General features: G+C 44.7%; 3 protein-coding genes across 5 annotated transcripts; 1 reads left to right on the plus strand and 2 right to left on the minus strand.

Annotated features, from left to right (window-relative positions):
- Positions 1–14,306: 14,306 nt before the first annotated feature.
- On the plus strand, positions 14,307–43,204 carry ZNF697 (zinc finger protein 697). Its single transcript, XM_069478895.1, has 3 exons — positions 14,307–14,859; positions 36,454–36,716; positions 38,438–43,204. Exons 2-3 carry the CDS (start codon positions 36,491–36,493, stop codon positions 39,853–39,855), a joined length of 1,644 nt encoding a protein of 547 aa, XP_069334996.1. The 5' UTR covers positions 14,307–14,859; positions 36,454–36,490; the 3' UTR covers positions 39,856–43,204.
- Positions 43,205–54,187: 10,983 nt separating this feature from the next.
- Positions 54,188–62,170, minus strand: LOC138390075 (3 beta-hydroxysteroid dehydrogenase/Delta 5-->4-isomerase-like). Its single transcript, XM_069478896.1, has 4 exons — positions 62,074–62,170; positions 61,717–61,947; positions 57,550–57,714; positions 54,188–55,344 (listed from the first exon to the last, which is right to left on the minus strand). The coding sequence occupies exons 2-4, from the start codon at positions 61,859–61,861 to the stop codon at positions 54,533–54,535; spliced, it is 1,122 nt and encodes a 373-aa protein (XP_069334997.1). The 5' UTR covers positions 61,862–61,947; positions 62,074–62,170; the 3' UTR covers positions 54,188–54,532.
- A 13,733-nt stretch (positions 62,171–75,903) lies between these two features.
- On the minus strand, positions 75,904–99,559 carry HAO2 (hydroxyacid oxidase 2). 3 transcript variants are annotated; one of them, XM_069480789.1, is made up of 8 exons: positions 99,474–99,559; positions 88,054–88,192; positions 85,938–86,089; positions 83,978–84,261; positions 82,530–82,739; positions 77,710–77,868; positions 77,294–77,363; positions 75,904–76,227 (listed from the first exon to the last, which is right to left on the minus strand). In XM_069480789.1, the coding sequence occupies exons 2-8, from the start codon at positions 88,182–88,184 to the stop codon at positions 76,172–76,174; spliced, it is 1,062 nt and encodes a 353-aa protein (XP_069336890.1). In that variant the 5' UTR covers positions 88,185–88,192; positions 99,474–99,559; the 3' UTR covers positions 75,904–76,171. The 3 variants fall into 3 exon arrangements, with proteins under 3 accessions (XP_069336890.1, XP_069336891.1, XP_069336889.1); XM_069480790.1 differs by lacking the exon at positions 99,474–99,559 and adding an exon at positions 97,138–97,260; XM_069480788.1 differs by lacking the exon at positions 99,474–99,559 and having other exon boundaries at positions 87,799–88,122.
- Positions 99,560–143,550: the final 43,991 nt, after the last annotated feature.

The following is a 143,550-nucleotide window of genomic DNA, read 5'->3' on the forward strand; positions in this document are numbered from 1 at the left end:
AGTCTTGCTTTTTTGCCCAGGCTAGAGTGCTGTGGCGTCAGCCTAGCTCACAGCAACCTCAAACTCCTGGGCTCAAGTGATCCTCCTGCCTCAGCCTCCCGAGGAGCTGGGCTGTAAGAGTGAGCCACAGCGCCCGGCCCCTAAACACACTTTTTAACTTCCTCGCTCTGTGACTCCATTTCACAATCCCACTGACCCCAAATAAATACCCTCCCTCAGTCTTCAGAACCTGCCTTGTCCTCCAAGAATCCTACCTTGACCACTCACTCAGAAGTGATCTCTCCTTTCTCCAACATGGAGAGCTGTTGCTCTTCCTGGTGATTTAACAGTTATCATATGCTGCCTTGGATTATCTTTTTATATGCATGTCTTATCTTCTAAAGGAAGTTGTAAATTTCCTGAGAGTGAGGACTGTGCACACCCAACCCCACACCTTGGCACAGCGTATCACCCATGTTGGTGCTATATAATGGCAGGTCAATTTGACTGATGGACATTCTTGGCTAGAAATAAACCCTGTTTGCCCTTTCACGCATCTCAACGTGTAATGGGAAGCACAGTATTGGCATCTGGGTATGGGGTATAAAACATGATAAAATGAAGAAAACTGGGAGGAAAAGTGCAAGGGAAATAAGCACCTTATCTCTATTCTTAACACTTTAACCTTCAGGGTTAAAAAATGCAGCATTAGCTTTCCCTTCAGCCATGTGAGCTAACGGTGCCTTTCTTAGGGCAGCATGAGCAGATCTGTGTTGGAGACCTCTTTCTGCTACTCACCTCTGCTGTGTGACCTTGGGCAAGTTACTGAATCTCTCCTCGTATGTATAACACAGAAGATACTAACTGCCTAATTGGATTGTTGGAAGGAATAAGTGAGGGGATACATTAAAGACTTTTAGCTCAGTTTCTGGAACATACTAAGCTCGTGATAATCAGCCATTATTTTCCAAAGCACTGTCCCAAATGGGCACCAGATATAGATTATCTAAGGGCCAGTGAACCCTGTGCAACTTCTGTACATTAACCATCCTTCCCGACCGTGTCATTAAACAACACTGCTGCAAAGCTGCCCACTGCAGACTGAGGGGTTACCAGGAAAGACAAAGATGAATATCTTGCCCATGGCGCCTATATTTTAATGAGACATGGGAAGCAGGAAAAGAGGTATTTCATCTCCTCCCCTTCTCTGCAAACACTATTTACAGCAGACATGTGGTTCCAAACTGGAAACAGAGTTAAGAAACAGTCATATGTCTAGTCTGCTAACGTAATGCCTCAGGGTCTCTTGGGTAAACTCTCTGGTAACAATAGGTTCCTTCATCTGCCACCTTCAAGAGAATCCAGTACTTCTGCTTTGCTCTACTGATACCTTGGGGCTGCAATTTAGTCCTGCCCACACATTCCTGTCTTCCTTACACTTTCTCAGCTGGTCGTCAGTCCAGGACACGCTTGGGTTTTCAGATTTAAAAACTGCCATTACTGTGGGATGAGGAATTGGGGTTGATATAAACAGCATGCAGAGAGAAGCTACTGGTATTGACCGGGATATTGAATCTAGCCTGATTAGCAGAACTCTGGCTTGACAGCTCCTATGCTTTTCCCTTTCTACTTGATTGGCCAATTTTTCAATATCGTCCTTGGAAACTGCAGTCTTTGTAGTCATCTAAACTCCTAGAATAGATATTCCCTGAGATTCTGTGCCTATAAAACCTGTCCCATAGTCTTTATCTCTAGAGATCCCAGGCTAGGATAAACTCTTTTTCTGAATTTCTAGACTCTTTGCATGGAGGAAACCCAAATATTACAACAGATGCAGCTAAGGACATAATCCCAATTCACCACCCACCTCCCACCTGGCCTTGCGTTCCATTCCCCTCCAAAAGGAAGTCTTGTCATAAGATGTAGTAAGTCACCATAACTCTTCCATTTATTTTTAATGAGTACACAGGGTGACTGGTTCCTTTTTCAGTTGACCTTTTGAAGCTGTTAAACTGGTTTCTTTATTTGCTGAAGCAAATGACCAGGAATAAAATCTCACAGGAAAAAAAAAATGCATGGAGATCATGCTGGTACAATATAAGCACACAAGACACAGCCATACTGGGACAGAAGTTCCCGCTGAGGGACCTGGATGGAGGTAAACATACCATGGGCTGCTCTGGGCAATCTCTATAAATAACTACAAGTGTTAATAATTAAATTGACTATTAAAGAATCCACTGATAATAGAAAAAGTGCTTCTGGAAGCAGCTAAAAGGAACCTAAGCTCAAATGATGAATCCTAGAGTAGGAGAAGGAAACAAAGTTTGAGAAATGAGAGAGTTAATGTAGTTGAAGTTGTGGGCCAGAAGGATTTCTGGTTGAGAAGCGTCAGGAAGTTAAGCCAGGAACTGAGTGTACCTGGAGTGCTAACTATAGGACCAGGTAAAGTCTACTTTGAGGATCAGGGGCAGGAAGAGGCTTAGCCAGGTTGTGGGGAGGGAGCCACACAGAGCCCAGGTACCAAGGACCGGCCAAGACTTACCTGTACACCAGAAAACGCGAACTCTGTGTCTACTCCAGGCTGCTGCCCACCTCTGAAAAGTTTCTGCTGGAGGAGAGTTGTGGCCACTGAGGAGTTCCTCTGAGTTCTGTAGAAGAGAAAGGGGAGGGCTACATTCCTCCAGGGACTTGTGAGCTGCTCTGTGCGCAGTATAGCTTGGAGCGCTCGGTGGGACAGGCAGGTGGAGAAGAAGTATGAGGGTCATCCCTGCACTGAAGAGTTTCGAGTCCAGCTGGGGAGACAGAACCAACAAATTGCATGAAACAGCTCATGAACCAATAAAAACAGTATAAAATAAGACACGAATGTTTTGTGGCCCAGTCTATCAGAACAATAAGTATTCACAGGGATGGGAAAGGTGATAGTGGAAGGAAAAAGGAATTTAGAGTTAAAAAAAAAAAAATCAAACTGTAGAGTAAAAAAAACTGAGCCTCAGCCACTGAATGGAAGCCTTGAGAGCCAGATCTGGCCCCTGGATCATTTGATGTCCCTTCACATTAATATCCTTTAACAGAGAGGGATGGGAAAATCAATGATAATTCCATCGATAAAAGTCAAATCTCTGTGCTCAAATGAGGGATTTATTATGTGTACCAACTATAGCAGAATAGTTTACTTATTTGGAATTGTCTTTAGTTTCACAGCGTTTCCAACACGCATAGCTGGAAAACATTAGTCACTCACACTCACCAAGGGTAGAGGTAACTTACTTGGGTATAGTTACACAGGCTTGTTCAAAATATGTTTTCTAAAAAAATATTTTTCTGAAATCTCTAGAAAAGTAGCAAGACCGCTAATGGTATATGAAAAGTGACTTTTGCTTTTTAATCTAAATACTTTATTGTAATTCCTTAATAGCAAAAATGTATTTACATATCACTTGTATAATCTATATATAGGAATATATTTTTTAAAAATTTCCTCTCTATTAGTTGTTTGTTTATTAGCTTTCATACCAATAAAAACATTTACATTTCTATAGTTTTTGCTCTCTCTTCAGTTGTCATTTCAATTTTCCAAACAGATGACCTCATGGGCACTATATTAAAGGGATTAAAGTTTATGTTTAAAAAAAAAAAAATCTCTTGTTCTCTGTGCTATGCATTGTTCAGTTTCAGAATTTCAGCTCCCAGCTTCTGATCTTGGGATTGAGACAGGACTCTAATTATACCAAGAAATGTGCATGCATATATCACAGAAAATCTCAACAGAGATACATCTGCAGCCTTTGGAGTGTTTCTACATTTCTATCCAAAGACACTTCCTTCTTAAGTGGGAGTAGAACCAATTTACATTCACCACTTGTGTTGGGAGTGTTGGGAGAAACCTGAGTTAAATGGCATAGAATCTCTGATTAATTCCAGTTATGTTTTAGTGCCTCTATGAATTGAGGCTTGGGGCAGCTTAGCCAGTCTCTCGTCCGGTCCTTACTTTGTAACCATGAGCTCATATCACGGAAACTCTCTACAACTCAGTTTCCTCATCTGTGAAACGGGGATATTGATATCTACAGAGTCTACCTCAGAGGGCCACCTGAAGCTCCAATGGGAAAATGGATGTGAAAACATTTTTGCAAACTCGACAATGTCGGCCATGTGTAGGCTGTTATTTCATAACAGAGGGAGAATATTAGATTATTAAAGAAGTATTCCAATGAGAATCCTGTGTTACAACACTCCTTGACTTCTTGTCAAACACTTCTTTTGAACCCATGGTTAATAGTTTATGAGGAATTAGGATGTTCCTGGAAAGATCAATGGCCTTACAAGTGTGTGACACCGGAAGTCCCCCGCACTGTACTAAATTCAGATGCATGAACTCGGGTGAATCACTTAACGTCTTTAGTTTTTTTATGGGTAAAATTAGATGTTTGGACAAAAACCCTTATATACTCCACAAGTATGAATGCCATGCTTTTCAGACTAAGAAACCCAGGACTTGCAGAAATACGCACACTGCGAACTCCAGAACCTGTCTTCCTCACTGATGTGTCCTCTGGTGTCACATGCCAGGCCTGACATACAATAGTGCTCCGTGAAAATATATGTTGAACATATATGTTCAATCGTAGCATTAAGTCATTTATGGGGTAATTTCATATTTCTTTTAATGTAATTTTACTTCTTTCAACAAAGATGAATGACTCAATATCTAACCCCATGTAATTAATAAGAAATATTTTTCTAAGACTTGTGATCTAAATAAATCCACAAGTTCAAAATATGATTCTGATTTTGGTTTGGAAAAATGTCATCATGCTTTGAAATGATATAATATCTAAATTCAGGATTTTTCTGGAATTTAGTTCTATTGCCTTGTCCTTGCAATTTCTTTTTCTTTTTCTTTTTTCTTTCTTTTTTTAACACAGCTATCATTGCACATATGATTTCTTCTAGCACTAAAATGTTAGGCTCTAAAATAGCCAACTTTAGTTTTACCCCTTCCTACCCTCACGCCCTCATCCTGGCCTCATTTTGGCCTTGCAAGATGCTCTGCAGTTCTTCTGAGTGATGAGCTGTTTCTAGGCTCCAGGTCTTTGCACATAAGATTCCTTAGACCCAGAACCATCTCCTTCCCTTCCTCTGCCCCTGGCTAACTCATCTTCCTTCTTCCAGGCTCAGCTTGAAACTTTCTCAGAAAATGTTTCCTGACCCCTAATACTAGTGTTAGGGTGGAAAGGCTTAGTAGGTGCTCACCAGAGATTAAGTTATAAAAGTAAAAAAAGTTTATTTCATCCTTTAGAAGGACAGAGACAATGAGAGAGAGAGAGAGAGAGAGAGAGAGAGAGAAGGGGGGGAAGAGAGCAGGGAGATGGCGTGGCATCCCAAAGAAAGAGAAGCGAGTACCAGCACTAGGCCAAGTGGCTCACGGATTTTAAGGGAGACAAAGAGAAGAACAAACAGTGACAGCTGTCAGTTGGTAACAAAAGCAGTAGCAAGTGGATAACAAAAACTGCAAGGATGTCAAAGTCCAAGGCTTGGTTTCCTGCCTTTCCTTGGAGAAGGGATTCTCACAGGAGATGTGGCTCTGTCCTCGAGGTATGGTTGAGGCTGTAGCTCGTTCTTCTGCTGTTTACTCAGGAACTCTGTAAAAGCAGATTCTCAAAAAACAATTTTGAAAGAGAGAGGTTTACATCTCTTTTCCGTCCACTCAGCTCTTCAGAAGTTGTGCACGACAGAACTCCTGCAGGGTACCTGTTAGTGAGAGAACTCATAGGATTGATCTTTAACCGTTACTGGGGAAATTGTAGGATTAGTTATTTTCTTGTGATTTTTACAGGGCCGCCCCTTTCACTAGGGTAGGTGCCAGGAGCCCCCTGGACATTTTTCTAATGCAATGTGTTGGTGTCAGGTCATTTATTACATTAGATTGTCATTAGGCCGTTTGGGTGAAAGTGGTCTGAGCCCAGACACTGGAGCTACACTGCCGGGGTTCCGAGCCGACTAGCAGGTGACTTGGGTGAGGATGTTAACAGTAGTACCTGCCTTAGTAGGGTAGTCGAGGGTATTAAATGACTGAAGGATTCATACGCAGAGCATATAGAACAAGGCTTGGCACACAGAATCACACAATATTTACTGATTCTGGTATTAAACATTATTTTTGTCACCTCTTTTGTCAACTCAAGCCTACAAGCTCTTCAAGAGTAGGAGCCATGTTTTATTCACTGTTGTATTCCTAGCACTGTAAATGCTCCATAAATATTTATTAAATACATGGATTTATCTTTTCTCCTTCACTGAAGCCGCATCGTCTTACTTGATCAGAGAAAATAACCCTGGTGATGAAGCCACAATGCTCCCAGTGAAAAGATGGTGGGGATAGGGTGGTACTAGTCAAGTCAGCTAGATGCTAAAGCAATTTTATTCAGAATAGGATAAAGTTTTTTGTTTTTTTTGTTTTTTTTTGAGACAGAGTCTCGCTTTGTTGCCCGGACTAGAGTGCCATGGCGTCAGCCTAGCTCACAGCAACCTCAAACTCCTGGGCTTAAGCAATCCTACTGCCTCAGCCTCCCGAGTAGCTGGGACTACAGGCATGCGCCACCATGCCCGGCTAATTTTTTCTATATATATTTTTAGTTGGCCAGATAATTTCTTTCTATTTTTAGTAGAGACGGGGGGGGGGGGGGGGGGGGGGAAGGGGGGCGGGGAGGGGAGGGGTATCGCTCTTGCTCAGGCTGGTCTTGAACTCCTGACCTTGAGCTATCCAAGCCACCTCAGCCTCCCAGAGGGCCAGGATAAAGTTTTGGTAACACCATTTAAAAAGCTGTGAGTAGTGGTAAATGACAGGGAAATTGGCATGCCAATGGAAGTGATAATTGACACCACTGAGTGTAGGGACAGCAAAAGAAAACAAAGCAGTTTACTACTCATTCAGCCTGCAGGGACCAAGCATTTACTTTTCAGGCTGTCTACTGGACAGATGTCTGTGTCTCATAGCCCCTGTGCTGGGTCTACTGTCCACACTCCTTAGCACGGCTCATGATGTCATTCTGGGTCCATACCTTCTTCTCCAGTCTCAAGCATTGTCATCCTGTACAACCATCCTGTCCCAGCCTCTCCCCTAAAGCATTGCAGATCTTTGCCTTTATCTGATGCACCAGGCACCCAGCTCCTCCTTCAGAAAACCCAGCTAGCTTAGGTGTCCCCACTGGAGGAGCTATCTCTGAGACTTCCAATTTTTTCCATGTTCCCATGGCCTGCTATGCAAGCTCAGTGATGGCACTATCTCTTCATGTGGTTGTCAGTCTTCTGCCAGATTGCTCTCAGGGCCTGCGTCTTCATGTTGGTGTCCCTAGCACGGAGTACTGTGCAGGGAAGAGAGCAGGCTACACTAACACAGAGAGTGTTCAGCTATTGAATGAATGGATGGATGGATAAAGGGATGGATGGATGCGGCTTCCTGGCTTTCCCCTTCGAACCCTCACTCCGAATGTTCCTGATTTTTCTTCTTTTCTCACAGACTTAAATTCACCCTCTGGGGCCTACAAGTGAACAATCTTGGGTAAATGTAGCCTCTCAGAGCCTTATTTTCTCTATTTGTGAAATAAATATTTGTGGATATTAAATTAATGAGATGGTTACTGTTTTACAATAAGTTTCACGGAGATGTTCATATTACCTATAAATAGCAGTTTTGTTTCTTCATTTCTAAACTGTATACCTTTGATTGTCTTCTCTTGTTGCGTTGGCATAGATTTCCAGTACCAAGTTGAAGAATAGCAGTGACATTGGGCATCCTTTTCCTGCATCTAACCTTAGCGAGAGGGCATCTAACATTTCTCCGTTAAATCACATACAGATTTGTTTTAAAAACTTAGTGAACTAAACATCGTTCTAGTCTTTGGAGGGTGGGGGTGAGTGAAATCCTAACCTGTATTACCTATTTTTCCTGTGACTCACAACTTATTTTCCTCCTCTCCCCATCCTTGAGGGTTTAGAGGTTTCAGGCATATGAAGCCCAGCAAGGAAACAAAGTCTTGGGCTTCTGGTAGGGGAAACATCTGTAGGAGGCAGCCTGTTTTAGAGCCAGCCAGCCCTCGACCCAGTTAATCCCAGTGACAACATCCCCTCCTCCTCCCTCCACTTCCTTTGATCAGATGGGAAATACTTTCACTTTCCTCTTCCCCAAATTCTTCTCTGGGGAATAGGATACACGTCAAAATCTGAACATATTAATGAAATAGTCATTTTTAAACATTACACTTTAATAAAAAGTTTACTTTGAAAAAGCATACCTAAGAGAAGTTGCCCACAAAGGAACATGGCTGTTCCTCATAGCCGCTTCAAAAATATTCATTAAGTGTCTTCAACAAATATTCTTACGACTTCCTACTATAAAAGCTGAGCATAGTGTGAGACTCTTGGGACAAAGCTATGAATAAGGCAGACATCGTCCCTACTCTCATGGAGTTTCCATGCTAGCTGCAGGAGAAAAACAAAAAGCTGGTAAACAAAAGTTTTAAGCATTTATAATACGAAGAAAACAAAGGACTAGCAGAAAATAAGGGGAAGTCTACTTTAGGCAGAGTGCTCAGAGAAGATTCTACAAGGAGGGGACTTTAGGCTCAGGATGTGAAGGAGCTACCCACAGAAAGGGACGTGAAGCAGTGACTCCATGCAGAGGAGGTCCAAAGGCCCTGATGGGAGTGGGAATACAAGTCTTAGGACGTAAGGAGCAGCAGCTAAATGCCATCAGTAAACAAAGCAAAACATAAGGCCAAAAAACCAAAGTATATGTTACCTCTTAATAAACCAACCAGACTGAACAATAAGGGTTGAAAATCTTTTTTTAAAGCAAAACAACTAATGCAAGGATGAAAACATGGCTGAGTTCTCCCAACAGTCAGGCACAGACTGATCAACGCATCCCTCATCATTTACATCCTAGAAGGTGGTTAGTTTAGCACACGCGGTGGTAACCCTCCTGCCTAAGTTATGGAGTTAGAGAGCTGACCCTGGAGACAATAGTGCGTCTATTGAGAAAAGGAACATTTCATTGATAGCTAGTGTTCATGTAAGGTCTCCTCTATGCCCCGTTCTCCCCTTCTTTCCTGAGTAATTTACCATGAAAAATACTGAAAAACATTCAAATTCTCACAGTGTACTCACAACTATTTCTGTTGAAATAGGCAAAACTCCAATTCAAATTAGATGAATAAACACAATGGTGGGGGAGGGGAATTGAACTAAAAAGTACAAGGATAGATTAGGAATGGCTGAATGGGAGAGCTCCAATAAATTCCTTTCTCTTCCTCTATCTCTTCCTCGCTCTGCTCTTCCTTTCTCTCTATTGACTCCACATTCAGGCTACACCTTCCAGCATGTTCAGATTGATGTTATCTCTTCGATTAGCAGTTCCCACAGAAAGAGGGCTCTTTGACCTTAGCTTCTGGGTCATCTGCCCCTCCTGACACAATTACTGATCTGTGGGGTATGGGAATGCTGATTGGCCAGGACTAGGTGACAGACCCAGCCCCAGAACCGGCAATGAAGAGGTAGAGGTGGGGAAGATAGCACACTCTTCCAGATAACACTGAAGTTGAAGGAGGGGCGGTTCCTCAGAAGGAAAATTAGGGTGTTGTTACAAGAAAGAGTAGGAAGTGGATGCTGAGCCATTAAAAAACAGTAGCTGCACGCTGTATGTAGTCCATCTCTTGCCTTCCCTTCTTCCATACATAGGGTTTTAAAAATGTTCCCACTTAATAGCATGCAATTATTGTGTACATGCATGAAAATGCATTTACCCACACTCTGATGCATTTTCTTATGTCCAATTCATCTCACTGGGTCTTGTTTTTTTCTTCTCATCCAGCTTCTAGTCCATGACCTTTAAGCGATTCTTATTCTCTCTTTCTGGCAGCCTATGGCTAAACTATAAATCTCATCACTCCCCACACAGTCAGTGTAAAATGGTGGGGGAAAAATAGGGGAAGTCTTATAGGAAAGCAAAGGAAAGGGTAAATAATAAGTAGGGAGACTGTCCCATACGATGTATTAAATTCTGCTAATTAGAAAGAGCAAGAATTACCTGCCCCACAGGGAATTGAATTTTTTTGGTGGAGGAGATTGAATTTTTTTTTGCCAATTTAGCTACCTTTGGTTTTATTCTCAGGAAGGATTCTTATTGATTAGTTTCTTCCATGACCACAACTGCGATGGGAATTGGGGAGGGTTCCCTTTCTTTGGACTGAATTGCTTCACCTGCCTGCTTGATCTAACATTTCAGAGTACGAAGTCCTTCTACACTCAAGACCCTGGTCTGAAGGTTTCTGTCTTTTAAGTAAAGGGCTTAGGGCTGATTCATTTTAACAGTCTTCAGTTTAACAGCTACCATCTTGGCCTCTGCCCAGAGGCGATTTGAAATAACTATCTGAAGGTGAGGAGGGCTAATGGATTGGCCTTTTGAGGCAAGGTTGTGTCCTAGTGAATAGCTCTTTTAATTAGGGTGACCTGCTTTAGAGCTGTCATCTAGGTATAATTAGTAATAGCACCCATACTCACACTCGGAATTGTCCCATTTTGGATAAGAAATTATATGGTCACCCTACTTAAAATGGGGTTAATTCTTCTCTTCCTCAGGCAGAGACAGCACAGCAGGAGGAGTCTGATGCAGATCCAGGAGACAGTCTTTCCATTATCAGTTTTTTACCTTGATGCTTTTGCTGTCACTGTGCAGAGGGCAAAAAAATGTCAGTTTTCCAACCTGCCATCGCTCAGTCTATCTGACTTGACCATTTGGGTTTTCTGGCTACAGGCAGAAAAGCATCTTTTAGTCAGGCTGTAACTTTTTTCTCTCTGCTACTACATAGGTCAGTTTCAACATTAGCATGCCTTTTTCTTTAGAATACTCATAAAAACTGTAAATGGCCCAAATCCTCTAAAACTCTGACTTTTGTCAATCAAGACCTCTCAAATTCCACCCTTGAAATGCTGGGGTCTAAGACTTTTCATTCAGTTTTGTGGCTAGCATATCACAAGGATTTCCAATTCCTTAAGCTCAGGGGGATCTTTCCTACTCTCACCGCTCCTCAACTCAGCCAATTGCACATTTAAGGCTTGGTGCTGCAACATCCCACTTCCAGCTGCAGAGAACTCTTTTGGCTGCAAGAGATAGAACTTAACTTAAAATAGCCTAAGCCCAAAAGGGAATGTTTTGGCTCATGTAACTAAAAAGTCTAGGGGTATCTTGGCTTCAGGCATGATCAAAGAATACCATAAAAATTTGCTTATGTATACTCTTTCTCTCTCTCTCTCTCTCTCTCTCTCACACACACACACACACACACACACACATCTTTTCTCAGCTCTGCTTCCTTGAATAGCTTATCCCTCCTACAGCCCTGAATTGGCTCATTGGTAGGTCTTGTTCATGTACCCTCCATGTGGAGGTGAAGATAAGCTGTGCCCCTCTCTAAACCACAAGGATTGAGGGTAGAAACGGGTTATTTCCCAAAGGTTCTGTTCCAAAAAAAAAAAAAAAAAAACCACCAACCAAAAAAACAAAACAAAACAAAAAGAGAGAGAGAGAGAGATGAATGCTTGCTAGGTTAAGGAAAACAACAGATGTCCATCTTATACTTGAATGCTTACAAAATGCAAGCAAATCTGTCCAGGCTCAACTCTCCTTTTGAAAGGTGAGAATGAGAATAGTTATTTATCTCAAAGTGGTGAAGAAGAAAAAAAGAAGGCAAGGGTAAAATGTTTTGTTTAATTTAAAAATCAAATCAAACCAAATAAAAATCCACAGGCTTGAAAATTCAGACTTTTCTGAACTTGCTGTATGCCTTTGGAACCTATTGTCGAGTTAGAAAAACACTCTGTCCTCCAACAGAGGAGGAAGCCTGGATTCCCTCCTTTCACTCACTGTCCATTACCTTCCCCCAGGACATGAAGGGCGGGGGAGAGAGCATGACGAGGGAGAAAGGAATGTCATTTCTGTCTGGTCTCAGACTCTGCATATCTCAGCTGGGAATGTGCAGTTTATTCATTTCAATCTCAACTTCTTCAACAATGATATATTGCAGGAATTAGTTAATTCAGCAAGTATTTGTTGAATGTTAACCCCTTATCCTTTCTCTCTCCTCTGTCTTTCCCCTCTGCCTCTTTCTCAGACCTTTCTCATCAGCACTGAAACATCCCCAAGGAACTCCCATCTTTAAAACCAAACAAATAAAAAGCCCCACAAACAGAAAACCTTCCTTTGATCCCACTTCCTTCTCAGCTACCACCCCTTCCCAACCAAATTTCACACACCAAGTGTCCCTCTTTATTGCCTGCACTTCTTCCCTTCCAATCCCTCCTCCAGCTCCTGTGCACTCCTGCTCCTTATGGGAACAGACGGTTTATAAGAGCACCATTTTCTGAGAACACACCCCTGGTATAAGGCTGTTACAGCGCTTGAATACTGTGCAGCAATGGTCTGTGCTGTGTCTGTCTTTTCAACTGGGGTGTGGGCTCCTTGAAGGTAAGACATAGCTTGTAGTTACTCAGTAAATATCTTTCTGTTGAATGTTACTCCCCACATGGGTGCTGGCATGAATGAGTGTTAAATAAATCTCTGTTAAAGTAATGAATTAACTGGGATTGCAATCAAAAGAGAAGGGACGGGTTTGGAATGGGGTGGGGATAATGAGTGAAATTTTAAGTGTCCTGAGCTGAAGTTAGAAATGTAGGGGGAGAGTGTATTGTATTAGAAGGCAGAAAATATAATAGCTCCAATGGGGACATAGTAGACAATGTTAAATGCTACAGCAACCGAATCATCTTTTTAAATTGAACACTATTAGAGGCTACTTGATTTGCCAAACAATAGTCATCAATTCTTTTGAGGGGAGGAGGACGCAGTTTCACTGGAATATTACAAGGCTGAAAATATGAAGCCTTACACCAGTAATTTGTAGGGTCCAGAAAAATGCAAGGATCAAGCACAATTAATTTAGGGGGACAGTCAACAGAGTGACATGCAACAGGAACTTTTGTGAGGTGGACAATCCTATCTGCACGCTTATCATCAATTCTACTCTTTAAATTTACCCAGCCCATCTTATCCCTGTGGTTAAGGATCTCTAGAGAAAGAGAACTACAGCACTTCTATGAGTGGATAAACCTTTCTGAAATGTAAGCTAACCCCCTCACCCAAATGTTCTAATTCATATGGATTCAAAATACAAGATGACAAGTGGAGAAGACAGGTAATTATGATTTTCTATCTGATTGCTTTTCAAACACATTCGCATCCTAGAACTTGTCCTTTCCTAGCTGGTTTATTACAGTCTGTTCAGCTCCTTAAGATAACAGTTTTCATTCATTTAGTCTCTATGTGGCCCTTCCTTGATTTTCCCACAAGAGTCTAGAGAATGTATTCTCAGAAACAGACAAAAACTTGTGGAGGACCTTATAGTCTCTCGCTAGGCTGGAAGTGGAGTTCTCTTGCAGCCAACCTTCTCTTCCCTGCATATCCCCACTTCCCAAAACACACTAGATATACAGTGGCCACCACGTCTGTATTACAGGACCAAGGAAGTTGAATCCTAAAAGTGACTGAGGGAAAGATATGCAGAAAGTCCAGCACGTTCCTAATTCAGCACACGGGTTTTTACATGTCTAATATTTAATTTATGTAATTTATTTTCAATCTCTTAATTGCGATTCTTGAAAAGATGCCTGGGACGAGGCCAACATTGGAGAAAGGAATGTCACCGGGTCAGGATCTGGAAACAATCAGCTCTGTATGGTTTTAAGGATGAAACGCCAAGATCTTAAGGAACCTGAATTCCTGGTGAGCAGTCAAGTTCTTTAATCCGCCCCCAGCAGGATTCCGACGGCTTAAAAATCTATTAAAAAAAAGAGACAACTCCAAGCGAACCCACCACAAACTTCCTTATTTCTAAAGAAAAGGCCGCTCCCGCGGCAGAGCCCTCCCGCACACTGCGACCGCTCAGCCGCAGTGTCCTATCCCGCGCCCGCAACCTGAGCCCGCAGCGCTGAGTGCGGCGCGGGGACCACCGGTCCTCCCGGGCGGCGGGCGAGGCGAGCGCCGCGGGGCGGGGCCCGGGGCACAACCCACCGGTCTCTCTCTTCCCCCAGGCGCTTAGAGAAGGAGCGGGCGCCTCTCCCGGGGTCCCAGCCTGGCCAGAGCTACCTCCCGGGTGCCCGCTGCTGCGGTGGCAGGAAGTCCCCGGGAACTACAAATCGAGGCATGCTGGGAACATTCCCCTGCTCCTCCCAGGAAATGTCCTTTGTCCAGCCCTACAGGAAGCCCCAGTGAGGAGTCAGCCGGGCAGCCAGCCAGTCGGCCAGCCAGCCAGCCAGCCAGCGAGCCAAGCCAGTCAGCGAGCCAGCCAGCCAGCCAGCCAGCGGCCGCTGCAGCCGCCGCCGCAGCACAAGGGCAGACGCGCCGCGGTGCGGGGCTCGGGCCGGGGCGCTCGGTGCCCTCGCTCCTAGCCGCGCCCGCCGCCGCGCAGGTAGGAGCGTGGCTGGGGCTGGGCTCACCCGCAGCCTGGGGACGGGGCTGATCGGGACCCTACCGGACCGCTGCGGGGATGAGGAACGAGTGCGGTGGCGGAACGGCTGGGCGAAGTTGTGCCTCGTATACTGGACCGTTGTCCGCTCCTCCGGGACTCAGGGGCCCCGGGCGCATGGTGTGTTCTCGCGCCCCCAAAGCCGGGGCTGAGCTCTCTCCGGGGTCTGTGGCGAGGGGCGGGGAGGAAGAGGCGCCGCAGGAGGGAGTCGGACCGTGCCGCCGACCACCGAAGGGGGCATCAGAGACCCTCAGAGAAACGAAGCCCAGGGAGGAGCTTGGAAGGCGAGGAGAAGGTGAAGGGCTTTGTGTGTAGCTGTGGACTGGGAAGGACTGCGCTCCCTTTGCCTCGTCTGTCCGCGTCCCCAGACCCGCTGGGGGCTAACAGGGTGAGGGTGGGGGGCTGCGAGGAAGGGGAGGAGAGAGGCAGCAGGTCATCTTGGGTCCTAGCTAAATTTGTTCTTCCCTTTTCCTCTCCTCTCCATTCTAGCCGACTCAGATTAGCGGCTTGGGCTGCCATCAGACGGGGCGAATGGCACAATAAGGACGGTGGGTGGAGGGATGGGCAGCAGTTCGCCACCCAGGAGGGGTCACCGTCTAGCCCGGATAGGCTTCCCAACCCCAGATGTCCTTGTCAGCCGGTGGGCGGTGGGGGGCAAAGCTGGAACCTGCACCCGGAGAGCATGCCGAGGCTCGGGATTGTGAGTGGAGGCTCAGGTTAGGCGCGTGTTGGGAGGAGAGGGAGAGTAAGCAGCGACACAGGGGTGCCGAATGTACCTTATGGCCAGCGTACGTTATGGCCAAGCCAATCGATTACCGCTTCCTCTGGGACTTTCCACGATTTTCCTTTTTCGTAACCGCCCCGCTACCCCCAGAAGTGAATCACCCACCCCTCCCTACATGAGCGCTAGGCTGAATTCAATTTGATGTTGTATCCCTGCCCTGGTAGCAGGCCCGTTTGTCCTTAACCTATAGGGTGACACGAATATTCCGCATCCCCCACGGAGTATCCACCTCCTGCAAGACCGAGTGGTGGTAAACGCGATTGGATGATAATGGCTAGCAAGTTGGGTCTTTGAGGAGCTGTGTAGATGAGTGGGTAGCTTTGAACACAGCCCTAGTGTGACTGTTGTGACTGAACTCACCTCGCCCAAGGAGCCTGTCTCTCCTCTTCCATGTTTTTTGTTGTTGTTGTTGTTATTGTTGCTGTCTCCAACTGTCTACCTCCTTCTCTTAACAAGCCAACATACAGATATTATTTAATGTGGAATACTTTTTTTTTTTGAGACAGGGTCTCACTCTGTCACCCAGACTCCGGTGCTGTGGCCCAATCATAGCTCACTGCAGCCTTGAACTCTTGGGCTCAAGCCATCCTTCTTCCTCAGCCTCCTGAGCAGCTGGTACTACAGGCACCACCACAGCCGGCTAATTTTTAAATTTTTTCTAGAGACGGTTGTCTGTCCATGTTGCCCAGGCTGGTCTTGAACTCCCGGGCTTAAGCAATCCTCCTGCCTTGGCTCTTCAAAGTGCTGGGATTACAGACCTTAATGTGGCATACGTTTTAAGAGCCAAATGAGCCTTTAGAAATGCCACTTGGGTGGCAAGGCTCATGGTAAGAAGAATGCCACAGGGCACAGAGAGAGCCCCGTGCCCTATAGAAATGGCATGTAGAGGGAAACAAAACATTTTTCACTGACGTCTTTGGGAGAGATGAGGCCTTTGAACTGAGATAAGAATGGAATGGAGAAAAAAACCCAGTTGTCCAGGATGTGGGCATGTCACAGTGAAGGGAGAAGGCTCTGTGAATTCAGGTCTCCACTTAGAATGTATTGGCTGAGTGTGGGAGGGGCGGGGGAGGGCGGCTGTTGGGGAAAAGTTAATGTCAGAATTCAAGAGAGAATAAGATGGCACCAGATTGAACCAAGATAATAAATGGGGAGTCAGGCTGCCCATTACATCACACAAAGGAAAACATAGACGGTCTTCAAAAATGACTGGGATTGAGGGGTAAACAGATGCAAATGAGACAGAAAAACCAGCTGATGCAGTGGGATTGAAGTGGTAACGGGTGATCTCACCGAAGGCGGCATGACTAAGTCTGATGGGGTTGCATCACATTTCCTCTTCCTCCCCCCAAAAGCTCTTTGGATTTCCTCAGAATCTTCATGTTTGCCTAATTATTAGTGTCCAGTGAAGGGAAGGAGAAAGGGTAAAGGTTGGTTACAAAGATGATAAACTAAGGCAAGAGCGAGCTTAACTGCTCATGTAGAAAGAAAAAAAAAATGGCTGCAGCATCACTAAGAGGTCTGGAGCCTGAACCTGCTTGTAGATCAGTGCCACTTGGGCTTTTCTTTATGTCTAAGATCCTGATTCTCTTGCCCCCTTCCCAACCTTTAGCAGATTTCTTAGCATCATACATTATTCAGTGTTAATTTGCAATCAACAAAGGTAACTCTTTACATTGGCATTTAAAATTCTTCCCGTACCTACCTACTTTTGTCCTCCATTGGACTTGGGCCACCCTAATTTACCTACCCAACCTTGTGGCAAACAGCTCCCCATTTGCAGAAGATGCAGCACACATTATTTTACCTCCATGACTCTATCAGGTTAAACCCTGTGCCTGTTGGACATCCCTGCACGGCCCCTAATTATTTTTGTCCAAATTCTAGCCCAACTGATTTGCTTCCTTATAAATGTCTTCCCAGACTTCCTAGTCAGAATTAATTTTACCCCATGGCGCTTTGTATTATTTGGATGACAACTATTTCGGTCTGTTTTGTGACATTCATTTCTTTTTCTCCTTCATACTGTAAACCCCTTGAAGGCAGTGACTCTACCCAGCACTTTATACCTAATAGGTGCACAAAGGATGTTTGATTTGAAAAACATGAATAAATGAAGGAATGAGTGACAGAATGCATGCATCTTAATTCTCCTATGTAAAAAAGGGAATAGAGCCTGTGAGGATTCATCGCAACTGTGAAAGTGAAGTGTCTAGGACATGGTGGACCGAAGCTTTCACTTTTGCTCCTGGATTAAGAGAGCTAAAAGGACTAAGAACAGTGTCTAATACAAAGATATTCATGAGAAGTATGTTGAATAGGTTCTTAGCCAGCCTAAATTTCAAACTCCATAGGCAGTGTATGGAGTGCATTAATCCCAAGTGAATAATCAACAATTTTTGTCATTCTCCTAAAGAAGGTAACTGTTTCCTTTCAATAGTGAAGGTGTGATGTGCTCATTAGAAAGCAGCACCACAAAGACTGTCCTACTATTTGCAACTAAGCCAGACATTTACCATGTCGCTTTTACTTTTATAGCCCAGGCAATCTACCAGGATTAAAATGTAGCATTTTAAAGACACATCAGACTTTCATCTTTCCCCCAAGACATTGCAATTTAATAGTCCCTCACTGATCTCTAACTGGGTAATTTTTCATGCTTCCTTTATATATGATTATAGCAACAATCACCATTTATTGAACATCTGTATATCAGCTCTTAAACTAGATAATTTACGTGTATTCCTTTTAATCTGATGAGTTACATATTATTATCTTCATCCTAAAAATGAGGAAGCCAGAGCTCAGAGCAAATTTAAGAAACTTGTCTAGAGTCCCAGATTCTGAACTAGAGATAGACTGGAATTTAGGTCTGTTGATTGCCAAGCCTGCTCAGAATTTGCTTTCCATGGGAAAAAACTGCCAGATCTCTATTCCTTCTTCCTCTGAAGTCCTCTACTTTCCAGATTTCCTACCAGGATCACTGTTGGACTTCTAAAATCATCCTAATGGATCTAATTCTGAGAAGCACTGGTTTTTTTTTTTTTTTTTTTTTGTAAATTTGTTATTTTTATGTCTTTAAACTCCTATGGCCATCAGTTAGAAAGACCAGGTTCAGAATCCCTAATAAGAGCTTTGAGTACAGAAAGGTCTTATTTGTGTGTTTGGAATTCTTTTCTTTTTTCTCCCAGCTTATCTGAATTCTTCCTGTTCCTCTTCCTAGGCCAAGTCTCACCTCTCTGGGTAGCTTTCTCTGACTATACCAGGCCACTCTCAGCCTCTCCTCTAATTTCTTGCATTGTTTGAAATACCTGGGGTTCAATGTCTCCTTAATGAAAGTAGACTTGAGTGTGCCCCTACGCATGACAGGGACTATATATCTAGAACACAGGCTGGCATATGGTGGACTTTCAGAAATCGTGAGTTAATGATGAATTGGTAGTGACTAAAATGCAGAAATGTAGGCATGAAACATTATTTGTATGTTGACAGTTTGGTCCTGTTGTAGAAGAGGGATCAGCAGAGAAGATAATGATCTTCTTAGTTAATTTTCACCCTTTGCACGTGACTGCCAGAAGAGGTAAGCACGCTTTGGGAATATAGCAGAGCAGATCTGTGTAATACTGAGTTTTGAGCTTGATTAACACCATCCCTGAATAACTGTAGAGTTTTAATAATTTTAGGAAGCGTGGGTGGGTCCGTTTAGGACCTCCCCTCTTGCTGTCATGCCCACCTTCTGCCAAATCTTCTAGGAAAGGCCTTTTTGCTGCACATCTGAGAAAATCGGAGAGGGTTTTCCTGACTTTGGAAGTTATGGGGGAAAAAAAGTCTTTAAGTGAAGGAGAAAGATAATTCATTTTTTTTTTTTTTTTTTACCAGAGTAGCAAGGTTTGTGTGGGATAGAGGTTTGGGCTTTATTGCATCATGTATTGATGGGGGATGGTAAAAAATAGCCTCTCCTCTTTGGGTTGAAGAAGGCTTGGCCTATCACAAAATTGAATCCGTCTCCTGAGGCTGATTAAACCTTCTTTTTCTTTGACTCAAGGCTGCACAGAATTTGAAAGCCTTGGTATAAACACAGTGTGCTACGGGTTGTTACAAGCACATGAATCATTTTAAAGGAGAGTAGGACAGTTCTTGGGATCCCTATAGCTATTCAGCAAGTCATGTTCTGTGCATCCATAGGCTAGCAATAGTGTTCCAACTAGGTGTGCAGGAGGGCCACATTGCAATACTTCAAGTTTCTCCTTCCTGTAGAGGCTGAAGTCTGAGTCTTGTGCATGCAGCTCTAATTTGCTATGTGTAGTTAAGGGGAAACGGCCTACTTTTATTCAGAGAGGAATTATATATATGTTCCTTCTGAGAACTTTATCAGGATCTTACCATAAATTACAAAGTAGGAATTATTCCTTCTGTATTTTATTTGCTAAGAAATGTATTGCTTTGGTCTCACTGTCTTAGCACCATGCATATTCATGTGGTTAGCACATCTTTGAGTCGATGAAGTTTAGGCAGGGCACTATAGGACACTTGTCCATTTGCTGATCTTTTTTCCCCTATACCTGGGAACAACCTTTGTGAATTTCAAAGAATCAGTTTTTCCTGCAAGTTTTTATAATCCTCAGGCAGGTATTGACAATGCTTGCTGGTAATAGTAGATGGTTTTGAAAGCTGGACTTAAAAAAAATTTATTAGAATGTAATTTTCACATAACAGAACCTAGAATAATGGATAACACATGGTATGGGTTTCATAGATATTTGTTGAATGAATGAATGTCTTATAGTATTAACAATTTCATTTAAATTCTTTCCTAAAATGATGGCACTGCCCATTTTTTACAATGAGGTGTGAGAAAGGGTATATGCTTAAATTATATAAGCTGGGAAAATGATTATACATATACACACATACACATATATATATTTTTAAATAGACTTTATTTTTTAGAGCAGTTTTAAGTTCACAGCAAAATTGAGTAGAAAATAGAGTTCCCCTCTGCCCTGTACCCTGACACATGTACAGCCTCCCCCACTATCAATATCCTGCACCAGAGTGGTACATTTGTTACAACTGATGAGCCTGTATCAGTAAGTCATTATCACCCAAAATCCATAGTTTACATTTAGGGTTCACTTTTGGTGTCGTATGTTCTGTGAGTTTTGACAAATGTATAATGACACATATCTACCAGTAGAGGATGGAGTGGAATAGTTTCACTGACCTAAAAGTCCTCTATGCTTCACTTATTTGTGCCTTCCTCCCCTAACTCCTGGCAACCACTGATCTTTTTATTGTCTTCATAGTTTTCCCTTTTACAAAGTGTTACTTAGTCGGAATCATATAGTATGTAGCCTTATTATATGGGCTTCTTTCACTTACTTATATATGTCTTAAAGTCCCTCTATTTTTTTTTTTTATGGCTTGATAGGTCATTTGGTGTTGTCAGTGTTTTGGATTTGGGCTATTCTAATAGATGGTATCTCATTGTTTTAATTTGCATCTCCCTGATGACATATGATGTTGGATATCTTTTCATGTGCTAATTTGCCATCTGTATATCTTTTTTGGTGAGGTGTCTGTTCAGATCTTTTGCCCATTTTTAAATCAGGTTTTTTTCTTATTGTTGAAGTTTCAAGAGTTCTTTGTATATTTTGGATAACAATCCTTTATCAGATAAGTCTTTTGCAAATATTTTTTCCCAGTCCATGGCTAGTCTCATGCTCTTGATATTTTTATATATATATAAACTTTCCCCATCTTTTCATTTTTGAGGTGGTGTGTGTTTGTGCCAGATCTGTTTTAATGTAAAACCAGTTTACCCCAGAAATGAGAAACCAAAGTGTGAAATAAACTTGAAGAAACACCTGCCTTACCCTTTGTTTTTTTTTTTTTTTTTAAAAAATAACACAAATGTCAATTGAATTTAACTAGACAGCAGCCACAACCTGACCTAACCCGGGGTAACCATGGGAATTTCTTTATTTCTGTTTCCCCACTCCCTAATAGGTCTTGTGTTTGTTGATTGAATTGGTGGTTTGGTAAATATGTCTGGTCACCATTTCCCATATGGCATGTAATCTTTACAGCCTTCTTGGAGAGCATATGTTTGTTTCACAGCTTAATTCTGGACCCTTAGGAAAAGGGTTTTCTAGGCTGATGATTGTATATAGGTGAGAAGAGAAATCAAGAAATCCATGCTTTTCTTGTTGTAGTAAGAAAAGCAAAACAAAACCTTTGAAAGCTGTCAGGGAATAAACTTCAGTCTGAATAGATACTCTTAATGTTAAATGCAGATTTCTCCTGTGTTTGACCGTGCTCCCTGTCCTGTACCCACCCCAGCAACTTCTTATTTAGACTCATATAATTTCTTTACAAAGGTGGAGTATTGGTCTTTTCTGATTCATCATTTAATTTCTCTTATTGCTAGTCCCATCTTTCCTTGGGTGGGGGAGAAGCATTTGTCCTGCCAGAGTAGGAGGGTCTAGTAGCGTTTACCACCATGAACACAAACAGCTGTGCCCCACCTCTGTTCTCTGCACAGCTGAACTGAGGGTTAAAAGCTTGGAGTGGAGGGAGAACCGCTACACAGGGCCATTTGTTACAAAAAGGGGTGCTGACATTTGGCCAAGGGACGTGGAATTCCTTTTTGAGAACGGCCTAACTTTTGAAGCTAATTGCCACTTTCTGTCATGACTACTGTTTAGCAGGATAATTAAGCACGTTTGGCTACTGAAGCTGGCAGGTTATTGGATCCAGTGAGGAGAGCTGGGTTGTTTCCACAGCTCTGCCCTACCTGATGTGATCTTACCAGATCCCTGGATTTCCTAGTCTTTTCAGTTCTTCCTTTTGAGATACAGGGAGAGAAATAATCCCACCTAATTTTATCCATTTCAAGAAATTTTTGAGGGGCCGTTGTGTGGGGGAATCACCAAAGTGAATAAAACAAAACTTGTTTCCATAAGGAGTTTACAGTTAGGAGGAGGTGGGGGAGAGGGAGAGCAAACAAACAATAAGATATGGATTATTATAAGGATGATTATATTTGAAAAACTAATATTAGGCAGAATATAGTAAGGAAAAGTATACTAAAGAGTATACAAAGTGACATAATAATAATTCTATCCGAGCACTTAACAGTGAGTGCTATAAGGTAGGTTCAGTTGTTTCCCCCATTTTATAGATGGAAAAACTGAGGTTCAAAGAGGTTGAGCAAGTTGCCCCAGGCTAACAGGTAGAGATGGGATGGACACAGGTGGTCTGGCTCTGGAATTTGGTCTTTTAGCCACTGCAGGTGCTGCTGCCCTCCGGGAAAGGACTGGATCACTTTTCTTGAGGAGGAACAGCATGTCAAAGGAGCGAACATCGGTGGCTTCCGGGGACATAGGGCAATGCTTTCTGGCTAGGGTAGCGACAGAGGTTAAGGCAAGGTAAGAGAGCTTGGGCTGCATTGTCGAGGACTTGGGAGTTTGTGCTTTTAGAGTAGAATCACTTAGCGGTTTCTGAGCAAGAGGATAAATGAAGTGGCAACTGTTTTCAGATTGATTCAGCAGTGACACGTAGGTGCAGGTAACTAGTAAGAGTGTCTCCTGCAGTGATAGTGGCAATGGGAGAAAGGGGAGAAAAGGAAAGGGAAGGCTGTGACACCTGATTTGATTGAAAGGGGTGAGGGATAGGTCAAAGTTGACTCTAGGGTTTTGAGCCTGTGAGGAAGAACAAAGGAGGCTTTAACAGAAATGGATGCTGTTGGGAGAAGCTGATTTGTCGCATTCAGAAAGAGAACTAATACTTGTTTTTTCATTTAACTCTGGCCAGATATTTTACAAATGGAAATTTATTTACTCTCTACAACAACTTTTCAAGGAATTTTGTTTTCCCGCATTGTGTGGACAAGGAAACTAAGATTCAAAGAGTTGAAGACACAGTCCAGAATCATACTATATATAAGTGCAAACTTCTTTTTGAACCCAGGTCTGTTGACTCCTTGGCCTGTGCTTTCCTCCCTGTTGTGCCTGCATCCTGCCCCTTGTCCCATGGGACATGTGGGTAGCACTTTAAGGACTGGAAGGGGCATTCAGGCTCTTCAGTTGTGAAGCTCGGGGCATCATGAGAAAAGTGAATCTGGAGTGCAGGTTAGAGGTTGAGTGGGGTTCAAAATGGTGAGGCCTCTGGACAGACGAGATGTTTATTTAAATTAGGGAAACATGCAAAACGATTCAGGGAAAGGGAGAAAACAATGTCAAAAAGACTTTTGAAGGTGGACCTATTTTAGGAGTTAAGAAGAGGAGACTAGGCTGGGCGCAGTGGTTTATGCCTGTAATCCCAACACTTTGGGAGGCCAAGGCGGGAGGATCACTTGAGGCCAGGAGTTCGAGATCAGCCTGGTCAACATAGTGGGACCCCATCTCTAATAAAAAGAAAGAAAAAAAGAAGAGACAGGGTGGTGAGTGAAGTGTGAAAAGGACTAGGGCAGTACAATATCATGGATGTCAAGCAAGGAGAGAATTTCCTAGGAGAGCATCTCAATAGGAATTCCAAGGTCGTTTATTGAATTCCTATTTTATGCCAAGCACTTTACAGTGTTGGTGGTGAGATCAAAAGAGAAGAAGAGACCACTGGATTTGGAAGATAGAAAAATATGGCTGATATTGATATGGGCCTGGCTTCTTAACTAAATGTGAGCGATTAATCCTGTCTGCCGAGGGGGCTCACATCTAGAAGCTTCACCGGGAAACTGGCACACGCCTGTGGTGGTGATGTTAGCTTTTACCTGGACTCGCTGCACCTAGTCCTCTTTTTTCCAATAGCTTTGTAAGATTTGTTTGGCTATAAAGGAGGGTACTGCAGGAAGAAATATAATGTAGTTTGATAACTGGTTTTAGGCATTTAAAAAATGGTACTACAGGATGACAAATCTCTTCCTTTAATGAGAGGGTTTGATAGTTTGAATGGAAAAATTCCTCTAAAGATTCTTTGAAAATGGCATAACCAGTACTATTGAGGCTTCATGGACTTTCTTTTCTCTCTCTCTCTCCCCATGACTTTTCTTTCAAATACTATACAAAGGACTTAAGTTTACCATAACACTCCATTAAGTCAGTGTTAATTCAAACAACTGTCTTCTCCTAGCCAATAAGATGTTCTGTTTTTCTCTAGTAAAAACAGTGTAGATTATCCAAAATCTGTTAAGTCAGAGATCATTTTTGAGGATCACATGAAGTTAAGTTTGAAGAACAATTTTCTATGTTTTTTTTTTAGAGGAAACATAATTAAAATCACAATAGGAAAAAAATTAACAGGAGTCTGGAGGAGAAGAAGAAAAATAGGAAGAAAGAAGACAGCGTTAGTGTAATGCTGTCACTGGAGCCAGAGCGGTAAATGCAACTATGACAGAGTGGGCTGGGAGGGAATCTGGTGCAGGGGACATTATACTTCATCGGAATCCAGTAACCGGAATGGTAGTCCCAGTTCTGCACTAACTTGCTTCTTTTGTGAATTGAAACAAGGCACTTCTGTTCTTTGGGCCTCATTTTCCTTATCTGTAAAATGAAAGATCCTTTAAAGGTATTTTCAGAAAAGTTGTGAGATTTTTCTCATCATCTGTGGATATATTTATTCTCCTCAGCCAAATTTACTTGTGGTTGTGCCTGCCCACTTCTACACCGCCTCCCACACCGGGACTGCAAAGCTATTACAGCAGGATCAAAAACATGGAATAGAAAAGAGGATGAAGCTGAGAAACTGTTTGTAGTAAAAGGTCATGTTGGGGGAGCCAGGTCCTCGATGCCGTGGTGCGCTTTTTTAGCTCGCCGGTGAGTGTGATCTGGGCCTCCCTACATTGCAGTTTTGTGTAACTCCCAGAACCCCCTTCTTTACCTGGGTATTTCCATGTTATTATTTGCAGGCAAGATGACTTTGTTAATACTTTGAAGATTTGTTAGGAATGAGTTGATGACTTTGGTCAGATTTAAATTCTTTTTCCTTTGAGAACAGAAGGATTAACTAACAAAGCATTTTGTGTACTGGGTAGGTTAGGGCTTGATTAATGTGATTTGACTCACTGCCCAAGTAAGCAGCTGATAGGAGCCATAAACCTGGGGTCAAACTTATAAACGAGATACATCCCAGAGAGACTGCGTTAGAGCTTGAACAACTTACCTCCCTCTGGGTCCACCTGCTGTAAAACACACAAGTGACTAGGAAGTGAAAAGCAGGTGAATTAATGATCTTGGAAGGCCCAAATTGCTGGTATGAATTAACCAAGCACCGTAGGCTATTTTTGGTTGAATAGTAAGGGGGGATTGGAACAGAAATTGAAATGCCACTGACTGAGGCTCATTTCTTCCCTTAACTGGTGTGTTCATGGGTAATTCATTTAAGTTTTCTGGGTCTCTGTTGCCTGACTCATCTGGAAAATATGGCCAGGTGAGATCACCAGACTGGATCAGGCAGGTTGCATTTGCTAGGTCCCTCATTCTCCATCCCTGCTTGAAATCTACTGATACTTTGTCTGTGCTACTGCCTGCTTTTGGATTTACTGCCATTATCATCTCTACCAGCCTTCCAGAAGATCCTCTGGCACAGAATGGTGAATTTGATCTTGTCCCCATTCCTCAAAACCACTCTGGATGATTTCTGAAATGTTATGATAAGGAATGTATCATTAGTCCTTTGTAGTAGTCATTTATAACAGTGTTTTTGTTTGTTTTGATTGTATTCCATGGATTCCTTTCAGAGTCCAAGGAAAAGCTATGGGCCTTCTCATCAAAAGAGAGTGTCTACAGACTCATTTACATAAGGTTTCAGGGGGTTCACGGACTCTGAAGGCCCTCAGGCTAAGAACTCATGCTCAGGAAAAATACCATTATTCCATTTACAAGCTTGTGTAATGCTGTTGCTCTCTTCCAGAAATACTAGGATCTAGAGGTAAGGAACCCAAACAGACTGAGCCTGATGAGTGACTTAGTAAGAAGATGCCCTGGTCACATACACCCTCCTCTTGAGACAGATGCATCACTTCCTGGAGCAAAGCTGTCCTGTGACTGGCTCTGTGCACCATAGGCTTACTGTGTCCCATGGGCTGGAATGGAAAATAGCCATGAGCTTTTGGTTTCTAACATAAAGTGGGAACATGATATCTTCTAGCTGTGCTCTTCCTAGTGTGCTGTGAATAAATTTGGATGGCATCCTCAGAGTTTCTCACTATCTGAGAACACTATCTAAATTTAAAAGTTCTCAGTTTGGGCTAGTAAAGTAATTCTGTTCCTGCCAGAGTTCATCTCATGGAGATCACCTTAAGTCACTATTATATTATCTTCCTTTTCATCTATACACTCTTACATTTTTTATCCCCTTAGAAGATAATTCTGGGGAGGACTAATTATTGATGTACTTAATCTGTTGGACACTCATATCATTTCATCAGTTCGATTGTCCTCGGGTTAAAACGTTCCCCTTGCTGGGTAGTCACAACTACCAGTTTATTTCTTCTTGGTTTTGAGTGTAGAGTTGGTGAATTAATGGTAGAAATAAACAAGCTCTAGTGAGCAGCATCCTTTTTTTAGTCCTTTGGAAATACAAAAGTAGATGGAAGTGGAAACAGGATTCTGATTCTATTTTGGACATAACAGTTATTCCTCTGTCTCATAAAAAGAAAAAAAAAAAGACTAAAACCATCAAACTTAAGTTTCTTTCCTTTAGTCTTTTTACTAAACTGTCCCTTACCCCAATTCCCATGCACTCTGTTCAGTATTAAGTATAGTAACCACTCTGGATTTGGCATGATTTGTAAAAAACATTTCCTTTTATGGAAATCATTGATATTTTATTATGTTCTGCTCAGAATTTAAATGAATATATCAACCCCAAATTTCAGGAAAAAAATTAGTTTTCCATTTTAAAACTTTTTATCAGTAAGTTTCCTAGTAAATATAAAAGTAAATAGAGTAGTATGATAAACCTAGATATACCACCACCCAAGTTCAACAGTAATTAATATGTGAACAGTTCTGTTTCTTTTGCACCCCTGCCCATTTTCCTTTGCCCTGGAATTATGTTGAAGCAAATTCCAGACATCATTTCACCTGTAAATATTTCATTGTGTATCCCTTAAAGATATAAGAATTTTTTGTACACTTAATACAAACCCTTAAAAATGAATAGTTCCTTAATATCAAATATCTAAACAGCATTCACAGTTCTCCAATTGCCTTATAATTTGTTTCTGTAGTTTGTCAATTTGAGTGGGGATTCAAATAAGGTCTACACATCGAGGTTGGCTGAAACATTGCTGAAGTGTTTTGACCTGTAGGTTTTCCTCTTTTCTGTTTTTTTCTTGCCATTTTTTGTCATCGTTGAAACTGGATCATGTATCTTATATAGTTTCTGATGATCTGGGTTTTGCTGATAACCCGTTATTTTTAAGAGTAACACAAGTATGTAATTTTTTAAAAAGCGTTTTTAAGTGTATGCAAATGTTTTACTTTATGCTGAAAACAATCTAGCTGTGGAGTTTAAAGCTTAATTAGGCAGGAAAATTCAGGCCTCCGGTGACTTCTTCACATTTTTATTCCTGCTTTCTCTTTGTTGAAAGATATCTTGGCAGATTACATGCAGAGGTGTCACTTACCCACTGATGAAATGTACTGGGCTGGAACACGCCAGTCATTCTTCATCAACAACACCAAACAGTTATTTTGGGCAGAGAATTGGAAGAGCAGTTTTTCCTGTTGAATCTGCGCTGGGAAGCTGAGACGACTGAATGTATGCCTCAGATCTTTTGGCCCCAACACCCTTCTCTCCTTATTTGCTATGAGGAACACTCTCTTGAGGACTGTTCATTCCAGTGGAAATATGATCACAGAATTATCTGGGTTGGAAACGACTTCCTGAGGTCACCTGGCCCCATCTGGCAACCTTAGCACAAGATTCCAGCATCAATTCTCCCAGAACAAGCCTGTTAACAGCTCCCATCTCTCACATAAACCCCTTGTGCAGTCTAAGTCTGTTTTCTCTTTTGTCCTTCAGTGAAATAGATTATTAAATGGCATCTCTTTCTGCTGTAAGGGTGTGTGCCCATGCACACATGTGTGTATGTATTATAGATCTTTCATTGAAATTAATCTTGATTCTTCCCTGCTGTCCTCTGTAGCACATATACCCTAAGACTTCATTCAACTATCTGTGTATAGTAATAGTTTTCATGAAAAATAAGAAGTTTTTATGGGTAAATTTTGAAGCATGATGGAATTATTGCAGACCGTGCTTTTCAGCTACAGTATTTATGGTGATTAATTTTATGTGTCAACTTGGCTGGGCCACATAAGGCCAAGATGTGCAGTCAAACACTGGTCTGGGTGTTTCTGTGAGGGTGCTTTGAGATGAGGTTAACATTTAAATCAGTGTACTTTGAGTGGATTACCCTTCATAACATGGGTGGGCCTCATCCAATCAGTTGAAGGCCTCAATAGAACAAAAATAGATTTCCGGAGCAAGGAGGAATTTTCTAGCAGATAGCTTTTAGCCAAGAACTGCATCTGCTCTCCTGTTAGCCTTTGTACCAGAACCTCAGCATTGGCTCTCCTGGGTCCCCGGCTTGTCAGCCCACCCTATAGATTTTGGACTGGCCAGCCTGCATAATTGCATGAGCCAATTCTTTATGATAAACCTCTTTCTATATATAGACACATCCTGTTGGTTCTGTTTCTCTGGAGAACCCTCACTAATACAGTGTGCATAAAAGACAAGTAAGTATATGTCCTAGATTTATCTGGCTGTCTGTTTTTGAAGTGGTGCTTTGTATTAAAGAGAAAGGTCATTGGAGAGGCCATTAGACAATTGAGATTCTGGCCACAACTCTTTTAGCCACTACCTTCCTAACCTGGTCACTTTTCTTCTCTCAGCCTCAGTTTCTTCTCCGTAAAAGGAGTTTGAACTAAGGAATCTCCAAGGTCTATGATTCCATGACATATAAATGTTGAACATTTGAGCCAGCTGCTGAGAAGGTATCTAAAGATAATTCTTCTGAGGACTGCCCAGGGTTAACTGAGGGTGTATAAAAGGTGGTGATGGTACAATGCCAAGCACAGGGGACAAAAAAATCATGAACAGAAGGATTTCCTGTGTATCAGGTAGAATATTCTAATCTGTTAAATATAAAACATGGATGAGTAGGATGAATAAATGCCTGCATGAAAACCTTTAGCTTTTGTGACTTCTCATCTGAGGGCAGACGGTCTGACTTTGAGGGCCCTTCTCACCTGTCTCTGCCCTGCAGTAGTTCTTGGCATTGTGATGAGCTGAGGCCCTCAGGCCTCACTGGGGGGCCCTAGCCCAACCGATGGACAGGGAATGCCTGACCCCAGGGGCATTTGTGCTGTTCTTGACCACAGAGACTAGAGGGAATCTTGGATCAGCACTGACCCATGGGGTTGTAGATTGATTTCTCTATTGCCTTGGTTTTGAGTCTTCCTTTTTTTTCAACTTAGGCTTCCCTCTCCAGGTAAAAAAAAAAAAGCAGTAACCACAAGGCAGAAACCATATTATTTTAGCTTCTCCAGTCTGGGGAATGGTCAACACTTAGCCGCAGAAATCTTTTGGCTTTCCCTGTCTGGAATTAACGTTCCCCTCATGCAGCAGTCTGCCACTTACTTGAGCAGCTGGCATTTGGGGTTGGACAGTCTGGGTTTGTGACTGGAAAAGCCAGCTGAGGGGAAGGAGTCATTCTGTGTAAGGTGCTTATTCTGGCTCACTAGAGGCATGCCCTGAAGATATGGGGCAGTGGCTTTCTTCCCCCTTTGGGTTCTTTCTGGCCATAGACTCACCAGTGAGGAGGCAGGATCCTGGTGGGCCACATCCCCCCAGAGGCTAGTTGACTGTTTACCCAGGTTGGTGCTGAAGTCAGACAAATGATTAACCCCTGGAATCCCTGGTTAGACCTCAGTTGCGGTCATGAGTTCAGCCTTTTGAACCGCAGGCTGAAATTGTTTTTCCAGCATTCTACCCAATCGGGTGTCCCTGCCTGGACTCTGCTATGGAAACTCTCCCTTGGGAGAGAGTGGTGGGCAGTGGGGCGTGGGAAGAGGAGGGAGGAAGAAGCCTCCATCTGTTGCTGGCTGGCCCGGCGTCCCCTCTGAGGAGGTAAGGAAGGGACCCGCGAGATGAGTGGGAGACAGGAAAGGCGCTGCAGTCTGGAGGAGGCTGAGTGGGAGCCCCTCCTGGCCCGCCGCCCGCCCGGCTGCTTCCTTCCCCTGACATGACAGCCCTGCCGGCCTGGCTGCCCGCCACCTGGCAGTGGCCGCGGCACATGACTGCCCCCGCCCGCCTGGCCCGGGGCAGCGCGGGGCGGGGCGGGGGGCAGAGGTGTGCCCTCAGGCCGGCCCTCTCCCTCCGCCCGGGGCTGCCAGGTGCGCCCGCGTCCCCTCCCTTCAGGTCGGCAGCCAAACGCTCTTCCCAGTCCGAACGGTCTCACCAGCCACCGCCCCCCCCCCCCACCCCCCCAGGGCCAGGCCCAGGGGGAAAAGCGATGGCGTGGACTCCGTCCTGACTCTACGCCCCCTGGGGCTCAGCTTTGCTGAGTCTCAGTGTTCTTCCCACGTAAAATGGGTCACCCCAGTTTACCTCGCAGAGTGACCGGAGTCAAAGGAGAGAGACCTGCTAAAGTGCAGCGTAAGCAGCGCGGGTTGCAGCCCGCCGGGAGGCTGGCAGCGGGGGTCCTGCGCAGGGCGCGGCGCTCAGCCACTGCTTTGTCTTTTGGAGGCTGGGAGACTTGGTACTACTTCTGGCTTCGGGTTCCCTGTGAAATCCAGGAAGGTAGGGGAACGGTGTGCGCTCCTCTGCTGCAACCCCTTCACAGGGCGTTAGGTTACATCCATACAGTGGTCGACCTCTTGTTCAAAAGGGACAGGTTTTGCAGGTAGCCCCGGAAGGGTCACTGGGAGAGTGTGCCCTTAAACCCAGGGTAAATTCTAACTCTGGCTCTGCTACTAGCTTCACTTACCCTTCCCCCACCTCATTCCCTCCCTACCTCTATTCTTTCTTTCCATTTTTTTTTTTAAGGATACTTTATCACATTTATTTATGCCTCCACTGTGTAGCAGAGTCTTCAAAGTGATCTGATTAGTCTTTGAAACGGAGTTGAGTCTGTCTAGAAGGCACATGAACATTTTCCTAGTGACTTTATAGGGTAATAAACATTATTAGTATTATTTGAGTTGGGGCTATGGGGTAGGAGGAAGGAACTTGAAAATATTGCGAATTCGGGAAACGGATTTGAGCAGCCTTGGTGAAGTTGCTCAATCTCATCCTGAAGTGATCTGCATCCAAGAGGAAGGTTTTTCGCTGGGGTGGTGCGGTGCTTTGGCATTAAGAGTTTGTGTGTGAGTTAAAACAAACTGGAGCTGAAAATGTCTAATGACACTGACAGTGGAGCCCCCCTGGATTAACTCACCGGCATAGGTGTCATATGAGTTCTAGAAGAGGACTCAGGCACATTCAAACGCAAACTTCTTATTGAACAGAAGGTCAGAGGGGGCAAATACTAAAAGTCACACAGCACGGTGGTTGTGCTGGCCAAAACCCAGGGCTGCCTCTCATTACTACTTACTGCTCTTTTGTTTTCCTCCGTGATGTGGAATTAATTTTGTCTGCCTGACTGCTCCCACTACTCTGTTGTTTTTTCCCCTTTAACATCTATCCTTTCTTACTGGGGGAAGAGAGCTCCCTTACAGATGGTCTAAGTCAGGGTGTATTGAAGAACGCACCCACACCTCATTTAGCTTTAGACCTCTACTCTATGCATGATGGGCTGTCAGCAGCTGCAAACTAATATGGAATTGAACCTTTCTCCCTCTAACAAGCTGCCCTAAGCAACTAGCCCCTCCCTGGTTCTTGTCTTCACATGGTGGGTTGTTCATTAATAGAGCCTTTAACAGCAAGGCCGGGGGAAGCTCTGCTTTGCTCGTACTTGCTAAAGGCCACTTTCCATGAATATGGCTGTGAACAGGTGACCCCCAATTTGTGTATGTGTGTAATTTTTTTTTTTTTTTTTAAGAGATGGGGTCTTGCTCTGTCACCCAGGAGGGAGTGCAGTGGCACGATCATAGCTCGCTGAAACCTTGAACTTCTGGCCTTAAGTGATCCTCCTGCCTTGGCCTCCCAAGTGTTGGGATTAGAGGTTCAAGCCAACGAATCTGGCCTGTGTGTAATTTCTTAAATCAAAAAGTTGGCTGAAGTTTCATAATAGTTATAACTACCATTTATTGCATCTCTAACATGCCAGCAGCTTTCACAAACATTAATCTTACGTGGTTCTCAGAACAACTCTGCAAGGTAGGTGGTAGCATGCTTGTTTTTATGGATGTGGAATCAAGGCTAAGTACTTTGCACGAGGTAAAGTAGCTGATAATGAGCTGAGAATTCGAATCCAGGTCAGTCTGGCCACAGAGCGATCACACTGCCCTGCTGCTCACTCATTGTCCAACCCTGGCCTTGCCTAAGAAAACACTGTTGCTAGGTTTTATTTTGCGAATGAGTGGGAAAGGAGTTGGAACAAAACATGCCTGAATATCTACTGACACTTTAGTTATAGCACCGTGTCTCAGTAACATTTCTGAAAATTATGTATCTAGATTGAGGTTATCACAACTCCTGCTCTTGTCCTCCTTTTTGTTGCATCTAGAATAATTACAGATTTTCCTTGAACATATTTTATCATGTTAAAACCAAAGTTGTTTGCCTGATAAACATACATGTTTATTGTAGAAAATGTAGATGTACACAAAAAGGACACGTTTTCCCAAACTGCACACCAGCTTTGGTTAAGAATGTGGGCACAGGAGCTGGACTGCAGGGGTATGAATCCCTGTTATGCAACTTACAATTTGTAGGACCTTGGGCCAGTCACTTCTGTGCCTGTTTCCTGTCTATGAAGTTGGAAATAATATCCTTCTTCATTGCGTTTTTGTTAAGATTAAATGAGTTAATTAGCTGCAAAGCCCCCAAAGTGAACAAGAGATGTTTAACATTTTAATAACTTCCTCTCTGAACCTGTGTGTATACATGTGTAAATATATATGCTAGTGTGCATATATTAATAAACCACAATGACATAGTTTTCAAACTAGCCACTTTTCATCTGATAATATCTTATGAACCACCTTTCCTTACCTCTAAATAGCCTTCCCCAGTATTTGACAGCTGCCTACAACTCCACCACGTGCTGGTGTGAGTTGTAGGAACTGAATCCATATTGTTGGGAATGCAGATTTCTAGTTTGGTACTAACATAACACATTTTTAAACAAATTTGAGTAGTTGTGGCTTGAATGGTGTCTATCTGGGTGAGAGGAGCTTCCAGTCTTTTCAGAGCATGCCTAATCCTTCCTGCCCTGGCGTGAAGGAGGATGAGGAAGTACTCCCTTTGGAGCTCCGAAGCTGCCTTAATTCTGACGCAGCTCTGTGAACTTTCCATATGCCAGCCCTAAGTGGGGAACTCAGACTCCACCCCTCCCCCTTTAAATCTAGGAAAACCATGTTTTCATATTTAATATTTCTGATATGAATTATCTCTTGGTCCCCAAGAAATCAGAAGTCCTCTTGTTCCATTCTTGCTATGTCTGAGGTGCTCTCTAAGCAGCCTGTCCTTAAAAGAGCTTGGAGGTGAAACCCTGCTCCCTGCATCCTGGGTTGGATCCTCAAATCCTGCCCTTCAGGATGGACAGCTGCAGTCACTTCTGTACCATGCTGGGCACCATGCCATGCCACTTTAGTTTTCAGTTTCTGGTGACATGCTTACTTGATTTTTTATTTTTCAATAAAAATTTTTAATTAAGAAAAGCCACAAAATGTCATTTCAGATGTTAGGTATAGCATAAACCAAGCAGTGAAACTTAGATCAGGTCCAAGGTCAAGTTTCAGAAGACTTAGTTCCGTAAATTTTTTTTTGTGTGTGTTTATTGTCATTTCCACTTTTTAATTTCAGAGTATTACGGGGGTACAAATGCTTTAGTTACAGGGATTGCTTTTGTACTGCTTGAGTCAACGTTATTAGTGTGCCCATCACCCAGATAGTGTACACTGTACCCGTTAGGTATGATTTATTTTATTCATGTAGAATCCTTCCTGCTGGTCTCAGATTGGCAGAAACCATCGTTTAGCTCCCCCCTCCCCCTTCCCCCGTCTCTCCACTGCCTTTCATCACTAGCAAACCAAAAGGTCATGTTTGAAGATCCTACTCCTGCCTGTCCACCCCCGACCTTCAGGTGTGTTATATCTGCAGGGATGTACTTGTCATTGGGTCTGAGCTCCAGGTGGCAACACAGTGATGGGCAGAAGTGATTTGGGGTCAGTAGTCTCTTGTGGGATACACCTCTTAAAAGGTTTATGGCTTTAATGAGATTTTTGTCCTCCAGTCTGAGAAGAAATCTCCAAGTGTTGGAAACCTGGCATTTCAAATAGTATACATTCCAAAGGAACTCAGCTGCGTTTCAGGACACGCTGACTGGCCCACCTCAGACACAGCCATTTTCCTGAGACATTTAAGAGGAGGGCTCAATTTTTCACTCGAATCTAGGGAGTATGTCATCCCTCAGAAAGAATCTAATATGCTATTTACGGTGATGTGTCTGCCAGAATTACAGAGGGGTGGGTGTGTCTTTGAGGTGTGCTAGAATGACATCAGGACTTAAAAAGAGGAATAATGTGTATATTCCACATTTGTTTGTAAAACTCAAAGCATCAATTACTCTCTGCAGTGTTTTCCAAAATGCTTTTTAATTAGTTTCCTTCTGACACCCTCCCTGTGAGAAAGGTTAAGTAGCATTACCCTCCTTCCAGGGATGGGGATGTGGAAACCATGAGGTTAATTGACTTGCCTTGGGCTCTACAGTGAGGCCAACCCAGCCGGAAATTCCGCTGCTTGTCACTCCTGCTTTCCACTCCCCAGTTTGGCAGAGCCAGGGCTGCCTCGGGGTAGGCCTCAACAGGGCAGGAAAAGCTCCCAGCCAAGGAAAGGGCATTTTGCTCAGCCATATTCTTGCAGTCCTCTCTGGGGACTGCTGAGGCAGAGAGAGAACTGGTCTCTTCAAAGTCATAGTCCAAGATCCTCCACCTAGAAACTGTTTTGCTGCCTTGAGCTAAGCTGTAGGAGTGATGGATGGCAGAAATAAATTATTTTTGGCTCAACTGCTCAGTCTTGGCAGGGGGCCCTTTAAATTTGAAATGTAAACCTGACATCTACAAAAGGTTTCGGAATCTGATGTCATTTTCTCCCCACAGTTCACATGTTGGCCTTTTCTGTAGAGGGGTTTATCAATTATCCCTGGTGCACATATCCGTGTTCTCTACAATTCAGATACTGTAAAACATGTAATTAGGACTACAGAGATGGCTTCTACTATAGAAGGTCCCTGCATCTCATCTTCCTGCCTTCAGCAGACCTACTAAAGCTTGAATCTTGGCTCACTGTTCCCAGCAAGGCAGCCAGGTTGGTGGTGCCATTGGTGACCTGGTCTTAGATAAGAAGTTACCATACTTAATGCTTCTGTTATTCCTGTGTCTTGAATGTACTTTGTACTTTTTCCTCTGGCTCTGTAAAGGCCTGCACAAAATTAGCCAAAATACTTGCAAGACTGCTGTGGGTTCAAGGAAAGCAAGCATAAGAGTAAGGAAAACATGGACCTTTGAGGCAGCACAACTGGTTTAAGCCCCACTCTATACAGCTTCCGAGCTATGTAGCCTTAGGCTAGTGGGGTCTTCTTTTTGAGCTTCAAGTTTTTCAGCTGTAAAAATGGGAATAGCTACCTCAATGTTAAACTATAAAACCACACTACTATAGACCATTGCTTCCTAGACAGAAGCAGATCAAGTTTTGGTCCAATGAGAGCTGGCATCAGAATGGGGTTGCCACTGCTCCTCTGCCACCAAGACTACTCTCCTTTGCATTCTGCTGTTTACCTTAAAACGGGGGTAAGGGGATTGGGAGGGTGGAGTGGAGGTTTGCCATCTGGGGCTTGGAATTCTACACATTTTCCTGGGAAATCAAGGCTAGACATGGTAAGGGGATAAGGCTTGACTGCCATGACCTTTCTCTTGTGTTTTGTCTGAGCAGGGATCCCTGGTCACCTCCCTTGCCCTTTTCTTCCCGGATGGAACAAGATTATCATCGGGGTGTGTGTGTACACCAGGACTCACAAGACAAAGGGATGGGCTCTGATTTTGAGAACTCTGAGGACAGGGAAGGGGACCCAGAAGAAAGAGAAATGGGCTTTAATCAACAGGACACAGACAAGAAAGAAGGCCACCCAGAGCTGGAGATGGGCTCCAACCCACAGGACTCCAGGGAGAGAGAAGTAGTGCCCGATGTCTGCACAGGTGAGGGGAAAGCTGGAATTTCTACAGAAGTCGCCCCACTCACGTTAACCTCTAGCGCCTCTAGAATCATAACCAGGGGCAGCACTGTCTGGGGGGAGCTCTCTAGAGAAGACCATAAAGCAGATTCTGTACTAACTCAGCTTTTCAAGTGTTAGTCCTGAGGAGCATCCTCTTCTCCAATACAGTTTGAGGGGGGCTGTGTTAGTAAACATGGGTGAAGAGCCTCACTCGCTGGAGCCGCACTTTACAGCATAGAGAATACTGCTGTAAATTAATACCTGTAACAACACTATAGTAGAATTACCCAGGTAGTATTAGAACCTACCTCATAGCGTTGTTGGGAGAGTTAACTGAGTCGCTGCATAGAAAGAGTTACTTAGGTTGGGTGCAGTGGCTCACACCTGTGTGGCTCCCGCCTGTAATCCCAAAGCTTTGGGAGGCTGAGGTGGAAGGATCACGGAGGACAGGAGTTGAGACCAGCCTGGGCAACATGGTGAGACCCCTGTCTCTACAAAAAGTTTTTAAAAATTAGTTGGGTGTAGTGTGTAGTGACGCACACCTGTAATCTCAGCTACTCTGAAGTCTGAGGCAGGAGGATCGCTTGAGCCCAGGAGTTGGAGGCTGCATGAACTATGATTGCACCACTGCATGCGAACCTGGGCGACAGAGCAAGACCCTCCTGTCTCAGATTTAAAAAAGAAATTACTTAGTACACTGCTGAGCAAATAGAAAATACCCAGATGTTTACAGTTCCAGCCCTCAATCTCCCTTTGCAGATAAGTAAACTCGATAAGTGACCTGCCTAGGTTCATGTGTGTGGCTAACTCCCAAAGTGCCCAAGGCCTCTGCTAAATCCCACGCTATTCCTGACCTGAAAGAGCGAATGCAGGGCCTCCACTCACCTCCTTGTTTCTTTGGGCATTCATTGCTTTACCCTGCTCAGTGCATGCTCTGGGGACAGAAATGAGCTGAAATACTTTATGGCCAGGACTGTGAGGTTACATTCTTCCCTCCCCACCCCCATATCATCCCAGCCTCCCTGCTGCCCTCCCCCACAGTGCTTGACCTTTCACATCTGAGCCACTTCCTGGAGTGGGGTAAACAACCAGAGGCCAACAGGTGTGCTCCTGGGCCGGTCTCTAACCTGGGCTCACCAGCTCTAGGCTCTGTGCTCCCTTTCCCCATCCACAGGACAATCCATAAAGTGAGTTCAGTTTGTTGTTCCACCTTAAGCAGTTCCAGACTGACCAAACGCATTTTAAAAACCAGTCCAGGGCCTGGTTAGGCCACACTGGCCTTGTCTTTTGAGGCAAGAGCCTTAAAAGGCATTGGAAGCTGAGCAAACCTTTTCTCCTGAGATCCATCCCACGGAGTCCCATCCAGCACAGACGTGACCATCTCAAGCACACACTGTCAGGCCTTCAGATGGCTCGGCTAGGCAGTGGCTCGGGTACAACGAGTGGGGCCAGGGCCCCAGGCAGCTGCCTGAAGGACTGGTGGACAAAGGCGGCCAGTGAGTGCACACCCTCCTTTAGGCCTTTCCCTGGAGGATCCAGGTGGGAGGGAGGCTGGAATCTAGGGGATTTGGAGGGGTGGAAGTTGAGTGTGCCTGGGGGATGAGGATGACTCCTTGGCCCACACTCTTATTGAGGCTGGCTTCCTCTGGGCTTACGTACCTTTTGAGTGCCTAGTAACCTTCACTTCCGCCTTTTCTGTTGCAGAGGGGCTGCTAAGTGAGGAAGAAGGGGTTGCTCTCCGGGAGGAAGATGACCAAGCTGGTGTAGCTGACATGGGGATGTTCCCAGGACTGTCCGAGTCAGACAGCATATCCCGGAGCCCCCGGGAAGAGGAGGAGGAGGAGGAGAGTGCTGGGGAGAACCGGCTAGAGGAGGAAGAGGAGCAGCCGCCCCCTCCGGTACTGCCCTGGAGGCGACACCTCTCCCTGGGCAATCGGCACCACCGGGGTGACAAGACTGCTCACCGCCGCTTCCACCGGCTCCACCACCCCATGGCTGTGGACCTCGGGGAGCTTGACAGCCTCGTGGCCAGCATCATGGACGCGCCCACCATCTGCCCCGACTGCGGGGAGAGCTTCAGCCCGGGCGCCGCCTTCCTGCAGCACCAGCGCATCCACCGCCTGGCGGAGGCCGCCGCCGCGGCCAGCCTGGAACCCTTCGGCTTCGCCGGCGAGTGCGGCGCGATGGTGGGGATGATGGGTGTAGGCGTGGCGGGTGGCTTCGGCTCGGGGCCCGCGCTGGCCCGGCCGCCGCGGGAGAAGCCCTTCCGCTGCGGGGAGTGCGGCAAGGGCTTCAGCCGCAACACGTACCTGACCAACCACCTGCGCCTGCACACGGGCGAGCGGCCCAACCTGTGCGCCGACTGCGGCAAGAGCTTCAGCTGGCGCGCCGACCTGCTCAAGCACCGGCGCCTGCACACGGGCGAGAAGCCCTACCCGTGCCCCGAGTGCGGCGAGGCCTTCAGCCTCAGCTCGCACTTGCTCAGCCACCGGCGCGCGCACGCGGCGGCCAGCGGCGCAGGGGCGGCGGCGCTGCGGCCCTTCGCCTGCGGGGAGTGCGGCAAGGGCTTCGTGCGCCGCTCGCACCTGGCCAACCACCAGCGCATCCACACGGGCGAGAAGCCGCACGGCTGCGGCGAGTGCGGCAAGCGCTTCAGCTGGCGCTCGGACCTGGTGAAGCACCAGCGGGTGCACACGGGCGAGAAGCCCTACATGTGCTCCGAGTGCGGCGAGACCTTCAGCGTCAGCTCGCACCTCTTCACGCACAAGCGCACGCACTCGGGCGAGCGGCCCTACGTGTGCCGCGAGTGCGGCAAGGGCTTCGGGCGCAACTCGCACCTGGTCAACCACCTGCGCGTGCACACGGGCGAGAAGCCCTTCCGCTGCGGCCAGTGCGAGAAGCGCTTCAGCGACTTCTCTACGCTCACGCAGCACCAGCGCACGCACACCGGCGAGAAGCCCTACACGTGCCTCGAGTGCGGCAAGAGCTTCATTCAGAGCTCGCACCTAATCCGCCACCGCCGCATCCACACCGGCAACAAGCCGCACAAGTGCGCCGGCTGCGGCAAAGGCTTCCGCTACAAAACGCACCTTGCGCAGCACCAGAAGCTGCACCTGTGCTAGGGCTGGGTCCGCGGGAGCTCGCCCTCCGCGGAGCATGTGGGGAGATGTCCTGGGACAGACCCTGGGGAAGGGGCGGGAGGACCGTTCTGAGAGTGGCTGGAGAGCCTGTTGGTGTTAGGGGGTCCTGAAGGGGAGGGTTAAGAGTTTTTTCTGGGTGCTATGTTTTGCCCACCTCCTCTCCATCGAGGGGGAAAAAAAACGTTTGGGAGGTGTGCTTGAGGTGATGACTTCCTGAAGTACATGCTGTAGGGGGTGAAGAACGTGGAGGAGCAGGAGCTTTAGGACCTTGAGGAAGGGAGTTGGGGGGGGTGGGAACAGGTGGCAGGGAATAGAGTAGGGTGGGCTGTGATGGTCTGTGGGAATCAGGGGAGAGGGTATGGTTGGAGTGAGGGTTATGGGGTAGAATAAAACGCGGGTATAAGCAATTCTATCCTGGTCCCACCAGGTGGTAAGCCAGTGTTTGCCCTGTGTCCCCGCATCAGCTATAGTCCCACGAGAAGTAGGGGAACCTTGTCGATCCTATAGGAGAGGATATGTAGAATTCTCTTCCCTTCCTTTCTCTGAGCCACAGTTAGCTGCTATTTTGAGGCATCCAGGGGAAACTGAGCAGAAAGCTACGCACCCTCATTTCAAGGGGCAACCTCTAGCACTTAGAAACTCATTTATAATTGGTTCTCATTCATATCTCCTGGGAAATCTCCGTCCTGCTCCTGGTGCTTTGCTACTTCCTTGAAAATACTCTAGCTTCGTGCTGGGTCAAGGTTGTCTACCTGGATGGTCAGCCTCCTGCCCCCTCCCCTCATCCCAGGTATGTGCCACACCCAGCATTTCTTTCAGGTCTCACCTGTGATCTTTTAAGTGCAGGGAAAAGGAACAATCCCAGCTATGTGTGACTTTCCCAGGTCAGCTTGGTGCATGTGTTTCAAATGAACTTCAGGCCATCGACAGTTGCCCTAGTGACCTGCTACGAAAGGCAGCAAGCTCAGAGTTTTGCTGGCCTTTATGTGAGAAATGCAGGAAAGCCAAGCATTCACGTTGGGGTGCAAGGCTCCTCTGTGTCATTTGCCTTCACTTTGCATCTGTGTACCCCGTCCCCCACTAACCCCCACCTCCATCCATACCGATGAGGGATTTAGTCAAAGTAGGAAAGTCTTCTTCCTACGTGTGGAGGCACAGTAGAAATCTCAAGGCTTTACATAAAGAGGGCACAGTCAGGGAGAGGTGTAAATGCAAAATTGCCAAATAGCACAAGCAATGAATGTTCTCTGGTGATTATATAGATGCCAAAATTGCACTTTGGTATTTGCAAAGTGCTTTATGCTTTTTAGATTGTTAGTTGTTTCTCACAGCATTGTGAGGTAGATCAGTATTATGATCCGTGTCTTAGGGAAGGCCTGGGGACAGGAGTGTGGCAAGCTGTCCTGAAGGGAGCAGGCTGATGACAGTGTGAATAGTTGTGGTCTGACCTTTTGCGTTCTCCAGCTCAGCTGCTAGGAACACTTACCTGTCAGTCATGATTTATAAAATAAAATAAGGACACTGAAAATTGTTATGCTTGATGGAAAACTTAAGGCTAGCCTTGAAGGGCCAAAGATGTCCTTAATTGACAAAGCTGGCCTTTGTCACCTAATTAAGGTATCCTAGCTATGTTCTCTTTCTAGTAGGGGGCTATAGTTAGATGACTCTTGTATAGACTTCAGTTACCTATGCTGAAAGTTCCTCCCTTAGGTTAGCCTTTAGAAGTTAGAGTTGTGGAAAGCAGTATTGTTTTCTTCACTAGCAATTGTTACCCTATATCTTTCATGGAAGCATCTTCACAAACTGTTGAACACAGTTGAAAGGGAAAAAAAACCCCTAAAAATTGTTTTTACAGTTGTAGCAAAATTTCTGTGGATGCTAGTAATTTATATGTGATCAGTTATATTCTAGTAAAGAACCTCTTTGGGGACTGTAGGAAAGCATGTTTTTGTCATAATAAAAACACTTTTTAAAAAATCCTGATAATTCTGGGCTTGTATAATGCCTGTTAATCTTGCCCTCTTAATCAGTTTATTGTTATTCACAAATGCAAATAGATTTTCAAGCTATGGACAGTTTTGAAAGACATTACTTCTTTTTCATTTTCTTTTAGTCAAGAGTAATACAAGCAAAGCAAGGGTCCATTGTTAATTCTGACTCTTGCAGTCCGAATACTAAGTGTATAAGACCCACTGGAAAATAATATAGCCAATTTGTAGGTGATCTTACCCCTTTGTGGGTTCTTTTCCATGCACATCTACCTCTTCCAGCTGTTTTAAGTTCTCTCAAGTCTGTGCCTATGAACTCTCATACAACTTTTGATTATTCATGGGTTGATTATCCACTTTATAGGTTATTAGGTCTTTCGCTGCCATCTTCATGCACAGTCTCATCTGCATCAAATATGCTACATATCAAGGGTTCAACAGGGAGTGGAAATTGAAGCTAATGTAACATAATTTAGTGGTCATGGAAATCTTTGGACTTCATTTACCTCTTGTTTTTCCTGTTACCACAGATAAGAGAGTCAGCCACTATGTTTTTATTCCTGCTATGAGCAAATCCCTTAGCAGAAGAAAACAGTTCAACCACCAACACCCCACTCTATTGGTGCATTTAAAATGTGATTCCATTTTTCTTACACCTCTTCAGGGAACATATCTGCATTAAGTGAGGTTAAATGTATTCAGGAAGTTTTTTCTTGTATCTAGTTTTAGAATAATAGTACATCTTCGGCAAACCCTGTTACCTGTGGTTCACCCTTGAAAATGTTAATCTGAAGACTGCTTCCACCAACTCATTGATGATGGTGGAAGCAAGTGTATTATTTGTTTCCTGGAGAGTTTGGTCAAGAGCAGTCTTCCTCTGCTGCCCTTTACTAAGCAAAACCTGGAGCAGTTTGAATAGGCTAAATGGTTTTGATTAAATCTTGAGCTCTGAGTTGGAAGGAGATGAGACATTAACCCCTTGAGCCATGTCGTCTCTTTACAAGTAAGAGGCTGTACATATGTGAAAAAGTACAAATTAAGAACCTGTGTTCATAGACAATCTGAACTGTTTCTGAAGTTTGTGCACATTTTCCTTCATTGTAATGTTATTTTACAGCTGTTTGTTAAAATAGTGAATAATTTAATGCTCCTAAAAGTAATAGGTTTTGTGTGAGTGTGTGCTTGTGGACGTGAGAATTGCCTTATTTTCAGGTTGTTTTATTTAATTATGGCTCCTTGGACAGAATTCTGGTGTTCAGCAACCAATATGGAATATTTGTCATTAAATCCATATCAGTCTTTTACCATGTCATTCTTCCTTATTTGTCACCCATTAAATGTCAGCTTGATCTGTGGAAGCTATGTTCCGGTACAACAAAGGTTGGCAAATTACCAAATTTGGTCTACTTTCTTTTTGTTCATAAAATTTTATTGAGTTGGGCATAGTAGCACATGCCTGTAGTCCCAGCTACTTGGGAGGCTGGGGCTGGAGGATGGCTTAAGCCCAGGAGTTCGAGATCAGCCTGGCAACAGAGCCAGACCCTGTCTCAAAAAATAATTATTTTTTAAAAAGTTAAAGAAAAAAACCCACTTTTATTGGAATGCAGTCATACCCATACAACCATGTTTACGTATTGTTTATGGCTACTTTCACACTCTGGTGGCAAAGCTGAGTAGTTATGACAGAGGCCATGTGGCCCACATCCTAAGATATTCACTGTCTGGACCTTTACAGAAAAAGTTTGCTGACTCCTGCACAAGAATGTTCAGGTGGGTCCTAGATGATCCTGAAATTGGCTGATGGCTGCTGTCTAAATGGTCTCCCACTCTAACCAGTAATTGGGTGCAACACTTGCATGCTATCGTGGCTTCGGGATATTGGGAATGTGTGAATGTTATCCCTGGTCTGCACTGGTATCAGTTTCCAAAGATCTGTGGCTTTATTCCTTACCAATCTGTGGGGGACTTTGGAAGGTGGTCAGGGACAGGTAGTTATGGAGAAGGGAGACAGTCTTATCTCTAATCTATAAAAAATGTATTCCTGAATCACATAACGAAGCATTTTCTTCCCCCATTCTCAGAAATGTAACTTAATGGTTACTGATAATACTGAGTGGGACTTACCAGCTAGACTGGCGTTTTGCTCAAAATATTTTTGTCTCGCCCAACCTTATAGAAATAGTTAGCAGTTTCTGAGGAAGGGATTCTCAAGACATAGAAAAGAGGAAGCACTTTATTTTCCTTTAGTGATCCCAACTACCTTTTTATTTGAACGCTTACAAGCCCTTTTCCTGCCTAGCAGAGCCATACAAATGCTTGGTCCTAGTCTTGCAGGGAGGCAGTAATGATGTGGTCATGACATTCCTCCCCTAGCCTGACTATTCTAGCTCGAAGCATCTACTAGACTAGCTCCTGGTCCCATGGAAACTCTTGAGAAAGCTGTATCAAACCATGTGCTTTAATACACATAAACGTTTATTAAGTAAGTACAGCAGTAAATCTGGTCCTCTGGGCTATACCTTGATGGGTTGCCCAGCCTGAATTTGCTATTAGAGTGGGCCTCTGCCCACATTCCACTTAGAGAATCTGGGTTCAACTTGGAATTCTTGGGGTTTGATTAGCGTAGCCTAGAGATTTTCTTAACCCTACAGGTTAAGGTTTGTTTTTTAAAAATTTGGAGATTGATTAATTGGAATGAGGCCCAAGTACTTGTAATTTTATAAAAGCCCCCCAGGCAATTTTGATGGGCAGACAGGGTTGAGAACTCTGTAGGACCAATAAGGCACCTCCTTTCTTTCTTGGGGATTCCAGTAAGTATAACGCATAAAAGCCTCAAATCCTCTCCTCTCCCAAGGGGTACAGAGGCAGAGAGCATTGTGACGTGCCACAGGCTTTGCTGCTTGTCTGCTCTTGCCAGCCCTACCTTTTACACATAGCTTCTGCAAATATTAAATAGTCACGATAACATAACAAGCAAGGGCCAGAACAGTGCCTGTCTTAGCTGCTCATCGAATAATGCCTCATAGTATGTCTTCCCTTCTCTCTGACCATCTTCCTGCACTCAGCTCACTTAAAGCAAAGTTCCACGTGCTGCTCGTTTTCTCAGCTGCCCTTGGCAGCTGTGTAGTTTCCTTAGGCTTTGCCCTGCTAGGAGAGGGCCGGAGACACCTGGCCAGCCTCCAGCATGAACTGCCTGGTGCTTGGCTCTTCTGTGTTCCCTGTCGAGCCCTGAGTCCCCTGCAGATTGCAGTTCCCTGCTGCCAGCCTGTGTTTTCAAGGTCATCTCTGCTAACCCAAAGTACATTCCAATGGTTTTCAATTTCCAGCTGCTCCTGTGGGATCCAGGCCACTGTCCCTAGCACTCTGCATCCATCGGTGCCCTGCTTCACCACAGCAGCAGCAAATGCTCAGCTTTGGAAAGCAAGGAGGTGGGTGGCAAGGTGTTTCATATACCATGTTGCCTTGTGTTTAAGAAGTTTGGAAAAGGTATCAGTGTATGTGCAGGATTCAAGCTGGCTTCCTCACACACATTAATATATTTAGAGGATTTTCAACCTAAGTGAAAGGACTGACAGGCTGCAGTTGCTGAAGACCAGGGATGCACGGGAAGTGCAGTCATTTTATTCACAGAAGGCACACCACCGAGATGCCTTTCCTGACCTAGTGCTGGAGTGGTTCTGCATAGGTGTTCTAATAATGCCCTGTACGCGTTATCTGTGTATGGTTGGACTCCCCATCCCCCAAGGCTGTGTCTCACTGGGAACAGAGCCCCTGAGAAGTTCACTCCATGATATATGAGTATCTAGTATCTGAGTATACTAGGCGTGGTGCTCAACGCTGGGGAGACAGGTGGAGAGAGAGGTGGAGAAGCTTGCACATTCCAGCACTGTGTAAGAGTGAAGATGAAGCGTGATATTTTTCCCTGCCTAGCATCAAACCCAGCCTGCTTTGGTGAATGATTTTGCAAACTGTAAGTATGACTTTTGGGATTTGGCCCTGGGGCTACTGAAGGGGAGGGGTGGGGGAAGCGGACAGGAGGAACTTCCTAATACTAAGGCTTCACATACTGTGCATGGTCAAGATGGTACCTTCAGCAAAGGCTCAGGGTTAAGCAGATAACCCTGCTGAGGACTTTGCAACTGTAAGTCAGGGTCACCGCCATTGCTGCAAATCAGGCAATGTCCACTTTATCTGGCTTTGTGCAGGGGAAAGGGGCAGTGTGTGACCTTGGAGAGGCTAGTGAAGCGAGGGGCTTAAAAAGGATCTGGCTAGACGTTTCTCTTGTCAGGTATAGCGTTAGCAAATGTCTGAGTAAAACTGAAACAAGGAACGTCTCAAGGTTTCGGCAGAAGTAGCTCTACTGCTTTGCAGCTGGGTTGAAGTGAGTAGATATAGCAGGAGCCAGGACATGCTTCACAGCCAGAGGGGCACTGGACTGAGAGAGCCACTGTTTGATGTTGCAGCTGAGGCTGAGCGCTGCAGGCAGACTTGATCTTGGCATCATCTGTGCAGTGGAAAGATGCAGGTGTGAGGTGTGCGGAGAAGATCAAACAAAATAATAAGCATGAAGGTTCTTGGAAGTTTCACGGGCCTTGCCAATGTTGGGAGGCAAGGTGGTCTTGGGGTGGCTGTGCCCAGTGCAGCAGGGAAGGGCTGCCTAGGGGCATCCTGAAGTCTTGCAGCAGCTCCTGGGAGCCTAGGAGGAGAGAGAGGCAGTTACTGTGCATGTGGACTGTCTCCTCTGGGATGTCCAGCTCCTGGGGGTGAGGGAATGGGAGGGCATGGCCTTCCCTTTCCTGAGGACAGAGGGAGAAAGGAGGAAGCAGTTTTGCTGTCCCTTTGAGGGTGCTGGGGAGTGTGCAGTTCAGAGCTTTGGCATTGACTGGCAGTGGTCTTGAGCAAGGCACTGACTTTTCTGGGTTTCCGTTTTCTCTTTGGTAGGCACTACCTCTGTTGGCTCTGCCCACTCTAATGTCTAGTGATTGTCAAAGAGCTTAAAACCTACTTGGCAAACAAGCCATAGGTCAACTGCAAGAATGACAAGAGGCTGAGTTTAAGTCAGCAGTAAGTTCTGCAGTTCAGCGGTCATCAAATACCAGGGAGGGAGGAAATTGATACTTGGTAAGCTCCTTCTTGGCCCCAGGGGTAGGATGCCCCTTTACAGATGACGTGCCAGGTGCTACTAGAGCCAGGGAAGGGATAGGAAACCCCTTTTTCCAATAGCTTTGGCTTCACACAAATAATCAAATGGAGGATTGTGTTATCATGACACTTAGCTGCAGAAGTATGGAGGTGCCAGAGGATGCAAAACCATTTTACAGTTGTACACACCTTCGAAATGGGCCACACCTTCATTTTGCAGGTAAGGAAACAGACCCAGGAAGGTGAAGAGATTTGCTTAACTTGGATGGCAAAATTGAAATAACTCAGGATTTTCACTCTTACGTGCAGAAATAGTCTGCTTCTAAAACGAGAGTACCCTTCCTTTTTTTGCCATCCTCTCCTCCTCTCCGCGGTCCCCCTCTCCCCTAGCTACTTTTGTTCCTGTACCATGAAGTGCCTGCCTGGCTCCATTCATGCAGGGCCCTCATCCCACCAGCTGAAGTTCAGGTGGAAGGTTGGGCTGTAGGGCCCGACAGACAGCTCGGGCAGCTGGCCTGCTAGTTAAACCTGCCCTCTTTCCAGCTATTCTCTCATTCCATTTTTTTTTCCTTAACAAATATGTTGGTAGGGCAGCCTCCTGGCTCTGTGCCTTCATGGCCCCAGGAGGCTATGCCTCCCCCTTCCCTTTCCAGCTTAGGGTTAGCAAATACTGGGTCACCTTACAGGTGGGTATGGAGTCCAGCTCTGTCTTGCTTAGGAAACACTCGTACTCAGACGACCTCCAATCCGCTTCCTAAATCCTGTTCCTTCTGGTCCAGGGTCATTTTCTTTGAGAGTCAATCCTTCCATCCTTCTTCCCTTCCTCCCTTCCCTCCCTTCCTTCCTTCTTTCCCATTCTGGGCCACACATGGGGTACAGCTGTGTACAGGTTATCAGTCTAGGGTCCCATGGTGGCCTCCCAGAGCCCACAGTCCCGGGGAGGAGACGGCCAGTTAGCGAGTGCCGCACTGCGCTGTGGGAGGTGCCTGGCGGAAGGACACTGCACCCCTCTTTGGAGGCTGGAGACCTCCTGGGGAGCTGCGGCCTGAGGCATGAGAACTTGGCTGAGGAAGGGTGACAAGGGAAGGGGATGTGTCACCCCCGTGGGAGTGGCCACAGCGGAGCTGACAGGCTGGAGTGAGACGGCTGTGGTGGATGCTGTGAGGCCGCCCCCCCACCCCCAGGCTGCTCTGTGTTCTCCTCAGAAATACGTGTGTCTCTGGCCCCGGGGCCCTGCTACAAACTCTCCTCTCTCCCCTCCTGTCTCTCTCTCTCTCTCTCTCTCTCTGAGATAGGGTCTCGCTCTGTTGCCCAGGCTGGTGTAGAGTGGCACAATCATGGCTCACTGTGACCTCAAACTCCTGGACTCAAGTGATCGTCCCGCCTCGGCCTCCCAAGAGTGCTGGGACTACAGGCGTGAGCCACCGCACCTGGCCTCCTTTCTTTACCACAGGGATTCCAGCAAGTTCCTGAGCACCAGAGTGGAGAAACCTGGGCCAGCTGATGGTGTGGGTGACCTTGGGACAGCCACCTCACTCCCCAGGCTTTAGTTTCCTCACTGGCAAAAATAGGAGAAGGAAAGGAGCCCACAGCTGAGAGTTGGAGTAAAGGTCTCTGGAGCCTTCTTTAGCTCCAAAATCTGAGCGCCACACCAAACTGATTTCCCTGGAGGAGCCAGGGAGCACTCCCACTTACCCAGGATTGATTAGGTGAGGGTTGTGCCTGCTGCTGAAAGAAATTCTCCTACTCAGCACCGGCTGCAGATTTAGTGAGGCTTAGTGCACAATGAAATGCGGGCCCCGACCCTAAACCAAGCACAGGCTCTGCGTGGCTACACTGGCTGCGCTGCTCATACATCCATGTGCAGGAGGAATTTGGAGCTGGGCTCATGAGAAGGGCATTCCCACCTGAATGGCCAGGGTCCATGCTGGGATGACAACAGCCCTGCAGCCCCCCTCAGCCCACCCCTCTGCCGCCAGCACCTATTTTAGAGGAAGGGCTGACTCTGCCAGTGCTTGTTCTTCTGTGTCTTGAGGAAATATCTCGCTCTGCAATAGGGAGCGTCAGGTTTCCAGAACAGATTAATGACTGTTTCAGAGTTTGCAACTGACCCCAGGGCCCCTGCCCTTGGGGACAGAGTGGCCAAGCCACTTTCTGTTCATCCTCCCCCCACTCTCTCATAATGGACCTCTTTCATGCCTCACAACACCGACTCCCTTCTCTGCTCAGTAAGTATCCTTGTGTGGGTGGGATCTGGGCCGTGGTAAAGGAAGAGAACTCCCCCACATTTCCCCGGAGGCCCCTGATGTCTTAAGAAGCACTTGCAGACAGAGAGGTTGTGTTGCATTATGCTCACCTTGAGTCACCTAAGGGAGTGGGAGATTTTCTTCTGGATTCAGTTTTGAAAAACAGAATTTCCTTATTTTTGTAGCATAAAAACTCTCGGGCATTGCGCTGTTTCAGGTTTCATATCTAATTTCCAACCCCCTTGCAATCTTGGCAGCTAGGCTTCACCTTCATCAAAGTCATTTCCCTTTTCCTCTCCCTGCCCCACTGCCTCATTCGCTCTTCGTACAGCACAAATTCATTCTCTGCCCCACATGCTGGTGCTGCTGCTCTTTTTGCTGTTCCTCATCATGATGAAGCAATTTCTTCAGGTTTGTTGACACCTTGAAGTCATCTGTGAATTCCATTGAAAGCATTCTGAATGCCATTCAAAGCATTCTGCCTCTCTGCCCCCCTCCCTATCCTTCCCCATCCTAGCAGTTCAGTTTGTTTGTGTTTAATTCATCCATCCATCTATCCATCCATCATCTCATGCACCCACTTTGTGCTAGGCACTGGGGACAGAGAGATGACATAGTGAGTTCCTACCCTCAGGACATGGCAGTGTAGGGGGTGGGGACAGAATACGTAAATAAATGATTATTACAGTGCAGTTAGATATGCACAAAGCATGGATGCAGTAAAATGAGAAGTTTTGGATGGTGAATACGGAGTTGGGAAGGATGTGCTGGCAGGAGAGGTTGGCACACTCTAAGCAGAAGGAACCCCGTGCATGGGCATGGGTGTATGTGCATCACATACGGGCCAGCTGTAGTGGCTCACACCCCTGTAATACCAGCAATCTGGGAGACTGAGGCAGGAGGACTGCTTAAGCCCAGGGGTTTGAGGTTGCAGTGAGCTATGATGATGCCACTGTACTCTAGCCCGGGTGACAGTGGGAGACCCTGTCTCAAAAAAAAAAAAAAAAAAAAAAAAAATCACATATGGTGGAAGTTCTGAGTCTTGGTAAATTGTTGGAGCACAAAGTTAGAGAATCTGGGGACAGGGCAGAGATTGGTGAGAATTTAGTCTGGAGTGGCAGGCAGAGGCTAGGTTAGCCTAAGGCACTCAGGCTTCTCCTAACGGTCCTGGGGCTCCACCGAGTGGTTGGTTTTAAGGAAGGGTGTGATATGGTCAGATTTTATTTTGGAAAGACAACTCTGGCAACACTGCTGAGAGTGGATTTCATGAGTGATGATCCAAGGCAGGGAGGTCTTTGTGGGGGATAAGGAAAGGAATGATGAGGGCCTGAACCGAGGCTGTAGCACCAGGAAGGAAGAGGACATTTAACGTATTTTGGAGGTAAAATTGGTAGGGTGGAATGACAGGTTGGAGGAGTAGGGGATGACATCCAGGTTTCTGGCTTGAGACAGTGGGTGCATGGAAGTCCTTTCCACACTCAGTCCTTTCCTACACCAGTGTCCATTCTGCCTCAGGCCTGTCTCAGTTGCCCCCTGCATTCCATTTCGTTAACAATACATATACCAGGCTTTCATTTCTTGCCTAGATTCTTGAAGTATCCCTTAATCTCTTTCAATCCCTCCTACATACTGCTGCCAAAGTGATCTTCCAGAAACAGCTGAACAAGAATCTCCAATGGTTTCCTATTGTATATTGAATGAGGTCCAGGTTTTTAGCATCACTGTCAATATTCGTTGCTAGAGGAGAAACACTCTTTTCCCTTAGGGTCCAATTTTTAAGAGAAGATGAGGCATATTAAATGTGCAGTAAATGAATGTTAAATGGTCTCTAGAAGGGGCATAGAATTTCTACTGTGAGGTGAAAGAAGGAAGGAGGGCAGGTATCTCCCAGGGGTGACGCAGGGTGATCTCGGTCTGTTCCCATCCTGTCTTTCCAGGTGTATCTTCCACTTCTTGCCTGCATCTGTGCTCTCTGGTCTGTCCAGACTGGTCTCATTGTTGCCTGAAAACGATCCCCTTCCTACCTGGGTCTTCGCAGACTCTATTGCCTCTGCCTGGAATACTGTCCCTCATATTTCTGCCTGTTGAAATCCTACCCATCTTTTGATATCCAGCCCAAATGCAAGGACCCCACAAATCCCCTATCTAGAAGAGACCCCCCCACCCTGCCAAAGCACTTTGTCTTTCTTAGGGCACTTTGCACATCTTACTATGTACAGCACCCAACATGTCTCATATTTTACCTCCCTCACTAGACCATTGGACTGGGGGCAGAAATGGAAAACCAGTGGCTTTAGGCCTGGGGCCAGCCTGCTGATTTGTTTTGTGAGTTTGCACATTTTTTTCCACACGAAAATTAATTTATTAAAAAAAATTATAGCCTACGTTAAACATACAGAAAAGTTTAGAATATGATATAATAATATATCTTTGGGACCTATCACCAAGAATGAACAGATGTGCCGCTGACACCTCACCACCCACTTTTTAAGAAACAAAATATTACACATACAGTCTGAGCACTAGCCCACGCAGCCCTCTCCCGGAGCTGGTCTTCACCGTTTTTTAAAATTTAGAATTAGTTGCCGATATTTAGAAATCGAGAGATTTCACATAAAAATTGGCCCTCAGCCACTTCTGCCAAGGTCTTCAGAGGGCCATGACCCGCTTGGCGGCTCCACCTGTCGCCCCCCTCGTCGAGCCTATATAGCTCAGTCTGGCACCTGAGCTTCCGAACCTCCCCTGGAAACCCTCCTCACCAGGCGGGCCAGCCTGCTCACTGCCCCTTGCCCGCCTCCCCTCTCGCACCTCCACACTCACCCTCTCCTGCTCACACTCATCCTCATCCTCACCTCTGCCCAAGCTGCTTCCCTGCCTGGACTGACCGCCCTGGCTCTCAGACCCAAGACCCACGAATCGTTCAAGGGCAAGTTCAAGTCCCCCTCCCTGCTCCGTGAAGCTTTTCCCGATAACTTCAGCTCCCCTCCATTCTCTGTGCTCACATGCACACAGCACACAGCACAATCCTTCGTTCCTTTGCCCCACGCCCCGCAGTCACCCGGGCGGAGGGAGGGGACGCGAAGGCGCCGGAACAGTAGGCTGGGCCGGGCTTCCCTCTTCCCTCCGCGCCGTGCCTGCCCCCGTGCGGCGCATCGCGTGAGGTGCACCCGCCGCGGCTGCAGCGCGCGAGCTCGGACTGTCAGCTCCGCGTCCTTGTTGGCAGGGCTGGGACTTGGTTGCCCAAAACATTGCGGGGCCTTTATGCTTATTCAGTTGAGACCCCAATGCGATCCCCTCTTCTCTTTCTTCTCCGTGCACCCCTCGCTGCCCGCAGGAGACAAAGCCCCTGACCTTCCCTGTGAGAACTGCCCTGGCGGGATTTCACTAGGGTCACGACAAGGGTGAAGCGCCCTTGTCCCAGCCTCCACCGCCCTCCTCTCCTTCCTGCGCTTTGGCGTAAACATACGGAAGGGGGCACACCTTCCCAGCGCCGAGCAGACGCTCGCCATTGCACTTTGTGCGGCAGAGGGGCAGGAAGGGAGCGTTCATTTCTCACCTTACCCCACGGCCTGGGGCCACGCTGCCTGAAGCCCTGCGCTGAACACCTGTCCCTGGGCTTCGAAGGTGCTGGAAACCTGCTCACCTGGGCCAGTGTTTCTGCCCTTTCTCCTTCAGAGTGAATGCTTAAACTGTCTTCTTTGTAGTAATCGAATTCAACTGATTAAGGATCTGCAAATTCCCTGGGTGAGCAAAGCCATCTTGATGCTGTTGTGACTCTCGTGGTGTCTGTGACACACACAGACAGCACGGCAACACCCAGGACCAGGGGAGGCGGCTTCCCCTCCCCACTCCGGCCCCCACAGCAACCTCCTCTGCTGCTCTAGCTCGCCACTGTCCCTGTTGCCCACAACGGTGTTTCCACTGTTGGTTCTCTGGCTGGCGAGTGCCCGTGTCATCATTTAAGTCTCCAAACTTGTCTTTGTTGGCCTTCTCTCCTTCGGGAAATTGAGAAGAATGAGAGGGCCAGTGATTAAAATGGAGAGGCAGGAAAGAGGCTAAGGAGATAGAAGAATAAAGGAGGAGCAGGTGCAACTTAAGGGAGAGGGGACAGGGATGGAGGAGGGAGAGGGAGTTAAATCTGGAGGGGTGGGAGAGTATACTTCTACTTTTTGAGCTGAGTAGAAGGTAAATTTTTGGGAGCATTAACACCTGTTCCCTTTACTGCTTAGAAACCCATGGTGTTGGCTCCATAGTGTGATTTGAAAGGTTGAAATACGGGGTAGGAATTACCAGAATGGTCAACATACGTATATACAGGTTTGTTCCAGAGACCTTCAAGGAAACTGGTGCTGAAGGTGGAGGCTGGCTGCATCTCTGCTTCTCTCTGCTCTGCCCAGGGCCACTCGCCAAGGCAGGCAAACCCTCCAGACACCCGTCAGGATTCTCTAGGTTCTAGAGAGTACCCCGCACAGGACTGGGCAAGAAGGAGGTACCCCAAGGGAGCTGGGGCTCTCCAGGGATCACCAGCCCACGCTCCAGTCCTCTGCCGTACCACTGACACACCCAGTCCAGGCCACATGCTTCAGTGGAAAGACAAGGGCTTTCAAGTCAGTCTCCCTGGTTAACTGGCCTAGTCACTAACCAGTTAGTGTGACTGTGAACAAGTTTCCTCATCGACAAAATGGGAATAGTGATCCCCACCTGATAGGTTTCTGGTGAGGGTTAAATGAGGTACCATTTGAAACGGTAGTGGTGCTTCGTCTTCATCCCCCATCCCTGACCCTTCCTCCCCGCTCCCACCACTCCATGCTGCTTTTCTAAATTGGGGATGGTGATGCCTGGTGATGGAAAGGAAACCACACCTCCCTCCAGGTTAAACATTAAAACATTTATTGTTAGTTTCATTGAACTACGTGAAGGAATGGGTTTTTTTTTAAAAAAGAACAGAAATGCTTTAGCCTTTAAGAGGGGAGATGGAACTAAAAGGCAAAACTCTCAGTGAAAAGAGGCCCTGAATTCTTCAGAACCAGCAAACTGAGATTCAGTAACAGCAAATCACCTTGTCTGTCCTCTAGTATATGATCGGGACAGAAAGCTTCTGATCGGGCCAGTGTTTGGGAAGGTTTCTGATGGTGCAAGAAAGATGGTAATTTGGCCATTGTGTACAAGGAAGGCAGCGGGACCTGGGCTTGTGCTCTTGTCACCTTCTGTATGAAGCCAGGAGGGGAGAGCTTGACTGACAATCCTAACAGTCCCCGGATCCACTTCCCTGTCATCCTCAAATCACTGAGTCTTTGACTTCAGGGTCTCCCTGTGCTGGTCCAGCAGGGAACCAATCCACTCCACGGTTTTCTGCTTGGCTTCCTCCCAGCTGAAGAGTGGCTCATACCCCAGATCTCGCTGAGCTTTCTTGTAGGAGAAGGTGAACACACTATTTGATAATGTCACTAAGTGGCGGTTGCAGGGCGGTTGATATCTGTAAATTGGACTCAGCAGGAAGCTCACGGTTTCCAGCAGGAAGGCAATCCAGTACTGCAGACATACAGGAAGGCTCAGGCTGGAATCCAGGCGGAAGCCCCATTCTTTGCTCAGGACATAATTGAGGTCATCATAGCTCTGGTGAGGTGTGTCGTCTGAGATGTAGTAGAACTGTCCTTGGATGCTTGGGGCCTTCTTGGGGTCTCGCAGGGCCCTTGAGGCCAGAATATGGGCCCAGGCCACATTGCCAACATAGACTGGGTTGGCTACGGAGAACTTGTTGTAATTTGTCAGGGTCCGGTTGTTCTTCAGGGCCTTAGTCATAGTGTCAAAAAGGAATGGGCTCCCGTCCCCGTAGATATACATAGGCCTTAAGGCACAAGTGTACAAAGTGCCACCATTTTTCAGAGTCCACCCATTAGCTGCAAGCACAGCCTTCTCTGCAAGCTTTTTGCTGTATGGGTATGGAGCAGACCATGTATTTTCGAGGTGCTCTTGTTCATGGGCATTCTGGATGATCTCCTTGTAGGAGTTGGGCCCAGCTACCTCTATCGTGCTGGTATAAATGAAGATTGGTACACTAGCTTGGACACAGGCCTCCAACAGGAGCTGGGTACCTGCCCAAGGAGAGCATGCTGTCAGTGTCAGGAAGGAACCTGAAGGGCCAACCATGTCTACAGATTCATGTCCACTCCCCACTCCCCACTCCCCACTCCCCATATGATGGTTATTACAGATTTGAAGTACATTCTTCTGTGTCTCTGACTGAGATCTGGCCATGCTACAGGCATAGGAAAAACACAGAAGTGAAAAGATAGTGACATTTAGGTTTTAGAGAGCAAGAATTTCTAGAAATTTGGGTTCATGGATGTGTGTGTGTGTGTGTGTGTGTGTACTTTAATTTTGGAAAAGGACATAGGGTTGCCACTTTATATTTTGATAAGTAAGGACATTAAAAATTGCCATTATCATCTCTACCATTTCATTAAAGACAGGTCATTTTAAATGCAAAAAATTAGGAGGCCATACTTTCAGAATATGGACAGTCCTGGTCCTTAGCCAAACCAGAACAGTTGAAGAAGGCATGTCACACAGATGTATCTAGGCACTATGCACTCAAATATGCATTGAATTGCTCATAGTTTTCTCATTTTGTTGATGACCAATAAAAAGTTTGTCCCAAGGACCATTCTTTGTGTCATTGAGCAACAGTGAATTGTGGGGAGACGCTGGAGACCTGGACTCTGTTCCTGATTGTGCATTCCCTGTGAAGGCCACTCCCAATTCTGGCTGTGACTTTGTTTACCCAGTTATGAAAAGTAGGGGTGATAAACTTTCTACTCAGCATTCCAGACCCTGCACTGGCCTTTCAGGTTGAGCCTGGTGGAGACCTGGGAAGAAGAGTGCGCCCTCTGCTGGTGATAGCTATAATGGGAGGATCTTGTAGAACCCCTTCAGTTAAGTAGAATTGCAGCATACGGAAGCAATCCACAGAACCTTCCTTTGAAGAAGGAAACACTTTCCTGGGCAAAGGACAATTTTTATTTATTTATTTTTGTATTTTTTGCCCCTTTTTAAAGTATTTGTGCAATTTGTTTTTCTGGAAAGACGGCCTCACTTTTTTTTTTTTATCTAGTGGCAGAGAAAATTTGGGGTGAGTTTACCTGTGGGCGGAGGTGGGGGGGGAATGGCCATCATTGTGAAGTATTTTTTTAAACCTGGGGGTGATAATGGTTTTAGTAAACTGATGCCTCTAACACTTCCCCTTTCATTTCACATCCCCTGTTGTTGGGAGCTGTGGAGAGCAGGAATTATGAGAGAGGGACTAAAAACTAGTTACTCTGGGCACCCTCCTTACAGTGTAGGGGTAGTTAGGGGTGTGGCTACGTAGAAACTAGAAAGGGTCTTTGTCGAGGTGGTGCTGGAGACCCAAAAGCAGTTAGTTGCTTTAGAAAAGGAGTCTGTAAGGAGATTAAATTTGGAAGGCCAGGCATGGAGGACAGACGGGCTGGGGGCTGGGGTGCTGTGGTGCTAGAGAGACTGGCCTCCAGGGATCAGAGGGATTATATTACAGGGCACCATTCCTTAAGCCCATGTGTCTGGATTTAAGGTAGATTGGAAAGCCACAATTCAGAAAGGGCTACCAAGCATGTAAAGGATTCGGACCTAATGAGGGTGTCCTTTGGGCATCTGGCTAGAGACTATTCTTTAATAGTAGACCTAGTGGTGAGCTGAAGAGATGGTATTTTGGGTAATGGGAAGCTATGATTGTTAAAATATTATGGGAAGGCAAGTGCTGGATTAGTTTGTCCTAGCAGACTTCTGTGAACCAGACTGGCTAGTTCGTTTGAGAGGAATTCTTCTTTGAGTGGGCAGGAAGGTTCTGGATGTTCTCATTCGCCTACACACAAGGTTTAAAATGATAACTAAGGAAGCACCTGTAAGGTCTGGTTTGGGCCCAGGAGAGGCAGGGGGTGGCTAGCTCTCCAGAGCTTGAAGTCAGAGTTAGTTGACTTTGGAGTGGAGCAGCAGTAGCAAGTGCTTCCGTGGCGTTTGGAGTCACACAGATGTGAGTGGAAATTCTAGCTCTCCTGCTTACCACCTGTGGGGCCTTGGACAAATTGCTCGCCCTGTCTCAGCCCTAGTTTCCTCATCTAAAACATTGAGGCTAACAGTCTGAACCCGTCGGTTGGTAGTGGGACGTGCGGCACTGGGTGCAGAGCACAGCTGGTGTTCAGTGGGGGGCCTTCTCTTCCCTTCCTGCCCTTTTCTCCCATCCTTGTTTCCCCACCTTGCTTCCTCTCCTCCCTGGGCTGCTGTACCTTTAAAGTTGACGTTCATGATGGACTCTCTAGGATTGACACCCATGACATCGATGATAGAGGCAGTGTGGATGACCACTGAGATGTCCTGGCAGGCTTTCTTCAGGCACAGCTCATCCAGGATGTCTCCCTCCAGCACTGTCAGCTTGGTCTTGCTCTGCAGCTCTGTGTGAACACAAGTCATGCCATGGGGAGGCTTTCTGGATCAGGCTGGGAAGTTTCCTGATCAAGATGGCATTTACTTAGGTCTTCAAGGACAGTGAGAGCAAGGGTATAGTGGGGAGGCGGTACATTCCATGGGTGGAACAAGTAAGCAAAGGCACAGTAATCAGAATATGTGGCATTTATTGGGAAAGAGCAAATGTCTGTTTCTACCTGATCTCATACTAGAAAAGGAATTTGAGCAATGAGCTATCAGGTGAGCCTGGAACATAAAAATTGTCAAAGAGAGTCAGGGGAAGTTCATCAAATTCATTAAGCAGAGTAGGGTGACTATGGAGAGTTGCATATAAGAGGAAAGACTTTGAATTTATCTCTGTAGGGAATGAAAATCATGTATGGATTTGGAATAAGAAAAGAAACAGAAGCAGAATTGTGGTGTAGGAAGCTAACCTTGGCTTTAAGATATAGATGGACTGGTATGAGGGATGTAAGAGAAAGCAAAGTGACCAAGAGATTAAGCAGAATGTCCGTGTCAAAGTTCAGATGAGGAGGACTGGAAACAGCGTCCAGCAGTAGGCAGAGGAGGGAGAGATACACAGGGTTTGAATTTCAGATGTTACCTCGGCAGATCCTGGTACTTATTAGATCTAGACTGAGAGTGAAAGAAGAAGTCAAAGTTGGCCCCAGTGTTTCCTGGTTGTGCAATGAGGGGGAGAGTGGAGCCATCAACAGGCAATTTAGGATAGGCTCAAATGATGAATTTAATTGAAAAACTCTTTTCAGATGTCAAATATTACCAAAAGTAGATATCAATGCTGAAAATGAGTCAGGCACCAAGGGACTAACATTCCAGCCGTCTAGCCAAGGGCAGTGATATAATGTCAATATTTTCAGGCTCCTCTGAAATCCACAGGAAGTGACAGTTACAGTAGCATTATTACCTCAAATTCGTCCCCAAAATGAACACCTTGCTACATAAATTTGGATAAATACCCTACATTTGTTTGTGCTTTACCATTGGCACACAACTTTCACAGCTAGCTCATGAAATAGCTATTCTGATTCCCACTTTATAGATGAGGAAACTGAGGCTCAGGAGGTTAAGGGACAGATCTAAGGCCATATTTCTAGTGAAGGCTCATACCTGCCCCCCTGCCTCCAAGCCTTGTTCTCTTTCCCCTGTACCCCAAGTATAGGACTGGCTATTTGGAATCAACTTTTCTGAGACAGAGTAAGGATTAGTCAAAGTCCAAGGAACAGTGAGAGAAAAATTCAAGAGTGAAAAATTCAGGGCTAGAGAAATTGCTTCCTGGGGTACAAACGGAACCATTTGCTCTCCTTAAGCCTCTGCCAAATTCGTGTACTCCCAGCCCCTTGCCATTGTCCAGGAACTCCAAGAAGGCCCTGGAGCAGGGGGACAGTGGGAGAGGCTGCAGGGCAGGGGTGTGTAACAGCCTGAGAGTGGAATTTTCTCTGATTGTGTTCCCACTGCTGCCTCCCCTCCTCCCCTCCCCTGCTCTCCTTCGCTGCTGACTTCAGATAAGACTGACTCAAAGGAATTGCTCTGTCGAAGTGGGAGAAGTCCAAAACCAGGGGAGAAAAGGACTCTTACCTCATTAGTTCACAGGGATCTAGAGAGACCGGGAGAGGGCACTTTGGATGTTTTCGTGATAGAACCATAGCTCCCTCCTTCTCCAAGGCACTGTGGACTTGGCAAATGTTTTATGTAGAACGAATATGCAGTTGCTTTTATGGTCTGAGCTGGGTTAGAAGAAAGCCCAGAGAAATTAGAAGACAAACTACCAGTTAAGAGCACAGATGCTGCAGCTAGACTGCCTGAGTTCAAATCCAGCTGTGCCATATTCCAGCTGTGGGACCTTGGAGAAGTTAATAAACCTCTCTGTGCCTGTTTCCTCATCTGTGTAAAAGGAAGATAATAATATTACTTATCCCAAAAGACTGTTACAAGGAGCAAATGAGTTGACTCACATAAGACATTTAGCACGATACCTGGCACAGCAAAAACATGGTGAAGATTCTGTTATTATCTTTACATAGGCCCTGGCCCATTCATGACCCCCTGAATTTTCACCATAGGGGAACTATTTCTCTAGGTTGAACATTGCCCTTTTCTGATATCAGATGTTAGATTGCAAATATTGCTGAGACATGAGGATTACAGTTAACATCGATCGTGTGTTAATATTTGTTTAAAACAGAGGGTGGAGGATATCAGACATAAGGAGAGGTCAGAGAACAGCGAAAGAAGAGTAGAGTGTTGGGTGCAGTCCCGGAGTGCTGTCAGGCGGGTCCTCTGTGTGTGCAGGGCAGGATCCTCTGGGCAGCCAGGGCCTGCCTGTGGATACCCCGTCCCCTCCTGGTTAGGAGGGCAAGCAGGGAACTGGCTTGGGACACGCAGGGAGGAGGCAGTGGTACAGACTGAAGACTCTCTTTGCCAAGTTTCAACCCTAGGGCCAAGTGATGGGCTTTGGGGATGGAGCTCTGGTCTGAGCTTAGCCACCCATTAATTGGATGGCTTAGGGCAAGTTGCTTGACTTTTCTGACCCCTGAGGTGCTCATTTTCAGATGGGTGTGATGCCTTTCCTACTTTCCTCACGGGGTTATTTTGAGGATCTGGGGATGAAGCAGGTTGGAAAATACACTGTTAATCCAGCTTTTGCTTTTGTACCAGGGGCAGCAATTTGGGAAAAGAATAATGGGCTGCTACAGCAAATTCTACTGTTGCTTTCTTTGTGTTGATGAAGAACAGAGACAAATGGTAAAAAAGAGATGTACTGGTAGCTTAGCTGGGACCTGTCCAGGCTCATGTCGCCTCTCAGTCTCTGGATCTGTGCTGTGCACTTGCATGCCCTCTCTCACTCTCTCATGTTCTCTCTCTCTCTCTCTCTCACACACACACACACACATTCATCTTTACCTTCACTTCCTTTTATTTCACCCTCACCGAAGATGTTAAGTAGATAGTGAGGGATTCCGGGTCTCCTAGGGACGAAAGTGGGTGCTGTTGCCCCCATCTTGGTCATGCCCCTCCCTAATTCTCCATACCTGGGGGAGGAGGGAATACCCTATGAATATGCTAATCAGAACTTGACGCGCCAGCTGCAAAAGAATGCAGAGGACTCTCTAGCCCATGGGCCAAGCCACATGGGTACCATAAAGTCCGGAAAGTGACCTAGAACCCACATGCATAGTTAAGGCTCAGGTCATGTGACTCCCAACTGTCCAATCAAAGTGGTTCCATGGTGACCTCTAACCACAAAGAAGGTCCCTATCCAGACACTATAAAATAGGACGCAGACCATAGCCAAGGGTTCTCTCTCTCTTTGCTCTTCCTTTTGCTTGCCCAGCTGCGACAGTGGGTCCGGTTGTCATCCATGGTGTATGTACCATGCTTTATCAAACTATATCTTGCTCTTGCCCTATAATCTTATCTTTCTCTCCTCAATAAACCTAATTTTCATGCTTGCCAAACTTTGGCATGTCTGGTCATTCTTCGGCCATGAGCGCACCAAGAACTGACAGTTTCAGACTAAAACCTAACAAAGATGTAAGTGAGCCACAAAACAAAACACAACAAAACCCAGGGCAATCAAGGGAAGCAGGGACCCACTGGTGAGGTCTCTGGGTTAATGGTCCTTTACAGATGTTTTACAGCAATTGCCAAGACAAAAATCAGCAGAACATTAAAGAGTTGTAGATAAGAAGAGAACTGATATGTGATTTTCTAGATGAGACAAAAGGAGTCACGGAGGCCAACGTATCTGGCCTGCCACCACCCTCTCTAGTTCTGGGTCAGGGCCAGAATCTAGTCTCCCGACCCCCAGTCCAATATCTTTTGTACTGTGCCATCCGTAATTCCTTTCTGATGACTCTCCATACGGGATTAGTCTCGATTTGGCTACAGCTTTCTGTAATTTGCTAGACAAGGACTCCCTCCACAGGGTTGAAGATGGAGCCACACACCCATGACTCCAGTTCACTTACTAGAAAATTCCTCCTTCAATTCCGGTCTGAAGAACTTGTCCAGGGCCCTGATCTCCTGCAGATCCTTCTCCTCCACCAACAAGCGAACGATCCTCTGACCCAGAAACCCTCCAGCTCCTGTCACAAGGCAGCTCCACCCCGCCATTGCCGATCCAAGGTACCAAGAAACACTCGCCAGGAACCAGAAGATACCGGAGAGAAGCTCTGATTATAGGGTGACCCTGCAGAGGGCTAAAAAAGAGGTCAAATGTGAATAGGCTCACAAAAACACCTGTGGTTCCCTCCACTCTACTTTTGCAAAAACTGCGTGCCCTCCCACCCCCAGGGGTAGTTGAAAGAAAAAGAGAAATCTCTAACCTGTTAGATTGTTGAGAGCCAGACAAAAGAGAGTGGGAGCTTGTTGCCTTATATCCCCAAAGGCAGAACTGGGACTTTATGTGCTGTTGTCATTGGCTCAGGTTTATAACCTTGAACTCCTATTGCTTAGTTATCAGTTGCTCCTCCTCCAGGATCTCTTCCCCCAAGAGAATTGTGACCTTTAAGTTATATTATAATCGCTCATTCCTCCCAGGCACAGGAAGAGAAAGGCAGCTTCAAGGCTACAGTGTGATTAAACTTGTGGTTTTAGCCTCAACAGGACACCTGTCAGCTCATAGCTGTCTGGGATCCACAATCTGTGAAATTTACAGTAGACTATCAACAATCCCCAGGTATAATGTGAATTTTGGCCTGTGCAATCAACACTTGTGCAATAAACACTTGTGCAATAAAACTTATCTGCAGGGAAAATCCGCTTTAACCCATTGTCTCCTCTGAGTGTCATTTGAAATGTTGATGCCATCTTGCAACAATTTTACATGAAATGATTTTCTTTCCCACCCAAGATATCCAAAACCTCAATTTTGATTTCTTTTTGGGGAGCTCTGGGTTCCTGGAGGAACAGCATCATTGAAGGGATGCTATCTAGTTATATGTCCGAGATCACAGGAGTGGGGATTTGTAGTTGTGTGCTGCAGTGGCCCTTCTCGTGGACATTTGCACCCACCCCATATTTTGGCTGTAAAACTACTCTCAGCACATTTCTGAACTGAAGATGCCCTGGATGCTTCTGAAGCCTGTGCCCCAGAGGTGCCCAAGTGTCCTACCATAAGTGCAAGACACTTCTTCTACTTTTAAAATTTGAGGTGTAATTTGCATGCATCAAATTGCCCAAATCTAAAAGTGTTTAGTTCAATCGTCAAGTTAATACTTTACTTAACAGTTACGTACATCCGTGTAGGTACCACCTAAAAGAAGATGTAGATCATTTTTGTCACCCCAGAAACTTCTTTCTTGCTGTCAATGGAAAAGAAGCCAAACTCTGTATGATAATTTTAAATAGATTTACTCTGAGCCAAATTTGAGGATCATGACCGGGAGCCACACCCAAGAAGCCTTGAGCAAGTGGACTCGCTGTGGCTGGGTTACAGTTTGGTTTTATGCATTTCAGGGAGACAGGGGTTTATAGGTAAAGTCATAAATCAATACATGGAAGGCATACATTGGTTTGGCCCGAAAAGGTGGGCCATCTCAAAGCAACGGAGGGGGGTGCTTACAGGTTATAAGTGGGTTTAAAGATTCTTTGACTTGTAATTGGTTAAAGACATAATGCTTTGTCTAAAGGCTTGGAATGTTTTAAGATAAGGAGGTCTGGTTAATCAGAGACAAGCCACTGGACATAAATTTGCTGTGTAAAATGAAGACCTGCTGGTTTGTCTTGCATAACCTTAGGTCTGTTAATGAGTTGCAAAGAATATCTCCATGAAGGGAGGTGGGCATCATGAGGCATGTTTTTCTTGTGCCTGACAAGCAATTTAATTTTAGGATATCCCCTTGGCCAGGAGGGGGTCCGTTCAGGCAGCAGGTGGTGGGGAGCCTTAAGATTTTATTTTAGTTCACGCTGCCTATTTCCAGTCAATTCCCTGTACCCCTCCCAATCCACCCCAGAGGCACCTACTTAATGATTTTTTATTTCCACAGAATTCTCATTTTATTCCTATAGTCTCTTACTTTTTTCTTCTAAGATCTTTATGATTCTAGACATTAGTGTGGAAAGCCAGTAGGTGTTCATGGCGTGGGTGGAGAAAGATTTCTCACACAAAAATTAAGATATATAAGTAAAATTTATTTTATCCTTTAGAAGGACAGAGAGAATGGAGGTGGGGGGGAGCAGAGAGACAGTGTGGCATCCCAAAGAAAGAGAAGGGAGATGCCAGCAGCAAGGCCAGGTGGCTTGCTGCTTTTATGGGGACAAAGAGAAAAATAATTGTTGTGAAGTAATTAGCAGGCAGTCACAAGAGGTCAAGTTGTCCACCTTTCCTGTTTCTTCTGTTCCTGGAGATGTGGTTATCTCTGAGATGTAGTCAGGCCTATCATAGGGACTGAGGTTCTTGCCCCTGAGATGTGGTTTTGGGCAGGAAACAAAAGCTTGGAGTTTACGCCTCTGCTGTCTGTCTGGGAGCTTCTCTGCAACACCTTGAGGCTGTAAAACAAATTCTAAAGGCTGTGAGCTGGTGAATGTGAAGAGAAAGATTTCCATTTCCTTTCTTTTGGCTCTTTTTGGATGCTTGTAAAAACAGAGTCCCAGCAGGTTGAGAAGCAGCCAGAGAGTAGGGAGAGCTCAAGTTTGATCTTTAGCTGTTATTAGAAAATTGGGAGATTCAAGGCCGTCCTAACACTAGATATATAGATACATGTGTAAATATACAATCAAACTGAAATTAAGTTTTGTTCATGGAGTACAGAAAAATTGTTGATTTTCTCTATTGTTTGTCTCTTTGTCTATTTCATGAGTTTCTTTTGTTTTTATTATTGGCTTCCATTTATTTATTAATACTTTGGGTTTAATTTACTCTTCTTTTTCAAGGTTCTGGTGGTAAAAGCTTAGATAATTGATTTTACCCCTTTCCTCACTTTGGCTACAAGCATTTAAAGCTGTAAATTTCTCTCTAAGCACTATGTTAGCTGCATCCCAAAGTTTGATGTATTGGGTTATCATAATTCAAGTAAAGATGTTTGTAAGTTTTCCTTTTGATTTTTTCTGTGACCCAATTGTTATTCAGAAGAATGTTTATTTCCTAAAATTGGGGATTTTCTGGATATCTTATTGTTATTGATTTCTAATTGAATACTGTGGTGGCCAGAACATATACTCTGTATGTTTTTGATTCTTGGATGTTTATTGAGACTGATTCTATGGTCCAGCATATGGTCAATATTGGTGAAATGCCATATGCATTTGAAAAAATGTTTTCTGCAGTTGTTGGGAATAATGCTCTATCAATGATTGGGTTTGACACCCTTTTCTGGGTCCATCCCTCGCCGCAGTTGTAGACATTCTCCTGTTCCCACTTGGAACCTGTCTACCAGTGAGTCTAACGCACTTGCTTAGGAAAGGCTGACCCTATGAACCAAGTGTAGCAGCTTGTTTTCTGATGCTATCTGTGCTAGCTACAGGCTCTTGGCCTTGCTCAGACTCAGGGAGCACTATCTGAGGCCACCCAGATGCATCATACCCCTTTGGCTGCTACTGTGAATGCTGGAGTGTACCTTACAGATCCCCCATTGCCTATAGGACTGCAGTTCTCATTCCCTCTGCTACTGGGAGTGCTGGCAGCTGGTATATTTCAGCAAGTGTTCCTCCGGGAATTGCCTTCACCAAAGAGCCAAGGAGTTTGGAGTCTCTGAGTGGAACCAATAAATATGAACCCTAAACAAAGTAAGAAATAAAACAAGAGGTAAGGTCAATAAGGGCCACAATATCACCTTTCTTTCATTTTTAAACAGCTTTACTAAGATATAATTTATGTGTCATAACATTCACCTGTTTAAATGTTTAATTATTTTTAGTAAAATCTTGGACTTTTGTAACCATCGTCACAATCCTGTTTTGGAATATTTCTATCGCTCCCAAAAGATCCTTCATGCCCATTACCTGCCACTCCTTATTCCCACTCCTCAGCTCCAGGCAACCCCTGATTGACTTTCTGACCCTACAGATTTGTGTTTTCTGGACATCATATAAATGTAATCATACAGTATGTGGTATTTGGTATCTGGCTTCTTTCACTTAGCATAATGCACTTTCGAGGTTCACCTATGTTGTAGAACGTATCAGTATTTCACCCATCAGTGTAGGTGCCAAATACTATTAAATTATATGGACATACCACATTTGTTTATTCATCCACCTGTTGGTGGATATTTGGAGTGTTTCCACTTTTTGGACTATTATGGATAAAGCTGTCATGAATATTCATATACAAGTGTTTGTGTGCATATGTGTGTTTTTTTTTCCTCTTGGGTAGGTAGCTGGGAATGAAACTATTCGATCATATGGTAAATTTATCTTTAACTTTTTAAGAAACTGCCAAACTATTTTCCTTGATGGCGGCATGTCCCATCAGCAAAGCATTTCAGCTTTTTTACATCACTGTTTCTTCACATCCTGCAATTGTTATTGTCTGTCTCTTTTATTATAGCTGTTCTAGTGGATAAGAAGTGGTATCTCATTGTGGTTTTGATTTGCATTTCCCTGCTGACTGATGATGTTGAACAAATTTTAATGTGCTTCTTGGCCATTCCTACACCTTTTTGGTGAAATGTCTGTTCAAATATTTTTCCCATTTTTAAATTGAGCTATTTATCTTACTGTTGAGCTATGAGATTATTTTATATTGTAGAAACAAGTCCTTTATCAGATATATGATTTGAAAATATTTTTTCTTAGTCTGTGATTTACCTTTTCATTCTCTTAATTATGTCTGTTGAAGTACAAATATTTTAAATTTTGATGAAGTTCGATTTTGTTCCCTTTTACCAGAAAAATTTGTTCTTTTCCCTCACTCAAGGTCATGAAGATTTTTATCTATGTTTTATTCTAAGTGGTATGTTGTTTTAGTCTTTATATTTAGGTCTGTGATCCATTTTGAGGGAATTTTTGCCTATGTGTGAGTTAATGATCTAAATTAATATGGTCAATTTATTTTGATAAATGTAAATTCAGTGGGGGAAAGGACAGTCTTTTAAACATGAGATGCTGGGACAACTGGAGTGTCCATATGCTCGGGGAAGGTTAGGGCATGCTGTGTAAGGTGAGGCCCACCTGGGGTACCACCAATTGGCATCAGAATTTATGAAGAATTCCTCAGTATAGCATAGCGTGGGCCAAATAGCATGTTGTATGAGGAAAGCTCACAAAGGCCACTGGTCAACAAAAGAATAGATAATGTGATTTCAACATACTCCTATCTCACACTGCGTGTAAGTTGTCAGGAAATGGATGAGTCCACAGTGTGGGACTGCACTCCAGTGTAGGAACACTAGCTTCTTTTATTATAAATATATTTTTGTAAGCACAAGAAAGCAGTTTTATCAATGGAAGAGCACACACATGCTGTTGGTGTGAGACAGTCTGGATTTGATGTGCCTGCTATTCACAAGAGTTGTATGAGAAACCTGGACTCCAGCACCTGGAGTCCTTGGGGCTCAAGGAAAGTGCTTCCCTCTCCTTAGGGGAGAAATCCACCCATTCCACAGGGAGATATATGGGGCACAGTCCTTCATGCTGGGAAAAGGGGCAGCCCTCTTCTTCGCCAGCTTCTTAAACTCCTGGGCCACTTTAGGATAATTATGCTCTCTCTGCTACAGTCCTAGAGATGTCAATTTGGGAATGAGAAGCATATTATAATTTTTAAAGCCACAGGACTAGAAGAAGTAAACTAGGGTGAAAGTGTTTATGGATAAAAGGAAAAGTCTCAGAATTGTATCTTGGGACAGAAACATCATTTAGAGATTGAACAGAGGAACAGGGGTCAGCTAAGGAAACTGAGCAGGAGTGGTGGCAGGAAGGAGGAAAATTAGAAAGGGATGACATTGTGAAAGAGAAGTGAAGAAAGTGTTTAAGAAGGAGAGTGTGGTCAACTATGTTGGGTGCTGCTCATGCATCAAATGACAAAGAGAACTGACTGTTGGTTGTGGCAACATCAAGTTCATGAGTAACCTGGTAAGAGAAACTAGCATGAAGAGTTGGCTTGAAAGTTCAACTAGAAAGTCCAACACACAATGAATTCATCTATGTGTTGAGGAACAGTTGAAAAAAGTGAAGAGAATGAATACAAAAAAACTGTTTAAGAAGTTGTGCCATGAAGATCTCAGTAAAAAGGTATTATAGCCAGTGGGATCAAGAGTTTGTTGTACTGTTTTAAAAATGGGCTACTCCCTTTATTAATCCTTAGCACCTTGGACAGTAGATGTTCAAACACTGTTGAATGTTTGACTAAATAAAGTGTCTGTGTCTCATGCATCTTCATATCACCATAAGAATTAGCACAATATCTGCCTGCACATAATAGGAGCTTAATAAATAAGGAATAGAACGATGGGTGAACCATCAAGGATTCTAGAATATCTTAATTCTTTTGAAAACCTTATGGACTCTCACATAAGAGGAAATAGAAGAGAGCAGTGACCACAAAAATGAAGATACTAGAAGGTTTCCCATACTAATGAGAGGCTGGGACTGTTGTCCAGGCCAAAGCAGTTTGACATGGAAAAGTAATTTTCTTCTTACCTAAGGGATGGATATGAGTAGGTTCCCAGGTGTTTGCAGTGTGCTTGGAGAGCTAGTTGTCATAAGTAAAGAAGAATGAATCACACCCTCCACCATATAGGGAGGGCTAGGGCCACAGGTTTTTGCTTCTATGTGCACAACTTGGCTGTTTTCCCCAGCAAGGCCTTGTGATTAAGGAAGGAGAAGGCTATGATGCTAGAGATTTCTTTCCCATCTCCCACCAATTATTCTGCCTGTCAATTATCTCAGGAGAGAGGTCACATGGATGCCATTCATGTGTGTGCTCCAGGGGCTGGCAATGATGGTGTGGCAGTCAGCCTCGATGGTAGCTCCAGTGATGTCTACCTCTTGGTATTCACACCTTTGTGTAATCCCCTCCCCTTGAGTGTGGGCTAAACCTAGTAACTTGATTTTTAACCAATATAATATGGCAAAGGCGATAGAATGTCACTTTCACGATTAGGTCAGAAAAGATTGTGATTTCCATCTTGCTAGAGTACTTCCTGTTTCTTGTTGGGTTTGATGAAGCAAGCTGCTATGCTGGAGAAGACAATAAAGCAAGAAACTAAGGGTAGCCTCTAGCGAACAGTCATGGAGGAACTAAGGCTCTTAGTCCATAAGTCCATAAATATTTGAGGAACTGAATCTTTTAACAACTAATGTAAGTGAGCTTGGAAGCAGGTATTTCCCCAGTTGAGCTTTCAGGTGAGATCTCAGCCCTGGGTATCACCTTGATTGCAGCTTTGTGAGAGACCCTAAAACAGAGGACCCAGATAAGCCATGTCTGGGTTCCTGGCACCCAGAGACTGTGAGATAATAAATGTGTGTTGTTTTAAGCTGCTACATTTGGGACAATTTGTTACACAGCAGTAGAAAACTGATATAGGTGGGATCTCAGGCAGTGGTGTAATGTTGATCTGGTGACCGAGCACAAGCACAGCCTAGCATTATGAAAATGTCACTGTAAAGCCACAGTTGTGTATCCTCTCTCTGTCGTAAATGGAGTGAAATCCTATGGGGTGCCAAGTCAGGAGAGATCTGAGCTCAAGTCTTGATTCTATTACTAACTGGTGATATGGTCTTGGGTATATCACTCAACCCCTTTAGGTTTCAGATCCGTCACCTAGAACATGAAGGAATTGGTTTAGAGCTCTGGCAATTCGAGAGAAGTCAGTAGAAAAATGAACTCAGAGTAGATTGTAAGTGGTCTTCATGGGGATTGTCTTTTGGAATAACATTGATAGTTAAACACTGATTTCAGATACCAATCTGTTTCATAACTTATGATGTCAGTCAGAAGCCATGGCTTTACTTGGTAAACATATTGACCATAAGCTTTCCTCAGAGCAGGATTTATATCTCACTTATCTTTTTATCTCCCTAAATTCTTGGCACAAAGGGGTTTAATAGATATTTGTTGTATGAATTAATAAATGAAGGATGATTAGATGAATGCCAAATGACCACATTCATACCTCTACCATGTCATTTTGTGTTATTACAACAGAGTACCACAGGCTGGGTAATTTATAATGCACAGAAATGCATTGGTTCATGGTTCTGAAGGTTGGGAAGTTCAAGATCAAGGGGGTGCATTTGGCAAGGGCCTTCTTCCTGCATCATCCCATGGTGAAAAGGCAAAGATAGGGTGAAAGAAAGAGAGAGCAATAGGGGGCCTGACCTTGCTCTTCAAAGTTTTAAGTCAAAACTGATGAGGCCTTAGAATTTTTCAGTTTAACTCTTATGAAAACTGTTCTTTGATAATCAAATTTGCTCAAGACTTTGGGTTTATGTAACTGTAGTTGTCAATCATCTGAAAGTCGTCAAATTTTATCTTATCTTATTTCTAGGCTACATTTTTATCAGAATAATGATTGCTTCAGCCCTCAGAATCATCTTATTTCTTTCCCTCCTATGAGTGACATTTTTTTTCATTCCTGTTTATTCTATTTTGCCATCAAAAATGTATCTATTGGGCTGTGGTGAGAGAGGAGGTGAGAGGAAATAGAGTGGGCCACAACTCGGACTCCATGATATCTTACCCAATTTAACCCCACTCTGCTGCTTCTTTCCTTGTGTCTGTACTATGAGTGGACCCTGGGATTCCAACCAAGCCTCAAGTCAGCCCTAATTAGAAGGAATCAATGATTATAAGGCCTATTTTTAAAAAAATGACTAGTGGACTTTTGAGTAGAAGAAGAATCTCTGGATCCACACTATCAAATCCCCTCTATCCAGGAACACCCTGGTCTCTGGAGATGAAGGGAGTTCTGGGTTGGGGATGACTCAGGGATTCATAATGAGACACAAAGGGAAAATACCACGTGATGATGGAGGCAGAGATTGGACTGCAGGGTCTATAAGCCATGCAATGCAAATCATTACTGGCAATCCTCAGAAGCTATAAAGAGGTCGGGAAGGATTCTTCGCTAGAGCTTTGAGAGAAAGCATGGCCCTGCTGACATTTTGATTTTGGACTTTTAGTCTCCAGAACTGTGAGAATAAATTTCTGTTATTTTAAGCCAAAAACAAAAAAACCTAAAACCAAAACTAAGCAACCAAACAAAAAACCATTCATGGTGAATTGGCTTTGTAGAAGGACCTGTGCTAAGGCCTGGGGGCATTAAGGCAAATGAGACACAGCCTTTGCCCTTGAAGAGCTGACATTCTAGAATGAAAAACAGATATGAAGAGATAACTTCAATACTGGCTGCTGTGGGTTGAGATGGACAGCCACGCCATCTACCCCTGAGTCTTGCTCAAGGTTGGGTTGTATTCAGGGATTTGGAGCAGTGTTGGTTGGTAAGTCAAATTTATCCTCTAGTTCTCGTCTTCTTTCTCAACTTTCTTTTGCTCCTTCTCCCTTTAAAAAGTTTTAAAACTACGTTTTACATAAAGCATATATTATTTTTTTTCTTTAAACAGCTTTATTACATAAATTTATATACCATATAACTCACCCATTTAAAGTACACAACTCAAGGGTTTTTAACATATCCACAGAGTTGTGAAACTATCATCACAATATAATTTTAGAATATTTCATCACTCCACAGTCATTACCCACTGCCTACCTTTACTCCCCTAGCTCTCTGTCTCTATAGATTTGCCTGTTCTGGACATTTCATATAAATGGATTCATGCAATATTTGATCTTTTTTGACTGGCTTCTTTCACTTAGCATAATGTTTTTAAGGTTTATCCAGTTTATAGCATGTTTCAGTACTCTATCCTGTTTATTGTAAATAGTTTAGAAACTAGAGAAAAGTACAAAGAAGAAAAGTAAAGAATCATACCCAAAGATAACCATTGTTAAAACGTTGGTGTGTTTCCTTCTCGTCTTTTTGTTGGTGTGATTTAATATGCTTGCATGGGTGTATGTAGGTGTTTGTGTGGATATTGTGTTAAGATAATGACAGATAAAGTTTTATGTCCTGCTTTTGGCACTTAGCCATATTTAAGAGTGTTTTCTCATGTCATTAATATTCTTTGAAAACATTATGCCCATGCACCATTCCATCATACAAATGTACTATGTATCACTTACCTATTTCCTTATTATTGGGTGTGTAGGTGATTTGCCATTTTGGCTCTTGGAACTCCAATGTTTTTAAAAAAAGAAAAGAGGATAGATTGTCTTATCCCCCAACAAGCTGCCTTCCCTCCTTGGGGATTTCTCTTGCATTACAGAGAACATTAACCCTTCACTGCATCCAGTTTGAAAATCACGACTAGTTTAGCAAATATTAGAATAACTGCAGTTACCCAGTATTGGTGTAGATGTGGGGAGGTAGGCATGCAATTTGTGGAAGTGTAAATTGATGCAAATTTCTGGTGACTATCTGACAAAATATTTTAAACATTCACACACTTGACTCTTTCTGGAGTAAGTCCACTCCAGAAATTTATTTTAAGGAATGATCAGTTAAGATCAAACCAAGGAGTCACATCTTCCTGCACATAGGATGCTCTACATTTGAGCTCTAACACATTTACTATTAAGTTCTTTACTGTGTACAATGTATTTTACATGTATTATGTCATTTAATTTTTCAAATAGAGTCTATTTTTTAGACCAGTTTTAGGTTCACAGCAGAATTAAGCAGAAAGCACAGAGTTCCCATACAGGCCCCGCTGCCCCCACCCACATGCACAGTCCCTCGCCCCCCAGCCCCCTCCCCCATCAATTCCTGCACATTTGCCCGAATGGTACATCTGTTACAATTGATGAACTGCATTGATACATCGTTACTCAAAGTCCAGAGTTCACATCAGGGTTCACTCTTGGGCTTGGACAATCTCTGGGTTTTGACAAATGTGTAAGGACACATACCCACCATTACAGTATCATATGGAATAATTTCACTGCCCTAAAAATTCTCTGTGCCCTGCCTAGTCATTCCTCTGTGCCCCTTAACCCTGGCAACCACTTACCTTTTTATTGTCTTCTTGGTTTTGTCTTTCCCAGAGTGTCATATAGTTGGAATCATACACTATACAGTCCTTTCTTATTGGCTTCTTCTACTTAGTAACATGCATTTAAGTTTCCTCCATGTCTTTTCAAGGCTTTATAGCTCTCTTTTTTAAAAGCACTGAATACTATTGCATTGTCTGGATTTATCACACTTTATCCATTCACCTACTGAGGACACTTTGGCTACTTCTGAGTTTTGGTAATTATGAATAAAGCTGCTATAAAGATTAATATACAGGTTTTTGTGTGGACATAAGTTTCCAACTTATTTGGGTAATTACCATGGACCATGATTGCTGGATCATATAGTAAGAATATGTTTAGTTCTATAAGAAACTGCCAACCCGTCTCACACAGTGGCTGTACCATTTTGTGTTCCCACTAGCAATGAATGAGGGGTCCTGATAATCACATTCTTGCTAGCATTTGGTGTTGTCAGTGTTTTGGATTTGTGCCATTCTAATAGATATGCAGTGGTATCTCTGTTTTGATTTGTAATTCTCTAATGACACGTTATGTTGAGCATCTTTTCATATGCTTTTTTGTAACCTGTATATCTCTTTGGTGAGGTGTCTGCTCAGGTATTTTGTCTGTCTTTATGTCAGGTTGCATTCCAATGTAGGACATTTTTAGAAGTTAAGAGATTTCTTCTGAGATTTACTATGCATCTCTTCAGGTCACTGTGGGCATCCTTTTCCACATTTATGAGCAATGGAGAACAGCCTTTTGGCATTATCTTGATAATATCCTTGATCATTTCCCTTAGGATTTTGGATCTAGCCCTCTGAGCTCAGAAGGAAAAGCAACATAAAAATAGCACATATATGTGTCCAGGACCTAAAAGGAGCACAATTTTCACCAAGATAAATGTACACAAGGACAACTTATACTATTAATATATTTTGTTGTAAAGTAAGGTAACTCCATTGTCTGTACACCAACTTGCTTTAATACCATATCCTAAAGTGATTCATTTTACTTTTGCCTCCAACCAATCTGGAATGACTCAACCAAGTCCTCAGTGGGGATTTCAGGGTTGAAGAGATGACCTTAAGCAGGCCATTATGCCTGCCTTGATGTCCCTGTAATAAGGAAACTTGGGGGAATTTTGTAACATGGTCACTAGCCAGCTTGAAAGCATGAAGAAATATTTGATTTATGAGATTGTGGTGGGGTGGTTGGCGGGGGGAATGTTATCCTACTAATGTTTTCCCTGGTTTCGGGACTTATCTTCAAGGCTGTTGATTTATTCCTTTTTTTTTTTTTTTTTTTTTTTTTTACCACAAGGAGCAATTTGGTACTGAGATGTTCTCATTTTATTTGTGATATGAGGAGACTAATGAGACCAAAGTTATTGACTTAACACAAATGAAACGTGTCTGAGACATAGTTCTATGATCTAGAAGTGAAATTCCAGAGAGTGAAGTTCTAGAAAGTGCACCAAGCCCCACCATCTGTGATGCTGATTCCTGATGGGGGTAGGGCTGTGAGGGCTGGGGAATGGGCCAGAGGACAACCTGTCTAGGTACGGTCCCATGCCCTGAGAAGTGGCTAGTGGTAGAGTTCACTCATGAGTCTGTCCGCTGTCTGAGGCCATGTTCTTAGGGACCCCTGGGTAACAGAATATTTCTCAGACTTTAATCCCTACAATTAGTTTAGCTCTTTAGTACTTTACTGAGAAAGCCTACATCTACCTAGTAAAAACTATCCAATATGACCAAAATAAAGATATCTCCTTTCTTATTTACTGGTGAAGAACTGGGATAGTTAATTTTAATTTGTTCCCAGAGTCCCTGAATCTATATTATCTTGAAACTTTCTTTTTGCTACTTTTCTTAAAGGTCATTGCAGCACATGGAAAAGACATTAGTCAGTGTGCCATAAGTTCCTGTGACATCCTAGGTCATGACCATGAATATTTTAGACTTTCATTTGTTCTTCTGTTCTTTCATGTCTGTGGCCTTGGCTCTGTGAATCAAAGTAAAAAAATTGCCCAAGTCCCTTGAGGCAGCGCATGCATTAGGCTACACCGAGGTCAACCTTGTACTATATTCCTCTTGAACTTATGAAGTTGTATGGTCTGAATGTGTCCCCCCAAATTCATATGTTGAAATTTAATCACCAATTAAGAGGTGGGGCCTCATACATGGGGTTAGTAACCATAAAAAAAGGCTTAAGGGAACTAGTGAGCCCCTTCCATCCCTTCTGCCACATGAGGACACAGTGTTCACCCCCTCTGGAGGGCGCAGCAACCAGGTGCCATCTTGGAAGCAGACACTAGGCTCCCACCAGACACGGATCCTGCTGGTGCCTGGGTCATGGACTCTTCAGCCTCCTGAATTGTGAGAAATAAATTTCTGTTGTTTGTGAATTCCCCAATCTTAGATTTTTTTTTATCTTTTAAAACACCTTTATTGATATGTTGGTGGCATTTAGGAGGGAGCACAGCTAAAAGTATGTGTTCATTTCAATCTCAGATATTTTGTCATAGCAGCACAAACAGACCAAGACATGAAGCTTCCATCTTTTCCAAGACATATATTTTGCTAGCCAATCAGTGTGCTGAAGGTCATCTTCGAGGTCCGTGGTCATTTAGGCCTCCTGTCCCACAATGAAGCTGTGACTGCTGTGTCAGCCGAACACTTGCTCCTAGACATGGCACTTTCTTAGTGTGTCCCTAAACTTTCAGCACAAGCACTCCATCCTTGCTGCTAAATTGAACACCTTACCTTGGCCTCAAACTATCAGCCCACTAATGCGGGGGCCAATTGGAGACCTGAATAAAATGTTAGGGTCTGACACTGGGATCCCTTTTCCTTTTACCAACCCCTTAACGAGGACATCAAGCTTAGGCTCCTGAGCCTCTTTTCAAAGATGAGCATTCTGCAAAGTATTCACCACTCTTCTAATTATTCTAACTACACTAGCTTTCCTTTCCTTTCATCTGGTTGGCCTATGATGCACTGTTTGATGGATAGAGATTGTGGTTTTTGTTCGGGAGTGTTTTATATACATAGCTCTTCTGTCCAGAGTGCAAAGTTCCATAACTGTTTCATAGAGATACATAGGGTAAGTAAATAACACAAGAGCTGTTTCAGTCACTGTTGATCTGCCCTTTTGAGATCTTTTATTTCAGAGGAGGATTTTAGGAAAGAGAACAACATATAAAAGTCAGCAAAGCAAAGAAGAGCCTGGGATATTTGAGGCAGATGGGTTTGGAGGGCCTGAAGCATAGGGGTGGAGGACTTGAGGGCACAAGGCATGAGCCGCTTCGTAGCATGAGCCCAGGCAGGACGGTATTGCACACCAGGCTGTGAGTTTGTCTTCCTCCTGTGAGCAGCCTCGGCAGTCTGGTTATTAGCTCTATTTCCTTACAATCTGGAGAACTGGATCAAGTCCCGACTGATCTCAGCGATCGAACGGCAGCCTAAAACAACAATGCAGTTACAAAGCTCATTTCTCTAAAACACCAGCAACCCACCCCATCATGGCTATGGGATGACCCAATGGGAACAAACCTGGCTTGATTTTTGCACTCACTCTGATGAAATAGTTTCTATAGAGAACAAGTAATGTAATTCTGTTTGCACTGGGAATTACTTTATGAACCTGTGCCCACGTCATCTTTGAACACAGTCCTATCAAAATGTCAAGGTAAAAAATGTAAAAACCCTTTTTAAATCAACTCTTGTGTACAGTAGACATCCTTGATCTTTATCTCAGTTCTGTTGAGGCTCAGGGATGGGGGAAGAATCTCTTAGGGAGTGAAATGACTCAGGGGCAGCAGAAGAGATGGGTGAGTATTCCATATATCAGCTACCTTCTGAGGAAATGTTCTGTCAAGGGAAAAGACTCTTCTTTAGCAGAAGATCTTAATTAATATGCAAAACGAAGACTGTAGCTGAGATTGGATGCAGGGATTGAAGAGGGTAACTCCAGATGAGAAGCAAAAAGAGAAGAGAGAAAGAAGAGCTAGCATAATGGTGCGGGCTGGGGAGCCGTGGGCCCGAGCAGGCAGTGAGAAGGCTGAAAAATGTCATAACAGCCTGTGTAATGTTTAACTGGAAGTCCTTTCCGTATCTATGTTGTATGCACCATAACTTGGGCAAAATGTATTACCTATAAAAATGTAACTAATGAGAGAGGGTCTTTTTCTAAACATAGAGACATAGGAAAGGGTTGAGTTTCATGCCTGGGTTGATGGGAGTGGTCAGAAACAGCAGCCCTGGAATAAGTAAAATTGGCAGAAGCAGGAATTCAGAGCTGGAGGTAATCCTCCCCGGAACTGTTAATGACCCTGAGGAGAGCTTTGAGATTCCACTGAGCACAGAATAGCGCTTAATCTTTGTCTCAGATACGTTTTCCCTGTTCTCTCTTCTGGACAGCTACCAAGCTGAGAAAGGCCTAATGAGAAGAAAGGGCTGCTGTTCGTGTTCGTTAGCCCTCCTATAATACTTTAAGCTCCAAATTAGGAAAAAACTTTAAAACCTTACCTGTAAGGGTCATGGAAGTGTGGAACTCATTTTTTAAAATGTTTAAAATTTCTCTAACACCATCTTCACCCTGCTCCCAAGACAGACAGACAGACAGAGAAAGAGAGAGACAAAAAGAGCCATGAAGGAACATTCTGACCATCAGCTGAGTATAAATTCTAGATGTCATTAGGGCTGTGGTGGGGAGGATGGGGGACATCTGTGAAGTTAGAATTACAGGTGGGAATAAAGGAAAGCACAGAGAAAAAGGTAGGGGGTGAGAGCTAGTGGAAGTCTGCAATATGCTTCTGAGTGAGGTGTAACCGTCCTGCGGGAATCTTGGCACCTTGAAAAATGGCTGAGCTTGGAGGGTGAACCCCAGAAAAGCATGGAAACGAATGAGAAGCTTTCAGTTGGTCCCCACATTCCACTCTCACCTTGCAGGCAAGACCCCATAGGATCGGCCTCCCAAGAAAGATGCACTTAGCCCCCAGGGCCAGAGCCTTCAGCACGTCGTTGCCAGTTCGGACCCCACCATCCAGGTACACTTCAATTTTCCCGTTTACAGCAGCCACCACTTCTGTCAAAGCGTCAATCTGGAAAGGAGATGCACACAGGTTGGGGGCTTTCTGGTTTGACTCTCAACGTGGGATGGGACCCGGAGTCCAAGCTGGAGGGATGCCTGGACGGTTTCTTCCTTCCCATGATTGAGGCCGCTGGCGCTTATCCACGGCAGCTGCGGCTGCATTGCTGGGACCTGGGGCGTCTCTCTGGGCTCTCCCTCCTGCCGTTTTCTGCTTTGACTCTAGTCTAGCTTCTCTCTGACTCACTTGATTGTCTACAGCTTGGAAGAACTGTTTGGCTCCTCTTTATGTCCTAAAGGGGACGTTTTTTATTTATAATGTTCACTTTAACACTCTTCTTTTCAAACAATATTTTGACTTATAATTTTCTTCTGCCCTCTCTGTCTCTAGGGTGGCACAGCTAGAAAGGTGCTCCATTGCTAAGGAACTAAGTCTTTTTGGCCTGAGTGTCTAGACTGCAACCTGACTTGGGAAACAGGGCTGCACGTCATTTCCTTTGCACCAGTTGATCGACTTGGCCCTGAGTGCATTACGGTTTATCTGTGCGGTGAGATAGGACTGGAACAACGGCATTGGAAGAGTAAAGTTTAAGCCCTTGAAAGGCAAAATAGGAGCGGCTTATCACTTTGGCCTGATTTCTCCACTGGACTTTGTCTCTTATCTTGCCTCTGGAATTCCAGGTGTGAACTGAAATAAAATCTTTTTTTTTTTTTTTTTTGAGACAGAGTGTCGCTTTGTTGCCCTGGCTAGAGTGAGTGCCGTGGCGTCGGCCTAGCTCACAGCAACCTCAAACTCCTGGGCTTAAGTGATCCTACTGCCTCAGCCTCCCGAGTAGCTGGGACTACAGGCATGTGCCACCATGCCCGGCTAATTTTTTTTTTGTATATATATATTTTAGTTGTCCATATAATTTCTTTCTATTTTTAGTAGAGACGGGGGTCTCACTCTTGCTCAGGCTGGTCTCGAACTCCTGACCTTGAGCGATCCACCCGCCTTGGCCTCCCAGAGTGCTAGGATTACAGGCGTGAGCCACCGCGCCCGGCCTGAAATAAAATCTTAAGACTCACCCCGCCACCGGCTGACTAAATGGACCCCCTCGTGGCCAAAGGAATATCCGAAAACTAAATTGCCTGCCAGGAGAAGGCGGGTCAGACATGCCTCATCATGCCCCCCTCCCTCCTTGGGGACATCCTTTGTAACCTATTAACAGGCCTAAGGGCATGCAAGACAAACCTACAGGTCTTCAATTTACACACATATATGTCCAGTGGCTTATCTCTGATAAAGAGCTCCTTATGTTAAAACATTCCAAGCCTTTAGACAAGGCTTCATGTCTTTAACCAATTACAAGTCAAAGAATCTTTAAACCCACCTATAACCTTTAAGTGCCCCCCTCCCTGCTTTGAGATGGCCCACCTTTTTGGGCCAAACCAATGTATGCCTCCCACATATTGATTTATGACTTTACCTGCAACCCCTGTCTCCCTGAAAGGTAGAAAACCAAACTGTAACCCAGCCACAGCGAGTCCACTTGCTCAAGACTTCTTGGCCATGGCTCTGGGTCATGGTCCTCAAATTTGGCTCAGAGTAAATCTCTTTAAAATTATTTTACAGAGTTTGGCTTTTTTTCCCGTTAACACAGGTCAATAGGTCTTGACCACCCAGGGTGCCCCAGGCTGATCCATGCTTTTCTGGGCACCTCCGAGTCTGTAAAGAAGAGTGATAGCAGGACCCTCCTGGAGGGAGTTCTGGAACTGCCTCCAGGTTCCTGTCTGTGCTTCTCTGAGGGATGGCCAGAGTAGAGGAGTTGACATTGGGTGGTAGGGGGCCTTTTGCCGCCAAAGGAATCCATCATTATTCTACCTGATTGAGATCCTTTGGCTGAGACGGAGCAGAATAAGAACCTAGGGAGGAAAGAACTTCTTACTTTAATTTGCAGGTGGATACTATGCAACCGGTTCTTGAAAAAAATAAAAAAAGAATTAATTTACAGGTGGAGGGGGGGAATTGACTATGTTTTCAATTTACATGTAATAACTGGAGGGAATTCAGGTTCAAATAAGGGGTATTTTTATAGTCCCAGCACGATATTATTTGAAATATTTTTGTGATATGAAAAAAATGTATGTGTAAACATTCTTTTGGTGAACCATACTGGACAATGGAGATGACAATAATTGGAGAAATAGACTAGGGAGTGAATTTCAGCTCAGGGTGCAGTATGGCCTCATAGTTAATTTTTAATAGGTCCGAATAGGACATTCATTAGAGTCTTCTGGGGACAACAGCTGACTTATCCTGTCCCCGGGTCCCAGGAGGAAGCACATAGACAATGTTGGATGTGAAACCTCATAGAAGTAGGGGCTTCTTTCGAAAAGTGTCACCCCTCACAGGGCAGACACCAGCCTGAGGAGGGGTGAGGCACTTACCTCAGGCACAAAATTCAGGGGGTGCCAAAAAACTCAGATAAATGACATTTGAACACAATGTTTAAAAAAAAATCAAATGGAAAATTCTGACCTGTGAGCTGGAGCTTGTTTTCATGAATAGTTTTACTGAACCCAGGGCCAGGACTAGGGTGAGGTGAGGTGGGGTTATATAAATGCAGGGGTGGATTCTATCTTTATTTAAAGTGTTGACATTTTGTTCACCACGGATTTTTGTATTAATTTACATTTTAAAAATAATGCATTAAAATATGATTTCCCTTACTAAGTTTTTCTTGGCATCTTCTTAACTTTTGAGCCTAAAGTGAATACCTCACTAGCCTCACACTAATCTTGGTGCTGTTCCTGGCTGACTCTGGGTTTGGATGTTCAGCCAAATGACTTGGGAAAACAACACGTTGATCAGAATTAAACGGGTGGGAGAAATTCTTCTCTCTCAGGCTCCTGCCTTAGCCAATATTCACTCTCTATTGAGGAAGCACAATGGGAGAATTAGTCTTCTTTCTCCACTTATTTCTCAGTCCTCCCAAGGGAGCAAGGCTGGCTAAATTGATTAACAAAAGCCTGACATCTACTGCATAATGTTTTTATTTGTTTTCTTTTAAAAGCCTATGTTCTACCCTGTCTGCTGCTTGTCAGTGGTGGGCTCTTTGGTGCTTTCTGCTCCTATGTGGTAAGCACAGTTGGGACAGGGCCTGCTATGCGCTCTTGCATTCTCTGTTCTGCCAATTACTGGACATGTGAAAGGTGGCTGTGGGCACGCTGGCAGGGGTTGGGTTAGAGAGCTCAGCATGGGAGTTGGGATGGGAAGTAGGAGGCCTGACTATACCCTTTAATCCAGCTTTTACCAGAGAGCCACAGTGAAGCGTGCCCCTTCTCTCCACGTGGCCTTGCTATTCCTCTCCCTGTTCTCTACCACTGAGAGCCTGGCGCAGAGAAGGAGGTGAGTGATTGGTACCTTGTGCCTCCCGGCATCACAAGTCTCTGAATGTACAAACTGGATAAGGCAGCATTTCTAATTCCTGCGATTTATCTTAAAGAAATAATTGAGAAAGTGCTAAAGATTTTAGCTTTAAGAGTAGTCACTAATACACTGTTTAAAATATAGCAAGATTGGAAGGAATACAGTAGGAGGCTGGTTATCTAAATTGACCATTCATGCTACACACCATTAAAAATAAGAAGAGCATAAATATTGAAGCAAAAAAGATTGCTCTTAATATATTGCAAAGTAAAAGTAAGAAATTATAAAACATCATTCATAGTTTTTTTAAACACAAAAATTATATTTGCATTAGAACGTTAATGACAACAATTACCAAAATATTGATATAGTGATAGTGATGAAATTAGGGGTGATTTTTATCTTTTTCTTTTTGTTTATATATGTTTTATCATTTATGTGCAGTGAACATGTTTTACTTTTATAGTAACAAGGTCAATAAAACTTAAAAGGAAAAGACTTTCCTTTCTCAAAACAAGTCAAGCAGCAATAGAACTTTTGCAGAAATATTAATATATCTACATGAAGATAAATCAACAACTAATTCCCATTTAAAGATTCTTTCCTTATCCTCTTTTTTCTCATTTTCTTCCCTCCAAACTCCATCTATCACAGACATAAATTCATGAGTTAGGGGAAAAAATTATAGGCCATCATAGATTTTAGTGAAGTATTCCTTAGTACATTTTTTTAGTTTTATTGTGAAAGATGGTTATTCATTACTTTTGCTTAAGTGAAACACTGTTTCTTCCTGGGATGTGTCAGATGGGAAACTATGAAGTTACAATCCATGCAGATATGCAAGTTTGAAGCTGAACATCCCTTTCAGAAGACAGGAGACCTTGAAGGTGCTTTTGGAACAGCTTTCTTATCAAATTCCACATTAACCACTTATTATCTATGTGACTTTGGACAAGTTACTTAATGTCTCTAAACTCCAGTATCCCCATCTGTGAAACAGAAATAATAACACCTGTCTTGCAGCATTGGCATGAGACTTAGAGACGACATATGTAAAGTTTGTAAAAATAGCCTGGTACATGCTAGGCGATTATTAATGACAAAAATTCCTTAAAATTCATAAGTATATACCAATGTATATTGCATGGGAGGGGGGAAGGTGCCCCAGATTTTATAGAGTACTTTGGTGTAGATACACACACACAGACACAGACACACATGGCACTCACAAAAACGCACCCCTTTGAAGTCATCCTACTTACTGAAGAGGGAACCTCGTCAAGCTGCCTCCCACCATGGTTGGAAACAATGATGCCATGGACATGGTGCTTCACAGCTAACTCTGCGTCCTCCTTTGTCAAAATCCCTTTAAGGATGATGGGCAATCGGGTTATGCTCTGAAACCAGGAGATGTCATCCCAGCAGAGAGATGGGCTTATGGCAGATGTATGGAGATAAGGTATTGAATTTCTCTGTAGGAAATAAAAAGGAAACTTTAGTCCTCAAGTCCTACAAGACTGTTTGATCCATTCCAAAGAGGAGACACACTTTGGAGAGTTGCCATTTATAAGCTTGAGAGAGAAGCAAAAGAATCCAGCGACGCTTCTAGCTTCTTTTCTTAACAAAATTTATATAAAAGGATTTCTACTTCAACTGCTTATGCATTAACCATTAATCGTGTGGCTGCTCAATAATTATGCCAGGCTCTGGAGACACAAAGACAAATAAGACACATTCTCTTCTTTAAAGTAATTCAGAGTCCAGTATATGAGATAGATAAGGAAATGCATTTATGGGTTAGTGTGATGTGTTAGGGTTCAGTTATGCACAGGACAGTAAGAACTAAGCAATATTTCAATAATCTTACCCCCTGTTTGTCCTTGGCTCACCATATACAGCAAATATTTATAGATCTCAGTGTGCCTCTGGGATCTGGGTAAATTTTAACCTGAAGGCCAATTTGTGCTTAAGGAGTAGAAGTACTGAGTCACCTGACTGGGTATCACAGCCGCCCACTGCTGCAAAGGCTGACATTGCTATCTCTACTGTAGCCAAGGGATTCAACTTCACCATGGCTTTCTCTCTGGGGCACTCCATGCCATGCAACTGTAGGATTTTAATGGGGAAAGTTTCCTTTGTAGTCACCACGTTCAGAGATTCCAAACAGATGTGCTACAGTACCCTGTTGTTCCACACATAAGTTCTAGATGTGCAGAGATACTGACTCCTCAGTGTTCATGGCAGAAGAGTGGGACCTGGGCTGGCTAGACAGGCTGGCCAGTCGCCCTGGCTGTGAGCATCCTCTTCAGAGAGTCAGTTTATCTACCTGTGCCATCCAAAATGATCATTTTCTAAGTGTTCCATAAAGTAGAAAATGTTGGATGAACTTCTTTAGGTTACTTACCTATTCCATGCAAAAATCCTTTCTATGGCCTTTCCATTTCTCAGCATCCAGCTCTGGCCAGAACACTTCTGTTGAAAGGTGGGGCAGCCACAGGGGTGAGGACATTTGGTCTTATGTTCTGCTTATCTGGAAGCTCTGGGGAGCAGGAACCAGATCTGCTTTTTGAACTGCTGCACCCCCAGTGTCTGGCACAGAGCAGGCTCACAATAAATACTTGTAGAAAGAAAGAAAGGAGGAAAAGAGGAAAGGGGGAAGGAAATTTGCCTCCTATAATGCCTGCCTGTTGGCTCTGGCCATCTCTCCTACCTCTTTAGGTAATCGAAGATCTTTTAGCATTATGTTCATCTTCAAGTCCACTTGATTTCGAATGTCATGTCGCCTGTTGCCAGTTTTGGGTGTATCCACTGTGATGACCAAAGCTTTGAAACCCAGGGATTCTACCCACTGGACCAGCTGTTTGTTCAGCTGCTGGTCTGGTTGCACATAGAGCTGGAACCACCGGAGGCCTCCTGGAGCGGCAGCAACAATATCTTCCAAGTTGCAGCTGGCGTAGGTGCTGGTGATGTAGCAGACCTTGGCTGCTTGGGCGGCTGCAAAGCAAAGACACCACTCAGGTTGGAGGGCAATGGTATCTGGACTGGGGTGAGAAGCCCTGGGAGTCTGTGTGGTCTCTGGCCAGCTTGCCCTGTGAGATAAAGCTTAGCTTCATTCTACTTTCCTGTAGGGCAGGGATGGGAGGTGATTTGATCAGACTGAGAGGCCTAAAGCTGTTTGGGTCCTCCTCTGTATAATCTGTCATACAAATCCTATATTCCTAATAAAATATTTTCAGCCAGAGATGTCATTCAGCCTTCAGAACCACGTTGGGTGTGTTACAGCCTTCAGACAGGAAAGTGGGCTTCTTATAAATACCTAATGAAGCAGAAGAGAGTTAGAGACGACAGAGGATGAGGGAATGTAATCCCAGGGGAGAAGCCTGAACTTTGTAGTGGAAAAAGCATGATATCTGTAATTAGAAGAATGCCAGTCTCTGCTATGTGTCCTTGAGCCTCTTGTTTCCTGTATCTGTAAAATGAAGGAAATAATAACGCCTGTCTTTAGAATTGTGGGGAGATTAAGTAAGATACTAGATATGGAAGCATTCTTTAAACTGCTGACGTACGAATGCTGGTGATAATGAGGTTGATGATGATGATGATGGTGAGGAGGTTGAAGCTGCTGCTGCTAAGTTGTATATTTCTTGTTTCCTAATTTAGTCATTTCAGTGGGATTCTCCAACAGGTTATCGTCACTGCCATGCTATAACCCATGGGCAGGGAATTTGGCCTAATCGAAAATTAATGTTTTCAATTCTTCATGTCAACAGGAGATACCCCATTCTTTTACCCCACCCCCAAATGAGACATTCAACTGTAAAATTTAGTAAACTGTTCATATTCATATAGGCTATTCAGAGTTCAACCTAGACAGATCTGTTTCCTAACCTCATCAAGAGGGATGTCACTTTCAGCTCCAAAATCCTTGGATTCACTGCTTCCTAGGTCACAGAGTCAAACTACGGGACCCCAAGGAAGCCCTGGGCAACTCACAAAAACAGACTCGACCTACAGTGAAGGTTACAAAGGAGTCCCAAGGGTCCTTTCAGCCCTCTCTCTTCTCTTCTATAATTATAATAATAATTATTATTATTGATGGTGGTGGAGGATGTGGGGAGACAATGGGGTTTACTAAGCAGCAGACATAACCTAACCAGAAACTTTTTGTCAAACAAGATGACAAGGTCAGTGGAATATTTGCGTAAGAGCAATTGCCAGGGCCTTGTGTTAGGACGTAATGTCATGATTCTCTCCTCATTCTAAATTCAGAGACTCATCATTCAGCCCCAGCCCTAGCCTGGAAGGGCCAAAGAGAGGCCTACCTTTGGGGCCACATTGGGCATCCCTTTTCCCACAGAGAGTATGAGTCAGAGGGGCCGGCACCCCTCTTCTGAGGGATGTCTTGGTGGGATTTTAACACCTTCCTATTTATCTGTGGCCCCTCTCCCAGTCTAACAATTCTTTATTATGTTGTCTCAATCTTAGGTGAAATGTTACACATACATAGTTTTAAGCATGCCCTTTCCCTCCTTCCTTAATGTCAACCAGATTGCTGTCCCTAAGGCCCTTCTAGAGAGAAACGCTGGGGCTCCCTGTTCCTGCTCTCAAGAAGGCCTCCTGGGTATTTCTGGATTTCTGGGGAAGGGGCTTCGAGGCGGCTTGGTTCATACCTCTTGCTGTGCTCATTTCCCCATCGGGCCAGGCGAGGCAGTGGAACCCCGAGGGTGAGATGCAGATTGGGGCACTGATCTCCTCCCCTTGAATTGTGGTCCTGGTGTCTACCTTCGACACATCTCTCAGGTATCGGGGACGGAGGCGGATTCTGTGCTAGGCAACAAAGAGATGTTGTGTTGGTGGGAAGACTCTTCAGCATGGAGGTGCTGTCTGGGGCCCCCTGATTCCTGGTGCAGGTCTAAACTTGACTGGGTCCCCCGAAGCCTTGGTGGGTTCAGTTGGCTGAGAGTTGGATCCGCAGTGTGGATCCGGCAGGAGGCTCCTCTCCCAAGCCGCTCCCAACACCCTCGTCCACGTTCACCAGCCTTCTCTGAACTGCTCATGCGCACACGGCCCACACTGCCCCTGCCCCGCTCTGTCGGGGGTCTGTGTCTTTGAGCTGCGCCTCCTCAGTACTTGATTCATCATAGCAAGGACTGGAAAGGAAAAGAACAGGAAGGATGGAGTTTCCTCTCCAGTTAGAAACAAGTCTCCAGAAAGTAAGGAAAGGTCACTGAAAGAGGACAAATCCCAGAGAGTGATCATGACTTTTTTGCTAGCAGCTAATTCATTTTAAGATTTGGCTTAAATACTGCTTTAGAAGAAGGGAAGAGAATTCACAAATAATAAATACGTAAAACACACTTTTAAGACCCACCTAACCGATGCCTTAGCCTTGGGGTCAAAACATTTCTGTTTTTTTACGAAATACTATTATTGTTATTTCTGTACACAAACTTAGAAAAATTTTCTGAAAATACTAATCGTGCAAACTGGAGTAAGTTAGCCTCAGTTACTTCATCTGGGAAATAGGATTAATAATCCAAATTTCCTAATAGTTTTGTGAAAACAAAATGAGATGAATCATTTAAAGTGCCTAGTAGAGTGTTAATTAAGTGTGAAAATGCAGAATATAGTGCTCACTTTGTATCGCATTTTTCAGTTTTCTCCTGACCTTGCTATCACAGGAGTCAGCAAACTTTTTCCATAAAGGGCCAGATAGTAAATATTTCAGTCTTTGTTACAGCTGTTCAGTTCTGCTGTTGTAGCACAAAAGCAGCCATACACAATAGTAAATGACTGTGAGCATGGCTGTGTTCCAATAAACACTTTATTTATCAACATTAAAATTTGAATTACAGTCTGGGCACGGTGGCTCTTGCCTGTAATCCCAGCACTTTGAGAGGCCAAGGCAGGAGGATCACTTGAGGCCAGGAGTTCGATGAGAGCAGCCTGGGCAACATAGTGAGATCCCATCTCTACAAAAACAACAACAAAAATTATCTGGGCATGGTGGTGTGTGCCTGTTGTCCCAGCTACTCAGGAGGCTGAGGTGGGAGGATCTCTTATGCCCAGGAGTTCAAGGCTGCAGTGAGGTATGGCTGGGCCACTGCACCCCAGCCCGGATGACAGAGCAAGACCCTGTCTCTAAAAAAAAAAAAAAAAATATGAAATATAAAAAAATTGAATTTCATATAATTTTACATGTCACAAGGCCTTCTTCTTCTCTTGACTCCCTCCACTCCTCAACGATTTTAAAATAAAAAACTATCGTTAGCTTGTGGGCCAGACTTGGCCTGTGGGCGGCTGCTGGTTGACCGATGCTCTGTCTCCTACTTTTCCAGTCCAACTCTTCTCCCTTGAATCAGTCTCTTATTCCTAAGGCTCCTTGGATCATCATATTGCCTGTAGACCTGAGTCCTCTCTCCTGGTTAACATTTTCTCCCTCAAGCGCAGCGGGCTTAGGAACTCGGGAGATCTAGGCCTACCGGGCAGGCTTCTCCTCCCTGCCCGAGCAACTCCTCATCCATGTCTCACCGTGTCAGGTTGCACAGCTGCTGGGAAGCAGAGGGAGGACGGCTCCCTTGTGCTAGTCCTAAGATAAATTCCCTGTTTATCCATCTTTCCTCCTCCCCCCAAACGGAGCAAAATAACAAAACAACAAAGAGCCACATGATTATATTTGGAGTATTCTGGGTTTTTTTGGAGGCAGAAACCAGGACTACTACTGTCCCAGGATCTCTCAATCAGTGCACGTTAGCTTAACAATACACGGGCTGCAGAAGACCAAACTTTTTGAATGCCGCCACGTTGTCGTGCTGGGTGATGCCATCGTCAGCTCCTCCTTCAATATAATCCCAAGATGACTTAGAGAGCCGCTCTCGTGCCTGTGCCTGGAAGTCTGTTAGACACACCAAGGCCATTTCTGGACCTTCAAAGGAAAAAACAAAACAAAACAAAACCAAACCCGATGAGAACCCTTGAGAAGCAGAGGAGAGGTGAAGGGGAAGCTGTGGTATGAAGTTGTTTGGCTCCGACAAGCCTCTGCTGCACTCTTTATCTTAACTGGGCTTTGGCCCAAGCCGCTGACCCCGAGCTCCGCCTCTGCACTGTCCCACCCCCACTCCCCAGTCCCGATGATTTGTTCTTCCTAATAATCCCCACGTGTGTCTCCTCCACTTGACGCTCACTGCCTTGGATCTAGTTGAGGCCCCACCACCTTTTAAGAGATTATTACAAAAAATTCTTAGTTTTGTCTCTTGCCCCCAGACTCATTCTGTGTCTGTCCCCCTCCAGCTGCCAAGGATCTTCCTGACATGCAAGTCTGATCAGGGCTCTTGTCTTCCCACGTGCCTGTGTCACGGCATTCACTGCCAGACCTGGCTCTTAACTGCCTCACAGACTTCGTTTCTTGGTGGCTTTTCCTTGCCCTTGCCATTCACGTCACCATGTGGGAAAATTGGGCCCCAACTGACGCTGATAAGAGGGAGTTCCCGGGAACCTCTGGATGTCTGAATTGCCTGGGGCTGCGGGTGACAGGGTGAGGGGGAGAAAGTTGACTTGTGTGACTCCTTGTCTGCCTTGCTGAACGGGTTGCTTAAAATTATTAGGAGGTCCAAATGTCACTACCTCTACGTCTTTGTTACTTTTGCTAATTTGGGGACCTAGGAAACAAGGTATGTGGCCTCCATTCATTCCCATCTCCAATTTGAATTCTGTCAACCTGGGGCTTGGTGCTTTTGATCCAACCAACCCTAAAAGAGGAAAGGAAAGAAGGCAGGGTTTGGAGGCCACCGGCACGTCTCTCCAGTACGAGCAAGGGCACTGGGCACAGGAGCTGCGGGGACGCTGAAGGCACAGGTTGCACTCAGTGACAGCACACAGAGCTCCTGCGTAAGAAGATTCCAGAAGGAAAAGTAGAGAAAGCTGAAGTTCAAAGCTCTTGCCAACTCCTGGGGAAGTTGGCTGTAGTGTGAAAATTAGCCAGAGGCTCTGGGTAGAAACGAGATGGTTTTGAAGTCATTGATAGGGGAACGGGGAGAGGTGAAGTAACCGGGGCTTCACCCAGGCAGGGTGTAGCTCCTCAAATGGACAAGGGGCCAAAGAGGCCAGATGACATGTGGGCACCGGGAATTGGGGCTGGGGTAGGGATGGGGCAGAACTGGCCAGAGGGCGTCTGGAGCCAAGCCAGAATCTGCTCATGCCAGAGTAGCCCGTAATACTTACCTAAGGGGCTAAACAGAAGGAAGTTATATGCAAGATGGAAAGCAGAGCCCTCGGGATGTGCAGTAGGTCCTGGATGGAGGCTGGGAGGAGAAATCTGGAGCCCAGCCACAGAGTTTTTCACAGGCAAAGTACTTTGTCAGTGGAATGGGCGGCAGGGAGTATTGAGGTGCTGAGTTGAGTGTGACAAAGTACAGCTATCGTCTCTAATTTATTCATTCCTACCCCACCCTTCAAAGGGTCAATAAAGCTTAGTCAGTTGAATCAATCATTGCATTTATCCTCCTACATTGCAATTACTTGTTTATATCTCTGTGTGCTTAATAGAGTTAACACTGCAGACCCGAGAATGCTATTCTTCAAAAGGCCTGCTTGCAAGGTTGGACCTTGGCTGTCATCTGGGAACTTGGGTTTCTGCAGAGTCCCCACCATTTCCTGATTAGAAAGGCTCACTATGTCTAATGTTTGTACAATGTGGTACCGGCTGGGCAGATGGTGACCAGGAGTGTGACCATATGACCGGCCCCCAACATAAAACTCTGGGAATTGAGTCTCTAGTGAGCTTCCCCGGTAGACAACATTTTACATGTGTTGTCTCATCTCGTTGCTGGGGAATTAAGTGCGTCCTGCGTGACTCTACTCGGAGAGACTCTTGAAGCTTATAACCAGTTGCCTCCAGATATTGCCCCAGAGCCTTTTCCCTTTGCTAATTTTGCTTTGTCTCCTTCAACTGTAATAAATCACAGCCTCAACTTTATGCTGAGTTCTCTGACTTCTAATGAAGCACTGAACCTGGGACCCCAACACACTTTGTGTCCCCAGGCATTAGGCTAGTACATGGCACTATCCTAACTGCGCCCCCCTTCTCCACCTGCTGGCTGTCACCCCTCTGCCTTATTGGATGAGAATCTCCACCAGGTTTCAACTCCTGATATCTCAACAAATCTGCATATCCTAAACCTTACACACTCACAGAAACGCTGTTCTGCATAGAGACTACACAAAGCTTGTGTCTAATCCAAAATAAATGGCTCAGACTTACTCAGAATTATGTGCCTGGAATCGTGTGAATTATATAATTTGAAAGCAGCTTGGCAATAAAGAATGAACCCCAGCATCCCTATATATAGCAAACTTTTTTTTTTTTATCATTTCTATACCTCTACTAATTTTTTCTTAGCCTCTTTTCTATCCACAATTTCCTCTCAACCCCCCTGTGAGGTAGACAGAGAAGATATTAGTCTCCTCACTTTGCATTGGAAGGGAAAGAGGCCTAGGGAATGAAGTAACCCGGGAAAGATCAGGCAGCGAGTTATTATAAGAGGTGGTTCTGAAATTGTGTGTTCCAGTAGCCTCTAAAGGTAGATGTTTTCGATTTTCAATTTCACATAAAGAGCAAAATGGTTGGTTCACATAAATTATTTGCATTAAATTTAAGAGAATTTTGTAGGTTTAAAAATATAATTATCCATTTTTTTCTTTTTTAACATAAGTAAAACTTAGCAGAATAGATCATTATTTTTATTAAAGGTCCAACGTAAAGCCTATAGTTGAAGAGAAGGATAAGTTCACTGTTCAAAGCTTTTCCTAAATTAAGGGAAAGAAGAACTTAGCACAATATGTTTTTGTATATTTCAGTTTGATCCCTACCAGACTTGAAGCTACCAGAAATTTTTTTTTTTAAGAAGGAAAATGGAGCTTATTAATTTGCTGACAAATGAGGAGGTGGGCAGACTCCCATCTCAAAGCACCAACATCCTGTGGGGATATTTGGAGACAGGGGGCTCCTCCTTCACTGTCTGAGTCCTGGACTTAAAAAAAATAAAATGATTTGTTTTCCTGGAGGCTTCCTGCCACCCAGAGTCCTTTGCAATCTTAGGCAATGTTCCTTTCGAGATCCCACTTCTGTACAAAAAGTCAGTCTGGGGCAGCTTTTTTGCCTGTTCCTTTTGACTCTCTCAAAGGACCCTGGGGCTATTCTTGCACATTCAAGCCCCCTTTATGATATTGCCACAAATTGCCTGCACCAGCTATGGGTTCCCTCTAGCTCAAATTGAGTTCGCTGCCAGGAGGACCCCGAGTCATAATTTACTGGGCGTGGGACTGAAGAGTTAGTTCAGGCGGCACCCTCCCTGGACCCTCCCAAGGTGCCAAAATGGTGGCAGCGGCAGGCGTTCCTTCCCCCTTGCTGCATGCCCCTTGGCGGCGGGCACGTGTGCCAGTCATCCCTCCTGCCGAGTCCACTCCCAAGCTGCGGCCCTGCCCGGTGCCTTGCCCTGGCCAGCTTCGGGGGTTCTGGTGGGGGGTTGGAGGACCTCATTTATCAAAAATCATACAAACACAGATAATTTCGTATACCATAAATAATGAGTTTATCTCAAGCAGAGAGCTTGAGACTCAACATTTTAACTCTACAGTGGCAGGTCAACCATTTGAGCTCTGAATTTTAAAAGAACCAATAGCTCAGAATAAACCATGGGCCATCAAACACCACTTTTCCTCACACTTCATACAAGCAGTACCAACCACCACAAAAGAACCAACAGCTCAGAATAAACCAAGGACCATTGGTCACCACTTTCCTCACACTTTATACAAGGAGTACCAACCACCACTTTTCCTCACACGCAGACAATAATCTTTAGCAAACACAAACAATATAGGGAATTTCCAACACAAACAATCTAAAATGCCATAGCCTATAAATCAGATGGGAGTTGGAGCTTCCTTATGTTGCAACAAAACTCACAAATAACAAACAATACAGGGGCTACAAAAGTGCCAGGGCCTATTCAATAAATGGGAATCCTAAGGGGATAAATACCACCCACAATGGCATCTCAGATGGTACCTCAAATGCCCTGGCAGAGGGCTGGAAAGTTCACAAATGGGAATCCAAAGGGGATAAATGCCACCCCAACTGGAAGGTTCAAAGCCCTCCCCACCCGGTGACCTAGTCTTCCCCCTACCCTGTTCTCTGGGAATTGCAAATGAGCTCTAAATTCAAACCAGTCTCCCTAGTTCCACTCGACCAAATGCCTTTCACCCCCAAAAGGCACCTCAAAACAAACAAAACCAACAGGAAGGCCTGAAAACCCCTCATGTGGGTGAATCAGGGTCTTGGCCTACACACCAGGGAACTTACCCAACAAAAGGCCTTGGCATCCAGACACTTTCCAAATCCATCTCCTTTTCCTCAACTCAGTTCAGGTTGTGGGGAGCTGTGTCTACTTTGGGAAGACAGGAATGGGAGTTCTCTGGAGCTAAAACAGGCCCCTGCTGGGGCCATCACTTCCTCTCTCATCTCGTAAAGAAGTAGCTCCTACCTGCAAATACCCATGGCTTTGACCTGGGGCTGCTCCCTGCCTCTTCCAGCAGCTGCAGGGTGCCATTCCACCTGGACACGAATGGGCCCACCAGGGACACCAAATTCTGTTACCGAAAGTTTGGCACTTGTCCCCGAGGCCACATCAGAAGAACATGGACAAGTGGTTTAAGGAAAAGGAAAGCGGAGTTTACTAATTTGCCGGCAAATGAAGAGGTTGGTACACTCCCATCTCAAAGTACCAACATCCTTGAAGCCACCAGAAATTAAAGGGAGGATGCAAGTTATCTAATGTTTTTCTTATATTCTCATTTTGTTTCATCTCCATTTCAATATTTTTCTTCTTCCCTTTTCTATTCCAACTACCCAAGAGGAAGAGACAGGGGAGAAAAGAATAAGACTCCTGCACACTGACCAAGTGCTAGATATTGTTCCAGGAACTTTGGCTCATTTTAGCTTATTTAATCTCTTTAGGCTTTTTGTCTTATAGTAACAAATGATGAGGCACAATTAGCATTCTAGTGATGTGGAAGCAAAGATCTAAGAGCAAGGATGTTCAGTTGCTAACAGTCTGAAGTTCAAACCCTTTTCTCTGACCAAGAGAAGGAGGAAGGACACAGACTGGAGTTGGTAGGCATTTCAGGGAAGAACTTGCTTTCTTCAGTATTGCAATCTGATGTAACACAGGCTCAATAACAAGTTGTTTTCCTTTGACAACTTCATATAATACATATGATTCATGCTGGTGTCACTTTAGGAACTTTGGGTTATCAGACATTATGTTTGCACGGAAAACCCCCTAGGCATTCTTTGGGAAGCCTCAGGGTGAAAACCACAGGTAGGCTGTGGGGGTTCTGTGGGGGAAACACTCTGCCTCTTACGACTGACTTTAAGGTACGCTTGCTTGGTGCTACGGGATGGTGTCCTTCAAGACCCTCTGGCCTAGTTTCTCAGGAATTTACACTAAGTTTCCCAGTGGAACGGCAGAGATAATATCAAGGCCACACTATGGGGCCCTGGTTTGAGAGATTACATTGTTCAAACGTGGCTGAGATTGCTTTGGTCCCTGTATGAGTGGTGACTCTTCCCCAGCTTCAAGGATAGCGGCTGCGAAGGGTACAGTCAGCACCACGGCAGTGGCAACACTGTCAGGGGAGGAACTGCAGCAAGAGGGGGCCCTGGTAGCAGAACAGGCTGTGTGAGAGGGGGGAGGGGCGCTGAGCTGTTGGGGCCCACGTGGGCCACGTGCAGACAGCAGTGTTGGGTCCAGGGAAGACATGGAAAATGCCCCTGTGACTGAGGCAGAGGAACCCCCAAGGAGCCCCCAACATGGGGAAGAAAGGGCAGTGGGAAGGACTTGAATTCCTAGTACCAGCAGGTCAGGCCTCAGAGTAAAAGGGGACCGACGTGTTCCTAACGCTGGAGTGGTCTGAGGGGCCACGGATGAGATTCCTACGGGAGTGAGAGGACAGAGGGGCTGTGTGGGTCTAGCAGTCAGATACTGTAAGAATTGAGTCCTGGTTTCTGTCTGCCCAGAATCAGTTCTGGCCTCTTCCCTGAGCCCTCAGACATTGTGCATCGAGGATTCAGGACCCCTTCCAGGCCATCATGGCCATGTTTTTGTTTTATTCTGTTTTGTATAATAATCATCTCTCCTCTCAGCCTGCTCCTCAATCACCTTCATTAGCCTCTTTCCTTCCCAGTAATGAAACTTCCCCTCTTGCCTGGTGAGCATCTTCTGCCATCAGGAGTCTGAGGTTCGGGTTCTTCAGGACTGCTGCTCTGGTTATGATGGGGGCTGACTCCCATCTTTGTTTTACTCTAGGAGCTTTGCGTATCACGGGCTGAAATAGTTTTTGAGGTTTGGGGCGGGGGGACATTTATATTGGGGACATGCTTATCCTGGAGCTGTCGTGGCCTAATTAGGCCATTAGCTACCCACTGTCCTGCATCCCGTGGCCATAATGACCACAAAAATCCTGCCTGCTGAGGACTGGAAGATAATTAGAAAGAAGAGTCGTTCTTGATGGAGCTCAGAGTGACCTTAGCGAGACGGAGATGTGTGCAAATTTGGTAGCAGAATTAAAAAATGAAGCCAGGACCCAGTTCTTCTGCCTCCACATTCAGTGCTCTTTCTGAAATAATATGTGGCTCTTGCAATTATTTCTGGATAGTCTGGCAATAGAACCTAGAATTGGCTTCTCTTTACGTGAGAATTAGCTTCTCAGCCTGGACCTAAGATTTCTAGAGATGCAGCTCATCTACGCTGGGTTTTATCCTTCCAAGTCCTCTTCTACTTATTCTGATCTGCTTGGCCGTCTCAGCAAAGGGGACTGCACCGGAAGTTAGAGGTACGGAATGAACTCATGCCCCATCCGGTCAGTGGACTCATGTTTGGGTCAGCCTGAGAGGCAGCCTGCCTCAGTGGAGAGGGTTACTGGCACTTACTAGTTACATGAGCAGAGGCAAGCTCCTTCTCTCTCAGCCTCAGTTTCCTCATTTGAAAAACTGTAAGTTTTCGTATATTTCTGTTTAATCCATAGTATATTTGAAGCCACTAGAAATTTAAGGTTGGTCTGAGGTCCTTCAGGGGCCACCTTCTATGCTTCCTTCCCTGGCCTGTAAACATAAAGACCTGTGTTCAGATGAGGTCATATTGATGTTCTAGCTCAGCATTCCCTTCGTGGCAATAAAATGCAGAACAGCGAACTAGCACATTATTTAGGCTTATTTGCCAAGACCACAGAGCTGGGTGTTCAACCCAGCCTTCGCTCCTCTTCCCCCGTTGGGAAGCCTCGCTTTTCACAGGTTGTTCTGGCCCTGTGGTGCCACCTTATGGCTTCAGTGGGAACGATTTGCCCAGTCAGGTCACCATTTCCCTTTTACAAGAGAGTGTGGGTTCTCACACCACCTGTTTTTCCTGCTCACAGACCAGGTAATGGAAATCCATCTTGCTACATACGTGTGCCTCTTTCTCCTTTCTCAACTTCTCCAAACTATTGAGTAATTTTCTCCAGGAAATCTTTCTTATCCCTTTTTCTCTTACCCTAATCTCTCCCATCTCCTTCCCTTTTCCATTTGCAAACGAAAAATAACTCCACAGTGGAGGATGAAATTAACGCTACCTAATCCCTTGTGTCAAAAACAAGAGTCCAAAAATTTTGAAGTAGCATTAGACCTAGTAAAGAACTTTGAAAGCTTTTGAAAGTGCCCCAAAGGCACCTTAAGATTTCCTTCTTAAATTTCCACTGAACTCTGTCACTAATAAAGCCTGTTTTATCTTCATCACCAGCATTCATTCATGAGAGAGAAAAGAAATTATTACACAGTTTTCAGCTTTGGTAAATGACTAGCAATATAACAACATTGCTTCACAGTCATTTGCATTGCAAATATGCCAATTTTCTGCTACTTTGGGAATCAAGTGGGTATTGCAGTCACCTGGGAATCCAACCACTATTTTAATAGCATTCTTTCTCTGGGAAAGTATGTTCTGAGTTCCAAACAAATGCTTTCCATGCAGGGTTTTGGAGCCCAGCCATGCTGTAAATTGTGGGCTTTCTATAGGGTGTGGGAGACAGTTTAGGACATCCTGGGAGACATTGATCCAGATGTTCATGTAGTGTTTTGGAAGATTGGGGATTTTCTTATTTTAATGAACAATGGAACAATCTGATTATGCAAAGAGCCTTGGAGACAGCATGATGGTTCCTTAACAATAAAATGGCAACTACTTATCAAGTACTTCTCAATGTGCCATGCTCCGTGTGCTACACCCAGTGTAAATTGCTTTATGTGTGTTAGTGTAGTAGTCCTTATAGTAGTCCCTGACACACACTATTATTCCCATTTCACAGATGAGAAACCTGAAGGTCAAGAGGTTAAAACGCTTTGTTCAATGGTACGCCTCTAGCAATGTGCTCTGACTCCAATGGTCTGGCTCTTAAGCACCGTGGAAAGAAGAAAACGTGTGCTCCCAGGTGTGGTTTATGGAATGGCAGAGTTGGCAAGGACCTTAGAGGTTTAAAATGTCACAGGCATATGCAGCTTTGCTCCCTTCCCTCAACAAAACCATCAAACTCAATCAGAAAGTTAAAAAAATCTTTCATTATTTAGCCAGTCATTAAAAAATAACCTCTTACATTTAAATTCGTCTTACTCTACAAAGCACTCTTGTATACATTTTTCCATTTGATGCTTTGCGGTAACCCAGTAAGACAAGTGCAGAGAGTGGATGTGTAAGAGTCCCATTTTATAGAGGAAAAAAATTAAAACCCAGAGAATCCAAGTGAATTATCCAAGCGAACACAAGAATGGCAAAGCCTGACCTGGTATCCTTCCAATTTGTTTCCGATGTCCTTGAGCCAGTATGGAGTGTTAGTGGCATGGAGCAGATATTTGAGTCTCTGTCCTATAGGGTCAGAGAGCTGCATAAAACGAGCTTGGCCAGTTCTCACAAAATCCAGGCCACTGGAAAGGGTGTCCTGTGTGGCACTGTGAGATCACTGGCCCTGCCTCTTTGTGCAACAAGAATAGAAAGAGATGTCAGAACCACACAGAGGTTCAGAACAGGCACTGACCTCTGCTCTGCTCACCGCTGACTCCAGGCCTTGGTGTAGCTGTATCTCTCAGTGCCAGTCACTGAGTGGTAGCCGCAGAGCAAGGAGAAGGGCAGAGCAGTGGGGAATGTGGGAGCCCAGCCGCAGAGTGCAGCCTTGTCACTCCTTGCCTTCCTCCTGGCCTCTCTCCCTAGGGAACCTGCCCCAGATTGCATTTCTGAAGGCCATTGCTCCTGCTGCTACATTGCTCTATAAGTCACTCACGGCCAAGGGAGTCAGTGGAGTAGAAGAGATCAACTCCCTGGTAGGCTTTGACATTTGGCCCGCATGGGCTCAAATCTCAGCTCTGCCACTTGGTCATCAGGGCTCCATACAAAATTTATTTGTGAAAAGAGAATATTAACACCTGTCCCATAGGGCCATCATGAGGACTAAACACTATGGTCTCTATAAAGTGTCTAGAACAGTGACTTGTATAGACTAGATTGTCAATAAAAGGCAGATCCTTTTTCAGTTTTCCTCCTGTTGGTGACATGTTCATTTCACCTGAGGCTCTGGAAGCTGAAAGCTGCTTCAGGGTTCGAGTCATTCTGTCATAGTGTAATTTACACCCTGTATCAGATTTACTCATTAGTTTCTTCAACAAGGTTTATTGGCACACATTCTCAGCCAGGATGGCAGAGGTATTTACTGCCCGCCATGTGCTCCCCAGCATTTCCCAGTTGCTTAGAGGACTAGCTCCGGTCAGTGGGCTGAGAGTGGGAGGGACATGCACTAATTCTGGGCAAAGAATCCAAGAGCTGCTATATGACATTCCATTGTTGTCTCCTCATCTGCAACTGTCTTCCAGTCCTCCAGAAGGCAGAGCTATATGATAAAGGCAGCTGAGATCCCCAAATTGCCTTTTGGAAAAGAGCAGCCCTGGAGAGCAGCTGATTTTGTATGAGCAAGAAATAAATATTTGTGTGTTAACCCGCTAAGTTTTCAAGGTTTATTTTTTACTATAGCATGGCCTAATCTAACCTAATACATCTAGGCATTTTGTTAAACACTAGAGATTTCAAAAAAACATCTTTATCATGTTGGTCTCAGTTCTCAAGCTTACAGTGAAAGGAGAAGACAGACTTCAGTAACTCACTGTCTGTTAGTTGATAGGATTTAGTGTAGAACAAGAGTGCTTTTCCGGGGGAGCTGCCCGGGAATTTGGCAATATTCCTATGGGCTCTCAAATGGTGTCCCACAGGTGACATTCTACTCTATCTATTCTAGGCAAGCTCCAATTCTCATCTAGCTATACAATTAGGACATGACTATCTCATAGGGACCTTGTGAGAATCAAAGGATCTCATAACATGAATAATAGCCTTTGGTTAAGAGTAAAAGTTTGGGGAATTTTGCTTCCTGTTAGAAGCTAGAAGACCACAAAGAGCCGTTTTCCCTTTGATCCCACTTCCAGACTCTCTATTCTGTTCCATTAATCTATTGTCTGTCTTTATACCAACACCACCCTGTCTTGATTAGTGTTCTTGGGCATTCTCCCAAAACTGACCTGTAGATTCAACTTCATCCAATCGCCATCTCCCAAGGCTCTTCATACATGGTAATTTGTACCTAGTTCCAAACAAGCACATTCCTCAGAGAAACTACATCAATCCAGTTGTTTGAGATACATTAACTTCTTTGCTTTTTAGAAGCAGTAGTCATGTCACTATTTTCTCCTGCCTATGGCCAGGAAGAAGTAGTCAAACTGCTAAGTATATCCCTGAAGGCAAGGACTGTACCTTTTAGATTTTCAGAACCCTTTCAAGTGAATATATTTTGCCCCATTTTACCTCCTATGGACACCCACAAATATTCTACCATGTGGTTCTAAGACTTAACGTCCCTAGATATAACCTCATCTGTTCATAGTCTCCTTGAAACAGTCTTCCTTCGCCAGTCCCCTTGTATCCTCCCTCTCTGCCAAGGCTATCACCTGGTGAGTTCACAGTTGCTTGCTTGCCTTCCACGATGTCTCCCACAGCCTCCAGCCTCTGTTCCCACCCCACCTACTGCTTCATCTTCTTTTCCAGTTCCAAGCACACAGAACACACATGACAACAAACCTGATTCTAATGTCTTCCAGCTCTCAAGGAAAGGTGTGGCTAGAGGCAGCCTGGCCCACTGCTAGATGCAGTAGGAAACAGTGAGTCTCTCAGAGTTCATGCATGAAACAGGTTCAAAATTAACTGAGGTTCTTTTAACTAATAAATGAGTAATGAGGCCAGAGCAAGGTCAACTTGGCTTTGCAAATATATCTCAAAATTAAAAGGTTTTTTTTTTTTTAGACAGAGTCTCACTCTGTTGCCCGGGCTAGAGTGCCATGGCGTCAGCCTAGCGCACAGCAACCTAAAACTGCCTCAGCCTCCCTAGTAGCTGGGACTACAGACATGCGCCACCATGCCTGGCTAATTTTTTTTATATATATATTTTTAGTTGTCCAGCTAATTTCTTTCTATTTTTTTTTTTTTTTTTTTTAGTAGAGACGGGGGTCTCGCTCTTGCTCAGGCTAGTCTTGAACTCCTGAGCTCAAATGATCCACCCGCCTTGGCCTCCCAGAGCGCTAGGATTATAGGTGTGAGCCACCACGCCTGGTGAAAAGTTTTTTTTTTTTTTTTTTTTACAAAATTAAACTTCAAAGTAAACAAGTTACCTCTTTATTCCCAAACTGCATGTTGTCCCCTGCTCATCACTGATGGCTAGAGGAAGGGAGTGGGTAGGAAATTATAAAAGCCTCTGTGTTGGAAAAGGAAGGGCTTACAGGGGGGTGAGGTGAGAAGGGGATGGGAGAAGAGTAACCCCAGCCTGGGAACCCGAGCAAGGAGGGTGGAAGGGCACCCTACAGAGCCCTCCATGCTTGGCCAGACAGTCTGGAGTACTATGGGAGGCAGGGAGAACTACTAATAATTTTGAGTGGAAAAAATGATTCAGTCATGTAGGATGAAGGCTAGAAAAAAAAATGTACGTGGAAAAAATAATTAACTTCTCAAGAGCAATTCTGAGGGGGTTCATTAAAGGTCACTAATTAATTTATCGAGGTCCTTTCCTCCCCACTCCTATCCCAGCTCTTGCCACCTCTTCTTCTTATCTCAATAGCAGCTAACGTGTGCTATGTGCTTACCATGTGCCAGACACTTTACATGTATTACTTCATTTGATCCTCACAGCAGACATATGGGTTGATATTTTCTCCATCTTTCAGAAGAGAAAAATGAGGTTATTTAACTTGCCCAAAGCCTTTCCACAGTAATGAGCAGAATTGGGATTTGAACCTACCCTGTAGCCGGCACACAGTGGCATGTGGAAATTTTGGGCTGTTCCAATGATCACAGCAGTGGGATGTGCCTGTCTTTTAGAATCTGTAGTTGGAGTAAAAAGCAGCAACCCGCCCGCTGGTTTGTCAAACCTTCCCAATTCAAGGCTCATTCCGTACTTGCTTGGAGGGTGAATACTATGTCATTTTGCCACTAGATGGCAGGATTGCCTCAAAAATGCTTCTAAAAAGGGCCAAAAGTCCAGGAATCTGGAAATTCTTTTCCCCTAGTGATTTTCACCCCTCCACAATCAGCCTCTAGGCTATGCCTTTGGTCAGCTCTCACGTCACCCGGCTGCTCACAGTCCCCTGATCCCCTTCCATTGCTGTTTTCCAATCTTGGACTGTGCCCGTCCTTTCCAGAAGGCAGTCATGGGTGAGCAGCACAGACACAGGAGCATGACGCCCGAGTTCCAGTCTGTGGCCACTCACTTGTGTCCCCACACTGTAATGAGAACTAAATGACTTAGTGCTTAAAAGGGGCTGGCGGTAAATAGAACAGTGGAGGTTCTCATAGGGGGATTCTCAAGTTCCAACTATTAATAATTACTATCCTGGGCACCTTTTGAATCTGATCATTGCACTGAGCTAAGGGACACCTCTCTTCCAAGGTAATATACTTTAATTATGAGCCTTTAGTGTTTTAGCCTGAGTGAATTAATCCCAGTGGCGGGATATAGGGCCACAGGCAGAGCTGTTGGAGGTAAGGGCTTTTGCAATATCTCTTGAATTGCAGAGAACGGGTTCATGGGTGAGACAGGCCAGCCTTGGATCCGATGCTGGATTCTACTGGGCAGCGCTCTCAGGCTTGGAGGATGTTTCAGCATGAGTTTGTGAAGAGTTGTTGGTTTCATTCGGGTGGCCATGGGGTACCTGTGGAGCAATATGCTTGCTTAATTTGGGCAAAGAGAAATGATGGGTCGTTCCTGAGCTGTCACAGCCCAGCCTCTTAGAGAGCAAATGTAGTTCCACAAACAGAATAGAATGCCCAAATCTCCCATGATGGAGGGCACGCTAGGCCCTCTGAGTCACTGCTGTCCTGCCCCCTCCCTGCTGCCTGTCTCACTTGAAGTTATTCTGAGATGTTGGGATGAACCCTGGACTTCACAGTCTGCAAGCTTGTCATGGTTGAAGACCTACCTGAGCCTTCGGAGCTGTGGTCAGGTTAATAGCAACCTTGGGTTGTTGAAAACTGAAGCCAAACTAGTCATGGACAGGGCTAGGTCAAACCAAGGGCAGCCACAAGCTACTTATAGGCTATGAGACTGCCCGTAGTGGCTATACCATGGCTGGGGGTAACTGTGTGGAGTGAGTCCCAGGGAGGGACTCATGAAGCACCACTGAAGATCTTGGTCATAGGCTCAGGACTTCGGTCATGGGGCTGTGTTGTTTGTCCTTTTTTTATAGAGTGTAACAGGGGAAAGGAAATGTGTCCCTCCTGTTACCGAGTTTGCTACAGAGATTAGATGTGGTTGGGAGCAGATGGAGTTTCTGGATGTGAAAGTGAATGAGGTCGCAAAAGCCAAGATCATGGAGAAAGTCAGATGAACCTACAGGACAAGAGAGCAGAATCTCAGAACCTGCTGGATGTCTGGGGTCATGACGTGGATGCCTATATGTGAGATGACGTGGGATCCACTATCAACAGCCTGCTGATGTGAGAGCCATTGGCATCTTGGAGACGGTTTGTATTCTTTGAAAGCTTTATGTTGATCCAGGATCAAACATAACTTATATGCGTGTTAGGTGGCAGGTGAAGGATGATTGGAGCAGGAGGGAAAGTTTCTTCTATTGAGAAAGCAGCAATGTCCTCCCGACAGCTGCCTACTATTGTGAGATCCTCTGCTCAGACACCAGGCTGCCTCACAGCTGAGCAATGGCAAGGTGTGTCAAGGGCCTAGCTTTGCACTTAGTGCCAGTAAATGATCAATGAATGGTAGGATCATCCTCAATGATAACAATTAATAACACTTACCTGTAGTAACTCATGAGGTAGGGGTCATCTTTATCTCCATTTCACAGATAGGGAAACAGAGGCACTCAAAGAAAAAGTAAGTTGTCCAAGATCATGTAGCTAACAAGCAACAGAGCTGGGCGTTCAAAGCCAGGCGTTCTGGCTCCACAGTCCACACTATTAGGTTTTTAATGAACACTCCAGAGAGTTTCCTGTAGATCAGAGGAGGGAGAGGTGGCTTCTGGCTGGCGTGACCAAGGAACGCTGTCAGACTGACAGGTATTTCAGCTGCCCTTGAACATACATCGAACTCAATTTTCTTTTCCCAGCCCTAGTCCTTGGGTCTGAAACTGAGCCCACAGATCCTGCTGTATCATTAACTGGGGTACAGACATTCAGCCGAGGGCTGGAGACCAGGGGTTGAGTGGGTGAGGAACTCTTAGAGATGTCCAGGTCTTCAGGAAAGGTCTCTCTATCTGTGAAGCCTTCCTCAGTGCTGCCAGGCAGAGTTGGCTGAGTGTGTGTGTGTGTGTGTGTGTGAGAGAGAGAGAGAGAGAGAGAGAGAGAGAAAGAGGCAGAGAAACTTGTCACACTGTAGTGGGGTTGGTCCATTACAGTGTGGCTTTGCAGGACTTTAAGTTCCTTGAGGCCAGGAGCCCAGCTGTATTCATTCTTGAGTCCCACTGCCCAGCACAGAGCCTGGCACATAGTGGCGGCATGATGATTGTTTGTTGTAGAATTAGAGAGCAGATGCTAGAACCTGACCTGAATTCTCAAAGAAGCAGGGGTAGAATGCAGTTTGCACCATTCATTCCCAGCTCTACCCAGGCTCCCCCTTGTCTCTCTCCTTGCCACCATGGTCCCACCAGAAGGGTGCAGCCAATTTAACGCAAAGGACAGGGCATCTTTGGTTCTTGGACTGATGTTTACATTTCTGAACTTGCAAGGGCCTCAGCAGATCCAGGGAGACTCCACGTGAGCACACCAGGTTATGTTGGCACAATTAGCCCATGGGGGTAGTTTTACTGAGTCCTGAGAGTTTAATCAGACTCTCGTTCCCTTGCCCATCCCGGGCACCACTGACTCCCAGTTAGAGCCCACGGTTCCGACCACTGGATGAGCTGCCGCAGGTCCATGTGGACTAACGAGGCCCACTAGGGCACTGTGCTAGGGCACTGTGGTAAGCGAGCCTTTAGTGCCTCTGAAAGGCAGCTGCCTGAAACTGCTCTTCTCCTCCTTAATGTATGAATTTGCAAGTCCTCTTCCCTGAAAGTCACCTCTGTGTGTTCAGGTTGATTCCCTGAACTAGGGACGTTCAGATTCCATAATGTGCTGCTGGGCTGCTCTTATAGTTTGCTGAGGGGTGGCAGCAATCACTGTTGTTCTTCAAAACTGTTTGATTCACAACTGCATAATCTGCTTCCTAGAGTCATGGGCTGTCTAGAATTTATATATTAAACTACAGTTGACCCCACTGCTCAGGCCCCTGCCCCAGGTACTTCCACGAAGGGTTGATCATCTAAGGCCTGAAGCACGGAGAGGAAGAGAAGCTGGAGTGGAAACGACACAATCGTGGTCATCCAGTAGCGGAGCCATCTCAGGTTCTACTTTTTAAAATTGGAATATAATTTACACACAGTAAACCCACTCATTTTAAGTGTACAGTTTGATGGGTTTTGACAAAACGGGTGTAACCGCCACCATGACCAAGATATGGAACAGTTTCATCACCGCAGAAAATTTCCTGTCTCTTTCCAGCCAGTGCCCTCCCACCCACAGAGGTAACCGCTGTTCTGACTTCTGTCACCACAGCGGAGCTCTGCCTGTTCTAGAACTTCAAATTATTTGCACCAATTAAATATTTATTCATTTATGTCCGGCCTCTTTTATTCAACAAAATGCTTTTGAGATGCATCTATATTGTTGCTTGCATGAGTAGGTTTTTTTTAATTTTTATTTATTTATTTATTTATTTATTTTTTAAAGTATCCAAACTGTTATTTTATTAAAAGAAAAATAATGGAAGACCAGATTTAATTTAGATAACACACATCCAAGGTCCCCCACAAAAACTGAAAAACCTCCATGAGAAAAAAGTTAGAATAATTTTTTTTTTTTGGTAAATCTTCAAACTGATCATTGCTAAGTCAACATTCTTTTTCTTTTCCTAATTAACCTCGCTTTTGTGAGAGGACCAGGTTAATATAGTGTGAATTAAATTTGATAACTACCAATCAAGAACTTGCCATGTACCAAGAGCAATGCTCGGTATTATGGAGGAGGGAAGCACTGACACTCAGCCAGGATATGCTGTCACAGCTGTTTCACTTGTCTGTGGTCAGCATGCACTTTTATTTGTTGATGTTTGTTCCACACTGGTTGGTAAAGACTTTGAAGATCAGCTCTGGACAAAAGGATGGACAAAATACAGTTTTTTAGACTTTGCCCATGCCTTAGGTTCATAGACTCTAACTAGAGTTTATCTTTTAATGGGAATGTGTGGCTTTCTAACTTGACCCACAGTTTCTTCAGTGCTGTTTTTTATTTTCCTTACTGTTGATATTAGCTTCTATTTATTATTAACACATTAACTGCCATATGAGTTGTATTTAGCTCAAGCTAGTATTTAGCCCAGGGCCTTGTGAAGCAAAATCCTGCAGTTGGTTTGGGAAAATCTTACTTGTTGATGTTTTTATTGTTACAATTAATACTGACAATTTAATTCTAAAAATGTGGATTGCATTGCATATAACTCACACTGAGAAAACAATAAAAAATAACAAATTAGAAAGGATTGTTTTGTTTTAATAAAACACTGTGGCCCCAGGGAAAATGTTTTTTTCTAGTGTGACAGTTGATGTGTTAAACATAAAATAAAATATCAGATAATATGTCAGGTGATATGCTAAACTTATCCCTATTATCTTGTTAAGTTTGCAAAATCAATAACACTATTTCAATTTTATAGGCTGATGCAGGGGCTCAGAAATGATTGGTATATTTCCTAAGTAACAGTAACTAGGAAGTGGTGAAGGAGTTGACCCCAGGTGGGTCTGACCTCAACTCCGGGCCTTTTAACCATTCCCTATTGAATGATTGGCATGTTTAGCAGGACTTCTTCCCCATCATGGGCTCCACGTCTCCTTGTGCTATACCCAGCTTCTCTTTTTTTTTTTTATTATTATTATTTTTTTATCATTATAACAATTTAATTTTACAGAATCAAAGAGTCTAACAGTATATCTTGTTAGATACAGTATGTCCTCATAAAGTATACATTATTTCTTGTACAATGATATGAAATAATATGGGAAATATTCATGATAAATTATTAAGTGAACAATGCAAGTTAAAAACAACAGTTTCATATTTTTTTCCCCACCCCCCCTTTCCCGAGTCAGCACCTTCAAGTGTTACCACTCCCCAAACGGTGCGCAATGCACTCATTGTGTAGGCATACCCCCATCCCCTCCCCCACCCCCCACCTCAGTCTGATGTCCAATTGGTGTCGTTCCCAGATTTGTATTTAGGTGATGATCAGGGAAACCAATTTTCTGGTGAGTACATGTGATGCTTGTTTTTCCATTCTTGGGATACTTCACTTAATATAATGGGTTCCAACTCTCTCCAGGAGAACCATAGAGATGTCATATCTTCATCATTCCTTATAGCTGAGTAATATTCCATGGTATACATATACCACAGTTTACTAATCCAATCATGTATTGATGGGCATTTGGGTTGTTTCCACATCTTTGCATGAGTAGTTTATTCTTTTTTTTTTTTTTTTTTATTGCTGAGCACTGTTCTATTGTATGGATATCATCCAATTTTTTTTTTTTTTGTTTTTTATCCATCCACCTGTTTTTGGGCATTTGGATCATTTCCAGTTTGGGGGGCTTTTATGAATAAAACTACTATGAGCATTCTTACACAATTTTATTTGTGGACATGTTTTTATTTTTCTTAGATAAGTGCCTCCTAGTAGAGTTGCGGAGTAACAGGGTAGGTGTATTTTTAACATTGTAAGAAAAAGTTGTCCAAAGTGGTTGTACCATTTGACATTCCCACTTTCAGAGTATGAGAGTTCAGTTGTTTCACTTCACTTAGGCTTGATTCTAATAGCTCATAGTTACTAATTAGAAAGAACAGTTCACACAATCATAAAATTGGTTTCTACAACCCAGTTTCAACGGTGCTCTGCCCCCAAGAGATGCTTCATACTTAAATAACCTTGATAGGAGAAGGGTTTTCAATTCTTTGGGACCTTAGGCCCAGCATGAAAATTTGGGAAGATTGTCCAAGGAGCCATGAGGGAGGAAGGCAGGACGGTTCAGCCCACCACGCAGGAGCAAACCCAATAACCACTTTGATGACAGCTGTTCAGACCAGATCACCGTCATCTCCAAGAGTGGCTCTGTAACAAGCCACTATTCCATCCCTGAGAGTAATCAGAATTTATTTGCAATCTGTCAGCTAATTGTTCCCATACTGAGCACAGATCTTAACTAAATGCCCCAAGTGACATTTAAATTTCTGGTCTCTATTATGAAACAGTTGATAAATTACCATGCTCATATCCTGCCAGTAGAATTTAATTTAATTTGCTTGAGATTACAGCTGATTTCTGAGATCCCTAAAACCAAATATGATGTAAACATCACAAGCTACGCTGCACGAGCTGAGAGATAGGGACCGTGCCGGCAGAAGAGGGACGCTGCACAGCGCGCAGCAAGTCACATCACTGCCCTTGGCCTCAGGGGACTCAAAACCAGAGTGGGAACAGTGATTCCTGTTTCTACCCACCTACCCGCCAGGGTGGTGGTGAGATTCAAATGCGATACAGCTGCGCTTGAATCCTGGCTTTATCACACCCTACCAAGAGCTCCACCAAATCTGGATTTTACTTCCTAAATCTGGCTTTTCATCCCTGTGAAGATAATATACACCTTACAGGGCTGTTATAAGAATTAGGTAATATAGATAAAGCACTGTCACGGTGGAGCTCAATAAATGACAGCCTCGATATACGTAGGCTACTGGTCTAAATTACACAAGAGTGCCATCCACCACATGGCACCTTCACTCAGTTGACATCAACCTTTGTTGAGCACCTGCTCTAAACCAGGTGCGTGCGTGGTTTATCCTGCTGAGAAATCTCACACCGTGACAGCAATACTACCTGGGCTGTGATTTGTAACCAAAGACCCAGACACCCAGGTGTCCCTGGTCCTCTGCTCATATGGGCCACCCCCTCTTCAATACTAAACAGCAAACTGGCTCTAGCTCCCATCTCACGTAGAGTGGGAATTCCCATCCCTCCCAGTCCATATTTCCATGGACTCTCGGAGGACCTACATTTCTTTTGGATACTTCCTAAGTTCCCGCTTCTGCTGAATTCTTGATCTTCATTTGTGGCTTGTCTCCTGTAGCTGTTTTCTTCTTTCCATTCTTCACTGACCCAAATGTAAAACACATCTTGGGTGTTTCATTAACATTATTTCCTTTTATCTCTTATCATGTACAAATAATCAGGCTGATCTGCTGTTACTTGTCTGCATACAGGTTTTATTCTAGTGTCCTGTATTTCTGCTGTTTTATTTTTCCTGTACTTCTTGTATAGAATGTCTTCTGATATTTTCGCTTCTCTTAAACTCAGATAATCATTTCATGTCTGTGTGAGCATGTGACCCAATTATGTGTTCTAGTCTGTTCATGTGTGAATATATACATAGTGAAATGCATTTTTAAAACCATATAGTGTTTCCACCTTTACATTAAAGTGAAGATATTATATTGATTTTTATAATAATGTGCATAGGTGGGTTAAACTATCTATGAATTTAAGCTTAAGATGGTAAAGGGGGTAATGACTAAATACATATCCTAAGAAGAGGGTGTTGTGTCGCTGGTGTTGAGAACCAGTGTTACGGTTATCTCATGGGTGAATTGGAGAAACAGCTCTCCATTCCTGCGGCTTCTCTTTTGCTGGCGACCACCCTTGTTGGAGCAGGAGGTGAGCCATGTGAACCCTTGGGAGCCTTCCTTGGTCTGTGAGTGCTGAACATTTGCATGCCAGCCGCTTCCCTGTCTCTATGCTACATGCCAGCAGTGTCCCAGGATACTGTCCGGATGGCTGTTCTGTGCCTCTCCAGGAGTTTTCAGAGACAGCACAAGGAAAACTGCTCCAGCTCCAAGCACACTGCGGTCCTTCTGGAGTTGGAGGCTCCTGACAGCACGTTGATCCCCCAGACTCCCACCTGCTCTGGTTTCAGAACAGCAACAGGGTCAAGCTTAGGCACGTAGTAACCTATCCGGCGAGATCCAGAGCATGACCATGGGATCCCAGCTCCTGCGCTGACAGCCTGGCTGCCCCACCCACTCACCCCCCACCCACAGGGTACATCTGCTGGAGACTGACTGTACATATTTTCCTTTCATGAAACACGTCATCACTGCCATCCACTCAGGCTCTCGAGTGCACGCACAGAAGCCAGGGGCTGGTGCTCATGGGGCAGGCAAACAGTGAAAGTGATTCCTTTGAGCTCCCGGCAGACGGTGCTCTCCAGTTCTGTGCCCCCCAGAACCCAGGCTAAGGCCCTGTCTGTGCTGAGACCCATCTTGGCCTTGGGCTTTGCTGAATGGAATGGGAAAAGAACGAGCACTTTCCTGAAGTAAAAATATACCTCTTCTGTGTTTCCAAGAATTTGGTGCTAGTATGAAGAGATGCAGAAAGACACCAACAGTGACACAGGGCAGTGCTGCCCGGTAAAATGTTCATACAGAAAGAATATAACACCCACAAGCCACACGTGGCTGCGGACACTGTCAATGTGGCTAGTTCGACAGAGGAACTAAATTTTAAATCTTACTTAATATTGATTCATTTAAATTTAAATGTAAACAATCACACATGCCTAGTGGCTACTGTATTGAATAGGCAGATATAGAGTATGAGACAAACGCATTAACGGAGGGCCTCCAAATGTATATGTATACATGTTATACATACTCACATACACGCATAAGATGTGTAATTTGTGTATGTATACAGATTATCCCCAGCTTACAATGATTCAGTTTACAATTTTTCCACTTTAAGATGGTGCAAAGTGATAAGCACTCAGTAGATGCCGTGCTTGGATGCCCACACAACCGTTCTGTTTTTCACTCTCAGTGCAGTATTCAATAAATTACATGAGCTATTCAATGCTTTATTAGAAAATAGCCTTTGTGTTAGATGATTTTTGCCTACTGTAGGCTAATGTCAGTGTCCTGAGCATGTTTAAGGTAGGCCAGGCTAGCCCCATCGTACGCTGAGGAGCGTCTGTACGTGAAAATGAGCAACAGAGTGTCGGAGAGGTAGTTGAAGTTGGAGCTGAACTGGAAGCTGCTGTTACTGGGAGTGGGCTGCGTGGATGATAGAAGGGAGGAGAATTTGCCTCAACAGAGTAAGCTAAGTTTCACTGAGATCTTAGCGCTTGGTGTCTACTGTTCAAATTCAGTGGCATTACATACACTCTAAACATTCTCATAAAGAAGATAATAAAATTGAGACAATATGTATTATTTTATGTAATCCCTTGAACACCTTAATTTTTACGTACTAAGTAGTCCCCACACCATGAGGGTTTAAATGTGAGCAGCAGAAGATAGTTTTGAGCCATCAGCCTCCGCGTGGTGGGTTCAGCACCTTCCATGCTCCATTCTGCAGGAGAGCTACTTACCCACTGATAATGGTGATGATAATGAAATAATAGTAATGTAACAACTTTTGGCAGCCCTATACTCTAATAAAAAAGATGTAGCTGTGGCCTCTACCTGATGAGAGCCGACCTGCTCTCAGTGCAATTGGCTTCTGCTATGAAGAGGAGGGTGCTTACAGCCTTGCTGCCCAAGGGGAAGCAAAAGAACGTGGAGCATGTTGAGGTGGGCTGTTCATTCAGTGGGTGCACATTGGGTGTGTCTTGTGTGCCAGGCACTGTGGCAGGTATCATCTGTCCTCTTGTCACTACGGTGCTCAGTGATCCCTCAGCACCTCCTAGGAATTTCAAACTCTCTAACTTGGCATTTAGGATTCCTCAACACCTAGCCCCGGCTTGCCTGTGAGGGGTGCCACGTAGGTCCCTGCACGCATGGTCCCGGCTGACTGGGTGTTGCTGGCTGCCTGCGTGGCCCCCCTCACTGCTTCACACACATTCCTCCTGAGGCTGTGCGCGCAAACTCCCGGAAAGTGGGGCCACTCCTTCATCAAAGATATACACGTACAAAGCTCTCTCATATGCAGAATTCTCCTGTGATATTTATTTAGTTCCTCGGGCTGTGGCAAAGCCTCTGGGAAACGAAATTTAGAAAAATTCTGCAAAGTTTGTTGAAACTATTGCAAACAACATGAATTGCTATGAACTCTACGAGTCACTAACAGCAACAGGAATTCAATTATAATTGCTAGTTTGGTAAATCGATCATTTAACAAATTAATGATTTTACAGAACTGATTTTTGGGTACTGTATTTTAGCCAGTTGGGTTTTGCAAAATTTCCTTTTTGCTTCTCCATTCCTGACGCTCTCCGATAGTCCCACCCTCCTAAAATCTTCCTTCTCACTAACGGTGCCTCTTGCCAGGAGGCTTCGTGGAGAGGTGGGGCCCAAAGCCCCAGATAATAATAAAGTATTTGTTGTGTGGGTCTCTGTTGCTGCGGCGCCTTGGAGACTGGGACCTGGTGGGAACGCTGCAGCCATTGTCAGCAGCCAACATCATTCTTTCTGCTCTGCTCTAGCCACGTACCCCTTGGCACGTTACCCAGCTTCTCTGAGCCTTGATTTCTTCATCTGTAGGAGGAGAATGATAGTTTGTGTTTTAGAAGGGATTTTATGAGGCTTAAATATTAATGGGATAATGTGTGTGGATAACCTAATGCAGTGCTTGGTGTGTAGAAGCATTTCAGTGTTGGCTTCTGTTCTGCCCTCCTGAGACTTCACCCTGCGCTGACTCTTCAGCAGGGCAAGGCCTCCGGCTCCCAACCTGCCCTACAAGTTTTCTTCCCTCTCCTTCTCCTTCCCTCTCCATTGCTATCATGTGTTACTTTAGCAGCCACTGTAGGCTGCACATGCCAAATTTATCCCCCACATAGCATCCCCACCCTACTCCAATGTCTTCCTTGCCAGCGGAGCCCTGATTTTTCTCAGGCGTTTCACCTTCCTCCATGCAACCGTGCACTTGGAAGAGTTGCTCCCATCCCACAGGTGCCTGCTTAGCTAAGTTTATGCTGTTGCTCAGGGGTAAAAGCTGATTAGTCACGAGAAGCCCATTTTCTATGCCAGTGTTTGGTTTAGGGGCAGGTATGTTACTCTGTTCCAGTCAATGAATGTAAGGGCAGGTTTGCCAGGGAGCTTCTGAAAAAGATTTCCTCATTCTTACAAAGAGTGGCTGCTGGAAACTGCCACGTGTGTAGGTCGTAGCAGGCTCGTGACTCTGAGGAGGGCTAGCCCAGATCATGAGCCACCATGCAGAGGATGGCAGAGGAAAAAGGAGACACTGAGCCCTTGCTGATGCCACTGAGGGGCTACGTTAACCAATCCCGGAGACGCCATACTTTGGAACTTGTTATATGAGATGATACACTGTCATTTACATCCATTTGAGTCAGGTGTTCTGTTACTTTGGCTGAAGGTATCCTGACTAGTACAGTAAGGTACTACGGTGAGTGTGAACGGTAGAGAGAGGGATTTGGCAGAATATTGGTTCCCTGTGAGTATAAAATCTGTGAAAGGCAGAGAAGTACATAAAAAAATCCCAAGAAAGGTTTGAGTAAAAGCATGGAGAATGCAGAGTGGGAGCAGACAGAGAGGAGCGTTGGGTACAATTCGACCACAAGAAGAACCTGCAGATCCACAGTGGGACATGGCATGACAGCGCGGTCCTGAAGCTCTTGAGCTGGCAAGTGGACAGCGATGGGGCAGGTGGAGCAGGGTGCGGGGAGACAAATGTCTCCAGAGGACTTTCCTGGCCAGGCCACTCGAGACAGGGCCGTGCTGTGCTCTCAGAGCCTCCTCTTCACTCCAGGTCTAGTCTTCTCTTCCTGGTCTAGGAAGAGTGAGAGGAAGAATGGCTTTGTTGCCAGGGGACAGGAGGATTGGGGCATGGTCATTTTCCTCCCCCAGCAGCCTGGTGTGGCCTCAGGCCTCCCTGGCCCCCTCACTTTGCCCACTGTCACTCCAGCTTTTAACACATCTCAGTGGCTACGGTCTAGGAAGTGTAACGAGAGGGAGCAGACAGCAGAAGGCCACTGGGTGAGGATGCAGGAGTGTTCAGAACAGAGAAAACTGGGGCCCCGAGGAGCTTCCTGATTCCTCTGCCCTCCACGGCTGCAGGGCTGGAACTGAGTGGTGCCCAGCAAGGCAGCCACTGGAGGAAAGAACCCCACGGTTTCAAAATCTGCTGCCACCAAAGAACGGAGACTCATGGCCAGGGCGCCATATGGGTGAGAACTCTTGACAGTTCCAAGTTTAATTCTCAGTCTTCATCTTGAGCTGTCAGTAGCATCTGAGACAGGAGGTCACTATCTTCTGCAAACTCTTTCTTCAGTTGGGCTTTCGGACATAATTCTCTTTCAGTTCTCTGGCCTCTCAGTCTCCTTTCCTGGTCCTGACTTCTCAACATTGGAGTGCCCCATGATTCAATCCTGCAAGCTTCTTCATCTCAGCAGGTAGAAATTCCATGTTTCCACTTGCTCAGAACACCTTGGTCAAAGCAAGAGGAACTGACCGCTGACCCATCCCACACATGCACCCAGGGTACGTGGGGCCTTTTTGTGTCTCCTTACCCTAACCGCGTTTCACCTGGCTACAGTGCCAGAGGAGTAGGTTAGAATTGTGATGGTGTGTGAAGTAAGAGTCACCAAATCAAGGAACAGTGATATCAACATCGCAAGGGGAGTGTGTAATCTCTCCTCCTCACCATCCCTTTATACGTCTCCTTTTTCTGTTCTGTGTCTGTCTGTCCTGTCCTGTACATGCACTCCTTTTATATAGGTTGTGAATTCATTTCTGAATCCCTACAATGCCCACACTATTGCCTTGAGCAGAATAGTTGAATAAATAGATGGAGGGCTTTCCTTAAGGATCCATTCTTATCTAAGCAATCCCAGCCTGAATGTTTTATTTTGGTGAAAATGATAAAAGGGGCTTGGGCTAAGTGACTGAACCATGTCAGTCTTTCCAGAGGCATAAACGTGAAGAGGAGAAGAGATGAGGAGGAAGACACATGACTTCTCTTCCTCACACTATCTGGTTCCATTTGGGAAAATAGCCTCAAAGTTCCCTGCCTTTACTTTCATTTATCATGAAAAATGAGACTTAGCTTAAGATGGGTCAGGATCTCACATACCAAGTAAATAGGGAATCAGAATTAGAATGCTTGGCATTTGGCAGTGGGAGGAGTGAGAGATCCAGTGCTTATTTTTTTTCTATTTTTTTACTGTAAAAATCACAAAGTCAGATACAAATCCTTGCTCCTTGTCTTCTTCCCAGTGAAGATCTAGGACATTATCCTAGTGGTTGCTTGCTAGAGCTCTGCAGAGAGAAACATTAGTTTACAAGTTGATACGACATCCACAATTCCATATGAAAAAGAATTTTAGGACTGCCAAACTGGGATGGGCCCCCAAACTGCACTGAGCCCTGATGAATGAATAGAACCACATTATAAGGTTCTCCAGAGAGTAGGGCAAAAGTTACCCATCATCTTCCTGAAATATACCAACAAGAATGCAGGCCTTAATTAATGAAGCCCAAGGTTGATTTTTCTTGCTGTCTTTTTCTCTGAAAAACAAATAATAAGAAATGAATAAAGTTGAAAGCAAATGAGAACCATATTGGCAAGGCAAAGCATAGTCAAACTTTTGGCTGGGCTGGTTGCAAAGAGCTAAAGTTCTTTAATCATCTCACTAGAGATGTAGCCAAAAAATGCAATTTGAAACACACACATACACACATACACCCCATGCACATATACATTTCCACACCCTCTCCCTCCCCCTTTTCCACTGTAGATGAATCAAGATGGTGGAGACAGGATATGATGAGAACCATCCCTGCTCTCTACCCACTTCATAAAAGGCTTTGGCAATTGGCAGCCTTTGCTGTCTTGGTTTGGGGAATCCATCTATCAATTCTTGTTCTTTAAATGTTTATTGTGCATTGTACATTGTGCATTGGCTGCAAGAAGCTAATATGCAGCTGGACTTGGTAATGGATTAGAAATATGCCAAGATGGCAACTTATTTAAGATCCAGATTCTGCTAACAGATGATTTTTCTAGAGGAAGATAAATTCATTTGGGCAAAAAGGAGCACCACTACATCTGAAGATGTAAGTGGGATGGGAAATGACAACTTTATTAGAATTAAGATAGTCTCTTATTAGTTAACCAATTGAAGAAGCACAGAGAGGTTTTCTTGTGTCAGGGCCAGCCAGGTCAATTTTGTACAGAAGCAGAAATGATGGTTGAATATAGAGGTATGATTTCAGGATGGTTTCGTATACACCCTATCCCACACTACCTCACAGTACTTCAGAGTTTAAGGCTGGAAAAATTGCTATGGTCTTTGTTAACAGAGAGATAGAAGACATATCTATCTGGCTTTATGGAAGTAGTGGGGGGGGGGTGAGATGTGGACTTTTCTATGAAGCCTAACTTAGATTGATATTAAATAAAGCTGGTATACCATAGGAATAGTTTATCCATCTCACGATGTTTCCTTTTGTTAAAGGGAACTTATTTAGTGTAACTCTTGCCTCTTCCTCTCCATTACTCATCCTTCCTCTGGGGAGGATGAGGTTTCTTAACTAATTGATGCATCTGGGCATGCTCAGCTCAGCTCCACTCTTCTTCCTGTTGTGAGTGAATTACTCACAGAGAAAGCATTTAATTTTTCTATTCTAGGGGAGAATTTTTAGTTTCTTTCCTCATTTGGGTTCAGTACTGGCAGGTCCACTTGGCTAATAGCCATATCCTCCAACCTGGTCTCTATCAGAAACAAACAGTATTTTCCTTCTCCATTTGCCAGTTCTTTGTTTTATTTGTCAATTTGTACAGCACACGGACAAAGAGGGAAGCTATTTATTAATATTCCTTAGATACTCCAGAATGGTTTAAATGTCAAGGAAACTGAATGGAGAACTTGAAAATCTTAGTTCTGATCCTGACTATCTTTTCTTAGGTGTTTGAATCTTGGGGAGACATACACCCTTTCTATGCTTCAGTTTTCTCAAATGTAAAATTAATTCTTAAACTCACTACCCAATAATTACACAGTAGTCTCCCCTTATCCATGAGGGATACATACCAAGACCTCCAGCGGATGTCTGAACCTGTGGATAGTACTGAATCCTATATGCACTGTGTTTTGTCATCTGCTAATTGGAGACAGCTACTAAGTGACTAAGATAACACATTGCACTAAGATGTAATGTGTTTCTGTGGGTATCATATACAGCATGGATACGCTGGACAAAGGGATGATTCATGTCTCGGGCAGGATGGACCAGACAGAATGAGATTTCATCACATTGGTCAGAATGACATGCAATCTAAAACTTATGAATTGTTTATTTCTGAAATTTTCCATTTAATATTTTCAGACTGTGGTTGACCACAGATTTCAGTCTGTGACTGGAATCATAGACCACAGATAAGGGAGGACTACTGTATGTGTACCGTAGTACCTCACTAAGACTTCTATTTATATATTAATAATACAGTGGACTATCAGAGACTTCTTTTCTAGCCAGAGAAACTTTCAGGTCTCTATAAAGGTACATCCTGAGAAATACCTATCACTTACATAAGAGTTGGCTGATCAGATTATTATCTTCTGGGAGAAAAATGAAAGTGGACTTTCTGATTTTTGAGCCTTTACAAACTTGCTTGTCTTCTCAGGTAGGGAAGCTCTAGGAAGGGGCTATGAATTTTTTGCAAAAGGATCCCAGGAGCCTTCTGGGAAAATGGGAACTAAGATTTCAACCTTGTGTCTCAAGGATCAAAGTTATAGTGATCCATTGGAGGTAGGCCAGGGGAGCCCCTAACCAAGACCAGGAATAGGGAAGATCTATAATATCCTTGAAATGAAATTATCTTGAGGAAAGGGAGAATCACAATGGCCCCAGCACAATGCACCAGTTAACCATGACCACACTAATGCTGTGGCACATGCAGCCACAAAATATCAGGAGCAAAAGCAATAAGCACTGTTTAGCTCAGGAGTCTGTTAGCTGAGCAAGGGTTGGCTGGTCTATGCTGGGCTCAGCTGTGTGGCTCTGCTGATTTCCAATAGGCTTGTTCAAGTATGTGCAGGTCTGCTGGAGCTCGGCTGATCTAGGCGGGCCTTGGCTGGGTGGCTCAGTTCAGTTCCACATGCAAAGATACAATAGGCTTCTTAAGGCTCAGTCATAGAATTGACACACTGTTGTTTCTTCCTTTCTCGGTTGGAGAAGGCAAGTCACATGGCCCAATCTAAATTCAAGAGGTAAGGGGAGGATATACTCTGCCCCTTTAGTGGAGAAAGTGTGACTCCAAAGTCACATGCCAAAGGACGTGAAAATAGGGAGGGGTGGAGAACATGGACTAATGATGCTGTCTACATGAGCAGGGCAGGGTAGATCTGGCCACACATCATAAGGTTCATGGTGGGAGCCCCTCCAGACACAAGCACCTACCACCAATGTTTGTGCTCTGGAGAATGATGGCCGAGTAAGGGAATGTGCTCTCAAAAGACTTGTAATCTTTGCATGGGGGACTACAGTGACCTGGGGAAGTCTATCTTAACATCAGAAGTCAAGAGTAGCTGTATACTCATGCTGGGCCTACAGGATTAGGTGGATCTGGAGGGTGCTGAGTTCTCCCCCTGGAAGATAATTATAAACCTCCTTCCAACTGTGTAAGCTCCTAGAACTCATGGATGATTTGAGGGTATGGTTGAGATGCTAGGGAGGAGGATTCAAAAATGAGATTCTGAACTTGGGTATGACATACATGAGCTAAGTAAGGGTTAAATGGAAAATTCATAGAGCTGTAGCCATATACACACCCCAAACTGGTGACAGAGATAATTTCACATATAAATGAAAACCATTCACAAATAAATCCATCTCATCTATTGCTGCCACTCTCCACTTCTTCCCCTCATTCTCCTTTTTCTTTCTCTTCCTGATTTTCCAAAGTTTATAGTTACAGATATTGAGAAAAGGGTCATGATTCCCATTTGGAAAATCATCAATATTGTGGATCAGAGGGATTGAAAGTATCATTCTCTTTTTTTCCCCTTCCTAAAATCAATTTTAGAATAATCTTTCTCTCCCACTTTCAATGATTAGATATGAAATGAAAATTTAACCCCTGAGTCTTCATTCAATCAGGGCAATGATTTTCTGTTTTCTGTCCCTTGTTCAGATGGGGCATCCCATTTCCCACAGGGCCACCAGCAATCTGATGGGAAATGGGTAATGCTGGCTAGCTACGTGTTTAGAGGACAGGAGAGATTCAAGAGCAAAGGATATTCTGCTGTTTGTACCACATTTCATCTCCCCAGCATGTGGGGTCTCCCAGCATATCCCTTCCATGTCCCCACCCTGTCCAAAGTCTGGAGTCACATAGGTAATGAGTAAACATTTTTTTTTCCAAAAAGCATTTTATTTTTATTTGGCTTTTTAATAGTATGTTTTTGTTCCTTTCTTTTCTTTTTTCTTTCTTTCTTTTTTTTTCTTTCTTTTTCTTTCTTTCTTTTTTTTCTTTCTTTTTTTTCCTTCTTTTTTTCTTTCTTTTTTTCCTTTCTTTTTTTCTTTCTTTTTTCTCTCTTTTTTTCTTTCTTTTTTCTCTCTTTTTTTCATTTTTTCTTTCTTTTTTCTTTCTTTTTTTCTTTTCTTTCTTTCTTTCTTTTTTTCTTTCTTTTTTTTTCTTTCTTTTTTTTTTCTTTCTTTTTTTTTTTCCTTTCTTTTTTTTTTTTTTGAGACAGAGTCTTGCTCTGTTGCCCAGGCTAGAGTGCCATGTCGTCAGCCTAGCTTACAGCAACCTCAAACTCCTGGGCTCAAGCAATCCTCCGATCTCAGCCTCCTGAGTAACTGGGACTACAGGTGCATGCCACCACGCCTGGCTAATTTTTCTATTTTTAGATGAAACAGGGTCTTGCTCTTGCTCAGGCTGGTCTAAAACTCCTGAGCTCAAGAAATCCTCCCACCTTGGCCTCCCAGAGTGCTAGGATTACAGGCGTGAGCCACCAGGCCCGCCTGGCTTTCTAATAATAAATTTTAATGAGGCGCATTATTTTAAGATATTAAATTACAAAACAAATTCATGCAGTATCTTGCTAAAGATAAAAGTTAAAAATAACCTTGAGAATAAACTTAAGAGGACTCTGACTTATAAAATTTAAGTTTCTGAGTCTGGTTATATGAACATAAAGAAATTCATAAAATATTTCAAAATTCAATTAGTATCCATTGGGACAGATTAGTTTTATGAATATTGGCTTTCTATATTCTAACTCTATGAAAAACATTTTTAATGGGCAAAGTCTTGCAGGCCTTTTAAGGTGCCTATACCTCCCAAGTTTAATAGTTGTGTTTTCTCTCTAGAGCATGAGCCCATCTCAGCCTACACTGCTTGCTCATCTGTAATAAAGCTGAGGTCTAGTTCTCAGGGGTCAGTGCTTTATGGATACATGTAAAAAGGAGATGGGAAAGAAATCCAGTGGTTTGTGATTATCAATGTGCTTTTGTACAGGGAGGATATGAAGACAGATAATGTGTTGTAAAAGGCATGAGCTTTAGTTTTGTTAATTTTATTTATTGTTATGTAGGTAGCAATATGGCCACATGGTTTGAAAGTCAAAGGTACAAATAAATGGTATACTATATAAAATCTTCCCTCCAGTCCCAAGAATGTATAATTTAGAGTCATGTAGATACAGATAGAAATCCTGGCTTTACTGATGAATAGTAGAGTGACATTGGGTGCGTAACTTAATCTCCCTGGTCTTACATAATAAAGTTATTATGATTAAATGAGATGATATGAATAAAGTACTTGACATAAAGTTGACACTCGATAAACAGTTGTAACAACTATTCGTCCACAAAAGAGACACAGGTGGGCAAAAAAAGTGCCTTTCTTTATTCTTCCTGTTTCTGGCCTTACTTTCCACCTTGAATCCTCATTAAATTGAAAAGAAAAATTAATGTAATTACTTTCAGGTGAACCCAGTTACATTCACTGTTTTCCCAGCCATTACAGGCAATTAGTGTAACCATTATTTTAACCACGTTACAGTCAAGATTTTCTTCTCCCACTTTCTCCTTCTCCTTGATTGGTCTTTGTTTCAGTGGGAGAGTGCTGTTCAGCCACTGCTGTCTGGCTAGCTACTCTCACACTCGCCAACGTAGTGTTGGGTGGCAGGGGAGGAGGTAGGCTGGACATCTGCTTCTCAGCCTTGGTTTGCCTTGGTGCTCTGCTGACCTGCTGCTTCTGAGGTACCCTGTCCTGTGCCCATCGGAGGTACCCTCCCATTTACCAGCAACCCAGTGCGATGCAGCTGTGTCATCCTGGAACCAGCAGTCCTGTCTCTGGGATGCATGCTTCTGATGTGGTGTTCCCTGTGTTGGCCCCAAGGCCCCATGGCCTTGCTCTCTCCTGGATGGCTTTTGTGTCTCACTTAGGAACCCTGGGTATTTTCAGATGACGATTCACACTCCTTCAAGGATATAGGAAACTCAGGATACCCTCTGGGCTCCATTATGTCATGTCACCATTTCTACCCCACTGTTCATACATAACAACGGGCAGGGCTTGCATCTCTCTAGGCTTCATGCAGGAAGAAAGACATATGATCTGTCTGTTCTCAGATCCCAAAATTTAAAAGGGGTTCCTTTGTGTAATCCCACCAGACTCAGCCAGATCTGTGATTTGACTGTGGGGCAGGATTGAAAGGATAAACAACTTCCACACTGCCTCGACCCTCTGATGTCCTCTTCAACTCTGCTCTCTGTACTCAGCTTAAAGGGCTTCACCTGTTCGCTTGGAGGTGGGGGAGGATGCAAATGGAGGGAAGGCAGGAAAAACCTGGGTACTACCTGCTCACAGCTCCATTCACATGCTTTCTGTCTTATTTCTGGATAATTCCTTCTGAAGCCAAGGATTTTGGTATCTTTGCTCCCTGTTCCTACAGTGTTTCAATTATAGTTGGCTATTCAGGGCACGGATGCATGATGCAGGTGAGGATGTATGTGGTGAGCATGTCTATTAATACTACACATTACCTCATGCCCAGTTTGCTATCACTGCCTGTGCAACTGTTTGGTCTTTGTGCCAATAGGTAGGCACTGTCCAGTAATCCCCAAGAGGAGGAATTTTGTTTGTTCTAAAAAGCCATCTGTGGACTAAGAAGAGCTTTAGCCTTGACATGAGATGACCTGGGTGGAGTCCAAACACTGCCTCTTCAATGCTATTAATAGGTGACCTTGAACACTTAATCCCTTTGAATCAAGGTTTCCTCATTTTAAATCAGGGCAAGGGTCATAATGATACCCTACCCTTCTTTCAAGGTTGTTTCAAAAATTAAGTCAGGTAACCTTTCTAAAAGTTGTTTAGTATCTGTAAGGGCCATTAAAATCTCAAGCATAGTTTCCCCAAATCTCCCACACAACTAAATTATCTTATTGTCGAAGGTTGTGCAAACAAAGTGAGAAGAGAAAAGTTAAGTGTCCTCCCAGACATCCTAGTAAGAATACTCAGGTGATTATAGATGCTGAAACACAAGCTGGTAATAATGCCAACAAAAACAGGTAATTTACAAGGAGAATAGTCCTATGCATTTCTGGTAAAAAAAATTATATTAAAGCTATATTAAATAGGATTCTAATAATATGAGCAAACCTTGATGTAGTCCATATTATGGACCTGTTACCAGCTGTTGAAGTCCTCAGTTCTTGTCTTTTTGCAATCGAAGATGAAAGCAAGAGATAGTTTTGAAACAGGAAGCAGCGAAGTTTATTAAAGCCAAAGTTCACGCTTAAAGGGATAAAAGCAGGCACACATTCACACTGGGGTCTCTGTAGGTTTCTAATCGGCAAGCTATAGTACGTTCCCAAAGGTGCAGGAGTAGGCCCACGTCCCAGCAGGCAGTTGGCACTGGGGTCTCTGTGTCATCCCTTTTTCTCCTATCTGGTCTCTCCTCCTTCCTAACATTGTCTCTTCTCTTTTTTTTTTCCTTGACCAGTGGGGATGTTGTCTCCTTCCTGCCATGGTGGGGGGCAGGTTTCACCTTAGTGTGGTTAGGCCTGGTTGTGTCATGGCGCCCAAAGCCCACTGTGGAGGGGTGGCAAACTGTAATGTCGCGTAATGTGCCTTGTGTTGTTTCTGTTATTATTATTATTATTATTCTGTGATAGTTGTGGTTACCCTTATCTTGTTATGGTTACAGTATGTTCTCTTATTCAGCATCCTATTTGTGTATGTTGCTTGTTTTCATATTTTCTCTGCTCATGTCTCACTTTTCTTACGCTAACATTCTGTGACACGGCTGCTCTTACTTCGCAGTGTGTTTTCCTACTTAGTATCCAGTTTGTTCACACGGCTTGTTCCATACTTCTGCTCAGGTCTCACTTTCCTGCCTACACTCACAGACCTGACACAAGCATTTCACATATATTAATTCATTTAATTTCAAATGTTAAACAATACAATCTTAGAGAAACTTAGCTTTGATCTGAAATTTGACAAAATAATTTTATATACCTGCTATGGACTGAATTGTATCTCTCCTCCCCCAGATTCATATGTTGAAGTCCTAACCCCCAAGGTCATGATACTTGGAAATGGGGCTTTTGGGAGGTAATTAGTGTTAGATGAGGTCATGCGGGTGGGGCCCTCATGATGGGATTAGTGCCCTTAAAAAAAGACATCCAAGAGCATTCTCTCTTTCTCTCTCTCTCTTTCTCTCTTTCTATTAAGTTAGGACACAACACATAGGTGCATGTACAAGCCAAGAAGAGAGTCCTCACCAGAAATTGACAGTGCTGACACTTTGATTTTGGACTTCCAGCCTCCAGAACTGAGAAAATACATTTCTGTTGTTTAAGCCACCTAGTCTAGTATTTTGTATGGCAGCCCAGGCTGACTCATATAATATCCTTATAAATCCCCTTTTTCTCCACGGTTCATTCTCTTCCATTTCCCTGGGAAAAATCTGTTTATAGGGCTTTCTGTCTCCTACATTGAAAAGGCAAGCAAATGTGTGCCAACATCTGTAAACGTTTTTACTCTGTCCAATGTGAAACTAAAATCCATCAAATGCTTACCGCACCTTTATCCTCTTTAAAATCCACTTTCAACCAATGCAGTTGTTTCCAGAAAGAATTTAGGTAAACTCCTGCCAGTTTTCAAATATGCATGCAGCAAAGAGCTATTTTTCCTATTTTTTTTTTTTTTTTTTTTTTTTGAGACAGGGTCTCACTATGTGTCACAGGCTGGGTGCAAACTCCTAGGCTCAAATCGTCCTCCAGCCTCAGTCTTCTGAGTAGCTGGGACTATAGGTGCACACCTCCACACCCAGCTCCTCCACTTTTTTGAGAGAAACCCAATCAGTTCTTTTCTCATCCTCTCTATTAAATTATAAATTCTTTGAAGAGAGCAACAATATCATTTTTGTTTTTGAATGATATGCAAATCCTAGTATAGCTGCTGTGTGCCTGTTGGACACTCAACATGCATCTGTTAAATTGTGCTTAGTTAGTATAGGGACCAAAGATTGTTTTGGTGTAGAAAGAATGGAGGAATTGGCAGGAGGGTGTGCCAGAGGGATGAGTCCAAATCTAAGGCCTTGAGAATAAAATGTAGGGAAACCAAAGCACTAACGCTGAAGCAAAGTCCCAGGGCAAGAGAAGCAGCCTGAAATACGGAGTCATTTGAAATTGGAGGGAAGTAGGAACCTCTCTAGAATGGGGAGAGGAGGGCCCCTGGCAGCTGCTGAAAGTAGCACTGTGGTCCTTAGGCTTCTTAGTAGATCAGCTGGAGCATGGAACATGGGACTTACGTGGGACTTGCATATGCAGGGCTGGTGCATACACAGGCTGGGGCAGACGTTTCATCTCTGTATTCATCCTCATGCTGATCTTTCAAGGGAAATTCCTTCTCATCTTGGTTCCTTTACAAACACCTAGCAGAGCAGTGCCCTTCGCAGTATAGGGGTTAAATCTTTGTTGCCGTGGATTACAAGTCATTGTCCATAGGGCTGGAGTGGGGAAAGGGGCTGGGATTAGCCTGGAGTCTCCATGGAAGATCTGCTTCACCCTAAATTACTTTCAGAACAGTAATAGCTCTTAGAATGCATTTCACAAGAGCAGTAAACTCATTTTAGGGTCCTGGACATAGTCCAGGGGATTGCAATCTAAATTCTCCATGTCATATGATCATGTTTCTAACATTGCCCAGAAAGGTCATTCCTGGGTTGCAATAGACTGTGAGGCAGGAAATAAGAACTCAATCTTGGCCCCATCACACAATCATTCTGTGGTTCTGGGTCTCTGAGCAAGTTGTCTCCTGACTCTGCTCTCAGTTACTCCATCTGGGAAATGGGAATAATAAGCTCTCTCTTGAAAGTATGAGGATGGATTAGAGACAAGATTTTTAAAGTCACTTCCCAGCTACATAAGAGAATGCTGCATATTTCATAGATGCTCCGAGGAATAAAATCATACACATGTAAAAGTCATCATCTTTCCTCTGGAACTGAATAAATATTATAGACCTTGATTGGGACAATTCACTGTTCTAATGTTTGAGAGGATGTGGCTTGTGATCTAAAAAATCAGCCAGTCACAGCTGACATTGAGAGAGGATAAACACTAGTGGAATCAGTTGGCTTTAGAAGGAGGCAGTAAAATCCCCAATAAATAGCTCACTAAACCCCTGTCTTGGCTCTGGCCCCACTAGGGTCTTAAACTCTGATAGGAAGCTTTTAGTCTTATACCTGGCACTGACACCACTTTGGGGTCCAGCTGGCCTTATAAAACCGTTTCCCCCATTCACAAACCTGCCCTGCTCACCATGCAGGGAAGACACCCACTGTGTGCTCTTCTGGTAAGCCCACTTCTCAGCCAACTTGGGAGCTCCATGTAACATTGTCTGTCCAAACCTAGCTAAGGGCACTCAGTGATATCTGTTGAATGAATAAATGAACGTGCTTACTCTGTGCAGCTGAAGGCTCAGACAACCCCACTTACTCTCCCCTGGGAGAACACATGACTCTATGCACACAAAAGGGACATTTGGTGGGCATCCAAAGCTGGGGAGGGAATGGTGTGCAGTAACAATACTAACACTTATTTAGCACTTGCTGAATGTGCCAGGCATAATTATAAGCATTTTATATGTTTTATTTTATTTAATCTTTCCAACAATCCTATGTGGTATGCTCTATGATGATTATTCCCATTTTACAGATGAAGTCAATGAGGCCCAAAGGAGGTTTGCAACTTGCCTGGTGTTTAGAATGCTGGGTGACCTGAATGCAGACAGTCTGACTCTGGATTCCACCCTCGTAACCACTCAATTATAGTGCACTTCAGAGAGCCTCCGACTCCTGCCAGGGAGCAGAGAAGACACCACTCTGTGCACTGTGTCACTGTCCCCTCTGACCAGCTAGCACAGGAAGAGAATGCTGCTTGTTTCCTGACACCCCAGGGTAAGTTGGGCCTGGTGTTTCTGTCCTCTAATGGGGCCATTGAGGTGCAGAGCAGTCGGGTGTCTCACTCAGAGTCACTAGGCTGACTGCGGGAGAGCAGGGGTCAGGAAGCAGGTCCACTGGTGCCTGCCATGCTGCTCAGGGCTCTGTGGTTCAGCCACCTGCACCAGAGATGCACACCTAGCACACGTCTCAGCCCCACCATCACAGGCCCCTTTGCCTGGCAATCAACTGATAGACACCTGCTATGTGTGAAGGACCTCAGGCACCATAATCAAAAGACAGAAATGGAAGCGACTTTAAGGAACCTTTAATCCAATCCCTCATTTTACAAATGCAGAAACAGAGGCAGCTTGCCCAAGGTCCCAAACTACTGGGTAGCAGTGTCCAGGTCTCCCAACAAGATATGTCATGTGCTTTTGCTACTCTACCATGCTGTGGGCAGTGGCGACAGGAGGTGCCAAGAGCTGCTCCTTACTGCTCGTAGAACCTCTCCTCATAGCCTCTTGCTGCCTCACTCCGCGGGTCTGGTGCAGCCCAGTCCCTGCACCCTGTGGCTGTCAGCGCACGCAAGGCAAGCCCTGCCAGTTGGAGGAAAATAGGCTCCCAGCCTTAGGGATTCTCCCAGGCCTGTGTATGAAAGGGCCCTCAGCGAGCCATCCATCCATACCAGCCCCTCCCACTCCTCCCCGAAACTTAATTAATCATGTTTGCATCTGGATCCAGACAAGACAATAGCAGGGATGTGTTTTTGGTTAGGAACTGAAGCTGCATTCACAAAGGAATGTTGATTAGTTAGTGGTCGGTATCATTTTTCATGCCTTTTTAAGTTACAAAAATTTTAATATCAAAGCATTTCTCCCTGCACCGCATGTATCTATTTCTCGTAAGTGCATTCTGCTGGCATAATTTTCTTTTCCTTCCTGCGGGCTCTGTTTATGAGATGATCCATCAGGTTGTCTCAGAGTCTACATCCAGCCCTTTAGCAACCAGAGGCGTTCCAGGTGAACGCTGAGCTACAGCCCACAGCCTCTCCCGATGTAGAAGGGGAAGCAGAAAGGCTGGCTCAGGCCAGGCTATCATACATTGCCAATCAGGGAGACAGCAGTCCTCCACTGCAGAGACAGCAAGCTCTCCCCCTAGCATGTCCTGGGCCCTCGTTATAAATATCGCTGCTCTTTAGAATAGGGGTGGACCCCTGAAGGGAGGAAAATGTCCCAAACCTCCTTTAGACCCATGGGTGTTGAGGTCAATATGAATGCCTCAATTCAATCTTCAATTCTGCATCAGGAAAACGCTCCCAATCTGGGGAAATCTTCTAATGCAGGAAGCATGTCTTAATGTGTACAACATGCCCATGTGTGTAGAACATGTCAAGTCACAGATGATAAGTCATGGCAGAGAAGTAATTTTGGAAATCTCTGGCAGAGCCGGAAATCTGTCTGCCCGACCAGCTCTTAAGCCAGACTTCTTTAGACAAAAGTGGTGAAGGAGTCACAGAAGACAGTGAACTGCCTCCTCCTTCTGTTCAGTGACCCTTCCTGCTCAGTTCCAAACCTGGCCGGGCACTCAATGTACAACTTCAGCAGGACTAACTGGTGGGGAAAACAAGAACGAGATGTTCTAAGATGCGCAGATGCAAGCCGACCTTCTTTCCATCCGAGAAGCCATCTGGGTCATTGGTCAATGATTTCCTCAACGCCACTGGCCCAAGGGAATGGGGAAGGCTCATCACAGGAAAGGATCCCTGGGGGGGAGTCAGGGGATTCAATGCACTGGTCCCCAAAGCAGTTTAGGTTTGCCAAGGGAGTGTCTGAGTTGATCAGAGCACAGCCACAGATAATTGCCGGCATTCCAGAATTTGGCAAAGAAGGTTGATTGTGGGGTGAGACATTAAAGCTCGGGATTGACCTTGAGACCAAGAGTACTCTGAGACAACTAAATAGCAAACTCGTATTCCCATAAATCAACCAATTGGTTAAAGAGTTATTTATTCAGGAAATAAAGCACCAACCACGTGCTGGGCACTGTGCTAGAGGCGTACCCCATCCCTCTACCCCAGGCTCACCGTGGGGGCTGGCCTGACTGGGTCTCATTCTTTCTCCCTCTACCCGCTTAGGCTTCTTCCTTAAGGTTGGCCAGGGACTAGGGTGGATGTTTAGTAGGAACTAGCCCTAGCCCTAAGGAAAAATTTTAGTATGTCTGTTTCTATGCTGAGAGGTACAGATAAGAAGCTAGGAAAGTTGTCTGAATCAAAGTGGGGTCATTTGTGTTAAACCTCTGACAAACGGAGCTGGGGAACGCCAGGAAGGGAGGCTTCTTATGCACATATTCCTGATAACAAAGCTGTCACAAGAGACTCTGCAAAAACTATAACTTTGCACAAAGGCCACTGCAACCTCACACAGAAAATACTTCTGCAAGGATGTCTGTCCAGCAACCGCCTGTCCAACCTTGGACGGACGCTACCCTTGTTACTGATCCACTGGCCAAAGATAATTAGTTCAAAAAACTTATGTAATCCTCATTTTACTTTTAAAAACTACCGCTGCCTCAACCTCTTTGGATATGCATACAGTTTGCTACGGCACACGTTTCCATTGCAGTGCTACTTCAAAATAAATATCATTTTCTTTTAAAGAATCTTTCTTTATGTTTGTTATTAAGTCTGACAAAGCAGGGGCTGGCAGACTATATAGCTCGTGGGCCAAATCTGGCCTGCTTCCTATTTTTGCAAATAAAGTTTTATTGGAGCACAGCAACCACTTATTCATTACAGTGTTGTCTATGGTTGCTTTTATGCTATGCTGACAGAGTTGAGTAGTTGAGACAGGGATTGTATGGCTGACAAATCCTAAAATATTTAAGATCTGGCCCTTTACAGAAAAAGGTTGCCCTGGTGTAAAAGATTTGCCCATTTTCACAAGTAAGTGTAGAGAATCAATAATCCAATAGGAAGTATACTCATATTTCCTGATTTCTTCCCCAAGATCCAAACCACAGACTGACCTTCTCATCAGAAAGTTCTTTTGTTTTGTCTTTAATATTTTTTTAGCAGTATTTTGGCCCATTTTCCTTCCCTTTTGCAAAAGAGGTCCAACTGTAAGATGGTGGGGTGATTTAGAGTCCCATGTGGTGGCCACTGTGCTTCGCTGTCCAGCTTGTACTGTGATCAGGCGGTTGTGCGAAAGAAGATTAAATGCTTCTTCTTCAGAGTGTCTGGATCAAACTTGTCCCAGTCTGAGAGAATGCACCCCAAAGGGGCGTTAGGAGGGATTTTTGATTTCTGGGCACCCATCATTGGGGTCTGTTAGAGCTGGGTGTCCTCAGGTAACAACCCAGGCCATGTGGCTGAAGTATTTGTCCAGACATCTCCTTTCCGATTCGTAGGAAGAGGGGCTGTGCATGACCTGCAAACCTAACGGCCTCCCAATTTGTAAATGCCAGGACAATGATATCTAGACAGAATCATCCGAGTCACGGCACCAAAATGTCAGGGTTCGGGGTTAGTAAACTTGTCTGTTCTCGGTTCTCAGTGTGCTCTTGGCCAAAGAATGACTGGACACACCAAATTTGAGGTAAGCATGAAACGAGGTTTATTGAGGAGAGAAAGATAGGATTGATTATAGAGCAAGAGCAAGATATAGGTTTACAAAGCAAGAGTAAGATAGATTCACCACAGAATGGCGAATGGGCCTCTTCTCGTAACAAAAAAGGCCTAATATTTTTAATCTTTGTGATTCCTGCCTCCCGTGGAAAATGTCTAAAATATTAAATGGCTGTGATAGAAAGCAAAGAAGGAAGAATGTCTTGAAAGCTTTGGCCCAACAATGTATTTCAGAAATCAGAGGATGACGGCAGGCTCCAAATCTTTTTAAGGCCTGATATGAATGCAGAACTGTGACCTTCCTTGGTTATTGACTTAAGGCCAAGATCAGCCTCTGGGGTAGGTTTGTGTTGACTCTAGACAGCCATCTGTGGGACATAAAAATCAGGTAACTTACACTCATTTGTTATAACATTCTAAAGTATTTATATATTTACTTATTTTTACTACAGATATAGGTCTGTAAACCATGTACAAACAAAATAGAACTTTAGAATATTGTGATAACATAAAAATGTTCTAAGGGAAAATGAAGCAACATGTAAATATTTAATTTTGTTATCATCTGGGTAAACACATAGGTATTTTGTGGTACTTTCAGGACGCTGGGGGAGGCAAACAGATGAAGAATGAAGTTCAGGGACATTAAGTACCTTGCATGGGGCCACATCATCCTCATTTCTGCCCAGGTCAGACTCTCTTGAAAGCCCACAATTAAATACTATACTCCACAGCCTTGCTTCCCCAGGGAGGGGAAGTTTGGTGCCTCTGGAAAGTCAGGCTCATGAGCTGGTCCTGAGATGTTCCATGAAGAGTCTTCCAGGTGGCCTTCCCAGATGCCCAGCTGTGTCCTCAGATCACCTATGAAGTTGTTCCCTTGACTCCTCTCAGGGGCCCAGATCTTTTTTCCGTTCCTGTTGGGAGGCTGCTAAGTGAGAGCCTCAGGTATCCGAGGATTTTCCAGAACTCTTGAATGCCTTGGCACCTCTCCTGGATCACTGCCTTGGGATGGGCTGACAAAGATGAGGAGGGTGGCTGTGTTCACACATTCATGAAAGTCAAAGAAGAGGCATCATCTGAATCTTCTGGGAAAAGTTCCAGACTGACAGTGAGGTGTGCAATGAAGTGAAGGAACAGTTGCAATTTTCATAGCTCTGGGTCAGCTCAGGCCGGCATAATAGCCTTCACCAAGGGCCTGCTTGGTGACAAGCCTGTGTGGAGTGTTGGGTGTTAGGGGATCTAGGACATTGGCCTGTCTCTGCCGGCACTGGGGTGGCAGATGCAGCGATGAAGCCCGTGGCAGGAGGATTAAAGGCAACTCCAGAGCTTGTGTTGGGCATTTGCAGAAAAGCCCTGTAGTTGGCAAGGCCTGACCCCCTGCTGTCCGATCATTCCCTTACTCACTCTAAGGCCTGAGATGGACACAGCTGGCTCTTAAAGGCTCTTCCAGCTCAAAGATTTAGAATTATCTCCTAATCCTCAATCTTGCAAAAAGGGATTCTCATTACATGCACGTGGGGATGCACCTAGAATATTAGACGTGTGCTCAGTGGGAACCACTTCACTCTCACAAAAGCCCTGTGAGAGAAGTAGCCCTAGCTCCATGTCACGAAAGAGGAAAGTAACTCAGAGAGATTAACTGTGAGCCCCATCACACATTGTAAACAGCAGAGCTGGGAATCCGGCTCTGGGCTCCAGGTGTCTATAATGAGCTCCGAGGGCAGCCTGGCAGGGGAAGGCGAGTCTCAAAGAGGAGCATGAAGGCTGGGGCTCCCATTGGGTTGTGCAGGCTGACCCTGTACGGGGACCCCTGGCAGGCACTAGTGGGGCTGAAATTCAGCCTGTGTTCTGCTCCTTGAGCCAAGAACCCCAGCAAGGCCCTGGGCTCTCTGGGGAGGGCCCCTTCTCCTAATATGCACAGAGGGGCACAGGGTGTGAGTGCCACTCTGCTTGGGGGTGTCTGTGTAGTGAGGTAGGGTATGGGGAGGGATGGCAGATCCACCCCCGCCTGGGTGAGGCCAGCAGGGTATGGACTGACCTTGCGAACACCCCTTCACCGCGCAGCTCTTGCTGTTGTTCTCTGTGTGTCCTCTTTGCTCCAGCCGCTCCTTCTCCCCACTGGACAACCATACGAGGTCATCCAGCAGGACATGCACTCGCCAAAAGTTTTTTCCAAGACCAGGGCAGGAGATGAAAAAGAGGGAAGATGAAGGACAAGAGTAAAGCATATGCTCAATTTAGACATTTAAAAAACCGCTGCAGACAAAATGTAGAGTTAGCCCATTTCCAAAGACCATGGTACAATGGAGTTCTAGGAAAGAATAACCAACACATATTTCTTGAGTGCTGTGGGCCCAGGAGTCCACCTACACTCTGCAGACAGAACAGCTAGGTGATAGAAACACTGGGATTCATCAGAATCATAAAGCCCTCCCCGTGGCCACGGGGGTACAAGAGCGGTTTCTAGCTTTTATTCCTCAAGCCTTCCCCACTCATTGTGATCAGTACATCTGGCGGCCTCCTCTTTGCCCCACCCTCACCCTGAATTGTCTGAGAACCCTCAGGACTCGCAGCTGAAAGATACAAGACCTAGTCCCTGGTCAACCCTGGAGGAAGAAGCCTGGGCATGGGGGGTAGGGGCCAGAGGGACAAAGAATGAGACCAAGTCAGGCCAACCCACATGGTGAGGCCTGGGAGCCGATGGAACCAGCTTCCAGCTTCACCTGACGATCAACCTTCTTTGCCAGCGACAGGAGTGACAGCAATTAACTCCCGTCCTGTCCCCCAGGGCCAGGTGTGCTGTGAGAGACTCCAGGCTGGAGTTACGGACTGGACAGGGCAGAGGGTCCGCGACCTCCAGGCACTGGCTAAATAAAGCCCGGGCTAGGGCGGCTGCACACCCTCAGCCCAGCCTGGACTGCCAACCACGGGAGAGAAGGCGCTGGCAAGAGCCCAGAGAGGATCCCCCGCAAGAAATATATCGCGTGCTGACACTTTTACGACCCGGGCCGGCTTACAACACACAGGCCTGTGCACAGCTTTGCTTTCCCCTGCCCAGCTTGACATCACATGCTAGCCCCGGGGCTGCCACTTGGAGTCAGGAAAGCCCATATATTTCCCTCCTCAGATAGACCTAGTGGTTCTCGTCAGGTGCAGAAAGCCAATAAATCACCAGCGAAGTCTCCGTGTATCTATCAGTCAGGAGGCTTGTCATCTTCCCGGCCTTGATCCACATGAAAGCCGGGAGCTGGAGGGGCGGGGCGCGGTGGGGGCGGGGCGCGGACCCGGGACACCTGGTGGGGGGCTGGGCCTGGGGATCTGCAAATGTTCACAGCTCAGAGGGGCCCCGGGGAAAACGGACACCTCCCCCCTCCTACATGCACTTCCTTTCACTTTGAAGTTCTGTGGCTCCAGACTGGGGGTGGGGGAGGCAAGTCCTCCAGCCTGGGGCTTTTAATATTCACATCACGTCTTCTTTGCAGCTACTTTGGGAGGAATGAAAGCTATAAAGGAAGTTCGGGGACCTCCCCATAACACAAGGTGTGTGTGTAAGGGGGTGATTTCACACCAGGTTGCCCTGTCTTCAATCTCCATGCCTGACCGAGTAGTTGAAGCAGGAATGGGGGCTTGGGTGTCGGTCCCTTGAGGCAGAGGGGCCCTGGGTGTCAGTCCCTTGAGGCAGAGGGGCCCTCTTGGAGAAGTCCCTTTCCCATCCTCAGTTCCTACGAGGTAGCAGCATGGTGTCTGTGGAACCCGGAGGACCTTGATTCAAACCCCACTTCTGCCACTTTCGTCTTGTGGACCTCAGCAAATGTGCTTAGACTCTTTATTTTCACTTTTCTCGTGTCTAAAAGGGGATACAAGCCTCTGTCTCATAGAATTGGTGTGGGAATTAAATACAGCAATTTGAGTCGATTGCTTAGCACTGTACTGCATGTAGTAAAATCATGAAAAGATAATTCTTGCATTTTAATTATTTTCTCATCTATAAAATGTTAGTTTTGGACTAGATGCGCTTTAAAGCCATTCTGGCTGTAAGCTGCACACCCGGAGCCAATAGCGTGGCTTGGGCACTGGGGCCTACTGCTGCTGAGGACTGCCACTCCGCCAGGATGGCCTGCTCAGTTCTTGTGCTGTCATTTACCATGAGGACCCCGAGAACCATAGGTCTGGGAAGTCTAACTCTGCTTTTGATGAATGCCTTCCTTTGCAGGCATTTGGAGGGCTCCTTCCATGTCCTCATTGCATCTGCATGAGGGACACCAAAGGGCATTAGACAGGAGACCCGATGTCTCCCACTGAGAACCTGAGTCTTCAAGGTTAACAAGGGAACTGCTTTTGGCCACATGGCCAGCTGTGCACCTGGGATGGGAACTCACTGGTGTTTTCCCCTCCCATGGCCACACCAACATGTTAGGGCAGCGATCCCCAACCTTTTTGCAGGGCATTACATTTATTGTGCACTTTATGTCTGTTATTATTACATTGTTAACCTGTCTGCTAAAGATAATCTGTATTTGCAGCTGCTCCCCAGCACCAGCATCACTGCCTCAGCTCTTAGACCTTAGATCATCAGGCATTAGATTCTGATAATGAGCGTGCAACCTAGATTCCTCGCGTGTGCGGTTTACAGTAGGGTTTGCGATCCTATGAGAATCTAATGCTGCTGCTGATGTGCCAGGAGGCGGAGCTCAGGCAGTGATGTGAGCAATGGGGAGTGGCTGTACATACAGCCTGCCACTCACCTCCTGCTGTGTGGCCCGGTTCCTAACAGGCCGTAGATTGGTACCAGTCCACGGCCCAGGGGTTGGGGACCGCAGTGTTAGGGCATCACATTCTCCATGTAGAGGAGCAAAAGCCAAAAGGCCCCATTGTCCTTTCTAAATCTCATACTTAGCAAACAGTTTGTGATTATCTCCTATGTGACAACCATGGAGAACCTGTCATCTAACCTCTTTGGGCTTCAGTTTCTTCAATTGCAAAATGTGGGGGCAGGGATACCACTGTTTTTCAATGGGGGCTGTTGGGATCTGGGGCCAGGACTGTCCTGCACATTGGAGAATGTTTAGCAGAATGTTTAGCATTTGAGGCTTCAGACATTAAATACCTACAGAACCTCCAGGTATTGTGACAATCAAAATTCTTCTCACATTTCCAAATCTCTTAAAAACCACCGGAAGATCCCATTTCCCTTCTAGTCTTCATATTGTTAACAGGTAAAGAGTCCTGGTTCAGGTACTAACCAATTTCCCCTGCTGTGACTTTGACCAAGCTGGTCAATGTTCTTTTTCTTTTTAAAAATCTGTATCATGAGAATGATCAAACTTGTCCTGTACTGTTTACGTCACAGAGCTACTATGAGGATATGATAACAAAAAAAGTGAATGTGAAAACACTAAAGTGGTCTCTGAAGGGAAAGTATTATTATTAAGCAAAAATTATTTTGCAAAATCTTTATTATGCAATATTAATTATTATCCTTAAATTTAATAAATAATTAAAATATACATTTAACTTATTTCCTTTATGCAAAAAAGGAAATAGATTAAAAGGGTAAATGATTGCCCAAAGCCATGCAGCTAGAATTTGAACCCAGATTGACTACAAAAGCCATGCACTGAATAGTGTCCTCTGTTTCTTGTTCTTGTGTGTCAGAAAAGCTTGTCCGCAGATCAGCGCATTCTCTGTCCATAAGCAAGTTACACAGGAAGCCAATGGTTAGATTATTGCTAGTCAGGGGATTCCATGATGGGGAGCTAGTGATCGCAGGAAGGGTTCTCTGCTCTACTGCCTCTTTCAGTGTGACCCTCATGGTTTTGTCTCTAGTACCTTCCCCACCTTCTGTGAGAATGAAGGGTCTTCCAGGTCATTTTAATCTGTTGTATATCCCATTACTTCCCCACAACTCATTGTTCCTGCTGTTTACTGTATACACACACACACACACACACACACACACACACGCCAGAGCTGGGTTGCCAGATTTACCAAATGAAAATACAAGATGCCTAGTTAAATTTGAATTTCATACAAACAATTTTTTTGTGAATATATCCCAAATATTGCTTGGGGCCTAGTTATATTAAAAATTATTATTGTTTCCAGAATCCAAATTTAATTGAGTGTCCTGTGTTTTACCTGACAGCTCTAACCAGAACTCGTCATAACCCAGCACTCTCCAGCCTTCAAGTCCACCATGAGAAAGAGAGCCAGAAAGGAGCAGGGCTCTGCACGAGACATGGTGAGAGACTCTAGAACACAGAAGTCTCTGTCCTAGGGGCATTCTCAGCCTGTCTGAGAATATAGAAACCATAAAAGGCAGCTGTCTTGAGTCTCATGCAGGCAGCCTCCGGGAGTCATGCTAGACCCCTTCCTCTCTATCCAATATCCACTCAATCCCCAACTCCCCTGTCTCTCCCCTTCTCGTTCTATCAGATACCTTCACTTCCCTCCATCTCCAATTTTGGTGCATTTTCTCCACATTTTGCACCTGAGGCACTGTGACACTGTGACACTTGGTTTCCTGTTTCTAGTCCTGATCTTGTGTTTCTGCCTTCTGCACTGACACCAGGGTGATCCTTTCTTCGAAAATGACACGCTTCCTCCGATGATTGTGGTAATCTATGTTTATTGTAGAAATAGTAGAAAATTCCCACAGAAATAAAGAAAAAAATTGTGCAAGTTACTCATTGTCCACACAATGAAATCCAGACTCCAGGGTTGAGTGGTCAAGGTCCCTGTGATCTGGCCTGACCTATCCTGACGCTGCCTGACAATGTAGCTCACAGCCCAAGCTCCAGCTACGCAACTGAATTCCAGGTCCCAAAATAATTAACCACATTTTTTGTCTAGGCCTTTGTAAAGCCCTTTTCTTCCTGTTCCTCTAGGTGACTTCTTCTACTACCCACTATCACACTCCTGTTTGTACTTCAGAACCCAGTTCTAATGTCACTTCCCTGAACTTCACCTCCCATAAACACTCAGAAATAATCTCCTTAGTGTTCCTATAGTCATCTGTGCTTGTACGGTCCTTGTAAATACCTTACTTGTGTATTTTTAAAAAATGGTGTGTTGCAATTATTTATTTACACATATATCATCCCATCTAAACTTAAGATCTTTAAGGGTACTAACCATGTATTTCTGAAGCTTAGTACGATTCCCCACACTATTAGGAGCTCAAGAAAATGTTTGTTAACCATTAAATTACTTAATTAATGGAGCGATTTCTTTTCCCACATGTTTTATGCATTCCATTGATGGCCTCACACTAATTGTTCTACCACTTTAATGCTGATTTAAATGTTGTTGTTTAACATTTGCCAATCCAACTAGATTATAAATATTTGTGGTCCCCACAGTGGCTATTTCAGTGCTGGCCACAAATATTAGGTTATTAAGTATGAAATGTCCAATTGCCTTAAGTGCTAAATTTGACAGTTGCTATCTCTGACATTTCACTCTGACACTTCTTGTTTTATTTTTATTGGGAAGGTGCATCCTCAGTCTTTCAACTGTACATTTTGGCTTGTGATTATCTTTCAAATTTTTTTAAAGCAATTTTTGTGAAACCATGGATAAGTCCAAAATTTGAGTTATTTTTTAATATAAGTTCTATTGTGGAACCAATGCAGTGCAGACAGGTCGAAATATCAATGAAATGTTTGGGAAGGTTGTGGCTAATGAACGCACAGTACAATGATGGTTTGAGAAATTCTGTTCTGGTGATTTTAGTTTTAAAAATGAGCCATGTGGGTGACCTGAGACCAAGATGGATAATGATGAGCTGAAAGCTGTAGTGGAAGTGAGTCCATCTCAACCTACACATGAATAGCAGCAAGGTTTGATGTTACTATTCCAAGAATATTGGACCATTTGAAACAAATTGACAAGGTAAAGAAGCTAGACAGGTGATTTCTACATGAATTAAACGAGTATCAGAAAAGAAATCATCTCAAAGCTTGCCTTTCTTTGCTGTCACGACAAAAAGGTGAACCATTTCTACACCGTACTATTATGTGTGATGCAAAATGGATTCTTTTTGACAATCGCAAGCATTCAGCACACTGGTGGGATAAAGATACAGTGCAAACACAGTCCAAAACTGAATATTCATCAAAAAAAGCTAATGGTGTCTGTTTGGTGGTCCAGTGCTGGTATTATCCACTACAGCTTCATGAAACCTAGTCAGTCAATTACAGCAGATATGTACTGCAACCAGTTGGATGAAATGATGAGAATGCTTGCAATTAAGAGTCAAAATTGGTCATTAGAGACAGGCCAATCCTCTTGCAAGACAACGGACCACTTGTTGCACAAACAACACTGCTCAAACTACAGAAGCTGGACTTGGAAACTCTCTGTCATCCACTGTATTCACCAGACCTTGCACCAACTGACTACCACTTCTTGCAGGCTTTGGACAGCTTCTTGCAAGGAAAAATATTCCATTCTTTCAACAAGCTGTGGAAAACAGCTTTCTTGATTTCATTGCCACTCGCTCTCCAGGCTTCTTCACTGCTAGCATAAACAAGCTACTGTTAAGATGGCAAAACTATGTTGATAGCTTAGGCACATACTTTGATTAATTGTACTGCTTCTTGTTTGAGATATAATAAACTACACGTTTGATTTGAAATTGGACATTTCACATTTAATGTCCCAAACTATTTTTTTTTTTTTTTTTTTTTTGTTGAGACAGAGTCTCACTTTGTTGCCCAGGCTAGAGTGAGTGCCGTGGCGTCAGCTTAGCTCACAGCAACCTCAGACTCCTCGGCTTAAGCGATCCTACTGCCTCAGCCTCCCGAGTAGCTGGGACTACAGGCATGCGCCACCATGCCCGGCTAATTTTTTTTCTATATAGATTTTTAGTTGTCCATATAATGTCTTTCTATTTTTAGTAGAGACGGGGTCTCGCTCAGGCTGGTCTCGAACTCCTGACCTTGAGCGATCCACCCGCCTCGGCCTCCCAGAGTGCTAGGATTACAGGCGTGAGCCACCGCGCCCGGCCCCCAAACTATTTGTTGAATAACTGAATCATCTTCCTACTCACCCAGTAGATGATGCAGCACACAACAAATTATATTAATAAAAGGTCCAAGACACGGATTCAGGAGCCTGAGTTCTAGTCTGTGCTCTTCCAAGCTACGTTACCATGGCTCACTGGGTCTTGGTTTCCTTGCCTATTTCCTAGGTCCTGTAAATCTTTAAAGGACAATGAGTTTATAAATAATCTTACCAGGTGTGGCTTGCAAAAAAGTCGTGCCTCCTCTGTTCATGGTGGGTAAAAGAAAATAACATTTGTTGCATACAAATGGTGTGTGCTGGTCGGCCCTGTCCTAGGAGCTTTCCATGTTTCCCTGGTCAAGGCATGAGGACAGCATTATATGGCACAGGTGACATCTGCAACTTAGTTCATACTCTTCTGTATCTTCATGCACTTCTGTGTATTGAACAGCAACCATTGACTAAAAAACCCCCATGAGTCCACCTGAATCGGTAGATTGAGTAAAGCAGATCACCCTTCCTAATGTGGGTGGCCCTCATCCAATCAGTTGAAGGTCACAGTAAAACAAAAAGGCTGACCATCGTGTGAGTGAGGGGGATCTGCTCCTGCTTGAGGGCTTGAGCTGGGACTTCGGTCTTTTCCTGTCTTTGGACTCAAACAGGATCTTTGTGGATCTCAAGCCTCCTGGCCTTCAGACTAGAGTGACACCATTGGCTCTTCTGGGCCTCCAGATTGCTGACTGCAGATCTGGAGACTTCTCAGCTTCCATAGTCGCAGGAAGGAGCCAATTACTTATAATAAATACCTTTACATACACACACACACACACACACACACATCCTGCTGGTTCTGTTTCTATGGAGAACCTTGATTAATACAACCTGTCAGGCAATGATCAGCCAGCCAGATGTCAAGGGCTTTTGCCAAGCTTCATAGCCTGGGAGAAGAATTCAAAGCCTGCTGAGTCTACTCTCTTTCACCCACTGCATCTCCTTGGATGACCTCAGCAGGGCAAGCCTTGGACATCATTTTTAAGTCTCTCATCAGTTCTCCTGCCATCTACTCACTGTAGATATTAATATTTCTCTCTGCTGGCTGTTCAGTGCCCTTCTATCTTCATTTAGAAACTTCTTGCAGAAAAGGGAGCTACCTCAGGTTTCTTCACTATCACAGATTATAATAATTGCATAATAATGTTAGTGCTGATGGCCAACATTCATTAACAAAGTGCTATAAATGAAGAATCTCATCTGCTTTCCCCAAAACTCTATATAACAACTACTATCAGCCATGTTTTATAGGTGATAAAGCGCACAGAAGTTAAATGCCTTTCTCAAGGTTAATCAGCAAGTAACAGAGTTGAGTATGAATCCAGTAAATCTGATTCCAAGCTTGGGCTCTTGAACAGATAATCTTTCAAGTCCCATTTCACTCTGATCCTCTCCAAATCTCTAAAATAATTAATACAAAGGCATGAGGTGCCTTTCTCTACGACTCTGTCTCAGGTTCCTAGGTTTCTGAGTCCTGTTCTGCTGCTAGAGAGTTTCAGAGGTTATGTAAGCCTGGAGAGCATGAAGAAGTTGGGCCCAGGAACCACGAAACTTGGCAAAGTTGAGAAGGAGGCCCAGCTCCATAGCCTGCTGTCTGTGGGAACCTGGGCTCCTAGACTGTGAGTCTCGGTGTCCTCTTCTCCATAATCATAATCATGCCTGCTTCTCCTAACACGCAGCGCTGCTCTCAGGATCACAAGAGCAAGAGTATGTGAGAATGCTTTGTAAATTGTAAAGTGCCATACAAATATGAGTTATTATTATTTCCAGCTGGAGTTGTCTGGGACGACTTCAATGAGGGCATTATAAATGATTGATAAAACTTTGTGTGGTATTTGTGTTTTAGGGGGAACCAGTCTTAAGCAAAATGACTGAAACTCTGGTATGGAATGTTGGTTGCAGCACCCTCGAAAGGAGGATTTGGGCAAGTGAATGGGGTTTGGGCCCAAATCCAAAACACCAGCCAGCTTAGCTTACATTCCAGGGTTAGGACTTGCTATTAAATGTTGATTCCTATTTCATTATTTATTGACTAGATCAAAGAAAGTAATAATAGCAAATATTTATTTAAATGTTTACCTTATATGGGGCACTGTTATAAATATTTTATATGTACATATTATTTAATCCTTGCAACAATCTGGCGAGAGAAATATCTCTATGAGGAACATGAGTATCCCCATTTTTCAAATGAAGAAAATGAGGCCCGGAGAAGTTAAGAAACTTGTCACACAGCTAAATAATGGTGTAGCTTGGATTTGACCTCAGTCATTCTGACCCCAGAGCCAGAAGGAACAAAGAAGCAAGAAAGGAAGGAGGAAAAAAGGAAAAGAAAAAAGAAAGGAAGAAGGAAGGAAGGAAGAAAGGGAGGGAGGGAGGGAGGAATGGAGGGAGGGAGAGAGAAAGGCTATGTATTGAGTACTCCCCAGTTAGATTATAATGAGACCCAAGAAAGGGCACTGGACAGAGATACAGAACCAAATAATCTCCAAGTGAAACACGTCCTGAGGGAGTCAACGAAAGCCCTTTTTGTCCATCTTTGCCTGTCATGTAGACCATGCTCATCCTCACATTGGTGAACTAAAGTGGCACCCAGCACTCTGATGGGAATATAAATAAACAGGGTGCTGTGCAAATGCAGAGGAAGAAGGAAGGTGAGGAAGAGGGAAGGTCTTCTGGCAGAGACTGTGTCCAGGTAAATCTTAGAGAACTAATATGATTTACTCATGGAACTTCAAATGTGGGTGGAGCTGCAGTACGCAGGCAGCGTTATGCAGAGGGCCGTGTGGAAGAGGCGGGGTGGGGCGGGGCTGGAGGGGCATGTGGGCTCCAGGTCACGTGTGCCAGGAAGCCTCTGTGACAAGCCAAGAAGCTCAGGCTTTCTTTTGTAGGTGACAGAGCGCCATAAGTGATATTAAGCATGGTCAGTTTTGTAATTTAGATTAGGGGTCCCCAACCTATGGTGAATTGTATAATTATATTACTATATATTACAAGGTAATGATGATAGAAGTAAAGTGCACAATAAATGTAATGCGTCGGCATCATCCTGAAACCATCCCCCACCTCCCACCCCCGTTTATGGAAAAATGGTCTTCCATGAAAATGGTCCCTAGTGCCACAAAGGTTGGGGACCTCTGACTTAGATGCTCTCCTCTGACGATGTGGGGAGGGTGGGCGTGATGGGTGGAGGGCAGGGCAGGAAGAGGTGGCTGGGTCCACGGTGGTGCCACTAATAGAGGTGTGGAGCACTGGAAGAGGAGCGGTTCTGAGAAGGCGATCTGCCTAGCAGCAGGCAGGAACAATAAACGTGAAACTCTGGCAAAGCAGTCGGGGCTAGAGATATTTATTTGCTCTGTTAAAAAATAATTTATTAACTACTTTATGTTGATATTAGGTGAGGTACTAGGCTTGGAAGTCAGGACAAGACAAGTTATGTTATAGTAACAGATAATCCCCAAATCTCAGTGGCTTAAGATGAAAAAATAGTGTATTTCTCACTTATACTACATGTCAAATAAGTGTTGTTGAGGGCGTCTGTTCCACATCATCACTTGGAGACACAAGCTGGCAAGGTTACAGCGTCTTATAATTTCAGCACCAGTCACCTGGGCAAGAGAAGTGCAAGACCAGAGTATCTCCTCTGGGCCTTTTGTGTGACACATATCAAGTCTGCTCACACTTCCTGGGCAGAATTGGTTTCATGGCCCCACCTAACTGCAGGGGCTGTGACATGTCGAGGCGGGAGTGTTCCTTGTGGTGAGCGTTACTGTCCCTGCTGCCTGCCGTCAACATGTAGGGGGTGATCGAAGCCAGGAGAGAAAGTTTGGGCTCAGTCGAGGCAAAGCCCGCAGAGCACAGAGTGAGGGAAGAGAGAGTGCTCAACCATAAAACCAGGGAAGCGCGTTCTCTAAGCAAACGGTGAAGGAGGAGAGGGGCCCAAGTAGGGGATCTGAAAGTGACATTAAAAGAGGTGAGAATGAGGAGCCAATAGTGTCACTCCAGCCAAGGAAGCAGAGGAGTCTGTAAGGAGCTGCAGATTGGCAAACGCAGCCCCGGGGAAAAGGGCCACATTCCTGAGGCCATGGCCCCCAGAAGTCCTCTGACAGGAATGGGCGTGATTCACTTAGGCAGCCCATCTGTACCTCACAATATGACTCACAACGTTTAATAAATTTGCAATTGATCATTAACTCATCGGGTGAGATAAGACCTGTAAAAATGCAGATCATGATCATTGCAATGGGCCTTATGATGTGTGAACTGTGAAATGCAAAGAGACGTGTGCCTATTATTTTTTAGTATTCTTGTAGAGCGGCACCATCATAACTTGGGAAGTTTATCCAAAGTGCAGTTATTACTAGCTAATAATATTCCTTGGATGGAATTGGAACCTCACATTTGTAGTTTCTTCATCCAGCAGAAGAGAGTGTCATTTTTTTCCTTTTTGTGTTTTTACTCGAGAAAACCGACCTAAGGAGAATGACTAGCCGATGGTATGTTGACCATACAGCTGTCGAGCATTTCTAGGGAAGAGGAACGTGGAAGAGACATTTGTTGAGTACCTATTACATGCCAGGCAATTCCCATACACAATTGTACTTAATCTGCACAACCACCCAGTGAAAGAGATCTCTTTTATCCTCACTTTACAGACATGGCAACGTTGAATAGAAGGTCCTCATTTTGCAAACTCCAGGGGCTCCATGCCTTTTGCTATCAGCTAAGTAGACTGGGAACATGGGCCCCCATTTCTGCTTCTTCCGGGATGGCTGTGGATTTCCCCAGTTCCCATCAGTCCAAAGCTGTGAGACGCAGATGAAAGGCATCTCGGATCTGTGAACTACCGCTCTACCTTCAGAGGAACTGACTTTCAGCTTTCAGCCACATGCATGAAAGGGGCTGTTTCCATCTGTCGACCTGTCAGGCTGCCTCTCTCTTAGGCTTCTTTCCTCCCTCCTTGGAGTTTCTTCAATAAAACATTTCACTCCCTTGAAAACATCTCCCCTGGGTGGTGTGGGGAGGGCCCAATATGGTTCCATTTAGCTCTCTGGGGATGGGGAGGAGGAATCCTTCCATCACATAACTTTCCCAGCAAGTGGTGTCTCTGTTTCTTCTCCCAAAAAAACTATGAAAAAATAAATTCTGGTTATTCTCCCCACTGATGAGTTCCGTGCTGCACAGTTCCTGCTTAGTGCTGGCTTGCCCATTCTCCTGCCTCCATGTTGGGTCTCCCCGACTCTTAGACTCCTGACTCCCAGGAAGGCTGATGGGCGAGAGTGAGTGTGGGACTTCACCTTTCTCAGTGGCTCTGCTTCAGGGAGGACAGAGGCTCTGGCCTTTTCCTCCAGTGGATTTCTGTCTCCCGTCCACAAGACCACTGGGAGAAGCAGAGCCAGCTCTGCCCGAGGCCCCCTGGAGTGAAAGAATGGTTGGCAAGCCCACACATGGGGACCCACAGATCGAACTTCTCCAA

This window comes from Eulemur rufifrons, chromosome 8, assembly GCF_041146395.1.
Source record: "Eulemur rufifrons isolate Redbay chromosome 8, OSU_ERuf_1, whole genome shotgun sequence".
NCBI lineage: Eukaryota > Metazoa > Chordata > Mammalia > Primates > Lemuridae > Eulemur > Eulemur rufifrons.

Excerpts from the sequence above, each read along its gene's own strand:
- ZNF697 (XM_069478895.1), top strand. The coding sequence starts at position 36,491 with ATGGAACAAGATTATCATCGGGGTGTGTGTGTACACCAGGACTCACAA. Across the intron at positions 36,717-38,437 it reads AGTGCCCGATGTCTGCACAG|AGGGGCTGCTAAGTGAGGAA; the intron begins GTGAGGGGAAAG and ends TTTCTGTTGCAG.
- LOC138390075 (XM_069478896.1), bottom strand. The coding sequence starts at position 61,861 with ATGGCGGGGTGGAGCTGCCTTGTGACAGGAGCTGGAGGGTTTCTGGGT. Across the intron at positions 57,715-61,716 it reads ATTGAAGGAGGAATTTTCTA|AGCTGCAGAGCAAGACCAAG; the intron begins GTAAGTGAACTG and ends GTGTTCACACAG. Across the intron at positions 55,345-57,549 it reads CATGAACGTCAACTTTAAAG|GTACCCAGCTCCTGTTGGAG; the intron begins GTACAGCAGCCC and ends CTCCTTGGGCAG.
- HAO2 (XM_069480788.1), bottom strand. The coding sequence starts at position 87,935 with ATGTGGCTCTTTGTTGTTTTGTTATTTTGCTCCGTTTGGGGGGAGGAG. Across the intron at positions 77,869-82,529 it reads TTGACGAGGTTCCCTCTTCA|ATTGACGCTTTGACAGAAGT; the intron begins GTAAGTAGGATG and ends TCTCCTTTCCAG. Across the intron at positions 77,364-77,709 it reads TATGGGGTCTTGCCTGCAAG|GGTGAAGATGGTGTTAGAGA; the intron begins GTGAGAGTGGAA and ends TCTTGGGAGCAG.